This window comes from Melopsittacus undulatus, chromosome 10 (assembly GCF_012275295.1).
Source record: "Melopsittacus undulatus isolate bMelUnd1 chromosome 10, bMelUnd1.mat.Z, whole genome shotgun sequence".
In the NCBI taxonomy this organism is placed as follows: Eukaryota; Metazoa; Chordata; class Aves; order Psittaciformes; family Psittaculidae; genus Melopsittacus; species Melopsittacus undulatus.
In genome coordinates, this window is record NC_047536.1 from 27,943,022 (window position 1) to 28,087,200 (window position 144,179).

At 45.0% G+C, this 144,179-nt stretch overlaps 1 protein-coding gene across 1 annotated transcript; it reads left to right on the plus strand.

Annotated features, from left to right (window-relative positions):
* Window positions 1-1,617: 1,617 nt before the first annotated feature.
* NFATC2 (nuclear factor of activated T cells 2) lies at window positions 1,618-96,417 on the plus strand. Its single transcript, XM_034066996.1, has 12 exons — window positions 1,618-1,759; window positions 9,943-10,969; window positions 12,482-12,650; window positions 28,125-28,327; window positions 30,361-30,533; window positions 40,784-40,924; window positions 55,186-55,241; window positions 56,172-56,298; window positions 57,756-58,451; window positions 95,706-95,884; window positions 95,988-96,073; window positions 96,264-96,417. Exons 1-12 carry the CDS (start codon window positions 1,618-1,620, stop codon window positions 96,415-96,417), a joined length of 3,153 nt encoding a protein of 1,050 aa, XP_033922887.1.
* The last annotated feature ends 47,762 nt before the right edge of the window (window positions 96,418-144,179 follow it).

Genomic DNA, 144,179 nt, shown 5'->3' on the forward strand with positions numbered 1-144,179 from the left:
CACTGTGCACTGCTCCTGCTCACCTACAGGTGCCTCTAACATCTCCTGGCAGCTGCTGCAGGGTAATGGCCAGTACAAGGGTTGCTGCTGGGATTCTTCAGCAGCTCAGTATAGAAACTGATTTCAAAGCATAGGAAAAGTCTGAATTCTTGCACACTGGACTGGCAAAGGATGGTGTAAAAAGCTGTGATTTCTCATTACTTGGCTAGCCACATCAATAATAAAGGTGACAGTGTATGAGCTTAAATGTAGATTCTGGTTCGTGTGTGCTGTAAAAGGTTTTGTGTGACCTTAGACAAACAACATAGAGTCAGATATGTAATGTGGTTAATGCTGTTGCGCTAACAGGCTTAGCAAATATAAACAAATTGAAGTAAACATCAAAATACTTCTTTAATGATCTTGGTCCATCTGCCTTTGCCTTCCTTCCCTGTGTACAGACTAAAAGCATTTTTCAGACTCAAGAGACCTGCTGACAGACATCAGTACACTAATAAAGGGGACCATACAAGCAGGTAAGCAAGGGAACAGAGTCTTCTGACCACAGATGCTCTAAACACACAAATTTAGGATCTCCAGTTACCCATGAGTGAAATCATTGCTGGTTGGAACAGCCACTGGAGGGGTAGAAGGCTGTTGGGAGGCAGTGACCAGCACTCTGTGAAGAGCCTGGGGTAGATGTTGATGAATAGAGTCAATGTGGCTGAAGGTGCCTGGGGAAGCTGGCTGGACTGGCACTGTGGTCAGCAGGGAGCATGGCAAGAGCCCATTCTATGAAACGCTGTTTGTGAGCAAGGCAGGAGAACAGAGACCTTGTGCTTGATGGACTTCATGTTTCTCAAGGGGTTTCAATTAAGAGAGGTTGGCCTGTGGTTGCAGAAAGAGACACACCCAGAAATCTGGCCTCTGCTGCCTTAACAGCAGCCTGTGCTGGGAGGCAGGAGCACATGGCGTGAGACACATGAAGTCTGGAGAAGGCAAGGGCAGCGCCCGGACTGCCTGGATTTTCTGGACACCCTGGAAACCTCAACAGAAAGGGGCCCGAGTGCTGGGGAGGAGGTGGTTGCATGGAAGACACAGCAAGTCATGCTGGACCTAGAGTAACAGTGCAGAGATGTTTCCCGAATGGGGGATGATCTGGAGGTTCCCATCCCCATGCAGACCCGCTTTTCCTTTGTCCCTTCCATCCCAGGCCCTATCCTCCGCGTTCCCCGGGGACGCCCCTGTCCCGCGAGCTGCGGTCCCGCGGCGGGGCCGGTGTGGCCCGGGCCGGGCTCCTCCTCCCGGGGGCGGCCCCGGCAGCAGGTGGCTGCTCGGGAGCAGGAAGCTGCCACTGCTCGTCGCGCCGGTTCCCTCGTGTGTCGCCTCCGGGTCTCCCCACCCGCAGCCCCGCCGTCGGGGGCAGCCGCGCCCGCTTCGGCGACCCCCGGGAGATCTCGCTTGTTTCCCCGCTTTGTTCCCTCTGTTTGCCTCCCCTCTAACTCCTCTCCACTTGCACTGGGAAGGATACCAACGGGTTTCGCTGCGCCGGTCGCACTTCGGGCTCCTTTCGCAGCCGGCCGGCCCCGGGCGAGCCTCCGCTCCTGCCCTGCCGCTGCTGGGCAGGCTGAGGCCGGCATGAGCGCCGCCCAGGCCCCGGAGCCCGACCCTCAAGAGGGGGGCCTCGGACATGGCCCCGATGCGGCCCTGGAGGGCAGCCCGCAGGAGGAGTTTGACTTCTCCATCCTCTTCGACTACGACTACCTGAAGCCGATAGAAGGTTGGTGAGGAGCCGCCGCAGAAGCGGCCCCTGCTGCGCCCCGACGGGGCGGCCGGGCCGCCTCTGCCGGACCGAGCGGCTCCGGGGGCCGGGCGCTGCCTGAGCCCTCCGGCAGCCCTTCAGAGGGCGTTGGAGAGCCGAGGTGCTGCCGGAGCCCAGCCCTGCCCCGGGCCAGCCCCGCCGAGTCTGTAGCCGGGCCTGTGCCTTGGTCTGCTTGCCGGGTGTCCCAGCTGCGGTGTGGAGCGCCGGCGTGGAGGGGCCGTGGTAGCCTGCAGGTGCTTGAGAACGGGCACCAGCACTGGTGGCAAGGGGCTCCATCGGGTGATGGACTATGTGAAAGCGGCAGTAGGGCATTGCCATGATGTGCAGAGCAGTGCTCCCGGGTGTGAGAGAGCAGCTCTGGTCACCTTGTGATTGTTACCGTGATGATAGAGTGTTCTGGAAGCTCAGAAAGACAACGTGAGCGTTGGGGTTAGGAGTCCCAAGGTGTTAGCTATCTGCAAGGTGTCTGACCATCCTGCTTAGATGGCAGGGAGCTGCAGAGACCTAGTCTCCAGTCTGGTACCCCATACCATAAGCTTAAGTTAAATTAAAAAGAGAAAGATTTACTGACTGTTCTCCACGTTTCTGAGTTTATGCAAGTCGGTGATACCAAAACCACCACGACAAGTGTTCCCAGACTTCCTAAATTATAATACTATTGATACTGAAAAGCGATACTTTCTATTCTGTAAAATACAGATTTGTGTAAACCAAACAAAGCTAAAAGACAGAACATAGAGGAAGGAATTGCTGGGATACTGTTTCCAAGATACATTGGTTTTGATTCTGCACAGTCAGGAGGTGGCATTTCTCTAGGGCATTTGAAGGAAGAGATGCTGTGTTCTTAAGGGACAGCGCAGGAGGGAACCTATTAGGCCTGAATCATGGCATCATTAGTGAAATGGAGAGTTGTTACTGAGTTTTATTATTTGTATACTTGTTTAAATATACAGGATGTGTACCAGCATCAAAGCCAAGTGAGGATGGTTAATGTCATCAAATGTAGAGAGCTCAATTTTCTTTCAAGGTTTAATGTAGCTCAAGCCATGCTGAAATAAATCCATGATGGGGAGCGGTCAATGATTTTTAATGAAAATACATTAAATCTTAGTGAAAGCTTCAGATACTGGGTTGGGTTTTGTTGGGTTTTTTTTTTCACATCTTCATAGTAGAGACTACTACTGTGAAGCCTTAAGTGGGAAGTTCCACAGAATGTAATAGTATGTAGGTGGGGGGTAGAAAGTTTAATCTTAAAACCACATAAATGCAGAGCAGTATATGCTTGTTGTAGAAGTAACTTCCTTCTTGAGCCTGCCTTCTCCACATTTGAGTGACTGGAAACCATAATTAGTAGTAATTTTGTTTGTTCCAAAGATGGAAATCATTAGCATAAAAAAAGAGAGATCACAACCATATATACTAGCATTGTAATCTGGAGAACATTCTCCCTCACTTTGAAAAGGCACCAGCTAGAGTCTGTAAGCAATCCAGCATACATCCGTGACCTTTAATGTACAAAAGATTAAAGCATGTTTACATGAGAACAGAAAATGTTCAAATTTTGAGAAAAGGCTTTATCCACATGCCGGTGGTAAATGATGCTTATTGTTCATGTGCAATTCTGGCCTCATCTGAACTACACTTGAGAAAACAAGTCCTTTTCAATGGAGGATTCAAAATGGAACCAAAACCATTGGAGTGTCTGTGGATCCCAGCACTTAAGTCTGGTTCCTGTGTTCAAAGCTCGTTTGAAAGAGGCTCTGGTTTCCTCCAGCCACAGCTCACAAAAGTCCTGTAATAACAAATCTTTATAAACATGCTGAAAGTGATTTTTATTTTAATTTTTTTAATTAGTTTTTTTTTTTAAGAAAAAGCACATTCTGGGAATGAATTGGGATGAAAGTTTATTTCTGATAAACAGTTTTTTAAAAGGTTGGGATTTGGCACCCACCTAAGCTTGTATTTTAAAAGTAGGATCTATATCACAACTTGTTGCCATGGAAATGCCAGAAATATCCTTACTGAAAGCAGTTGGCATTCAGTAGTGCTTATGTGTGCCTGAGACAACAGGAAGATGGACTGGCATAAAAGCAGCAGGGGAAAAAAAAGAGTAAATAAAAATCCTACTGTCAATATTATTAATATTAGATATTCCTTTCTAAGCCAGCCATTTTCAAAAGGAGGAGTGCTGTACAAAGTGTCATTTTCCATGTGCCTTTTACCCTCACTAGCCAGACTGCAGTTAGCTATGATCATTTTAACATTTGCAAATGAGAAACATCTGCCTTGAATAGAGTGAACTCAGAGGCATGCCCAGGTGAACAGGCTTTGGGAGGCTTGGGGAAAGCAGGTGTCCTGTGTTGTTAGGGTGAAGCTGTGATTTTACATGGACACTGAGGATGCTTTCTGTCTCCTTTGGAAAAAAAAAGGTTAGAGGCATTCCCTAGAGATACATGTGGAGGTTTTGCTGGTGGTATCCCAAGTTTTAGCTCATTTCAAACTTGACAGGTGCTGAATACCCGTGTTCATCAGTGGAAAAAATTGATAGACAGTTAATGAGCATTTGAACTAGTTCCTACAAATAGAATCCCAGATGAATAAGTTCTGTTAACTGCTTTTGCATACCATACTTGTTGTTGGCCACTATGAGAGACAAAATACTGAAATGCCAGACAACTGCTCTACTTCAACAGCTCTCTCCATGTATTTTTGTGTTTGCTGTGGGATAGCAAAGCTGATAGGCAAAACTGATAGGCAAAGCTGCCACACAGTTTTTAATATTTGAGGTTAGCCCTTCTGAGAACTGATCCTCTGAGGTGCATTTCGAAACTTAAAAGTCTATACAAAACCCATCTTTAAACAAGAATCTAGACACCCTCCTGCCCTAAGACAGCAGGTGAGAACAGAAATGGGAAGGAGCATTTTCTTGTAGGTTCAAGCCTTTGCTGTAGATAGCAGACCCTTACATTGCATCTGGTGATATGAATCTGGTCTATGTATGTATAATAGAAGGGGAGCAGCCATAAATATTAATGTTCCTCTAGATGCTTGTTTGTACATAGACAGGCTCCCAGGGATGTTGCCATGTCTTATAGGTGTCAAGCCCTGTATAATTTGCTTCATTCCTTCTTTTCCTTCCCAATGCAAAGCTATTAAAAGAAAAAAATAAATGCTTGCAGCCTGGTCCTGGTGACTGGCTCGCTAACACAGGAGGCAGTGTTCAGCAGTAGCCCTGCAGTGAAGAAACAAATATGCACATGTAACAGAGAGTACCAGATTTCACTCAGGAAACCAACTTTCACTTTGAGCTTCCAAGCAGCTAGTGTAAATACCAGACGACTCAGCTCTTGAAAAATGCAAAAGGCTCTGGACTGGCCCCTTCAAGTGACAATAAGCAAATTCATTAAAAACCATTGACTTTTATGTAAATAAGGAACTCTGTTCGGATCCCAGGAGCTGCACTGCAGCAAACGGATGTGAGGTCAAACCCAAACTTCTCCCCCTGCCCTCCCTTGGCTATCTTGAGCTTTTCCTAGATGGTGATTTGTTTAAACCCATTGGAGAATGCAGTTGCTCCGGGTGATCTGTTGTTCCCTAATTTCATGCTAATTGTCAAGGTCACATTTGGCTAACCTGAAGGGCTTTGAAGTTACTGCCTAGTTTAACAAACAGCAGAGGGTGGGCCCTTGCAGAGCCATGTGTGCACACACTGTGCGTATCCTGTACAGCTTGGGGAATCTCTGGAGCCTGGCAGGACCTGGCATAGGTTTTCCTCTCTGACTTTCAGAGCTGTGTGAAAAGGAGCTTTTGAATAAAGGGTGAAGTCCTTTGAAACTTAAATCCCTTGATCTTTCTCACCCAAGTTTTGTGCTTATGGGCACTTAGGGCAGCCCTGAAAGCAGGTACCCACCTGGGGAGCCTGCCCAGTGAGCAGATAGATGGTTGGTAGAGCTGCCTGTGGTTTTCATGAGCCTGTCTATAGGAGCTGGTTTGCTGTGCGTTCACAACATGGTAGCGTGCAGAGCCCTGCCTCCCTTCCCTGTTGTAGGGAGAGATGGTTTTGTGAACTGGTAACTGGTTAAGGCTATGGAAAAAGCAGGGAATAAGAGTTGGCTGCTTGGGTAGGATGCTGGAGGGCTTCAGTGGTTGTGGGACTTGGGTGACACAGGGGAATAGGCTGTTTGCTGACTGAGAACATGAAGAGGTGCCAGTGTTGTCTGGGTGTGAAGCTCACTTTCTTTTAACCCCCTGTCAAACAAGAAGGATCTTTTGGTACTGAATCAGGATGATTCAGCAGTGAAACCTCAGGCTGGAAAATGCCTGGTTGAAAGGAGGCGTGGAAGTGCTGTAGTGCTGGTGCAGAGGGGTGTTTGGAGGAGCTGTGCTGGAACTGACGTGCTGCTCACTGAGAAAAGCAGTGGAGAGGATGGTCCTTTGCCGGACTATTTCAGCCTGTGTTCTGGGATGCAATATGTAGGAATGCATGAACCCTTGAAGGTAGTGCACCGCAGCTGTGTGGATGCTCAGAGGTACAAAGGTTTCACAGCAGATTCAGTTCTTAAACACCTTTACTAGGGTGATCTGTCACATGATTATTCTCTTGTAAGGGGGTGCAATGGCCTCTCATCTCCTTGGGGAGCCTAGCTAGTGGGCCCAGGCTGCTCCCTGCTGTCTTCAGATGTGTGTCAGAGGGCCAGCAGTGTGTGGTCTGCTGCCCTCAGCTTTGCTACCCTAACCGTGCTCACTTTGGCAGCTCAGGGAGAGACATGGGAATTGCTAGAGCCATCTACCTGGAGCCATTCCTGTGCCCTGGGCTGCTCCACATTCCCACTGGTATCTGCAGAGGAAAAGCAGCTGGGCTGCAGGGGAGCAACCTCTCCTTGTCCTGTGTGTGTGTCCCTCCTCGCAAGGGCAGGAGCTTGACATTTGACAAAACCAAACTCCTGTGATGCTCACCTGGGGAAGCTGAGATGTTGGCTGTGGTCTGCTCCTTTCTCAAGCAGATTTCCAACACCAGCCTGCCTTAGCCAAGTTGGCTGGGAATGGGGTGGCAGGTCACCTCCTATTGAAGCAAAAAGCAGAATTTCTCCCGATTTTGATGGAAGAACTGTTTATTTCTGGAGAGCAGCATTCACCCCTTTTCCCTTCCCGGGTGAGGTCAGAGCCCTGATTGTAGCATCAGCGGCATTTCCATGGCTACAGACCTTGACGTTGCAGGCGTAGGCAGTAGTGTGCGGGACAGTGATTTCATTGTACCTCGAGCTCTGCAGGGCTGGGACTCTGTCAGGAGATCTCCCCAAACCCCTCAAGCCCCAGGTCCTGACGAAGCCATGCCGATGAGTCAGGGCTGGCAGACTCTCCTCTGCCTGAGACGCAGCCTCAGCCTCTGGGCATCTCCACCTGGCGCGGTTCCCCCGGCTCTCTTCAAACGAGCCGAGGTTTTCTTGCCTGCAGTCTTGCCCACATTCCTGCGCTGCTGTCTGCTCTATTGATAACTTGCCATGTGGGGGGAAACTAAATATTTTTGCTCTGCAGAAGGCTGTGGTGTTGTCTGCTTGGCACAGGGTGCCTGCCTTGCTTGCTGCCTATGGGCACTCAGCTCTGCACAGCCCATAGAGCACTGCCCAGGAGTGCTGTGTGAAGGCAAGAGCACGTTGCAGCTTGTTGTTGTGTGTGAACGTTGTTATAAATATCTGGAACATGGATCCTTCAGGAGGGTGAACACCAGGGATGAAAGTGCTCCTTTAAACACAGTATTTCAGGGAAAAGCAATGGAGATTTAGGTTATCTAAACCCCAATTTTTAGTGGGCAGGAAGTATGAGTGGTGGCATCTGTTGTTATTCAGACATTAAAAATTGCATGTGCACATACAAGTATGCGTTTGCTTTTCCCATACCCCTCAACACCAATTTACACATGCTAGCTTTGCTGTACAGTGTGGTGTGAGGAGTTTTAGTTCTTTATGTGTTGTCTGTGTATCTGGCATAGATGATGTGGTTTAACGTGTATAGTGGGAGCTGCTTTTACTCAGGTGTGTTGAATGGGGAAGTGAAACAGTCACCTGTTGCTTGATGTGAAGTTGTTCAGAGCTTTCCTGCAGTTGCTGGTCACTGTACAAACCCTGCTTCAAGCCCTGGCATCAAGCCTTGCTCAGCGTGATGCTGATTTTGCTCTCTTGCATCAGCTTAAATCAGTGTTTCTTCTGAAGGCAGTGGGAGTGATGTTGTGTGCAGAGGGGTGTGTTGCTCTGTTGAGTCTGAAAGAGTGATGAGTTTAATTCAGAGTGAATTGTAGCATCAGTATCTGGGCTCGATGCGTCAGAGTTTGAGTGATGTGAATGACGCACTATTCCTTTGAATGCCAAAGCTCTGATATCCGAGATCAACGATGCTAAAAATATGTTCGGCTCAGAACTCAAGTTCCTTGTTGCTGTTTTCCCATCCCCAGAACAGCTGTGTGCTGGGATTAAAAGCCAGAGGGAACCTTAAGAAATCTGCAAACTGGACCCTCCCATTCATCTCCCATCCCGTCACACAGACACTCTGTGTGTTGGTTTGTTTGGTCGGCTGTCAGGGATTCCTGCTAAACACAAAGGCTCAGCAGTTCCTGTTACCTTTTTCTTTTAGTGGAGTTTTCTCCAGGTTGTGCAAAACATTGAGCACAAAAAAGTAGTTGTCAAAAATCAGTGAAGAATTTTGCTTTCACACTAGGAAGCGTTTAAAACTGAAAATAAGGAGACCCCCCTGAAATTAAATCACAATCTCTCTGTGTGTAAAAGTTTTACTACAAACCTTGGCTACCTTTGCAGAAAGCACAGTCAGCTCCTTCCTGGCTTTATGTACCATATTAGTTGCTCATGGGAAGTTCTACCTCATGTAGTATAGGAGTTAGAGAAATGCTGGAACAGTTATTTAAATGAATCTCTGCCTATGACACTTACTGATGTGTGCCCAGGGGCACGCAGTCTGAATTAATCTCAAACTGCAGAGCTGTTTCAGGTATTTCCTGCTGAATACATTGAAATTTTTCAAAACATGTAAAAAACCTAGTAGTATTTTGCATGCTTTTGTGTAATGACAAATATTCAGTTCCCAGGCTGGGGTAGCTACAGGAGCTGATGTGCATCGAGGGCTCTCTTCCAGGGTTTATAATACGTGGCATTACCCTGCTTTCTCAGATGCTGCCAGCATTAAGCACCCAATAGGGTGCTGGGATGAGATCAGTGATGCTGATGGGAATTCTGTGTTGCCTAGATGCATCCCTGTACTCTACAACCTGGGGATAGTTTGCAAGACTGAGAATCTCTGAAAATTGAGTATTTTCTGCAGCAGGAGAAAGTGGTGCACTGAACACATACCTGTTACTGTGTAGTTTATAATCATCTCTGGCCAAAATGTTCCTTGAGCTGAAATTGGAAAGTGATTACCTGTAACTGTGGGGCTGGATCCTTTCTATTTCTCCCTTTTCTAACATATACTTGTGAATGTGTTTTCTGACCATCTGGTGCTTACTTATGTGAAACCTGTCACCAAAACTCATTGACATGGAGCCAAACAAATCATCACACAGACCTGACTTCTTAGTTTAAGAACTTGAGCTCAGCTTTGGTTTCATGAAGCCTTTTCTGGCTGGAATTTCCTGTGTAAGAAAGGGTTTTCCCTTCACCAAAAGCTGTTCCTCAACTTTTTGGTTTTGTATAGACCTCTTTGGAAATGGTTTTGTGATGTGGTGGTCTCAGTCCAGCTCCTACTTGGCAAAAGATGGCCAAAGTCATAACACCCCAATTGGCACTAAGTGGTGTATTTAGCAGAAGGAGTAGGAGAGGCAGCATTGAAATGGGCACAGAGGTCCAATCCTTGAGGATCATCCCGCTAGCTCAGGGCTCAGGTAGTGGGAGCCCAGCTGGGCGGTGTGGAGGTGTTTGCAGTGCTTCTATCCATGCTGCACCTACTCTGAGCACTTGAGCTTCCCTGGCTGTTAATCCAGTACTTTTCATAAGCATTAATTGCAGTTAAAGGGAAAGAAACATTTACCTAATATCAGATCACAACCAGGTTATAAATATGCATTATTTTTAATCCATGATTGCTCGGCTTCTATAATAATATTTATAGTCTTAAAGAGACCCTTCTTTTTCCAGAAGAACCGACTCCACATAAAACCAACAGCCCACCCTCTGGAGTTACATACGCTCATGATGTCCTGGACTGTGGCCTCAAGCCATGCCCCCTGCCTTTTTCTAGCCTTTCTGCAGATCCCATGGGCAGATATGGACAGCCAGATAGCATAGGGACAACACCTACACACCCTGCCAACGCTGCAGGGGCCTCTGCTCCGAGCCCTAGGATTGAAATTACTCCATATCATGAACTGATTCATTCAGGGGGTCCCTTCCGCAGCAGAGACACAGATGTTCTTTTGGTAGAACATCAGTCAAACTCAGCTACCACTAGCCCAAGGGTTACCTTGCCTGTCCCTGGCTTTGAGGGCTACAGAGAACCACTGTGTTTGAGCCCAGCTAGTAGCGGCTCCTCTGCAAGTTTCATTTCAGAGACAAATGTATCTCCTTGCACATCACCATGTGTTTCACCAAATAATGGTCCTAGTGATGACCTTTGTCCACAGTTTCAAAACATCCATACTCATTATTCTCCTAGAACCTCTCCAATAATGTCACCACGAACAAGCATCACGGAGGAAACCTGCTTGGGACGCCATTCACCATCACCCTGTCCCAACTCAAGGTCTTCATCACCAGGTGCAAAACGGAGGTATTCTTGCACTGAGCTCTACAGTACTCAGCTGCCTTCCACTTCTCCACGACAGTCAAGGACCCCCTCTCCACAATCCTCTCCTCGCGTCCCCTTGAGAGAAGACAACTCTTCAGTTACTTACACACAGTTGCCCAGCGCTCCTCTTTCCATGGATGCTATGAGCAGCCTTCCTACGGATCCTTCCTGCGGCGTTCCCACGAAAATTTGGAAAACCAGCCCCGATCCTTCATCAATGCCTTCCCACAAAAATAGCATTCCATGTCACGTCTTTCAGACTGTTGACTTCCATGGGCCTTGCGAGCAGGAAGACAGGAGAAACTCAGCCCCAGAATCAATTTTGTTGGTACCTCCATCCTGGACAAAGCAACTGGTGCCTGCAATACCTATCTGCAGGTATGTGATACTTCTTGTGGCTGTGTGTTTTCTCATGGTGTGATTGTCCTCTGTCATGCATGATGATCCCTAGGGAGTGTTTCCTTGGGCAGGACCTGCTGCAGACCAAAGCTAGGTGCTCAGGGACAATACTGGTTATTGTAAGCCAAATCCATTATGATTTCAAGAAATGAAAGAATCTGAGTTTGGAAGAAATATCATCAAAATGTTCATTTATAGTGCAGCAAATGATAAATTCAAATTTCCAGGTTATTTGTCTAAAAAGCAGATTGCAAACAGCCTCTGACAAAGGCTGAATGCTCTCATTCCATCTTGCTGCTTTTAAAGAAGATAGCTTGATTGCTTTTCTAAAGTCAGAGAATGTCTCACTTGCAAATTTCAATCAAGGATAAACATACTTTAAATATTTCCTGATTCAAAGTAGAGCGTGCTGCTGCCAGTCAGACTGAGCATTTTGTCAACCCCAAGTGACTTATTGTTGGTTGTTAATTTGTTAATTGTCGGTTAACCCAAATCTCAGTTGGTGCTACCCTCATCAGCTCCCTGCATTGTCTGGCACTGATGGCTGGACCCTGTGCTGTGTGGATCTGCCAGGATGGAGGTTGCCAAATGGGTGACTCCACTTGCAGTCACCACTGGCACCCTGGCAACCCTGCCATCCTGCTCGGCAGCAAGGTTGTCCCCATGCTGATGTTATCCCGTGCTGCTCCTGACCCACTAAACACAAATTGTGAGTGAAACGACACAGTCTGTGACTGTCCTTGGCTTGTTAGATGGGTCCTGGCAGCAGTTTGTACTCACAAAGTAAGAGTTGTTTAAAATCCAGTGCAGGCTTTAGTTGTCAGCGTATGAATTTCATGTTATAAACTCTTGCGTATTTTGGTAACAGGAAAACTAGTAACAGGTAAGAATATTTAGCATTTCATTTGTGTGTATTTTGGTATTTATGGAAATCATAAGGATTATTAATTTACATAGCTCATAAGGCTAAATGGAGTTACTGTTTCGCAACATATGTAAAATGTGATATTTTTCTAGAAGAAAAGCTGTAAATACAGAGAGGACATGTTTTATCAGTGCTGTAATGCTATAGAGAAAGTGTAAATGAGTAGTTTAGGCAGGAGCTCTCATTTTGGGCTGATATCACTACAGAAATAGAATGTTACATCTCTTTTGAATGTGATCAAAGTTTAAGATGCACAGTAAAAGTCAGATAAGAGGGGGATCTTTGGAAAAATATAACTGCTACAGCTATTTCTGTGGAAGAGATCAAAATATGCAGTTCTCTTCTACAGGGAGATAGGCCCATAGGAATTACTGTGTTCATCCTGAATTTAGCAGAATTTGTAATCAAGTGTGAGCAGGATAGCATATTCTCATTGAAATTAATAGCAGATCCCTAAATATTTCAGTGAGGGCAGCCCCGCTGGAGCACTTGGAGGAAGGAGGGGTCAGGGCAGTGAGAAATCAGGTGCTAAAGCATCTCAGCTGATGTGGTCTCTCTCTGCCCAGCCTGCCTGTCCAGTCACTCCCTCCCCTCGAGTGGCCACTCTCCAGCCAGTCCGGCTCCTACGAGCTGCGGATCGAGGTGCAGCCGAAGCCCCACCACCGGGCACACTATGAGACAGAGGGAAGCAGAGGGGCCGTAAAGGCACCGACTGGAGGCCATCCCGTCGTGCAGGTAAGGGCTTGGAGAACAGCTCCATAGAGGAACAGTGGGAGGGTGAGTTGTTTTCTGAAAGCTGGGGCCCGAGCATGAAAGAGGAGGACCATATGAACCTGGTTATGTTTGTAGAGGCATAAAGTGTCTGAAGTTGAACTGTGGTAAAGTCCTAGATGTTTGGAAAGCTGGTTTGGACTGATTAGCTTGCAAAGGCTCAGAAACTTAGGCAAAGTATTTGCCACCTTTTCTGGGCTGTATGTTAGACCTCCTGTGACCCAACTCTGTTGTAACATACCCAGCTGTCCCGAATTCCAGCTGAGCCCATTCTACCTTGTTGAGATTCTTCTGTGTAAACTGGGGCTTTTTGTGAGGTTCAAAATGTACAAATGTCAACCCTGGCATTCAAAGTCGGTGTTTGTAGTAACCTACCAAACTCAGAGTAACTAGCAGATGGTGTTAGGTCTGAGATACCACATCCTCCTGCTGGGGATGAAGGAGGGGTTTGGAGCTGTACTTCCTACAGAGCAAGTCCATGCAGCAGAATTGCTGCCTGTGTTTCTGCGTGTATCTAGCCCCTCCTGCTCTCTGGTCCATACAGCCAAGCTGTACAAGGCTCAAATGCATTCTCTTGAAGTTTAAAGAAAGGCAAAGCAGCCTTTATTGCCCTGTATGAGAGCTGGATTAGGAAGGTATGGGCATTAAACTGGAGTTTCTCTAGAGTTAACAGCTGTCTTTTGCTAGAAATATCTTTCATGCATTTGCTTTTTCCTTAGCAATTTTCCTTTTCCCCCCCCCCCCCCCCCCCCCCCCCCCGTCCTCTGGTTATGTGGTAGAACTTCTAATTTTAAGCCCATTTAAGTTTAGGTCAGAGAATTTCACCCACGTGTAATTCAAGCTCTCAGTACATCCATTTCAGTCTAGTGCCTGGTTTATATGTAACTTGCTGACATTGTGTCCCACCTTGCATGAAGTCCTGCTTGTCATCTGTGGTAATGCTGCCTTTTTGTCATGGATATATACCACCAAAGGGAAACCTGTACTAGTGATAGTAGCCATGTGACAAGGAGACAGACAGCAGAACAAGGTAGTTATATAGCAGTGGGGGGGATCTCAAGAATGGCCTCTCTAAAGCTGTAAATATAGGGAGGACATATTTTTTCAATGCTGTAATGCTATAGAGAAAGGGTGAATGAGTAGTTTAGGCAGGAGCTCTTGTGATTTGAGCTGATGTCACGACAGAAACAGTATTTTTCATCTCTTTTGAAGTATTATTTATATTACTCTAAAGGATCCAGTTCTGGTCTTAGCTATGCTGGTGAGAAGGGAAGTCATCCTGCTGAAACCAGTGAACATAACCCAAGCTCACAGTGATGGACATAACAAACTTTGGCCCTTTGCTGAACTCAGGGGTGGATGAGCTAAACCCTTATTCTGTTGTGGAGGGTGAATTTTCCTTCACCTTTCAAAGGGTAGTGTAAAATAATGGCTGAGTAGCTGCACTGTGGTCACGTGGGGCCACATCAGTCTTTTCACTCATTTCCTCTGCGTTTCCTCCTCATTTCAGCCAGTGCCATTCAGGAAGGAAAGTTAGGCTTTTGGTCGGGGTTGCAAGGTGTCAGTGTGATACTGCTGGTAATGATGTATGGCAGCTGTACAGATCAGCCACAGCTACAGCTTTCACTAAGCAAAGTTAGGGTGCATCCTGCAGATGTTTCTGTCACACTCAGGACTTGCTAAAGCAAGCATGAACCAGGAAAATGTTAAAGTTTATGCTTGATTTTAAGCAGGTGATCAATACCACTAATTTCACTGGGTTGATTTGTGCTTAACTTCAAACATATGTTAGATATTCCTCTGCAGCCTCACTCCCTCATAAAAATCAAGCCATAAACTGTTAAATCAATGAATTTGTTTACTTTGGTTGAGCTGGACTTACATGTATGGACTGGGTATTTGAGTAAAGGGTGCAGGATTATAATAAATAGCAATCACATTTGACATACAAACTTTAATATATGCAATCTCTTTGGTTTATGAATCTGACAAACTCATAGCCTGCTGTGGTGTGTTTGACGCTACATGGATGTATGAACTGCATGGCTAATCAGCACTTGTTCTTTTCTCGGTTTGCTTACAAGTATAGTATCATTTACCTTCCCAAGATACTCCTATCAACCGGATGTTTATTGCACTGGAGGAGTTTCTCGTGACATGAGGAAATATAAGTGCTTTGTTTCCTTCCTGTAATCAATATCAATCAAAGAAGGATTTATATTTTCTGTTGGGGACAGGAACTGATATTCCTAGCTTTGTCATAATTTGCTATCAAGCTAAGGATCTTAAACTATAAATTTAATGATCCACGTTAGTTTCCCAAGCAGATGTGTCTCTGCACAGCTGTGCCTGCATCTGGGGAGAATATGGATAGTTTCTTTATGAAGGCTTATTATAAACCTGGAAGTATTCATTGGATTTGTATTCACTTTAACAAGGTTCATATGGGTGCCGAGCAATGAGATAGTTGCACCTGTATGGTTTATGACATCTGAAACTTGGGAAGGCTTGTAAAATCCTAAGCTTTCATGTCATAAGTCATTTGGCTTCAAGTTTTCTTTTTTTCCCCCTTCTTTCCCCTCAACAAATTTCAACTTTTGTTGACTTTCTGGAATCCAGTGCTATCTCTTAGACATTTGGAGTTAAGTATTGAGAAGCCAAGATTGCCCTGACTGGGAGAGGCCCACCAAAGCAGTGGGATTTAAACTGAGGCTGAATGTCCCATTCATGTCCCACACGTTTTACACACACTTTTGGTATACTGCTTTTCCACTATTTTGCTTACCCTTTCTAAAATTGAATCTTGTAAAAAAAAAAAAAAAACAAACAAAAACCCCAAAATCCCAACTTAACCCTCCATATGAGTAGTTACCCAGCTGAACCTTCTGGAGGAAGAGATGCTTGCTAGTTGTTGCTGTGCGGTGCTGGCCTGCATTACTTACTTTTTGTAAGCTGCATTTTGCATGCAAGTTTCTTCTTTTGGGTGCTCTGAAGCTACAGACCAGCAGATCTCATATCCTCCAGGCCTTATCTTGTAGTTTATCTTTCTGATGCTGCTTCCTCTTCTTCATGTGTCTAGCCCCAAGAGTTTGTGCTGAAGGCTCTGCACTAGTTGTGCACTCCAAGTATGACAGGAGAAGAGTCTGGTAAATCAAAACCTCTGGCTAGATGGGACACACAGCAGAGGGCATTTACTTTGCCTGTGGGAGGAAGAGAGGAGTCCTGCATGCCATCTAAATCATAAACCATCTAGAGTCACATGGAGAAGTTTAGGCTTCCAGTTTAGGTGTTCTGAGTCACTCTGCAGAGGAAACCAGCTTGCTGTTGACTACAGAGAAACTCAAGCTTCTATTTTAGGGATGTAAGTTGGATACCACTGTGAGTATCCCTGAGAGGTTAAGTCATTGAGAACAGCAAGGAAATGCTGCATAGCAAGGACAAAGCTGAAGTTTGTATGCACCTACCATCTTGCAGGTCCACCTGGTTGCTGAGACCACAGAGAAAGGATAGGCATGATTGGATTCCAGCTCTTTTTCATCAAAGTTAAGGGACAGCTGCTTATTTGTACCCAGCTGCTCCAATCAAGTTTCTGAGAGAGACTGCTCATTAGGAAGGACAGTGACTGCTCCTGTGAGAAGAGCTTGTGGATGTGATTGGAATACAGGTGGCAATCCAAATACAATTTTTCCTTTGTTCAAGTTCACCCTGCAGCAGCATGCCCTGCCAGGAGAAGTAAAAATCTCCATCTTTGCATGCTTTTAGGCAAACAGCTGCTAGGAAGGAATTGCTGTATTTGAATTCTGTTTGGGACAGGAGAGGTGAATGAGATGGTTCCTTGAAATCTCTCTCAGCATTATTTTCAATAATCCTTCTAGGAGCTCCTACCTCTTAAAAGGAAAGTAAAATGTTGGGGTTATTGGCGTTGCTCAGTATTCTGTTGTCCAGGGGAAGCAGGGCATGTGGTAGCACTTGAGTAACACTCAATGTCTCTCACCTACTGACCATAGGAAAATGCAGTGATAAGAACCTCTGCTGCAAGGGGACACAGATTTCCAGTTCCTCAGCAAAGATTCTCCTGTCTTTAAGGCAGTGATGAGAAGGAAGGACCTTCAGTAGTAAAGGCTCGGTTCTAGATGAGCTTCACCCCATGGTCAAGCAGAATCTGTGGTCCCTTAAAAGCCATAAAACCACTATTTTGAAGATATTTGTTAAACCTAGTGGTTCTGGTTTTGACCTACTGCTTTGCATGAAGCCACATTCTTTGCACAATTGTGTGGCATTTCAGAGAGTTCTAAGCAGAGCTCTTGTCCTTCCTTCAAGGAGAGTGGAGGGGGAAGGAAAAGCTTTTAGGGAAGATGAGCAGTTGATTTATGGAAATGATTGTCCAGCTGTACTCTGGCTAGTTGATCTGTACTCATTTTATTAGAAGTGGTTGCTTTTACTCATGTTGCAGCCCATGGGTATAAATGAGGCAAGCCCATGTCACATTGCAGTCTTTCCACATTCTGAAGTCATCAGGGGTGCTTGGAGGTGATCAGTGTGAGATAAAAGTGTAATTTACTGCTGCCTTCACCTCATGTAATTGAGAGCAGTGACACAGGGCATCAGTTTCAGATGTGCATCTGTCACGGGTTGTAAAGAGACTGAGGTATACTTGTTAAAACTCTGTTTATGAGAACTCAGCCCAGTCTCAGGGTCAAAGGGTAAATATATGCTTTTTTACTCTTTGTTTTTCTTATTTCTATTTTTTTTCCCCAAGCATCTGGGTTTTGCCTCACCTTGCTGTAAATAATCCTTGTGGAAGCTGCTGTTTTACACAGCTCTTCAGCACAGTAATTTCTAGGCATATTCTCAAAGGACTGTGCCTAACTGGCATTTTTTTTATTGCCATGTTAGCAAGTCTTTCTCCTGACGTATTGATTTCCTGACTTATCTTTACAAAAGGCTCAAATACTTCTGAATGAAAACCAGCACATAAGTAATCAGTAACCCATTCACATCTCTCACTTTGTTTCTCTCACTTTAACCACATCATCAACTCTATTCTACATCAACAACCGTGATTTTTTTTCCTCACTGCTTGTGTCAGATAATCAAATCCATTCAGTACACCTGAGGCTGCAGTGTTCAAAAGCAGCTGAGGATGTTGGTCAGTGGAGATCCTGTTTTCCAAGGCAGCACTTTGCCAAGAGGACATCCTGCATCAGTGGTCCATGACTTGGGGTGGGGAAAAACTCATTCCCCAGCCAGAAAGGTTGCACCTTCCTGCAGGTGGAGGTTCAGGTGCTCAGGCAGCCCTGCACTGAGTCAGTTGAGCCTGTGTCTGGGATATTATTCAGGACCTGTAAGTCTTGGTGGGTGGTAGAACCACTGCCTCCTGCCTTTAGGTGATAGCTCAGTGGTTTGGGGACTTCTCCAGGAAGCATTCCTGTGACCTGCCTCAGCTGCTGCTGCATTCTGGGCTCTTTGTTTAGTCAGATGTGGTGGGCTAAACTAAGTAACAGGGCTGGGAGAGAGAAGGGAATGTTTCCTTCAAGTCAGAGCATCAGGGACTCCTCCTTCCACATTTCCGCCCTGCAGCAGGAGGAGGAGATGCCACAAGTAGACTGAGACTTCATTCCCTGCCTGTTGCTGCTATCTTAAAATCACATGGGAGTTGTATTTAGTCAAGAAAAGCCCTGCCGATGCAGATGTCATGGACATCACTATGGTCTTCAGTCTCTTCTATTCTTTGCACACACAACATCAAAAGCTGTTGACAGTTCCTCTAACAGAGGTTCAGGAACAGTAATCTTCAGCATGGCAGTAATGGGCTAACTGGGCACAGCTGGCCTTCCACTGGCAGCAGTGAACAGGGAAAAGGATGTCCTCCCATGGGCTTAATTTCAGAAGGAAAGGGGAGGAGGTAATTCTTCTATGAGCTATCATCCTACTGCCAGAATTAAATCTCCTTTACTGGCTTCATTGTAGTGGTAAAAATTAAATACATTACCCAGCTATTTAACTTGGTACAACATCCAAACATAGACCAGGTCTACAAAAACCTGGTGCTCAAGTGGAGGACAGCAGAGGGCACAGGGTACCCCAACCCATCACATGCCTGTGTGTGCTAGTCTCCTGCTCGCTTCTCTTTGAAACAGGAGAGGTGTATGAAGGGGGGCTCCTGTCCAGCACAGCCGCCCCAACTGTTTCCGTTGGTTTTAACTTCTAAAATTGTGGTGACTTCCACTGCCTTCATTTTATTTCTTTTTTTTGTTTGTTTTAATTAAAAAGAAGCTGCAATAATAGAGTTGTCAATGGAGCACACGGGAGCTGCTTTACAATAACAAGCATATGTTCTACTTTCCTTTTATATTTAAATTTTGCCATGTGTGTTTTCTTGTGGTTTTGAAGTCAAAAGAGACATTGTTTTCTAGCCCAGGCTTCCCATGGGGCCCTGATTTCTAACTGTATGTAACTTCCAACATTCAACTAATTCCTTTGCGTGTTAGTGAAACCAGAACCTTTGATGGAAACTCAAAACCAAATCACAGCTTGATACCGTGATTCACACTCTCACAAGTGGGGCTGGGCTGGAGATGTGCTTCTGCTGCAACTCAAACCAGTCTACTGGGGAAGATTTACTGTTGATACATCAGCATCAAGGGAGTTGAACTGGTCCTTTTCTGCCCATCTTCAGCAAAGGGAAGTCCAAGGGATGAAGCCCTGTGTGTTTGCATTTCTATGGGCAGGCTGTGCTGGACTTGCATGATGGAGCCAGCCTGTGCTGTGCAACTAAGATGAGAACTGCTGGGTAACAGTGAGGATAGTTAGTTACTGGGAGAATTTAACCAGAGGTAAGCTGCATCCTCTCTTGCTTGAAGTCTTTAAACTGGGTCTGCATCCCTCTGTGTGAAAGGGATGCTGTCACCCAGATGTTGTGGCTGAGCGAATGCAGCTTGCTCCTAAGGGAAGAACAGGCAGGATCTCTCTAGGGTGCAGGACAGATGAGCAGTGAACCAAGTACCTCTGGGATTTTCCCATGTGCCAAGCTGCTTTAGGTGAGAAGTGAGTGATAAATTCTCACTGAAACTTTTGAGCCCATTTCAGAGTATGTTACTTTTGATAAAAAGTAATTTTGGCAGAGGTATGGGGAAGGAGGATTTACCAACTGGTTTGAGGGTGATGCCTGTGCTATGCAGAAGGCTTGGGTTATTCCTTGGATTAGAAAGGATTATAAATATGCCTGGATTATGCAGATGTAAGATTTAGGCTACTTTTTCATGTATGCTCTCACTGCAGGAGTGTCTATGGGGGAGTCTGTGCAGTAAACCCAAGCTGGAATTTGTGGCTGTTTGCCATGAATGTGGATGCTTTCAGCACAGCAGTAACACTGACATAACTCATCCTGTTCAAGATGCACTTGAGTATCCACAGAGGTCCATGCAGGGTAGATAGTGTCCTGTAAACTCACATCTGATCATTGGCTTCACCACACAGCTAAACTGCCAGTACCTCCCTCCCTCTCACGAGACCAGTCTCTGTTGAACTGGAAGTGGCTCATGCCAAGTGGGGACTCATGCCTGGGTCTCCTGTGTCTTGGGCAGTGTTGTGCTCATCAGGCTGATCGCTGTTCAGGGGAAAGGGACTGGACTGCTTCTGCTGCTGCTCCTCAGTGAAAATTTTCTAGGGTCTCTATTTCATTCTGAAGCAACTGTTGAAACCTTCATGCTTCCAGCAGACCTGAGTTACTCTCCCTCTTGATCTTGCCTTGTGTTATGGGTTTCAACATGAGGAAGAAATTGAGGAGGAGAGAGATTCCTTGGATTTGCTTTTTTTGATTCTTTCTTTGATTCTCTTTCTCTCTCTCTCTTTCTTTCTTTTCTCTCTAAAGTGCTTTTTGGCCTAGATTCTTTCTGAAATCTGGCTGACATTCAGTCAAATAGCCAGTGCTTGGGTATGGTTCCTGGACCCAAACCTGTCTCTCAGCATGCCCAGCACAAAGTCCTGGCAGAGGGCTCAGCTCTGAGGATCTGGTTCAGTGCAGCCATATCAATTATCTCAGGCTGAACTGAATAACTGCAAGATGCTGTCCCATTTTGCCCATTGTCAGCGTGGTTGCTCTCAGACTTTGTGCCACATCTTGGTTACACAGTGTGATGCTCCTGGGGCTGCATCACACCCAGCTATGCAGACTTGATCTCTGAATCCCTATATATGTACATATGCAGCAGTCAGATGCATAGTGTTTCTTTTAAACTTTCAGCCAAGGTAGTCAAAGCATCTTGAAAATGGGATCAGCTCTTCACAGGAGTAGGTAAACTGAGGCACAGAGAGGAAATAACTTATGTTGCAATGTGAGGTCACTATCAGGACAGTCGGGAACAAAACCCCTAACTGCTTTCTTCCAAGAGCTGCCATCAAAGCCTGAGACCTGCATTTTAATCCCATCTGAAAGCAGAAATCCCATTTAGGTGCTGGGAGTCTGGTTGTCATTTACTGTAAGGAGCAGCAGAGCAAATGAGATACAGTCCTTGGAATTTTGACAAAATTGTCACCAAAATAAGAAACACTTAAAATTGAATATAATAAAAACTCATCATTTAGCAGAATCAGATGTTCAAAGAATTATCTTTGGAGGACTTCTTAGACTGCTTTGGTAAGGAGCAAAAAGAACCAAGACAGAGATTTCCTTCTGGTTTGAGTTCTTTTGCTGTGTCCCAAGTACATTAAATTGAACAAAAACATGTGACAAGATTCAACTTTGTTGCTCAATGTCAGCTCTAACTGAAGCAGGCAGGCAAGCTGCTACATGATACGGTGTCTGGATGAAGTCTTTGTCTTAATTACTGACAGCTATTGATACACCAGTCTTCCTGAGACAATACAGTGAAATTTTCCATCTTGGTAGGAATATTGTTGTCCCCCCAAAATGCTTGAAATTGCTGCAAAGGGTATTAATAATGAGAATTAATGATCAAATCTGAGATGCAAAGCTGCTTCCACCAGGAAGGGAGCAGAGGGACACGACAGCAGCACTGTTCTAAGCTGGGGCACATCTTCCTCTTGTCTGCTGTCTGAAAGTGCTTTCTGGCTCGGAAAACATCCTCAGGGCTGATGAAGAGTCTGAGTAGGGCAGTAGTTTGTGGTGTCAAAAGCTTTGAGACCCGGGTTTAACTCTGTAACCTCTCGCTGTTTGTAGAGGAAGGTGGGTGTTGGGTGAGCTGGGGCTCCTTGCTAGGGCAGTGCTGCCGCAACCACGTGCTGCTCTTGGTGAGCTGTTCAGTGCTTTCTTATCTCCTTGTGTACAGCAGGAAAAGGGAAGCAGTAGGAGGAAGTGATTTCTCACGCGGCTGTGTATTTGCTTCTAATTAAACGTTGCTGGTCGAGCTCAGTTTTCCCACTTTTCACTACCAGCCCAGTATGGTCCATCTGAATCACCCCAGCGCTGTTCTCAAAGCTGACCACACACATGCACGCCCAGTCTAGGGGGAAGCTGGAGTGACTTCCACAGGGAGATAGCAAGTAATATGCAGGATTAATAGAGTAAGCCTCAAGTTACAGTGAGCTGAAGCAAGCAAGAGAGCTGATTACTTTCAAGCAAATAAAATCACCAAGACTAGAGAATTCATTCTCCAGTTTTATACTTTCCTTCTGGCAGTAGCTTGCGTTGTCTAGACAGGAAGATGTGTGCAATCAACTTTAAAGATGCAGCTTTATACCACCCAGGGGAGAAAAAACTAAATTCCTGACAGACAAAGCTCTTTTGGGATGAATGGGAACCAAATTACTCTCTTCTTCTCTCTAAGGAAATCAGCCTCTGTATTACATAGGTTCTTGTTGAGGCTTTTCAAAGGTGCCTGTAAGATCTGCAGATGCTTCTGCTTTTGTCTTGCAAAACCCAACACTGCGTGTGGACTTTTACATGTGCAATACTCCAACTAGAAATCCCCAAGAAAATGTGGCTCTGAAACCTGTCAATTGAAGAGGCAAAGGCAGAAGCTTGCAGTACCAGTGGAAGTTGTGGTGCTATGGCTGGTGAGATGTGTTACCACACACTTGTGCTGTTTGCAGAATGAGGTCAGCAATGCCTGCAGCAAGACAGAGCACAGGGGGACAGAGACTTCTGGTTTCTCACTGCTCTTTGGCTGTCCATCCTCTGTGGGGACAAGTCAATGCACCTCTCTGCCCTTGCTTCCCCATGTAAGAATGAGGAGTTATCTCCTGTGAATCCTCCTTTCTCTTGCTAATAATGTAATTCTGTATAAAATGTTATTTAAATTCAGCTAATCGTGTCCAAGATTCAAAGATCTAAATTCTGCAGGTTTTACTAAATCCCCTCTGTTTATACATATGTTGTATCTATAGATGACTACCTATAGAACCTTTAAGGAATTAGCCTCTCTTCCTGACTGCTGTCAATTTATCACTTGGTTATAACTAAGCAGTGTTGCAGGCTTCACTTGTGCAAATGAATTTGCTGTTCATGCAGCCCTGTGTTTTTAAACCTCATAGCCAGAGGCAGTGCCAGCTGTGTGGATGCAGGGTTTGGTTAATCTGGATGCTGAGGTAGGGACTGATTTAGATGTGAATTTTAAACTCTGGTTTTCAGTGCTTGTGCATTTTCATCTGGGGTCTTAGTTTGTAAGAACTCAGTTTTGAAATAGCATAGGGTTAAAAAAAGTGTTATTTCATACACCTAATGTGTGGTCTCGATGGCTGCGGTTGCTGGTACTGTCACAGGAGTTGTGTTCAGGTGGGTAACTGGGCTGCCCATATACAGGAGCTAAATTTTTTGCATACAGAATTACACATGTGCCATTCCTGAAAATGGCACCTTAATACCCCCCTCTCCCAAAATTGACTGGTATTGATCCACAGATGGAGTGCAGAATGAATGAATTTTATTTATGCAGAGGTGAGCCAATGATTTTAATCATGCCACACATTTCCATTTTGTTTAGAAACCAAATCATAGCAGCAAACCAAACAAGAAAAGTCTTGTTTTCTGAATGATGTTATTTGTTTATCTGCCAAAGTGCTTTGCATTTCCTCAGGTCACAGACCAGCCCATGTCTGGCTATGCTAATATTATAAGAGTTATGCAAAAGCAAAGTTTAAGAAGAATCTTTCAGCTGAAAGAAATAGGATCTTAAAATCCCAAAATAGAGTATGGAAAGGTACACATCATGTCTGGCTTCTCTTTCCCCTTGTGGCAAATGTGACTCAAAGGAGTTGGTTTTTTTCCAGCTCGATCTGTATACAGTTTGGGGGAGTTTTATTGTGAATAGGTCACCTTATAATATACAAAAATATTTCCTTCCAGAGTTCTGTATTCATAAATCTTTCTTGATTCTCACTCTCTAGAAACTGAAATCCAGATGATTTTGCTTTCTTCATGGAAAGAAGAGTGAAAAAGAATAAAGGAACACCTTGGCGTGGGGCTGGTCCCCAGTTCTTGTCTGTGCTGCACCTCCTGCTGCAGCTCCTCTCAGGCAGCTGCAGGGGAAGATGCTGTCCCCCTTCTATCAGATGAGCAGAAGAATAGGACTGAAAAACTGAGACTTTAGAGCATTGTGGTAGTTGCTAAAGAATGAAAGAAAAAGAATTTCCAAGTAGTTATTTAAAAACGTTTTCAGACTTCTCTGTAGGATTCTTTAGGGGTTGCTTTTACTTTTTTGCTCTGCCAAAGAACAGATTGGCATTATGGTTAAATACTAAAGCAGCTGCCTAGCATAGTGGAGGTGTTTATTGAGAGTATCAGCCTTTCATAGTTCCATTTTGAGGAGGGACATAGATCTGAAACCTACCTTTATGTAGAAAAAAATCACTATGAGCTAGAATGAAAGAACACATTAAAAATACAGCACAAAGCATTAACTGATTTCTGCCCCTGCACAGTAGGGTTAGCATCACTGTAACACCGATAAACAGAGAGGTTGCATGACATGACTGAAGCTATGTAGTAAATTGGTTGCAGAGCTGGGTGTAAAACTGATTTTAAAGTTCCTGGAGCATTTCTGTGGGTTGTCCATCTTTGTCGTTTGTTCCTAAGTCATCCTGATGAGTTCTTAGCAAGTGAAAGGTAGATGGAAATGTTTATGGTAAATGATCATCTATAATAGCCTTTAAAACTTAATCAGTTAGCTCAAGATAAGGACACACCCTTTTATTATGGGGATGTTTGTCACTTTCATATATTTTTCTCTTTGTGTTTCATTTTATAAAGCTATTTTGATTTGACAGTGAAGTCATCCCAAAGCATTGCCATAATGCCATAAATTACCAAATAATTATATTACTTTCTTCCACTGATCAAACAATTTATTTCAAATCTAGTCCTATGGAGGACCAGAAATCCCTTTACTACGTGTTTTATACCCCTTTGTCCAGAAGATGAAACAAACATTGCCATATGAGCATGCAATCAATACCTCTCTTCATTAAGTATGTATATATTTATACAGACACACACTCACGCACATATGTATTATTAGAAGACCATGAGTATTTTTGCCTTGGGAACTCATTCTATGTATGAGCAAACACCACTCAAAATGACTTTTAAAGGTGGCCAGTATTAAAAGCTGTCTATGTAGCCAGTTCTGTTACAGCTGCTACTGACTGTGCTCACTGGGGGCAAATTTTCCTTTGTAATTTATTATCTGTTTTCCTCCATTCCAGTCTCTCACCTAGAACTCTGGGATTTTGCTCTGCCAGGAGGGAGGGTAGAGTGAAAGCTGCTTTGCTGTCATTGTAATAACTGCTCCAGCCCAAAGGATCCTCTCGTCATCTTAGCTGGATCCACAAAGAATTACTCTGTCAGGCATGACAATAAACATGCTCAGTAGTTAAAAAACGCTCTTCTCTCCTCCCTCTCCCCTTGTAAAGACAAAATGGCTTTCACTCATACAATGGCTTTTTATTGAAGGCCAGGAAATCTTGGATTTTGAAAGTACCACGCTTAGGATGAGTTTCAGTATGGCTCCCAGAGGACCTGGGCTTAATGTGCCTCCGTGGATAAATAAGGGGTGATTCTTGCCTGTTCCAAGTAGATCTGTCATTTTGACCTCTGTTGCCTTTAATATTCCATACACTCTATACATTTTTAAATCTCCCCATGGCTGCCATTGTATACATCACATTCTTGGCAGTGCTGCTTCTCCAATACCAACCCTTGTGCTTGCAGTCCCGCTCTGCTCCTCCAGCTTGCTCCCAGAGCCAACTGGCATGTCTGTACAAAGCCTTGTACCCTGTTTTCCCTCCTCACCATCTCCTGAAGCTCTGTGTGAGTGAGTTATCGTAGGTGTCTGTGCTGCGGCTGGGCTGGATTCTGTAATTCTTTCTTGCACAACTCTCACTTAAGGCCTGTTGACTTCAATGGGGCTATTCATGTAAGCAGAGGCTGCAAATTCGGACCCTTGGGTTGTAAGGTCTCTGGGGCATAGACCCTGTCTTTCTATGCCTTGCAAATATGTGCTAGATGAGTAATGATAGCTCAGAAGAGTGAGTGTCGCTTTACATTTGCCATACTGGAGGAAGGTTGCCAGGATTGCACTGATGCTGCATGTGGTCCCCTTCCAGGGGGGAAATAATCTTTCTATGCAAAGATACCTCCTGCTGACTGGTGAAAAGAAAAAAAAACCTGGTTTAGCCATGAATACCATTAGCTTAATCTTATTTTCTCTGATCTTCCAGTACTATTTGTTTTGTATGGCTTCATCAAGGTTTTGTATGTGGACAGAATAATTGAAAACAAATTTAGCATGTCTCAGACCATAAAGTTCCCTTTCAGCTAGATCACTGGCTGTGCGGTAGATAAATGTCTGGTTTTCATTTTTGGCTATGTGAGAAATTTAGAATGGTTTGATTTGTAATTTTGAATGTTAATATAGAAGAGGAAATTTCCTCGTCTCCTGGCCTATGGAGGCATTCTGGCTTTCTTGCTTCTCTTGCAGCAAATGCTATTTATAAAAAGGTTATTTAGTACAGAAGAGTATGTTTATGTCCTTGAACCCTAGAGGCCCCAGTCCCTAAGGTCAGCTAAGACCTCCTTGTGCTGTACAGTCACAGAGTGAAAATGCCATCTCTGCCTATACAGATGGTATTTTAATGCAGTGCAAGAAGGATGGCTGAGGGTGAACCAACAACTGGAGGAAGGGTGAGTTTCTAAGAGCAGTGAATCAAAACCAGTCCATCTAAGTGATTTCAGGAGAACAAGAACATATTTCCTGTTAATACCACTTAAGAGTTCTGCAGACAGGGAGATGTGTAGGGTGGAGATGTAGGTACTAAAAGGGAGCATCCTCCCTGGGCAAAGAGGCTGATGAGCAGAGAATGCAATGCTGTGAGTGTTAGAGAAGTTGATGCTGGTGTTTGGGGCTTGATTTAGGAAATTTGGAAATAGGTGCTGATAACTGGGTAGAAAATGAGACCTCAAAGGGCAAAGAGAAGAGTAGAACTTTGAAGATAAAGGCAGGCAGCTTATGTCAGGTATGAGGGGGATGGGAAGTGGGAGAGATGGGAAGCTTGATGATTTGAGCAAAGTGGGAGGTTGGAAGAACAGTCCTTCTGGCTGGGTTTGAAATGGATGTGAGCTGGGGCAAGACTGCGCGTGCCAAAGCCAGAGAAAGGGATGTGGCAGGGATCATTAGTTTCTGAAATGTTTATACATGGTTTAACTTTTCAGTTCTCAAAATCACAGGCACATTCACGAGATACTTCCTGTTTAAGGGAGAAAAGAATGTTATTTGTTTTAACTGCAGTTGAAGTAGGAATCAGAAGCTGAGCTGAGGCAAAGACATTTTACTGAATGTTAGGCTGGACAGAAAGTAGGGTTTGCAAGCTGAGTGTCACATAGGGATTGATTTAAAGCCCCCTGTGTCAATGGGCATCTCCCATTAGCTTTGACAAGGTCTGGAGAGGGTACATATGAGAGTACTATGAATATAAATGCAAGCCAGAGACTTCTGTCCTTACTGTGTTTCCTGCTGACAGGAAGCAGGAATCAGTGCCCAAGGCTGCAGGTGCAGGGAATCAACATGGCTTTGCAGTTTTATCCACCCCACAGAGAAAAATCCTTTGAACCTCATTTAGGAATCAGTCATTGCAAATTACACACATGTACTCAAAATGTGTCTTTTGAGGGGATTTATCAGTCTGTTTTGAAGACAACAAATTTCTGGTAATCAAGAGCTTGTCTGGTATTTTTTTGTCTTGATATATTTAGTATAATAACTATTAATTGCATGTTTTCCATTATCTCCCTTCCCTGTGTATTGTGGACTCCAACAAATACTTTTAAGAGGATGTCTGTCTCTGAGAGTAGGAGAGTCTGTACTACAGATAGCTTTATGTTTATCTCCATATCTGTATATATGTCTATAGATTATCTGGTTTCCTGACATGAAGGCATTGCAAGCCCTGTGTGTGATAATAGATTTTTTAATGTCTTGCCAGCTTCATGGTTACATGGAGAACAAACCCTTGGGCCTTCAGATCTTCATTGGGACAGCAGATGAACGGATACTTAAACCTCACGCTTTCTATCAAGTCCATCGCATAACGGGAAAAACCGTCACCACCACCAGCTATGAAAAAATCATTGGCAACACCAAAGTTTTAGAGATCCCATTGGAACCCAAAAACAACATGAAAGCAACGTAAGCACACTTCTTTTTATTAGCAGACTTGAGGAGGAGTAAATTGTCATTTGAAGTTCCTTCTCCTTGGAAGGAGTCACTTAAATGAATAATAATGCCTGCTCTGGAGGTACTACCCTTTTCAAAGCATTGGAATGATATACGAGTGTAAGACCCTTTTTAAGAGCACGTAAGCAGCAGTTACAAGCACCTAGGTAAAAGCTGCTTAAGAGTTACCAGTGATCAGCTGATGATGCAGGTATTTTTTCCTTTTAACACCAGTTGTCTGTATTGCAATCATGTGTCATCTTCAAAGTTAGAATGGGTTTGTAGGGCACCATGGAAAACAAATTCTGACCTAAAGTCCTTAACTGCAGGGACACAGTGAGTAGCAAGGAGCAGTAGGCAGTGGAGGAAAGGTGTACAATTCATTTTGGATTTGAATGAATAGAAAACATCCCTTCTGAACTCAGCCAAGTGCTCTGGCCATGAAATTGCAGTCTGCTGGTGTAATAGGTTAACAGAGAAGCAAGTACAGGCACATCTTTTCTGTATTACTCCCTCCAGTTTTATGGAGGCAGAGGGATGAGGCGGGCACCAGACTGAAACTTCAGGCTTGAACGTGTGCCAGGCAGCAAGAGAGTGATTGCTCTGCAGAGGGAAGAGCTGTATCTCCATCCTTCAGAGGATACTGACAAAATTGGCAGAGCAGCTATGTTTTTAAGCCCCCTGTTCCATCACAAAATGCGCATTCTTTCTTTATACATAATCTTTTTTTTTTGTCAGAAAATATACCTCATTCCTAACAAGTAACCCCGGAGTAATAAACCCCTGCACACATGCAATGGTGAGGAACAACGTGGGTGTAGGAAACAGCTTGGGGTTTATACCTTCCAAAATGTGATTTCAGTTCATATCAAAAGAAGAAAAATGGTCTGTCTTTAAAATTGATATCAGCATGGGTTGTCATTGCCTGTTAATAACAATGCTCACTGCATCCTCTTGAGGAGTGTTGCTGAGCTGAAGAGCATAGATTCTCTAAGTTTTAATTGCTATATTCTCTTAACATAAGCAAGTGTTTTTGCTGGGTTACACTGAACTCTTAAGAAGTTAACCTGCACTTACACCAACTTTAAGTTGTAATGCTGGTTCAAGCAATCCTAATCTCTTTATTGCTGCTCAGCCCCATTCTGCTCCCTGCACCCTCCCTTTCTGCAGGGACTTTGTGAATGAGAGCAGAGAACCATTTTTTGCTCTGCTGGGCTATTGCTTTGGCTGGGAACAACATTCCTGGGCTCTAGAGGATGACACAGTGACCTGGGCCAGGGCTGGAAAGCCCATCTTTAGTGGTAGCACGTACTTTGTCCCAGAGAAGGAGAGAGCAGTTTGGTTGCTGCTTTGGAGTTGAATTCAGTGCTTGCATTACAAACTGGGGGAAGATGTGCCTGGGTGGTACATACAATTAGCTGGTTCAACTGCTGTGATTCCCATGGAGCTGAACTAATTTGCCCACGTGCAGACAGTAGCTGCTGTGCAGTCTCTAGACACTGAGTTGCTTGGAGAGCTGGTGGTGGAGGCTTTCATGCTCTCTAGCTCACAGAGGGCTGCAGCACAGGCTCAGCTTATTGCCTGCCCCAGTGTGCACTTCTGGTTCTGATTCACTCTCCCTGTCCCAGTGTGCTGGGATGAGCTCTGCCATTTTCCCTCCTGCTTAGCACAGAAGAGAAACAAGACTTGAGGGTTTAATGTTTGGAGAGTGGCTTCTGCTGTCACCAGGGTAAAGGCCCTCAGCTGGGACATGCTTGGGACACACTGAGCCACCAGGCCTAGATCCCTTGGGAGGGGTCCAGCAGCATCCCTCACTCAGCATATGTCTGGAATTTCTTCCCCCGGAATTGCTGAAATGGCAGTATCTAGATCCTGAGTTGAGCAGTATTTTGAGCTACTCTTAACCCAGGGATCAAAGCAAACCAGCTTAATCCTCTTGACTGTCACCTATTTCTAAACTGTTTGAGAGCAGCAGTGTTAAGCTAAACAGCATGTGTGTTTGGCAGCATTGACTGCGCAGGGATTTTGAAGCTGAGGAATGCAGACATTGAGCTGCGCAAGGGAGAGACAGACATTGGCAGGAAGAACACCCGCGTCCGGCTTGTCTTCCGTGTGCACATCCCTGAGTCCAATGGCAGGATCATCTCTCTGCAAGCAGCATCAAACCCCATCGAATGCTGTAAGTATCTCCTGAGATTTGATCCTTCTCTGTCTTTGTAACAACAAATATCTTGTCCCTCTGCTTCAGGCTGATGCAGTGGAAAAAACCCAATGTGCTCAGATAGACTCAAAGTGCTCTGCTTTTCCTGCACACTGGTTCTGTGCCACCATTTGAGTGACCTGCAGCTCCTACCTATATGCACTTACTTTCCTGAAACATGCTTTGGTGGCAGGTGGCTCTTCATGGTGCTTAGAGTTTGTGAAGACAACAAGGGACTTTGGGGCTTTGCAGAGTTTGTGTTGTTGGCTAGGGGGTCTTTTCTGGGAGCAGGGAGCCAGTGTGAGTATGCATACAGGGGCATGTATGCATACAGGGGCATATATGCATTCCCCTTGTTTGTGTATGAGCATGCAAACTGTTTGCCTTCCTGGGAGGGGATTCATTTTGAATGGCGGCACAACCACAACTTGTTATCCGCAAGCTGGCAGGTGGTTGAGGGCTTTGAATTCAGACCTGGGCCAGATCCCAGCACTGTGGCCAGTCCTGCCTGCCAAAGCAGTGACCTTTGATGTGAGTTGTGGCAGGAATGCAACTGAAATGGAGAAACAGGTTTGATGTAGAGGCTCAAGAGAATCCTGATTATTGTTTTGTGTAGATGTTGGTGCTAAGGGGTGTACAGCTCAGGAGGCTGCAGCAGAAGCAGGGAAAGTCTGGGTTGTTCTGGTATTCCCCTGAGGGATAGAAGAAACCCTGAGGTTTGATTTGAGGGACAAATCCTATCACTGTGTAAGCTGAGAAACCTGCACCTCCCACTCATTTCAATGTACAGGATCCTGAGAAAGAGGCCTCTGATAAGGTGTGCCCTGTGTCACAGTCATTTCTGGAAGGGCTCTACCGGCTTTACGGGTTCATGTGCATCCTGTGATGCTTTTTGTTGGTAAATGGCAAATTTTCAGCGGTTTGGGGATTTCACAAATACACAATGAACAGTTTTCCTCTCCCTTTGCTAAATGACTCACCCCTTTAGCAGAACCTATCTTGCTGTAAGTCATGTGAAGAAAGTCATTGAAGAGTTTCTCATGTGTGAGTTCTATTTATTGAGATGCAAGCTTTACTTAAATAACTGCTTAGAATAAGAGAGGAGCCAATTTTGGATGGGAAATCGAGAGAAATTGTGGTTAGTGAATTACTGATGGCAGCTTTTTAAAAGTCAGTATAAATGAATAAAACAAGGCAAGGCTAAGGAGAGGATGATGGATATGTATGATCTTTTGGCAATGTTTATGAGAAGATACTATCAGACCATTTCAGCAGCTGAGTGAAATCTCTGGGCACTGTGATGGGGAAAGGAGTGGGAGTAGCCACCACCTTTCTCCATAGGAAACAGTTATGATCTTGTATGGGACCAGATGGCTTAAACAATAGTGGCCTCCACCCCAAACGTGTCCCTGCTGAAACAAAGGCCCATTTGCTAAAGGAAACACTTGGTAAACTGCAGCTTCTGTGGATGGGAAGGCAATTGTGGCAAAGGATCACCTGGTTTCTCCCTCAGTTTCTTTTCTGAGTGGAAACAGCCCATTCCTGCCTGAAATGAGGAGCTACTTGGGTGGGGAAACTCAAGGTGCAACTCAGACATACAGGAAAATAGCACAAGCCTAGAGCAGATGGGTGGATGGTCCCTGGCTCATGCAGGGAGCCCTGCAGATCACATCCCAAATATGAGTTAGCCAGGCATTTCTAAGACCCTTCCACAACTGTGCTTGATATTTGTGCCCTTCACCAAAGATTATTCAAGCAGAAATCTGGTCATGGTTTACAGAATAAGATCACATTTTTCTGAACTGTATGTGCACACCTCATTTGCTGTGCAATCACTGCTATTTGCAGGGGCTTGGTTAAGATGTCCAGGCATTTATTCTGAGACCTGTTTGCTTTGATGAGTCTCAGGGGCATAAAAAAGAGCCAAGTATGGAGATACCAGGATAAGTGGCTTGGTTTTCTGTTTATTATAATTAAAATATGAAAATGTTGGTTGCACACAGGACAGCAAAGCTTCTACAAGAAAAGTGTTTGTTCCCCAGGTTAAAAAAAGCAGTTTTATTTGTGTGGTACTGGATATAGTGGCAGTTTGGAGAGATAAGGACTGTTCGTTTCTGAGCTCATGAAAGCAGAGTATAAAGTGATCTGGAGTAATAAGCTGCTTCCATTTAGTGTGTATGTTGCATATTTAGCCACATTTTTGCATTTCAGTATGACTTCCTGATCTCAGCCCAGTTCTGGGAAGTTGGTTAAAAACATCAGTTGGTTCAGCCAGCATTAGTAATGCAGGCTAAGTCACCCTAGAGATGATAATCTCAGTTTCTTCCAGACAATCCGCACATGTTGCGAAGCTCAGATTCAGGTAAGCTCAGGTGCTCTGCCAAGAAGGGGCTTTCTCCTTGTGTCCCACTTCCCGCCTTTGTGTGCTGCTGGGATTCTCCTTTTTTGCCTTTGTTTGCTTTTCCTTTTGGCCACCTGGGAATCCCTTATCCTCAGGGACTCTCCCTAAGATCTATCCTGTCTGGTAGTTGTTAATAATATCCCGCTGGGAAAGCCCTAGTAAGTAGCAGATTTAAGATAACTGGCCTTTTCCCTACCAGTGGGGTTCCCCTGAGAGCACTGTTGCTACCAACAGAATATCTGAGCACTCTCCTCAGCAGAAGCTGATCCTGGCTAAAAACTCCCACTGGTGTCAGCAGATCATTAGCTGCAATGAAGCAAGAACTGTGAAGTATCTGCTTTTCACAGGGCGATTTGGTTCCACCTCATCTGTGTCACATTCAGCACTTGACAGGTTTTAGGAGGGGATTTCACAGGTTCAAAGCATCATCCGGAGCCAGTTCCTCCCCAGGCAGCTGTGTGGGAGGACCAAGGAGGTGATATGTTGTTAAACGATCAGTTATGCCTTAAAACGGACCTCATATCCAGACAAGCCTGCACATTCAGCAGCTCGCAGCTTTTTTCTCCTGTTGCCTGTTGATTCCTTCCGAAGCCACTGAGGAGGCAAAGGCATTTGAAAGCCCTCTGATAATTGTAGCAACAGGTCGTCTATTAGTTAGGGACAAAAAGCCATGGTCTTGTAGGTGTGGTGCAGGAAAGGTGAGAAGAAACCCTTCTCCTGGGTGTTGCTCCATGCTGAAACAGCAGCAAGCCCCATAGGCACTGTGTGAGATGTCCCTGGGATCCAGAGCTGACGGATCTGTGCAGCAGCGTGTTGCTTGGCCCAGCTCCTCTGCACACCTTGGTGCTGTTACTCAACAGTGCAGTGGTGAAGGGCTGGGCTTTAGGCATAAGCCAGCTTGTATAGATGAGCTCTTGCTGGGCCAAGCAGGGCTATCACAGGGCGGCTATCACAGAAGGTGTTGAAATCGCATGTGTTCAAATACCTTCAAACACAGCCCTAATAACAACAAGCCACTTGGCAAATCTCCCAAGGAGGGGTTTGCTGTTTGCAGACCTGATCATTGCTTTCAAACCATTAAGGAAATTTCTGTAACTATGAATTTGCTCTGATTTGCTCTATGACCTGAAACTCGTGATTCTCTGGAGTTTCTGTTTCTGCAGAGGAGGAGAGTGTTTCTACTCCTCAGCTGAAGCACTCACGGAGCAGAGAAGGAGCAGTATTGAAGGGAGTTCAGAGTAGCCGCATAAGCACCAGGAAGGTAGCTTGGTTTACTCCATGCTCTCAGCCACCAAAAACTGCTTTATGTGAGTGTCTGTGAGATGTGGGTGTAAGGCTTAGGAGTTGTCATCCACACTGTGATGGTTTTTATTCTAATGGATCCTGGTTAACTCTTCCCTTGTTTTGTGTAAGCTATGTTTGCTGATACTAAGCTCTGCTCATAAATCCCTTAAAATGCAAACAGTTGCACTTGGCATGAGAGAAGGAGTCTAAAATCTTGTTCTTATAATAGAATCCCAAGGTGGTAAAAAAACAAAACAAACAAACCTCATTGCTAAAGAACTGTGTGTCCATCTGAGGAATTTAAATAGTTTCTATTATTGACCATATTTTGTTCCACTAAATTGGGTCAAATATCTTATTTCCCTTTAATCAATTTCCCTGGAAGTTTCCTTTATTTTTCTCTCCTTCTAGTAGATTTTCCCATAATATTAGACAATCTGACCCTATGATATGTGACACATTAATAACTACAGAGGAAAGAGCTAGTCATGTAGAAGAATGTTGTCTTGGCAAACCAGCGAGTGCTTTTCCTTGGCTGGGAGTTGTGCTGGTTGGAATACAATGGCAGGAGAGAAGGAGCCCTAGTTTATTGAGACCAAAAAATAGAAACAAATGGTCTCTTTGCACTTGTGAGAGATCCATTTGCAAGTTTAATCATAACCACGATTATTATGTGAGTAGAATGGTTTCCAGCTGAATTAAAGGAATTTCTTTTGCCTCTTTCATTTCAACTGCCAGACAGTCATACAGTTTGCCCTAAATACAGCTGACACAAAACCCGGTGCTTTTCCTAAAGTGAAAATATTCTCTCTTACAGCACAGATTTTGAAAGCTAATTCTGACAACATGTGCCACTTTTAATGTACACCCAAAAGGTTTCAGTCTGGAAGGTCTGAGTCAGACAGAAGGAAAATGCCTGCCTTTTCTGCAGGCTGCAAGCCTCGCTACGAGGATGAGCTCCTGTTTACTTCTTGTCTTTGCAGTACCACAGTTGGTAAAAGCAAGCACCCCAGCGTAATACGCAGAGCATGGATTTCTGAGCATAACTGAAGCTCATCAGATCTCCTCTGCAAGGGATTAAGGGGAAATGCTGTGCGTACCCGCAGAGATGATTGACAGAGAAGTGAACCGAGGCCATGGTTTTCCTGTCATTAATCACATGCTGGTTTGTTGAGCTGGCTGCAGTTCATAGAAAGTATCACAGTTATCTGACACTGCTGCCATCAATGGTTGTCACTCGTCCTTTGCAAGGACATCCTAAATTATGTGCAGAGAGAGAGAGATGGAGAAAAGCCCTGTATTTTTTGTGCTTTTTTTCTTGGATGGCTCTATGCAAACTGCTGAATAAGTCTTGCTGGCAACAAATTAGGAATTGTTGTCATTCATCCTGGGTTCTTCTTTTCATAGCATTTAGATTTTCAAGGTTCCCCATCTAATCACAAGGGTTGGAAATTTGCTTTATTTACTTGATTCTCACCTAAGCATTCCACTGCCCCATATGCCTACCAGGAGGTATATCATTCCATCCCTTTGATTAGAAGATTGCTGTCCTCCAGGGTGCATTACTGATGTCTATCTGCCTGCTGGAGATGTCTTCTCTCCTTGGTCCTCCCCTGGCTTTCATACTGCAGCTCCCCAGCCTTTGCCTCTCCTCCCACAAGAGAGCTTGGGGTGCTTCTGCATGTGATGAATAGGATCAAAGTCTCTCAGGACATTAATGTGTTGGATAAGCATTGGGCACAGGAGTTCTGCTCCTATCCATGCTACTCCAGGAAGGCAGGTTGTGGTAATTAAACACAGTGTGACAGGAGGAATGAAATATTTACTTTGGCTCATTCAGGTTTGCACTGAGGTGGAAGAATTAATCCCACTACAAATTACACCTCTGCTACTGCTTTTAGGGTTTGGGGGGGGGATGGTGTTAGCAGTAGACATCCAGCTCTATCTGCTCTTCCCAGATCCAACAGAAATCAGTGGCTGGAGCCAAGAGCCTTTGGGGGTTTGGAAAGACAAGTCAGGAGTGGTGAGTCACGGCTTGAGGGCTTCCAGCAAGCTGGGATGAGCTGGGGCTGCCCTGGGCACTGTAAGGGCAGGCAGGGGATCCAAAGAGGGACCTGGGCATGTGGCCTGGGGAGACCACTGCAGTGGGGTGTAAGACTGCACCTCTTTTAGGTAGCTACATTTTTGGGTTTACTTGGCTTGTGATGATAGTTTGAGGTAATGAGAGGTGATGCTAGCTTTGATCCCACCGAGCTGCAGGTGAGCCTCAATCCTCCTTGTGCTTGCCCAGGGTAAGTTCTCTCCTGAACTCTGGTCAGCTATGGGCATAACAGGTAAACCTAAACTCTGGATTCAGTGTTGCAGCTGTCAGAAAGACTGTGTGGAGCATATTTTGTTCTAGCAGCTATTCTTTGGCTTCTGTTTACACAGACATTTGCATGGAGGCTTTAAGCCACTCTGCAAAAGGTGGTACTGAGATAGTGCACTGATAGATGGAGGCTGTAGAGTATCTCTGCTCTGGTCAGACAATGCAGAGTTCACAAGCCTGTTCCTCCCAAGAGGAAGATCACATTAGTGGTTTTGCTTTGCCTGCATTACCCGATCCATCGTTCTTATTGCACATGTGGGGAGAGAGATTGCCGAGATGGTTCCTCTCTGGAGGCTGTTAAGAGACATTTAGCTTCAGCTAAGACTCCTCATAAAACGAGTCAGCTTTTGGGCAAGACAAGGCAGTGCCTGGAAGCCCTCCAAGCCGGTAAATAGAAACACACTGCTCAGGCAGGGCTAGAACTGTTCGTCCCAGGAGACGTGTGCAGGAGGAGCGTTGATAGGGAGAGCTGGGCAGCATGGGGGCAAAGGGGCTCTCAGGTGGAGCTGGGATTACTTAAGGAGTATATTAGGGAATACAACTGAGGTTGTCACTTGGAACCTCATAGCAGCAATGGATAACACTTTCCTGGGGGAGATGTGGAGCTGCAACAGGCTTATCCAGGTAATCAGTTGTTTCAAGATATCCCTTCTTTTCCCTAGAAGCCAAATAGTCTCTCTGCTGAAAAAGAAGCAGTTATGGATGCTTCAGGCAGGTGGGAAGCAAGAAACGCCTTCACCCTGCTGTGGCACACTTCCTTACAGTCAGCCTATAGGTTTGTGTGTCCCATATGAAGAGTTCAGCTTGCTGATCCAGAGGTTTAGGCCATCTTAACTTTTCTCCCACATGCTGACATTGGGAAAGGGGACAAAGGCTTAACTTTTGAGTTAAGGTGAGCCTGGGTGGGCTGTGGGCAGTGGCTGGGTGATGTGGGCAGGGGCAGCAGGGCAAGGGGCTGCTTCCATCCTGGGTTGAGGGTCGCTGGAGGTGCTCTGAGACAGCAGCTCCCTTATTTCTCTTGTGTCGCTGTATGCATTGTATTTCTTGGCACCATGTATCCATGACATCTTGATTTGCAGACAGTCAAAAAAAAATAGAAGAATAATGTCCCCTGTTAATAGGTCGACACACTGCTTCAGGCCAAGTGTGAGTATTTCTATACTATTTGCTTTGCTGCCTTATGTCAGTAACTGTTGCCATTGAAAGTAAACACCCCAACTGGTTAAATCAACAGGGTTTTGTTTATTCAATGCTCATAAACTCCAGTAGCTGTAGGTCACTTTATGAAGTGCCAACCCCTGGGGGAAGAGAAGGAGTAGTGTGAAATTACTGCATGCAGTCCACCCATCATGAGCCTTAGAGGAAGGGGATTTATTGGCAATTAATATTTCTTGCAGAGGGCAAAAAAAGTAATCCTATTGAGGCAACTCCATGTTGAACCTTGAGCCTCCTTACTGGTAGAAATGGGGTGAAACCTTCTTATAGGCCTGGGTAAATAAAAAAATATCTTGGAAAATGAAAAGTGGGGTTTTTTTTGAGGAAAGAGTTTGCAAACTGCCTAGTGGGAGAAGATTGCAGGTAAAATGGGCAAAGAAAACCTGGCGCTCAGTAGGTACCTGAGTTCTCCCACCTTTCCCTTTAGCATGATATCTGCATTGACAAACTCAACTGGAGTACTTCCAAATGGCATTATTCCACAGCACATATAAAGCACACGTGGGCTTTTGACAACCACAAGCACAACCAAATTTCTGTCAGGGCAGAAGCAGTTTTGGAGATGCCCATAGCCTGCTTGTGCTGTAGCCAAGCTGCTGGCCATGGGGCTGGGGAAGCCTGGAACTGCACCAGGGAACCTACAGAACACTTCTGCCCATCGCAGGCTTCCAGACAGAACTGCTGAGGCTGCCCCAGCTTGGTTGAGGGGCACAGAAGGGTATTTGGCATTTCCTAAGAGCCGGGATGCATGTTCCCAGTGAACCGGCTGTCCTCCCGGCTCCCTGGTAGGTCGCAGCATACACAAACACTGTGCTCTATGGAAGTTGGACAGAGGCTTGGTCTTCAGCAGTCATTTCCAACTTGCTGAGATCCAAAAGTAATTAAGATGAGTCAGACGGTTATTTCCAGGCTAAAATTTGTCCTTCCTCATCCTGAAGAAGCCTTGAGAACCACTGATCTGTGGGATGTTAGCACAAAGCTCTCTATTAAGACACTGAAATCTGAAGGAGACATAAATTAACCTGGAATTTTGATGATTTGGGATGCTTTGGAAGTGAAGTTTGGAGACTGAGTAGGAATAAACAGTGCCCGGGGCAAAGCTTAAATACATTTTCTCTTCACTATTGTAGACATGATTTTGATTATTGCTATTTACTCTTAAACTTTTGAGGTTACAGATCTCTCTTTGATAAATCCAATTATGAACTCATCAAAGATTTGAGGATTTAGGGAAATGAATTAATCAGAGTCCATGTGAAAGAAGTTAGCAGCTTCTGTGGAAATAATTTGAATATATATTCTTAATTGTCAGTATCTTAGCCCAGCTGCTGTTATGTATTTGAAGGAGACAATGAGTCATAAGGTTGTCTTCAACAGATTTTTAAAACTGCCTCTCAATATTTTTAACAAGAGCAATTTTTCTGCGTCATGAGTGGCAGAAGGAGTTCAGCTGAGCTTGCCCATGCTCAAAGAGTTGCTCCCCACTTCTACAGACACCTGTCTGACAGCTTTAGTGCTTGTGTTTTCCTACCATATATGCTCGCATTTTCTTCATATGGTGAGATAATTTGTACAGCTCTCACTGTGGCCAAGACCTGTTGGGTTTTTGGCCTTCTGAAGGTTGCACAGCAGTAAAACGGTGCAGGTCACAGAAAGCACAGCCTTGTCTGTGTGTGAGTGGAGGGCTAACATATAGGATAACATTTAATTCTTTTTGGCTCAGCCGCCAACGGTGCTCAGCGAAGGGGAAGACACAAGTGCTCAGGGTTTCTCTTGGGAGCAGGCTCTTTGTTAGAGAAAGTTAAAATGCAGCCAAGGCAGCTGTTAAATAGATGAGCGGCATCCTCCAGAGGCTTTTCCAGTTGGGGTGGATGAATCTGGAGGAGTTTGAGTGCAGGTCATGAACTCGCAGCTCACCAGACCCAAACTGCTGCCCACCTGGTCTTGTCACAGGGAAGCTCATGATATCTTCCAGCTGTCTGCATTGCAGGGAGCAATTCTTGCATCTTCACTTTTGTCTTCTCCTGCCGCTTCTTAGCAAACAGTTGGAAATGGGCTTACAGGGATGGTGAACAGGACTCTCTGAAGCTTTTCTGGCTGTGCAAATGGCTGTTTTAATGGGATGAGAGAGTGGACAGATGGTGCTGTCCTGGTTTTCTGGTTAAGTAAAATAACTTGGTGAAATCACAGTTCAAATTTGTAGCCAAGAACAGTAAAGACCTTAGAAAGCCTTGATCACATACATGCCTATGTGGCTTCCACCCTACCTTTTCTTTCTTTGCCTTTTATAATCATAGTCAGTCTGCAGCACAGGCCCTGCTCCCCAGATGTTCAGGCCTCTGCATAACATGCTTGAAAAAGCCCTGGCTGCAGCAGTCCTGATGTGACCCCTTCTGCTTGTAAATACAGCTTTGTGATTGCCCCTCTTGTTGTGTGCACAAGGCTCGATGCCTGCACATGGAGACAGTGATTTTGTTGGCAAACATGCTGTTCCAGGCCGAGGGTAGTCCCTGTTCTGTAGGAGGCAGTGGACTTTTGTAGAAAAGGTTTATTTTTACTTTTTTCTGAAGGAATTCAGTGTTATTCAGTGGAATCCTCTCTGCAGGTGGAATTTTTGGGCTCCAGGGCTGTAGTGTGCCTGCACTTGAAAATTTGGCCATTTATTTGGAAACAGACATGGGCAAGTTCCAGCTCATTCATCCAAGCTGTCCTTTCCCAAGGACAAGGAGTAAGGCCAGAACAGCTGAAACGCTGCAGCCAGCTCCTGAATGTTTCCAAATAAAATGCCTTGAGTAAGTTTATTTTTCCCTCTCAAACCTAAATTTAGCATCCTGGAGAAGCTGCTTTGGCAGTCAGTGGATGGTAACGATGACAAGATCAATCTGTGGATAGTTCTGGGAAGATTTGGAAAGTCCTGGTAAAACAAAGTTGGTTTCATTCATGTCTGCAATTTGTCCACAGCCCAAAGGTCTGCTCATGAACTTCCAATGGTTGAAAGACAAGATATTGATAGCTGCCTCGTTTATGGAGGACAACAGATGATCCTGACTGGACAGAATTTCACAGCAGAGTCCAAGGTGGTGTTCACAGAAAAAACATCAGGTAAGGCAGGGTTTTTTCCCAACTTTCCTTAGTAGGATAAGGAAAATCTGTAGTGCTGAAGCATCCCATGGTCTTATCCTAAGGTTTGTGCTCATGAGTAACTCTACTTAAGTGAGTAATCCCATTCGGGTTTGTGTAAGTAAACCAAATTGCTTGACCTAACCATGTGAGTAAACTTAGACCTGGGAGCAAGTATCTGTATTATTGGTTCACAAGAATACAGACACTGGGAATCAGCAGGAACAGGATATATTATCAAAGAAATTAAATGACCATTGCATATTTCTCTGTGCTTGTTCAGTCTCATGTTGAGTGAATGCTACTGCAGAAATCATAACTGGTGTTAATATTTTTTATTGCTGTGAACACCAGGCAAAGATTGTGTTTTCTTCCATTTAGATGTCTGTGGTGAAAAATATACATAATGTGTATTTTTATATCAAAGTGAAATTATTTTTGTACACATACTGAAATACAAGAACACATCACTTCGTCTTCCATGGTATTTTCAGGTATTTTTATAGAGGCTCAGACTGTAGCAAAACAAATCAAATTCAATTCAAAGAGAAAGGCCAAAGGCTTCCTGTTACAGCCTAGTGCTGCTTTTTTTCCCAGTAGAGCTGCTTCTTCTAAAACATGTTTTGCCAAAGTTTTCAGGTAACCTTGCAAGCTCTTGAGTAATCATAAAGGGGAAATGAGTGGCAGACTGTAGATTCTCTCTCTTTTTCCCTTTCGTATGAGTCTGCTTACTTGCTTGACTTACAGAGAGCCAGTACATGATGGTTCCAAGCCCTGACTGGTCTTGGATGAATGTAAATAAATAATAGGAATAAAGAATGGTTACCAGGAGTTATTTAAGTTGCCTAGCATCACCTTTACTGCCTTTCCTGAGCTCTCTATGTTGTGTTTCCATAATGGCATGCTGTAATAAACATTACTTGATCTCTAACTAAAAGAGTAACTGACCCCAGAAAAAATACTTAGCATGATCCAATGGTTAAGGTGGGCAGCAGAAATCCAGGTTCTCTTGTTTACAGGAGGAACAAACAAATCCATTCTGCTGAAGTTATCTGTTTTTTCAGAGGTGAATTGTTTGTAATATCATATGCATGCAGACATTTCATTTCAGCTCACTAAGCAGTATGTGTATTTTATTGGATTTTCTAAGGCTTTTGCTAAAGGACATTATTTCTTTGTAAATGGTCTGGTCTTGTTTAACTTACCCTTCATTAGGCTTGATTTTTGTATTCTAAATACTGTGCTCTGCAAGGATAATAACAATATCCAGGGATCCAAAAAGCACTTTGCAAATATGAAGTGCTGGGCTCTGCCATCCTGTTGATTCCAGTGAGACAAAGGACTCTGCAGTACAAAAAGCATCAGCCTGTTTTATGTAGATGTTGTGTTCCTTTTGTGCTGTTAAAAAAACATGTTGCTCCTAAGTTTTTTTTGTCAGTAAACTGAGGTAGAGGCAGCTTCAGTTACAGATCTCATGACTTGCAAGGGATTAAAACAATTGCATTGCCCAAGTGAACAGCAGGTGTATGATTTATAGGGTAATGCCTTTGGCAAAAAGTAAGAATTGATCCAAAAATTAACATATGTGGACATTAGCTGCTGACATGGGGTGGGGCAGGAGGAAGCAAGCTGTTGGTCCCGGTTTCTTCCCACACTACCAGCAAACCATGCTATTTTACAGCAAGAATGAAAGGCTCTGGGCCTCTGAATAGTGGAGGTTCAGATGAGCCTGTGCAGTTAGAGCAATTTTCTTGGCACCCTGTATTTCCTTTTAGGCCCGTGTATTAATTTCTTCCTGCTGTGCTGCCACTGTTCCGTCGATGTCAGTGAATTGTGAAGGTGCATGGGAACATGCTTGGCAGCCCGTGACAGTACCTGTCCCAAGAATGTTTTGCAGTAACTAAAGGAGATGATACACTAAAAGGAGGTAGCTTTTAATGCCATTTCGAGGAAACATCCAAAACGCCCTGCCCCTATTTCCATATAAGAGCAGAGAAGGCTCTGGCTGGAATAGATGTTAGAAAGTAAAAAGAACAACAATATTTTCCGCACTAAATCTAAAGCTTTTCTTCACTGCTGGGGAAACTACATTTTTGTTGTTCTTTTTTTACCTCCTGGTAGTGGAGAGCCATGACTTATCCCAGCGGCAGTGCCCAGTCTGGAGCAGGGATTTGCATGCTGGTGTTCCATATCCAGCTTCCCCACCACCCTTCGGTCTCTGCAGGAGGTCTCAGTCTGCTGGACTTCGAATAAATGGCTGGCAGAGAGGGAATTTACAACATGGGAGGCCCAGAGTCAAATCTTTGCTCTGAATCAGAACTCTGTGTAGTTTGCAGTGGGTTATCTGGGGACTCTGCTGAAGGCAAGCTAATCCTGTGTGTATACATGCACTATGTTATGCTGCAGCGATACCTCTTACAGGTACACTCTGAGGGGCTTTTAAGTGAAGATTGCTTTCTTTAATGGGTATATCTTACGGTGAGGAAGGTTAAGAAGCTGATCTGGATATGCAAATTGTGCAGGGGCTGATCAGACTCTGGCTGCAGCAGATTGAGAAATAAGCCTTTGTACTTGGGTTGTCCAAGGTTAATGAGAGTCCCAGGCTTGCGTGAAAAATAAGATCTTATGCACCTGCAACTTTCAGGTTCCCTCACTGTACATTGCAGGCCATTTTAATTATCACTACCAAGGCTATGCTTCATTGTCATTGCATGAGGCTGCATGAACATGGAACCAAAGGGACCATTTCATCAGCCCGATTTTACAATGAGAAATGTCACTGGGTGGAAGGAGGAGGTGGATCCTGCTCTCGCCTCGGGGAGCTTGCTCGCTGCAGATCCAGGCTGCACAGCACCTTGCAGAAAGCACTGATAAGCTGCTCAAAAGCAAAGCAAGCCACAGTAAACATCCCGGTGGGTGGATAGTGCCTTGCTAGTGTGACCCTGCCATTGTTGTGGCCTCTTCCAGAGTGTGACACGGCCCCAGGGAGCCTGTGTAACAACCGCATCTTTGCCAGGGCAGGAAGATGCCCCAAGCTTGCATGGTTTTCTTTGAGTTTCATTTTAAGAGCCCACAACCTTTGTCTGTGCTAGCAAGTGGTACTTGATTTCTCACTTCTGACACCAGTTTTAGCTCTACTGGTAACAACAAGGGTGAGAGCTTGATAACCATCTAATAGCTTTTGGTATGCTGTACTCCACAGAGCTCCTTGACTTCTTTGTCAAGTGAGAGAAGCAAGACTCTTTTCCCCAGAAAACCTTTGTGCAGGTATCTTTGTGCGGTGAGATACTCTCCTGTTAATTGTTTCACAGGCACCAGAACCTGGGTGCACCTTGAACCCAGGGTCTGGATCAGTGTCTGCAATGGAGCAGGGGCTGTGGTGGCAGCAGTCAGCAAAACGGAGGAAACTGCTGTTGGGCCTCACAATTGTAAATTAAGTTTTATCCCTCAGGCAGATGCTCAAGACTTGTTTCAGTTTCCTGTGGCTCTTGTAGGCAATTCTTCACTCACTGCTGGCAACATGGAGAAATGTAGAGCTGTTCACATGTGACCAAAATACAACATGCTTCTATAGATAGGTGTATTTTCCCCTAGAAATACCTGGAAAACAAATATTCCCCAAATTGTCCTGGGATGTCATTATGAAAATAGTCTTGTTTTACATGTACTACAAATTATTGCAATGAGCTCGCCAATGAGCTCGTCTGAAAAAGTCTCTCATTTTAGGCTTGTGACAGGAAATGGCAGCAGGAAGCGAACTGAAGGGGCTGGAGCTCAGTGCTCAGTTGTGAGCAAGGGGATAAAGTACTTGCGTGCGAAATGCTGACATGTAAATAGGCTTAATTTTCTCAATGATAAAGTTTACCAACATGCAAGCATTATAGTTTTGAGTTCTCTTTAAGGTTATCTCTTCCTGCTGAATGATTGTAACTTGTAGCTGCTGTAAGCCAGGAGAACTCGTGAATTCAGTACAGTCAGTCCAGCACACAGAGCAGAGTTTGGCTGGAGCAGTTTTAAGATCTGAATTCAGAAACACGTAAGCGAGCCCAGCTAAATAGAAATAGGTCAGAGGAAGCAACTAGATTGGATTGTACAAACAGAAAATATTGAAGTGCATGTATTCTTTTAATCTGGATGAGAGAGATTGAAAAGTAGTCTTACACCTATTGAGGATTTGGAATACATTAAAGGTCAAGGGTGTTAATGTTTGGTTGGGGCCCAGATCTTATAGTATAGTTAAAAAAAGGTTTGGAATTCCCCCTTTTGTTTTAATTGACATGTAATAATTTGCAAGTCAGCTGTTGGTGGTTGCATTGTGTTTACTCCCATTTGTGTACTGGTTACTGCTGCTGTGCTGTAAGTGATAGAGGAGTCTCATGTTTCTCTGGGAGAAAAGTGCAACTGGACTGTGCTTTCCTCTGCCAAACTCTTATGGTGGCCACATGAACATCATGAATCATCGCTAGGACAATGTGGGTGGTGGGAGAAAAAACCCAAACAGAAAGCGTACATCTTTGGAGAAGATCCACCATAAATCTTTCAATTCAGCCTTACTGAATCATCTGAATTCATCTCCTTATTGAGGAGATGGTGCTCTCTGTGCCCTTTGAACTGATGCAGCTGTCAAGGCCTCTAAAGAATGGAAACTCAAAGTCTGTTTGACAGAAATAAATCTTATCGGGTCTAGATTCAAGCAATGGACTTGTAGTTTCTTTTTCCTGTGAGTTTCTGCATGTCTGTCACCTTGGTGGTCTTCTTGTGATAATGGTTTCCTAGGGTGCTGATAGCTAGGGCAAGTGAGCTTGGACATGCTTGGGTGTCTACTGGTTTCAGGAGAGCCCATCACAGGGCAAGATCAGGACCATTGTGTTCAGTGTCTTGGTAATGAGTTGAGCTTTTCATCTGCATGGTGCCGAAAATGCCATGTCTAAATGAGGCACTTGCCTCCCTGCCCTAGAAATGAGCCATAAAGCCTGTGCTAGGATACCACAAGCAGAAGCCTTTCCTCTTCCCTCCCTCTCATTTCATTTTATACCTCTTCTTGCTCCATCCTATACCCCCTTTGGAATACATGGCAGCTTTAGTAACATATCTGAAATATGATTTATGGAGTTTGTTGCTCCAGGTTGGGCAGTAGCATTCATTCTTCATGCACAGCAGGAGCAGTATCGTGCTGCTTGAGGTGTGCATCAGGTGTCCAGCCTTTGCCCATCCTCTTTGAAGCTGGGGACTCTGCTTCTTTTTATGTATTGCTGTCTGCTGGGAATTGCTGTAGGAGATGGACTGTTACTGCATATCCAGCAGTGCTAAGTATAGTGGCTTATGTACTCAGAAGCACCCATGGGCACATGTACCTGCAGTATCCCACTATATTCATTTACATTCTTTGCACTGGCTTGCCTATCACTAGAATAACAATAATATTAATCACTATTCTAATGATAGCTGTATTACTTCACAATGTCTCTCTGATTTCCAGCACTCCTGTACATCTTTAATTGCAGATATGCTTTATTTTAACTCTGGGCAAATCATTTCACATCTTTGAAACATACTACTTTCTCTTTTAGAAGTGAACAAGCAGGTTCTAGAGAGATTTAGCTCTCAAGCTTTCACTTTTCAGTATTCCTGCTGCACCACAAGCTAGCAAATAAACACACCAGTGCTTTCTGGTTTTGGAATTTCCACTTTCTAGAAAAAGTCTTGTTTATAAAGCCCAATAAGTTGGACCCAGTGATGCTATCAGTCTTCTTGTACCTCTCCTGCAAAAGTTAAAAGCAAATCACAGCTCCTAGAAAAGATGCTCCAGCACCTGAAAGTCTTGTAGTGAGGGGCCCAAAACATAGTATTTGAGGTCCTTTGTGGGATATGTGAAAGGAAATTGTTAAGACGGTCCACAGCGATGTTCCCCTTTTCTGTTGTGTCAAGTCTGAAATTTCTCAGCGTGCCCCAAAGAGGGAACTTAAAACCTGTTAGTAATCTGACAGCTTCATGAATGATCAAAAAATTCCCAGGGAATGCAAAAAATAGCAAACTGTTTTCAAAATTCTCTCTCTGAACTTGATGCAAAATTAACGATGCAGTTTTCTCAGACAAAGATAAAAAAGATACCAAAAAAACCACTAAAAACCTTTTTTTTTTTTTCCCAGATCCATCCCAAAGATGCTTGCTATGTGACCCCAGTCAGATAGCAAACTTTAAATATTTAATTCAAGCTTCAGTTCCCTCACTAAATTCCTAAATTAATGAACTCAAATAGAAGGCTGAGTGGAGACCTCATAGCAGCTTTCCAGTATCTGAAGGGGGTCTACAGGAATGCTGGAGAGAGACTCTTCATTAAGGACTATAGTGATAGGACAAATGGTAATGGTTCCAAACTTAACAGGGGAAGTTCAGGTTAGATATAAGGAAGAAGTTCTTTACTGTAAGGGTGGTGAGGCACTGGCACAGGTTGTTCAAGGAGTTGTGAATGCTCCATCCCTGGCAGTGTTCAAGGCCAGGTTGGATGAAGCCTTGGGTGATATGGTTTAGTGTGAGGTGTCCCTGCCCATGGCAGGGGGTTGGAACTGAATGATCTTAAGGACTGTTCCGTCTATTCTATGATTCTGTTATTAAGTTATGGAGGATTAAGAGGAATGTGACACATCTTAAAACTAGGATCATAACTGAGTCACATATGCAGTCTACTGCTGAACATGCATTGCAATAGTTTTCTAAGGCATTTTAACCTGAGACAAAAGCTCAGCATCTGGAGAAAAGAAGCTATTGTGTGTTTCTTTTAATGGGAAAGGGTAAATCAAAAAACATAGTTGGGAATAGTTATAGAGTTAGCAAAAGTAGGAGTGGTACTGTAATCCTAAGTGATTCAATTTGTTTGCAACATGTGAGGCTCTACAGAAAGTATATGAAATAAATTTGCTATCTTGCTATATTTTTGGTAGTTTAGTTTTCTCTGCTCCATGCAGTCTGGCTGGAGTCCAGCCTTTCAAGCTGGATGCATGTCTTCTCCACTGTAAAACTGGACAGCAACGGGATGAACCAGGGGATAAATTACAGCTATCACTGTCAGGAGGCCCACCTGATTTTTGCATTAGCTAGAGGTGATCACTTTCCAGGTTAATCTTCCCTTCTCGTGCCTTGCAGTGCACCAAAGTAAAGCGGCTGCAATGGGGAGCCCAGGGCCTGCTTGGTAGTTCTCTTTGCAAAAAGATGTCAGAATTGGGGCTATCAGAAAGGTTTTGTTCTCTCTGAGTTTTTGGTTGTTCTTTCTAAGCAAAAGAGGAAGGTGTCTCAGCAAACCCCTCTGTGAACACTGAGAGTAAAAAATATCAATTAAGAAGATTAGAGTTTGCCCTTTCCTGCTGTGCAAATGACAAAATTTCAGTGTAAATGGGATAACTTCTGCTTTTCCTTGCTATAATAACTGCTGAAAACCCAGCAAACCTTTGTGCCCCCAGGTTTACCCCATGACTGAAGTGTGCTGCCTGCCCCAGGTGTTCTTGTAGTCCCATGGGGCAATTGTCCAACATTAAGCGGGGGATCCCAGAAAAACACTGCAAAACAGGAAAAAATCTAAGGATCACACACACAAAAATGCAAAAGTGTGTGGCTGCAGAAACGGAGTTGCCATAGCTGTTAGAGACTCAGTGAGACAGGGTGGAATCCAGTGTTTTGGAAGGTTTCCTCGTATGACACAAGATTTTGGAATTTTACAGCTGGTAAATCCTTATTAACACAGGCAGCCACTACTGGCCTGGATTCCCTGGCTCACTGTTTACTATGGGGGCGCCTGGTGGAAGTATGCCTGGTCCTGATTATTCAACTTTGACTCTTAATTGTTTAAAGGGAATATTAAAAAATAATGACTCTTGGAATAAACAAAAGGCAGAGAGACAAGCTCCCATCACCTGTTGACAGAAAATTGATCATGTAGAAAGCTGGCATGGGGAGTGGAATTCCCTGTTCTCCCACTTAGTCATCGCATCCTGGTGTGACTCATTTTATTACACGGAGGTTCCCAGTGGTTTTATTTTGAGAGGAGCTTTTGTTTAAGAATTTATACACACACACACACACACAAACACACGTATAGTCTTGAAAAAACAACACATCTATTTTGATGAATTGGCATAAGGAATTATTTGGAAGAGCTCTGGAATGACAGACTGCCCCTGCTGCTTCACTACTCAACTACTGTGTTTATGTTTTATTTTAGTGTGAATTGAATTCCTCAACAATAGATGGGGAGAAATCTCCTCTAGACTTGTTCTCACTGTGCAAAATGTCAGATTTGGGGCTGGGCTGGGTAGCGGATGACTAATCCATTGGCCTTTTACCTCCCAGACCTTGACTTGTATCTTTGGTCTTGGTGACTCAAGCTTGTGTCCGCAGTGAAATGAAGGCACTGACTTCTGCTCACCATGAACAGAGCTTCATTAACTGCAGTGGGCATTGTTTCAGAAAGAAAAAGAAATCCATGGAATTAAAGCTCAGTGAAAAACTCAATAGCTCTGCTTTTCTGAGTTTTAAATTCATTCATGCTGTGTTTGCTGTAAGGTTTGAAGTAAATACTTAGGAAGACACAATTGCAGAGGACTAGATGCTGAGCAACCTTGCAATGACAATGAAGCACAATACCTTCCCAGCTGAAATCAGACTTTGCCCCTGAAAAGAACAGCAGAGACTGTGTGAATATTCCCCTACCCATCAGGTTTCCACATCCCAAAAGTGGTGCCTGTTCTGCTGAAAAGCATTCATTGTTGCTTACTTTGTTCTTGGGGTGGTTTTAAAAACCCTTGACTGTTTTCCAGAGATGCTATTATCTACCGATAAAAGCTGACAGAGGTAATTACCGTGGTTTTTTGGAAGTCCTTCCAGGAAACGCTGTGAATAGAGACAGTTCATTGCAAGCCCAAAGGGAACTCTGCAGAAATGTGTCATCAGAACAGCTGTCCCACTAACTACTAGGCTCATTTTCTTTGGTGAACTCGTGCGGTTTGCTGCCTGGGAAAAAGGTAACAGGTTGTTCATTAAGTAATTTGTGTAATGCTTGACTGAAAAGCAATGCATATTTTCAAGCATAAAATCACATCCAGGCACAGAATCACATACAGAATCGGCACAATTGTATGCTTAGTCTTCAACTGGAGAGAACTGCAAAGAAAATTTCCTGAACCTCTCAGTCCATCAGTCATGCTTATTCAAATAAAGTAGTAAGTTTGTTTCTCTGCTAGTTACTGACCCCAAAGTCATGAGTAAGGGACCATGAATAACGTGTAAAGGCTGTAACTGGTTCAGAAAACCTTTAATTGGCTAATTAAAAAAAGCCCTATAAGGGGCTGCAGAGAATCACCCAAAACGTTCCTAATGCAGATTGACGTTTTAATTTTCCCCAAAGTTTGAAGCAAGACTTTTGGTATGATCACAGTTTGAGTTAGGGAGGGTAGAATTACTTTCTTCCAACAACTCATTCATTCCTCTGAAGAGTGCTGACACAATCAGATCTCTCATCAGGGTTTAATGCTAAGTCTCATAGTCCTGAAGCAGCACAAAAATCTCTATTTCCTGAACATTTCACTGACCTGTGGTGTTAAAGACTTGCCAACTAAGACAAACCATTAAATGAGCAGGGAACCACAACAGTAAAAATATTTCATGAGGCAGCCATGGCTGGTAAGACCTCAGGGTCTAAATCCAAAAATATTTTATCATCTTTAGTGAAACTACTGCTCTTTTCAGAGGCACGTATTGAATTCCCCATAGCAGAGGTAGAATTTGAGACACACCACACACGCGGACCTGGCACTAAATTCCCATGTGATCCACACGTGTAATGGGACATCCCTGCAGTGCTCTGGGTGGTGTGTATCACTGTCCAGCCCAGCGCTGGATGTGACTTGTAGAGCACACGTTCTCTGCTTCTCCATGCTCACACTTTTACCATACTTCAGCAAAAATGATACCATTCTTTTTTTTTTAGCTTTCTTACCTCTCCACTGTTGAAGCAGGTTTAATTATATGCAATAAACAGCTTTCTGAACTTGTAGACTTTAAGTTATTAGTCAAGTTGGAGCTTAATCTTCTTGGTTTGCAAGCAGGGAGGGGACCAGGCGTTTGTCCCACTTGTGGCATGACAGAATTACAGGGTAGCGAAGGCTGGGAAGGGACCTCAGGAGGTCATTGAGCACAACCTCCTGTTCAAAGCAAAATGCATCTCTAGTGTTTAAGCACCATCTGGGTTGCAGCACTGGAGAAAAAGGCCTACTTTAGTATACGGGAGTTGTGACACATATACTGGGGGCTATTCTCTACCATCATATTAGCATTATGATTTTTAGCATATCCTTACAATAAAAATCCCATTTTTCTTTATGGCTTTCTTGAAACATCCACTTTAATTTCTTCCTATAAAAAAATTTAATTTATGCACATTCTAAAGATGATAAATGTGTTGACAGCTTGGTACAAGTTTTCTCTGCTCAAAATTTCTTTGAATTGTCCTACAAATGGGACTTAAACTTCTCAGTTTACTCCTCCTGTTCTCTATTAACTCTGACTGTGCATAATCAAATTATTTCATTACCAGCAAAAAGGATAGGTTAAAATAGAGATTTTTGAACACAGTTGTATTTTTTATTTTATTTACAGCCTCCCTTATCCTTCTGCCTGAAGCTCACTGTAATGTCCATACCAAGAGGGGTTAAAGGAAAAGCAAATGCTTGTCTCGAGCTAAAGTGAGACAGATGGAGCCACATCATGATATTTAAGCATAAAGGTTAGGGAGTGAGCTGCAGAGTGGCTATATTCAGTAGGGCTTTCGTGCTTAAAGAACAGGGATTGCTGGCACTGACAGATTCGTTAGAAACCTGTTTAGCTGCCATGAGCATGACTATATCCAAACAAGCATCTATCATCATTAGAATGATAACCATAAATACTTTTATTTCTTGTTTGTTTGGGCTTATTCTCATTCGTACTCTTAATCCCCACAGACTTTGGACTGAGTCTAAACAACATTTGATTTTTATGGTTGGCTTCATTAGCTTTTAGTGCAATTTCAGTGGCTCTGTTACTAAATCAAATCCACTGTGATTGTGGCCGCATCTGTTTCACAGGCCTCTTGAATACAGCAGATGACTTTGTCCTTTATTTTATGCATTTTGGACCAACAAATTCTTTTGATTTCTACCTTCTTTGTGAAGTTAGTGCTGTTGTATCTGCACAGACTGTTTGAATTTAGCAGTACAGAAACAAAGATGAAAACATTCTGTCTGGAGGAAAACCAATGTCAAATATTCCTGCTTGGCTGTCCTTGTTGTCAGGACATCTTCATACTGCATTGCTTAGACAGTTCCTGATGTGTATCTCTATCAGAGCTCTTATTTTATGACATGTTACTTCGTTTCCTTTTCCCTCTTTTCCAAAATAATCTGTTGGGGTTATTCTGGGGATATGAGGAAGTTCTTTAACACACACTATGATGGTTTCTTTTCACAAAGATCAACTGGAAGATGAATCTCCCCATTAAGTATTTAATGCCTTGTCATCAGACAATGTACTTAGTATTTGCTGGCTTCCCCCTTCTCAGAGGTGTTCTGAAAGTGTTGTAAAGCTCTGGAATAGGCTGCCGAGGGAAATGGTAGTTACCATCCCTGTAGGTATTTAAAAGACTTGTAGATGTGATGCTTAAGACATGGTTTACTGGTGGCTTTGACAGTGCTGGAATAACAGTTTGACTCAATGATCCTATCCTTTGCAGCCTAAATGATTCTATGTTTACCTTTTCAACAATGGTGAAGAGTTTGCTGCCTCAATAGAGGTATAGATTTAACCTTCAGCAGTCTAGAGCCATGGCCAGAGTGAATACTTACTGTTGAACAAGTATTCTCCATTCCTTTGCATAGCAGTCCTTTGGGATGCGAGGGCTAAACAGCATGTCTTGCTGGTTCTATCTGCACAGCTTGATTAGGCAGTCTCTGCTCTGGCAGTCTGTCACCAATCTGTGTGTTAGTATAGAAAAGACAACTGGCTGACTGTGAGAAACTTGAAGCACTTAAAGAGAGAGAAGGCAGAATCATTTGGCTTGTCCTTTCTGCACTAGAATGCTGTGGCAGTAGAGACGTGAGGTTTTGGAGGCCCAGGAGCTCTCTCCCTGTGAGGTTTTTCCTCCCAGGTAACTGATGGATGGAGCCAAACTTCCAACTATTCCTCAGTTGCCTCCACATTCCCAGTGGGCCAGACTGGGGGTGAGGAGGTCCAGCCAGTGCTGTGTGCCCACTTCTGCCCCACCACAAGCCAGGCACCCTGCCCAAACACCCTGGGGAGCTGAGCCATCCTAAGGGAGGAAGGGGCTCGGTGTTGGTGATGGCTTCAGGCAGACACCTTCTCTTCCTTGTGTGCATTTGGGTCCCAGAACATAGCAGAGGTGTCTAAGGTGTGGGGTGCTTGGGAGGTAGTGGGCACACTGGGAGGGATCCCCAGGCTGAAGGGATGTGGAACTGGGGCATCTTGTGTCCCTGTTAGGAAGAGGCACCCTAGGGAGCTGAGCACATCTGTCAGTTCATTGTCTGTGTGGAGTGGAGAACAAAGAGGAAAACAACAGAAAAAATGCAAAATGCATTTAAAAATACTTTTTCATTTCCCTTTTCGCCAGAAGCAGAAGTACTTAAATAACCGAGGACAAAAGCAGCTCTTGCAGAATTTCCAAGAATTGGGAAAAATACAAAGTCCTGTGAGAAGGACTGGTTTTAGGAGACTTCCACTCCTGTCCTGGGTGTGCAGCCGGGATCCCCTGTAGAAATGCGCCCAGGAGCTGCCTCCCCCTCTAAAGCAAACACCAGCCTTTGCAGCTGCAGTAGTTCAAGTCACATTGGTTTATTTGGATATGTGTCCCCTATTAATTTTAAAACGAAGCTTTCAGAAAGGTATGAGGCAGGGTTTTTTCCCCCATCAGTATTTTTATTCTGCAGATTTCTTGGCTACAAGGCTCAGTGGAATATAAAAAATCAAAGGGGTAGAGATTAAAACCTACATATATAGAAAAAGGGCAATACTTGATTTTCTGGATGTTTCTGGAAGTATTGGTGACAGTAGATATAAGAAGTATTTGTAGCCAGCTGAAGTACCCTGTCTGTGTACAAACACCCTGTCACTACTGATGTACTGTTATAGCATGGGGTTACTTAGGTTGTATTCCATACAAGAGGATCAAATTTTATTTTCCTCTATAAATACAGTTATGTATAACTCAGAATGGAGACAAGCTGCATGGATGTAATTAAGAGCAGAAAGGCTCCCAGAGGTAGAGTCACACATGCAATGAGTTGCTTTTATGCTGAGTACGATGAATGTTTGGTGCTTTATAGAGACTTTAAGAGGGCTGGTGGCACCTCTGTCACAGCCCACAGTGGTGGCAGTGCTGAGGCATAGATTAACTTTTGGAGATGTTGGGCATGTTCCTTGACCATAGGAGATATATTGCTAGTTATCATGTGCTGATGTTTCTTATTGCACATACAAAAGCATACATAGTTCTTATTGCACATACAAAAGCATACATAGTAAGAGGGCAGACACAACAGACACCAAGCACCCTATATAGCAGGTTTCCCAGTTACCCATACGGATATGTCCCTGTTGAACTACTTCTAGGAAAAAAACTATGCTCCTGTGAGAATTCAGGACCAGCAGCACCTCTGCAGCACCTCTAAAAGTCAGCCCTGAAGTAATGCACTTTATTTGCTTTCATCTCTATGCATCCCATACAAGATCTGGATTTTTAGCTAATCCTTCCTTCACCTCCTTACCCATTTCGCCACTTATGCACTGGTGGGGAGCCATGTGGTCTTAGCTTAAAATAGCAGATAGTTTGCTGAGCTGCTGATCAAATGGGACCATTAACAAGTTATCTGACCTTCTGATACCCTCAATCAGTCAAGCTGGCTGAAGTAAAGTCTGGTAAAAAGCAGATATTGCACCTGTGCTAAGTATTTCATTCCTTGGTTTGGCTAATTTCTATATAAACATTTAATTTTAATATGTATGTAAGCTTTTTCTTGGCAAAAGAAGTGTTCAGTGATGTGTTTAAATGCTATTGGTTTTAGTTAGGACTGGGAAGGTGCTTGAAATTAAGTCCATTTTGAGAGCTTTGCTAACTTGATGCCCTTAATTTGTTTCCTTTTTTAAAGTCAAGCTTTATGATTTAGTAAAAGTGCAGTGAGGTTGATGTTGTAATATTCTTCTAGATGGGCAGCAGATCTGGGAAATGGAGGCAACAGTGGACAAAGATAAGAGCCAGCCTGTAAGTATGCAAAACATTGGATGTCCTCTCCTTGAGCTTCTCAGACAGCAAGTTGTATTCAGGGAGTAGTTTTCAAAGAGCTTCTCAAAAGCAGAAAGAGCAGCTATCTTATTGCTGTGATGAACAAATGTCAAAAGCTTCAGCAGTAAATGTATTGCAAAAAGAAACTATTCATTTAGCAGTAACCCACAGCAAATTGAATAACTGCTAGATTTTGTGTTCTTGCAGAAGACTCTATTGTATCAGCCCAGTCCTCTGCAGGATGCTGGCTGTCCTGACTTCCTTTCGCCTGCATGGAAGTCTTGGGTGCTCTGTACTTTGCAGGACAGGATTTGGACTATAGTATTTAAAATGAACATTAATCTTTCAGGGGAATGAGCTTCTTTGTTCACTTTGCTTAATGGAACCTTACTGTAGTTGTTCAGTGTATTTAGGAGCTAGCACATACATTGCCATGGGCTATGCCTGCCCTAGTGGAAGAGAATGGGAGACTCGCTCTTAATTTCCATGGAAGCAGGATCTGTGTATAAGTAAAAAGCCTATAGAATAATGAAGTTTATTCTAACAAGAAGAGGGACCTCAGCAATGCAGACTTGTTCATCAAGCATAGCATGATTAACAGTGCTCCCACTTTTATCTCCATTGTGTGTGTTTTATTTGTAGCTGATACTTCTCTCTCCAAGTTCAGGACAACATCAAATACAAGAGAGGATACAGTACATAGAAACCAGCTTCATAGTACCAAAAATCTTCAAGTCTTTCACCATCTGCCCTTTTTTCCTTCCTTCCTTCTTCTCTTACCCTACTTTATAGTGATGAGTAGCAAGGTTTCTCCTCCTTTATGACTGAATATGTAACAAGGGAGATGTGCACAAAATCTCCTGTCAGCTTCCGTTACTAATTCTACATTGTCACCTTTTGTTGTTTCAGAGCATGCTTTTTGTAGAAATACCAGAGTACCGTAACAAGCACATTCGCACAGCTGTGAAGGTGAATTTCTATGTCATCAATGGGAAAAGAAAAAGAAGCCAACCCCAACATTTTACCTATCACCCAGGTAACTCTCAAGGACAGAGCAAGTCGTTGCCTAGTTCTCAGGAGCAAGATTATATTTTCTGCCATGTTGTTTTCTTGCTGTTATTTCAGTATCTGAATTTTCCTAATTTAATACAACTGAGTGCAGATCAGCACTCAACAACTCTTTGGTTTAAATGATGCATGTGATTTATGATCACAAATTTCCATAAGTTTAAGGGAACAGTTACCTTGGTAATTGCCTGATGCTGCCCCATTCACTTGGTGGAAGTTAGCCAACAGCCTCAAAAGGAGCAGACTCAGTCTGTGACATGACATGACACTGTGAAAACCATAAGCATTGCCTTCCCCAGCTGGCGTGTACAGCAGTAAGATAATATCAGATCTGGGAAAGCAACAAGGGCTTGGTATGGAGGAAGACGAGCAGTATATGTTCTTCAGAGTGAGGCTGGTTGAGAAGAATATGAATGCTTTTCTGATGTTCTTCCTCTTGGGAATTGGTGAGCCATGTCACAATAAACGCAACAGAATTACTAATGAGATTCCCAGAATTTCTCAGCTTTGGCTGGGAGAAAAATATTGTGAGAAAATCAGAGTATTGTGTTTGCGGAAACCAGAAAGCATAAAATAACAGTACCAGACTTTATGCAAGCTTCAAATGATGTCTTGACTAGTTTCTAAGGACAGGCAAACATTTATCCTTAGTCTTATTTTAGTCTCATCCTGCTTCAAAATCTCTGGTCCTCTTCCTGAATTTATGAACTGCATATAGGGTGTCACCAATGTGATGGTTTTGTGTAGTTGTTAAATGTTCTGCTATGGGATAGTATTGAAAAGTACAAAACTATCTCCACATGATGTCTAAAATAGACCACTTCAGAGAAGGAATCCTTATTCTTCCAAAAAAGAACCCTGTTGCATGACAACACAAACTTAGTAAATCATGGTCTTTTAAATGATGGTGTCAGAAGGGTCTTCGTCTCTCAGTATGGAGGAAGTTATGTGCAGGAACTAAAAGGAAAGCTCTAAAATAGTTCAAACTCTGCCTTTGGTCACTACTTAAATGTTTGACAGAAAAATTTGGAGTTGTATATGTCATGGGATTTCTATTTATTCAGTCTTCCTTTGAGATGGAAGTACTACATGAAACACCCATCTGTGGCTCTTATTTTGCTTATGTTTTGCTTATTTAGTTCCTTAAATGAATTAAAATATGAGCTAAAGTATTGAATTTTTCAGCTTTAGAAATTTGTGGTTAAATAGTTCATTAAAGATTTTCAAGAACCTCTTAGTACAGAGTGCTTTCAAGAGAGACTCTGCCATGATTGCATGTACGTGATTTATTAAACTCAGTGCCTGTGAGATAAGAGCTTGCACATGCAAATCTTGTAAACAGCTTATATCTCTTATTACTTCAAGGAAAACCTCTGTTTCTTATCAGCTTGTTACGAATAATATCCTTTGCATGCTTTGTTCTAGTACCATCAATCAAAACAGAGCCCATTGATGACTATGATCCAGCTTTAATCTGCAATACAGTACACAGTGGTCTGGGAACAGTAACACAGCCTTACTATTCACAGCATACAATGGTCACCGAATCCCCTTCCTGTCTTGTGGCCACTATGGCTCCTTGCCAACAGTTGCGCTCAGGCCTTTCTTCTCCTGAGTCTCGATACCATCAGCAGAATCCAGCCGCTGTAATATACCAAAGAAGCAAGAGCCTTAGCCCAAGCCAACTGGGCTACCAGCAATCCAACCTGATGGCTACACCAGTTGCTATTTCAGATGCCCATAGGTCAGTGCTGGTGCATGCTGGTCCTCCAGGCCAGACTTCAGCGGTGCTCCACCACTCTCCAGGCAACCAGCAGTCTTCTCCAGTGATTCACTATTCTCCAACCAACCAGCAGCTGAGGTGTGGAAGTCACCAAGATTTTCAGCACATCATGTGCTGTGAAAATTTTACATCCAACGTTGCAAGATCCAGCCAGCCCCAGGTCAGTCAAGCACAAAGGTTAAGTCCAAGTTCATATCCTACCGTGATCCAGCAGCAAACAGCCTCAGGCCAGCGAGCAGCAAAAAATGGACCACCGGTTAGCGACCAGAAAGAGGTGTTACCAGCTGGAGTCACTATTAAGCAGGAACAGAATCTGGATCAGGCATATCTGGATGATGGTAAGCAATTGTCTTTTCTTGTATGGGTTAGTTTGTTGGAGGGAGGGGGGAGGTTTAGGACTTATAAATCCCACCTATTCCTTGTCACAAAACCAGTGTGGCCTCCTTTTGATGGTTGTGGGTATCTGCTGTTTGGTCATGCTGCAGTTTGGTGTTTTCAGCAACTGCATTTTTGGTAGATGGCAGTGCACTTTGGTAACCAAGCAAAAAACACAGTATTCTGCAGAAACCCTGCTGTCTTGCTTCATGCTATGTAGGGAACTGTCAGGTTTTAAGGTGTTCCATTTTGTTAGTTTGGGAAATGGAGAATCTGAAGGAAAATGCACTTTTAAATTATTTTTTATTATTCATATCATGGCAAAGTCCACTTTGTTAAATGCTTTTGTACATTTTGTACCCAAAAAAAAAGCCCATTGAACAGTCTATCAAGGCCTGTAATGAATGGGGTAGTGCTGCAGGCAAAACTATTGCAGATGTTCTAGATGAACAGTAGGACATTGATAAGTAAAACAATGCTGTTTCTTTGCTGTGAGCCAGCAGATTTAGCCTTTAGGAATGAATATAAGTTAGAGTAAAGCTTTCTTTGAACATATCCTGCTTATTCTTAGGTAGGCAGCTATTGGAAAGCTGGTTGATTGGTTCTTTTATTAAAGTACACTCCTTGCAAGAGGAAACCAATGCAAAGTTATTCGTGCAGCTGGACGCTGAAATCATAAAGGCCAGTAGCAAACCCAACACCATTTTTCATGGGAGCAGAGTGATGTTGCTGCAAATACGGAGTGTTCTTATGCATGAACCTGATTTCATATATATTCACTGCAGCTGTCCTCTCAGTCTAGGCAACTGAATGCATGGTTTGGTCTTGTGAATGTGTACTGGTATGTGCTCTGTAAGCTTCTAGTAGTTTGGAATTTTTACTGCAGTTACTCACCTGGAGTTGTGAAATTATGCCCATGAAAGCTTTACTTTCTTCAACTTAGGTACTGGGTGCCCTGTGGTTGTATCATGTACAGTCTTTATTGCTGGTTTTGTGGGCAGAGTAGACTTTGGATGGTTTTCTTCTTTAGTCTGTGTTTGGGATGTGGTTGATGTAGCTTTGGTGCCATCACAGTAAAATCTAGAGAGTTTTTACTGGTCCCCTTGCCTCTGAAGAGCAATGCTGAATCTGGTTTTAGCAGTGGCTGATTTAGGAGATTTGCAAGAATATAGCTAAATAAAAGCCACTTCCCATTCAGGGAATGGAGCACGGTAACAAAGCAAAATAGTGTTTCTAATACTAAAATTGAACACTGTGTTTTAAGGTAATTTTAATATGAGAAGCTAAGAGATTCTTCCATGTTTCTAAAAATATTTGGTACAAGCCTTGTAAAATAAATAAAAAGAAAGAAACTTTAGGTAAAAGCTAGCAGACTTCAAAGTCAAGCCTATGTCCCTTTAAATGAACTCTCAAAATGGACTGCAAAATCAGTTTCATTGGGTTTTGAATCAGGACAGTAACATCTAACTCTAGCATAGCTCACAAGGGATGTGCTTGACTTCTGTGCTAAGAGAAGCCATTAGGCAGAATGACATCAAGTTAATAACGAAATTCCAGGCTTTTCCTGGGGTGACTGGATCATCTTGAATTGATTTCAACTGGAGATTAATTTATCAATTATGCCACCCAAGTCAGGCCAGGAAAGAGTGGTCTCATGCAGTCTCTTTACTGACCTCAGTGAATTTACATTAGCTAGAAATGTGACTTGGAGAATTGTGATTTGCTTTAGGACTTCACAAAACATTTCATTCTGAAATGTTCAGGAATTGAATTGAAAAGCCACTTTGTTTGCTTCTGGGGAAGAGTGACTCAGAACATAACAAAAGCCATATTTTTCCTGACTAGAAAGTTTATTTTTGTGCTTTATAGCATTAAAGGAAAGCACCCCCAAAGGCTTACGGAGGCTTTACCCTCAAATCCCTTTTATCCAGAAAGCTCTTCGGAGATAAAGTGAGCTGTTAGGTCTTGCTGTGATTTTTCACGGATAGATACTGAGATAATAGGCCCCCAGCCAAGCTTAGCATGAGTGCACAGCACTGCTGCTGGTGCACAGGCCTAGGTAATCACCATTTCAGTGTCTTTCGCTTCCCTTTGCTCTTCTTCCCTTTCCCCATCTTCCTCCGCATTCTGTGTTCTTGTTTCTCTGTATTTTCTGCTGACTGTCCAGCTTTCGGTCCCTTTCTCTGGTTGTGACCTCTGCTCGTCAACTCTTGTCCTCTGCCTTCATGCTCAACGTGCAGCCTTAGAGTTCTGGACTCTGCTTCTATTCTGAGCTTGGCCACGAACTTCTTGAGTGACCTGGGACAAGCCCTGCTCTGTCAGTTCCTCATTCCTGAAGTTGTTGCCTCTCAGAGTGGGTATGCTCATCAATCTTTGTGCCATTCTGGAAGTGACCAGAGAACACATCATAGCTAACACAATAGCTATTTCTCTTTACCTCAACCAGCTTCCTGCTGCCACTGCTGACAAGACCCTGCATTATTTTCTTTCTTTCCCTTCTGTATAAAAAGGTATTTTTCCTTCTTCCTGAGATCATGATTTCTTCTTCACTCAGAGCCTTCACTGGTTCATAGGGTATGTAATACTGGGGACTTGGCACATTTAACCTGTCTTTACCTCCTGCCTTGTGAAGATAAAAGCTGGTTCCACCTCCACAGGAGGATTGACAGTCAAATGTGTCACCATAGCTCACAAAGCTGTCACCTCTCAAGGCTGAATAGCATCAGCAGTCAGGCCAAAACAGCATGGACCTTAAGGCAGGTATTGGCAGATATCTACCCTTCTTCTCAGGCAGATTTCTCCATGTGTGAGGACCTCTTTGTGCAGAAGCTGCACAACTGGTACAATCCATATTGGCTACCTTAATGGTAACATTAGCATATCTGTAGCTCATTTCTGACTATGCCGCAGATGTAGAGACCTGCCATGTGCTTTCTTGAAAGGAGGTATTTGCCCCTGTTCTCCTCTTGCTTGTGCTGCCTTAGAGCAAGAGGTGCCTAGCCCAGCCTATGCAGCCCCCTTTCCAGCTTTCTCCTCCCAAACAGAATTACAGAATGTGTGGTTGCTGAAGGAAGGCTTTGGAAATCCAGAGGCTGCCTTTGGAAATGCAGCCATTAGGGAGACTGACACAAGTTAGACATTGCCACACGTGTATCTTCATGTACATGTTCCTCCATACGTCTCCGTATTTCTTCATCAAAAAAAATATATTAATCTGCAACTATATCAAATAGTAGTGAGATGAATCCCTGGAGGAAGGGACTATTCATGAAAAATAAGCAGAGAAAATTTTGTTCCACACCTCTGCCTTGGAGATCATTCCTGTTGGAAATACTCTAGAAGTCAAGATAGGCCATGGTCAGGAGATCCTTCAGGATCCTTCATGATGTCCAGGCTAATGCTGGCAATCAGTGATTAGCTTCAAATGCAAGTGAAAGCTGTAGTCTCTCTGAGAGAGTGCTCAGCATGTTTCAGCTGAGGCCTCATCTTTATATTATTCATAACCAAAACCAAAGCCACCCACAATGGTAAAAGTTACACAAACAACCACAGAAATATGCTGACAAATAGAACTTAGTTCTCCCAGGACTTTTAGAGCAACCAGACTGCACTTTAAAGTACAAATCTAGTTAGAAATTTAGTTACTTGCAGCATAGCCCAAAATCCTTTGGTGGGGCAGGATGGAGAGAGCTTGGGGTACTGGCCATGCCCTGGCCTGCCCATGCTCATGCTGCAGGGCTAGAGGTTTCCTGTGTAGCTCTGGGGAAGCCACTCAGCTGCCTTGTGCCACAGTTCCGCATCTGCAACACACAAAGATACAAGGCTCTTTCCAAATACAAATAATGGTTGTGTAGCTGTTGTCTTGAACGTTATCAACTTGCCTGCCTTAGATTTAGTTCTTCTTTTCAGTTCAGCTGTCATGTCGTATGCTTTTTACTTTACAAAGAAAACCGACCATCATTATTCAAACAGTAACTAACCACATCTGACACTCAAAACTGTCTGCTTGGTACAGCAGCTCTAAATTATTTTTGGTGCACCAGCAGTCTTTAATGGGGAGGAGGAAAGCAAGGCAGCTGCTTGTGTAGTGGTTTATCAGTCTGCCGATCAGCAGAGATGCTTCATAGTACACTCGTGTATTTCACAGAAAATGTCAGACACAGCAGATAGTTCTTTAGGAAATGGATCTGCAGGGTGCCCAGCATGATGCTCATAAATCACCCATTGCTTTCAATCACCTTAACTAAGAGCCGTGTGTTAATTTCTGCAGTTCTGCTTGTTGCAGCAGCTGTTGCCCTAACCGTGGGCCTCATCCCAGACCATTTGGACTGAGCTAGGTCCCTATATTATTTTTTGTATGTTCTTTCATTCAACAACAAGAAAATCCAGAGTGTGTCCCCAGAGTGGTGTAAAGTGAAATTCAATCTCTTCTTTCCTCCATGTTCAGGAAGAATCTTTCTTTTCTGACCAGCTCTTTTCTCCTTAGGCCAGTAGCTGTTAGGCACAAGCCTGAGCAGGGTGTACCTCCAGGAAACCCCGGGTCTCCTGGGGACCCAAGAATCAAAGCTACTGTGTCAGCCTTGAGTAAGCAGCAGTCGGGGCTGAGCTCTTTCCTGCCGGCTTTGGTCTCTTGCTGCCCTCCCCATTCACCCGTGCTGGTCCTGCGTGTTCCCTGCGGAGACCAGCGTGCGTGTGTGCATGACAGGAGAGGGTCAGTACAGCCAGGAGGAAAGGCAGGACACAGACCTCCCCCTCGCAGCCAGCGTGGTCCTCGTGGCTTTGGCTTGGGTGCTAGCACATTGTGAGCATCCTGCTCACCCTTCGCAGCCCCTGCACAGCGGATGGAGGAGGGGATGGCACGAAGCCAGCTCTGTCAGCTTGCTGCCAGCTGGGGATTTCCCTGTGCCGGGGAGCCTTGGCTGCATTATGGTGCAGTTTGAAGCCCTCAGTGCATTGAGCAGTGGAGCAGCACTGGCAGGGGCCAGGGGTCTGGCCTCACCCTGGCCATAGAGAAGCCACGTTTCTCTCTTAACACTGGGTTGATTTCGTCCCCAGAATGCACAGAAGATGGTGGCTTAAGAGCATGTTTTAGTTTGGTTTGTAGTTGTTATCATCATGTGTCCGTGCAAAGTAAACCAGCAATACAGGGAAGGGGGGGAGGGGGATGTTCCTCTTTCCTGGCTTTTTAGACAGGAGTGAATTTGAATGTTGCAAACGAGCTGTGGTTCAGTTAGAGCAATACTTTACATCAAAAAGAGCCGTGCTCTGTTTTTAATTAGAACTGCTTTCCATAGAAGGTGTGGTCATTTCTGCGCAGGCAGAGTTTGACTAAGAGTGAAGCACATACGTTCTCTACAGCATTTTGCTCAAATGCTCTAGCAAATCTCTGTATTCATCAGAGTCATTCTCGAAGCTCTGACTCATATTATTCCAGATTTTCTTTTCTCTACTGGGACCTTACAGCACTCCATGCTTTATTTTTGGATCACTGCTATTGTAGGTTTGTGTTGCGTTAGGATCTGACTGCCCTGTCATAGGTCAGAGTCTTGCTTTTCTAGAGGCAGTATTTAAAGAGAAAAAAAGGTGGTTCTGCTCCCAAAAACCTGTAGTGTATTGGCAAGAAGCTGGAAGAGCTGTGTATCAGGAGGAAGGTCTCCTGGGTTGTGCCTGAGCAGAGTATTTAACTTCCCTGTACCTCAGTTTACCATTAGTAAAAGTATATTGTTATTGCTAGTACAGTTCAGCATTTAATTCATTTGTGTTACTAAAACTCCCATGGATTCTCAGAAATAAAAGCACCTGTATACCTGAATGAGAAGTAAGTATTTTTATTGCTATGGCAGGCTGGCATCTGCTGTTCTTCACCTCTAGAAACAATTTACTGTTCAAAACCTCAGATGCATCCAGCCCCTTTTCAAGACTGCTTTCCCCAGCAGTGTTTCTGAGCGCCTGTCCTGCTGCCTAAAAACATGCAAACCAAAACAAAGCGAGAAAAAGAAATCAGTGGAGGAAGGAAGAAAATGAATCAAGTGATTAAAACCATAGTTCCACTGGCACCTCTTTGTTCTCGAGCTCAGGAATCTTTAATTGGTGGAGTAAGTGCCCACAGGCAAGTTGTGTTACAAAGCGTTTCCTGTTCAAAAGAACATGCAGACTCCATTAAGAGACCACGGGCACAGCTGCCAAGAACTGACACTGCAGGATGGGTACGTGGTGCCTCAGTGGGCTGGGTCTCACCATGAACTGATGCTCCAAGTCAGTAATCCCCAGTTCTAGCCATTTGCTGGTGGAAGGCATGCCACTGTTTGAAGGCTACGCCAGTGGACTGTTATCAGCAGAAAGCGCTCAGTTTTCAGAAGGCATCAAGCACTTTTCAGTGATAGTTTTGAAATACTGGCAAAGAGTTACTTAAAATAAAGAACTTGTTCATGGAGTTGGGAGTTGAAAGCTTCTAAACCACAATAAAGTCCTTTCCCAGACTTGCTGTCCATTTACTCCATGCTCATGGCATTCCTTAGGCGGTCTGAATCACAGACAGCAGACAGCTCTTATAAAGAAGACCATAGACACCCATGTGTTGGAGGACATCTGCCAAAATAGACCATACATTTACTTTTATTCCTTCAATCCACTTTCAATTTAAAGGGATAAAAACAATAACATTTTTCAGTCCAGTGACACTATTCCTCCAGTGCAGAGAAATGGTAGTGAATTAAAATAATCCCACTGCAGAAAGAAGCAGACAGGCTATTCCCCAGCTCTTACACATGGGTGAAGTAGGGCATAGAGCCTTTAAGTGACTTGCAACAGCTGTTGAAAAAAGTCAACTGCTAAAACTGTAACTTGCCTGGGGGGATCCTAGGCTGCTAGGTCTCCTCAGCTGCATCCCTCATGCAGAGGTGAGGGTACCAAAGGTGTGTGAAGCTGTTGTCCAGATGTGCAGGAGCTGGGGCAGCACTGGCCATGCTGAGAAAAGGAACACCTTAGTAAGAACACCATCATTTCTTAGGGCAAAGACTGGAGACAGAGCAAAGCTGCTGTATAAGCAAGTGCAGGATGTAAGGAAAAGGAGTCAGTGGTCATCCTGGCAGGTAAGGGTGACACTGGGTACTTTATGCAGAAGTTCTTTCAGTCCAGTCAAAACCATAACTGTTTTGACAACATCTTCTGAAAATGCAGGCTTTGGAGATGAGAAGCAAGAAGTGTGCAGATAGGAAATGGCTTATAACAGAACTGTGCAAAGCAGGAAAAGGGGGTTAACTCCTTCTAGTGCTAAATTCACCATTTCACAATGAACCAGAGAAGTGCTCTCTGTAAACCTTTAACAAGGCTTATTTCACACTTGAGGAGCGTACCACATAACTGTAATGGTTAAGGTGGTTGATTTCTTTTTTTTATGTTATTTTGCTAACACAGCTAATATGGTAAAAGCCCTTGTATAGACACAGCTCTGTTGGTGTAAAAACACTGGAATCAGCACAGCTTATGCCAAGTCAGGGAACCACCACCGGCTGTTTCACTGAAAGGCTTTTGTACTGGGATGACTGCGTCTGCATTGGAAGGAGGGTTTCCATCAGCAATGCCAGTGCTGCTAGTCTGGCTAAACTTGTGGGGGTAGCTCCAGCTTGTGTGATAGAAGGGGTTTTCACATGGGCAATAACTGCACAAGCTTAGCCTGCTTGCTTTGGATGTTGACCATCTCAGAATGAATCCTAGTGTTAGTAACTTCCAGCAAAGGTGATGCAATGGGCTGAATTCACTGACTAGAAAGAAACTTTGCTGAGGGGAGTTGTAGCCTCCCTCAAACTACATAAGGAACATGTATCCAAGTACGTCTTTGTCCTCCCAGTTTATCCTGTTATCTCCCCTTTAAAATACGCATGATGTAATTGAGTAAGTATAACCAGTGAACTGGCAGCTTGAAGCTTTTGCTAATTCTTTGCAGTTTCAGTGTGAGTCTTGGAATATTTATAGTGACTTAAGAGTCCATGTGCAGGTGACTGCTACAAAATACATGAGTTACTTTTTTTTAGTGATCTTTTCAAGTCTGGTCCAAGAAAACCCAAACCATTAAAAACATGAACCTTGTTGTTTCGGTCTTTCAAATTCCAGGCAGACAAAAATTATGCAAGTTAAGGGGGTGGGGGATTGATTGCATGATTTTAAAACCAATCTCATAATTATTAGAGGCCTGAGTCATGAATGCTGAACGCTTGGGTTTGGCATTGCTGCTCCTCACAGTTTGATTTGTTACAAACCTGTGTTAGTGCTAAGGATGTGCAAATGTGGGAAAAGGGTAGGAGTCTTTTCTCCCCTTAAAGATCAATGTAATACACTGGGAGGATTCGGCTCCTCCTGCAGTGGGCAGTGAAAAGGCATCTTGGGCCGTTTTTGAACTGCACTTCTGAAATCTTGGGAGCAGCTGCAAAAGAGCCCTGCTGCTTTGAAAAGTTTGGACAACATCTGGACATTTCTCTAACTATTGTGAAATAAAATGCTTGGCAAGGATAGCCATCTTAAAGATGTACAGTCTGGTTATGGTGCAAACTGAAAGTCAGTTAGAAAGTCTTCCACTATAGAAAAATGGCTGGATTCTCAGCATTATTCACACAAGCAGAACTTTTCCAGTTAAGCCCACAACCTTCCAAGCAGCACAGGTAATTAATGGGGACATGTTGTCTCTATAGATCTTTTCTCTCACAAGTATGAAGACCTATAGGTGATTGATTTAAAATCCATTTTTCTTCTTCTTGCTTTTCCAACTTTGTTTCTTATGAAAATATTATTATTATTAATAATAATAATAATAAATTCTTGGCCACTTTTAAATTAAAAAAAATGATGATGAATTTCTCATCAAAGTTAGTATTCTTATGAGAACTCTAAGTAGTGAGAGCTTTTCTGTCCAGCAGAAGCTTGTATAGCCTTATGCTCCGCAGTCATTTTGCAGTGCTGCTTACTCACCAGTTCCAAGAGACTTCTGAGCTCTAATTTGGATGCAGTATGTTTTTGGAGGAATTTTAAAAGCAGACTGGACAAATGTACACGAAGACAATCCTGCACTGGCTGTGAGAGGTACTAAATGACCTAATAGGTCATTCCTACTTCTCTGATTTGAAAAACAAGCAGCACATCTGTAGTCGCGCCAATAGGAGAGTCAGAGACAGGGGGAGAGAGCAGCAAATACTTGAAGACCACAGAACTCCCTTCCCACTATATTAGCTCTGAGTTTGAATTTTCAACCAGCTGCTGCTTTCACACTTTTTCCTCATTCTGTAATGTATTTTCTTCTGTATTTACCAAGAAGAAACCAGAGGAAGGTAAAAGCCAACCTAAAATGTATAAACAATGCAGTTGTGTCTGAGTCATCACTCCAAGTCCCCATGCTTTAATTTGGGAAGCGCAGAAATCTGGGCATACATCCAGCTGTGAATTTCACAGATGGATCCTCTCTCTGAAAGGGGTCTGCATAAAAAGCCCTAAATGCAAGTACTTCCAACTTTGCAAACATTCACGTTCTCCAGTTTAGGTGCACATCTACTAGAAATGCTACAGTCTGTTTGGCAATTAAAACTCTGATCTCTCTGTACTGGAATGACTAATGGCCTGATAGCAGTGACTTTGAAAACTTGGTCTTGAGTTGGATTTAACCAGTGTTAGGTATAAAAGAGTTAAATCTTCACCTACAATTAACTAGTGAAAAACCACTGAGGATCAAAGGGCTTCAACAGTGATGTCTGTGTGACTCAGCAGGGCAACACTATTTCACTCAGTGAGAAACTGGTCTAATACTCTCCATCTTCCCGCAGGTTCTCCTAATCCACACAGTTCCCATTTTAATCGTGCCGTGTCCTTTTGTGGGTTTTTAATTTGGAAACTTTGTCCTCCAAAACAGGCTGAACTCTGCCCTCAGCTGAACAAACACAGTTTTGTTAGCGTGAAACCATAGTTGAACTAGAAGTAGTGAGAACAGTGCTATTGACTTCTGCCTGTGGACGCTGGAGTGAGTGATAGGTTTGCATCCAAGGGAGAATGTTTCCGCGTGGATAATTGTCAGGTGTGGAAGTAAAGGTCAAAGCGGACTGTCCCTTGCTTCCACCCAGCTGTGCATCTGGGCATGTTTTGAATGACGGGTGGTGGGAGGGTGCTGGCAGTGCGGTGGTTGCGTGCCAGACCTGCCTGTGCACGCAGGCAATGCACACTGCATGACCAGGAAACCTTGAGGCCCTGAAGAAGGAGCCAGATGATGTCACAGCAAAGTGACAGCACAGCTTAATCCTTTTTCAATGCTTATGTGTTGACTTGCTCTGCCTTTTTGCAAGGACCCTGAACCTTCCCTTTTAATGCACAAAAAATAATCTGGGCTGGGGCGAAAGCAGCAGTAAATTAGAGGAGCGTGAGTTTACAATCATTCCTTCTTGATCATCTATGCCAGAGGAGTCCAGTCAAAGATTCCCGAATTGTGGTGTGGTTTGGTTTGGTTTTTTAATGATGTATGACCTCATCATCTGTGAATGAATTGAGTCAAATGTAGGACAAATAGTGAGACACATGAATGACTCTTATGACATTTGCAGTGTCTCAATGGGTGCTGGTTTATTTAGGTGGTTTCTAAGTTTCTTTGGAAAGAGTGAGAATGACTAAATGAAGGGGGAGCCACTTCAGAAGTATGGGAGTCAATGGTGAAAGTATTGTGACAGTTAAACCTCCCTGGGCTAAATATCTGTCATTATGAGCAATACAGCATTGGTTATTTTGTAAGAGCTTGGTTCCAGGAGACTGTAGCCACAAGGCCAGGGGAAGCAGGATGATGTATCAGACATTGCAATCCCTTTATGATCAAATACCTCCTGGTGCTCATGCTGGGTCTTCATCAGCCACTTGGGTTTCTGATTCTTAGCAGGAGGTAGCAGGGCTGTTCTCTGAAAGTGTGGAGGTCCTGACTTTGAGAGGCACCTGCCTTAAGATGCTCTGTGTGTTTCTGGTACACTCAGCTTGCCCCCAGGCAGTGCCTTTGGCTGCTGCTTTTCAGGGGAAGAGGTACTGCAGGGGGCACTCAGGGCAGTGCTGTACCTGTGCTTAAACCTTGTGTTTCATGGGTCTGTCAAAGCCATGTAAAAATAAGGCCCAGCATTTCTGTAGATAAATGGTCACCAACCGAGGAACCTGTCCTTAGGACTTGGGGAAGTCCCTCAATTCAAGTTACTGGGTGGGAAGTAATTATAATTTTGTACTAATTAATGTTTGCAAAGGCTGGCAATAGTCTACAAACACTGGCCACTCTAGGCATTGGGTAGGTACAGTGAACAGACTGACTTGGTTTAAACCAGAGGTGAGGCAAATCAAAGGAGGACTTTTAGCAGCTGCATTTTTTAATTACATTGTGTTTTGTGGGTCTTTTTTCTTAAAATTACATTAAAATTTTTCTTGTCTGGTTTCTCCTTCACACATTTTCATTTGCTTTAAAAGCGATGCTGTCTTCTTGCCTGGAAAGCACCCTAAGATCTTGATTTCCAGCAGGCAAACCCTAGGGTGAGATTTTCAGCTAGGTAGGCTGAGAACTCTTCTCCTGAGGTCATCCTGCAGCTTCATGTCTTCAAATAGCTTAAGATATGTTTCCTTTCTAAAAAAGTGCCATTGATTTTAATACAAATTTGAGCTCAGTATAAATGTTATAGTCTATTATTAAAGTAAAAAGCACACTAAACTGTTATGTCTATCTTAGAAATTAATATCTATGTGTTTTATACTTGGCTATATTTCATAGCTCTTCCCATCTTTAAAGCTAGTGCAAGTTTTAGATCTAGATTAAGAATTGCCAGAAGTTCAGGCTGTTCTGGTAATGGTCTTAGTTGACATTAAATCTCCTCCAGCTTTTCCTGTCATTCCAAAAAGCATCTCTGCCTTTCAAAACACAGTGCTGAGCGTGAGTGTCTCTGTGGAAAGGCTGGATGAAACCTCTCCTGCATGTGACATTCCAGTGCAGCTATCGGGCCATGCAAATAATCTAGCCCTTAATCACAGCTAGACTGTAATATTTACTAGCATTTCAACAGATTGTGGTCAATATAACAAGACATTCGTTTCCTTCTGTGTATGCAACAAGAGATGCACACAGTTGATGGCTGGTTTATTACAGGAAGCTTGCGTTGCCGCACACAGGCACACTGTGCTGAGGCCAGCTCAGTTTGGGAGGATCAGAGGCTGAGGAACGAGAGTGATTAGCTGAGGGCAGCCTCTCCCCCAGCCACTGTAGCAGAGGTAACTCGCATAGTGCCACACAGACCAAAACCTCTCGAGGATTTTTTTCTTCACGCTGCATTCAGCCAAGAAGCAGATGCACTGGTTATCTGGGGAGTCCCTGTCTGTGGCACCTGGACAAAAATGTTTTGGCAGATGTATAAGCAAGGAAATTAATTTTTTGTCTTTAGAAAACAGTGCGCACCATCACGCCTGGATAGATTGAATTTGTTATGATAGCAAAACAAGTTCTATGGAAACCATTGTGAACCCTGGAGTGAGGCTGCCCAGGAGAGTTGGGGAAAGCCGCTTTTGTTTGTTGTGCTTGGCATCATTTTACTCTGGATGAAGATGCTTTAATTTTGTGGGGAGACCCAAGAGAGCATTCCTCTTTTTCCATACCAGAACGCCTTCCAAGCTGGCATAAATGTCCCCTCTTTCCAGCTGCTCCTTTCCAAACACACTGTGCCTCCTAAAGATAGTCTTTACAGTGGCTGGGGCTGGTGGAAAACATGAAGCTTGCATGGATTAGCACAGGAATTCATTTGGGCTGACGAATTGGGTTTCCCTCTATAAACAGCAGTAGTGTTTTCATCTTCTGGACAGCACAGCAAACTTCACGTCCTCTTGCTCCTCGCCCCGTCTCTCCCACTGCATCCAGGCCAGCCGTGGTAAAAGACACACTAAGGCCTGCTTATGGGGGATGGAAAACAGCACACACTTCAATGAGGTGTTTTCAACTATCTCCCTTCTCAGACAGGTTTTTTCCAACCCTTAAAAGAGGTAATAGGGTTATTTTTATTTTGTTTTTAGGTTGTTTTTCTTTCCGGATAAAAGGGAAATTAAAGTATTCCCCTCTCTACTGGTTTAGTGACTGTACAAGCAGCTCACATGAAGTATTTTCTTCTTTGTTTAACTTCCGCTACAATGTGCTCATCATTTTGCAGGAGTTAGGGATTCCCAAAAGAGGATTTCTGTCTAGCCCTTTCCCCTGGAGCTTTGGGCACACAGAGGCAGGGTGGCAGGAGCACAGCCCTGCACTGCATCACTGCCTCCAGGGCCTGTCCTAACCCTGCCAGTGAAGCACTTCCCCTGGCACACCACTGAACACCTCTGCTGCAGCAAATATGCTTTTGTGTCACTTACACTTTCTTTTATAGCTTACTTGGTAAATATAATTATTATGGGTTATTAATCACCTGACGTGGCTTCCATTATTGCTTGGGAGGGAAAGAAACATAAAGGGCAATTACATGAGCAGGCTACATTTAGTAGTGGTTTGATTTACTTGACTATTCAGTAATGGTCCATGTCACTGAGTAACTGAGCACGGGATTAGAATTGTGTGGATGGAAATGGGGGGGGTTGGGCTTCAGCTGTCAAATGGAAGAATTATTTAAATAATAAAACCCTATCACTTAACTTTGCCTTTTCACGTGTACAATGCACACCTCATTCAAAGTTTGTTCCTTGAAAATCAGTCTCAGCAAGCCCCCACCTCCTCCTAAGACACTGCAGTCTCTCTTGTAGGCACTCTGGATCTGCCTGTTCTCCACCTCTAGCAGGGGTGTCTGCTATGGGTAAAGGGAAAGAAGAGAGGATTGTTGTGGCTTTGAGAGAGAGCAAGCAGTTGAAATGGGCATGGGAGAAGCATACTGGAAGGAAAAGGTGCAAGGGTAAAAGGCATTACCCTCTTTCATGTATACCTGCCCTGTTGCTGAATCATGGTCTTTTTATACAAAACAAGGATATGACAATATGGGATTTAAAAAAAACAAACTGCAAAAAGGCAGGAAATATATAGAAAACACTATAGCAATGCTGTAGTGTTTTGGAAGTTTATCAATTCACAGTATATTTATTATGCTGCAGTTCACAGTGTGAGCACTGCCAAGCATTCAGAAGTCAGGGTCAGGATTCTGTTGGCTGCAACTAAAATATATTCTTTGCCACATCATTTGATGTAGATACTTATTTGTGCAGTTCTGATGTGCACTCTCATCTGATGTGGTTGTGATGGAGTTAAGCAGCATTCCCATTATGGCAATGAGGAGGCTGCCCAAGGGGAGCCCCTGGGTGCTCCCAGGAGAGGAGGTGCTAGCCAGAACGTGGCTTTTCATGTACAGTTGCTTTAAGCAGGCTCAGTGGCTGCCAAGAGTTTTGCAGCTGGAGCATCAGCCACACTGAGCCCATGAGGAAAACAAAACCCAGCAGATTTCCAGAATACTAACAGCTGGATGCAGATGACATTTCTTAATCCACAAAAAATAAGAAAGAAGCCCAACCCAAACCAGCCACTCTCACATTGCTCTCTGTCCCCCTTCTGATGCTGCCCCAGTGCAGTGGCAGGACCAGACTAGTATGTTGCACATGGAGAAATGCAACTAGGGGATGTTTTGGGGGTACCTATCACAAATGGTGAGAGGGGCAAGAGTTCCTACTGGAGACGATCGCTGCCTTGAACTGTACAAATTGCCTCTTTGTGGCCAACTGCAGCCATCTGTATTCCGATCATCCTTCAGATCTCCACCAGGATCACAGTGACCAAATTCTCTCTGGAGACTCTGCTAGCTATTGCTATTAACAGTGGTGAATTCCAGCCCAAATATAAACTGTGCTCTTATTTTTAGGGTTGATTTCAGTCATGTCGAGGGGACCCACTGAGAGGAAAGCCCTCTTGTGTGACCTGTGGCATAGCCAGGGTGGATTGTGTTCCCCCCTCACTTTCTGTGTTGATGGGCCCCACAGCGATCTTGGCTGCTGGCTTGGCCGTGAGGCATAACTGATCTCTGCTTGATGGGACTCTTCCAATGTTAATGGTTGCTCCCAGCTCACAATGGGGAGGTTTTTAGTTCCATGATGCTCCTTCAGCCCTCTCCTAGCACTCACTGCAGCATAAACCTGCTCTGAAATCACTATGGCTTAGCCACCTGCTTAAACTCAAGCACATTTTTACCTTCTTAGCAGAAAAAGGAAAGCTTCTGGGGTAGTTTATTCTTTCCCAACAGTAAATTACTTTCATTTTTAGGTGGCATTTTTGTAGTACCTAGAATATTCCTTCCCCTTTACCAGGCACCAGCCTGTTTTGCTGCTGCTGGGCTCAGCAATATTGTGGCCAGCAGGTAATTCCAGTGTGTCAGATGCAGTTGCTGCCAGGCAGTCCGGCAGTGCTGAGGAACCAGTGCTGGCTGGGACAGGCTCTGCAGCACATACTACAGCTCAGAGCCAGTACTCATAGTTTATGGGGGAGGACAGGTTAGGATGGACAGCTGTCCTGTTGCTTCAGCTGGATTTCTCCTCACCATGGCCATCATCACTGTCCTTCAACTACACATTGAGCAAAGCATAGCAGCTGGTGGTAGTCAGCCATCAGAGCTGTTCCCTAGAGAATATAGGAGTGTTGTGCAGCATCGCTCCATGATAGTGGTGATGGTGAAGTCACATGGTGTTGCACAGACACACTGTGAGCCTTCCTCGTGATGATGCTTGTCGTAGTTTAAACCAAGTCCCCCTACTCCCGGAGAGTTCGGAAGGAAAATCCAAAGAATGTAGCCCCCACGGATTGAGATAAGAACGGTTTAATTGCTAAGGCATAACACAAAACCCCTACTGCCATTTACTACTACAAATAATAATGATACAGCAAACAGCAAGTTAAAAGAATACAACACCCCACCAGCCACCGACCCATAACTCACTCCACCCTGCCCGGCCGAGCACCATGTGCTCCTTCCTCCATTTTCCTCCACAGCTCCCCCCTCCAGCCTTCTCTTTCCCAGTATGCCTCCTGGGCATCACGTGCTATGGTATGGAATACCTCATTGACTAGCCTGGGTCAGGTGTCCTGTCTCTCCTTCCTCCCGGACTCCCCTCCCACCTGGCTGGAAAAAAAAAACCTTGAACAAAAAACACCCTCAAAACATGCTCAAACCATGACAATGCTGCAAAGAGTGTGATAGGAGTCAGCATTACATCCCCTCCCATGAATCAGCCTTTACTACTGCAAAAATCGTCCCATTTGTAATCAGTATCCTAAAGGACAACCCCCAGTTCCTATCACAGGACATCCTCTATTGGTGTTCCCAAGCACTTGTACCATCTCATCTGTTAGGAAACTTTGGGTACAGCCTAGGCCAGATTCTGAGAGGTGATGCATGCTTCTCTCTTTGTGTATTTGTTTTTTTACAAAATGGCTAGATGTATAATTCACAGTGATTTAGTTGAGAGTTATCTACCAAAATCTGCCCTTGTGGAAGGTGTCTGGTGGCTTTATACGGTTTCATTATGCTGTGTGGTGTTAGGTGTGGCATTTCATTGCTGTTGGCAGTCACTCTCCTTCCAGGACCACTCAGAAAGAGTTACTGTGATCTTGGCCTTTAGCTTTGCTACTGCTGTGTCTTCCAGCTGTCTGTGGCTAGTTCCCCAACTTCAGGACAAAGAGTATTCCCATTCAGTCTGTGTTCAGAGCAGATGGCCTGCCAGTTGCTTCCGAATGTGTTCTGTAGTCAGATGAGATCATATCAAACATAAGCAAGATTTATCTTTATTTTAGGCAAGAGGGTGTTTTATCATGATGTGGTTCCAAAGCCTTCGTTGTTTGGTTGGAATTAACCCAGGAAGTGTAGCAACGGATGGTTAAATGCAAAGTAATAGGTTCAATATGAACTACAAATGCAGAGCCTGTGAGCTGTCTGTGCAAACTTGTGTAGGAGAAAGAACGTTGTCATACAGCTGATGAGAACTTGGGAGTGATTAGAATGGTCTTTCCAGGTACTTACAGTGTCTTGCAGCATGCCCTTGAGACACTGCAAGGAGCATAATATTTCACCTCCTGCTTGGGTTGCATGGGGATACACACAGCTCTCAGACCTCACAGTTGGAAAATTTGGGATGGCTCATCATTAAATCCCGGGAAGGATTCCTTGGGGCAGTCTCTTTGGGTGGTTGTTCCTATGTCTTGATCTGGAATTGGGATGTGAGGTCTGGAAATAATTGAGGACTAATTTTTGAACAAATGTAGGTTATTGCTGTTGTGGTGAGGTTGGGAATTGCCCAACTTCAATAGCGCCAGCTGCACTTCAGCTAAAGATAGTCACCTCGGCAGCTATTGGACATCAAGGAGCTCAGTTCTATGTCTGGTAATGAAATCCTTTTATTTCTTTCTTTTTCTTTTATCTTTTTGTCTTTTGGAGAACAGTAGTTTTCTCGTTTGTGCCATTGACTCAGATTGAAAGTTTGAAGTCCTTGGTTGATGCATATACCTTTTTCTTATTCTCTCAAGCTATTTACTGTCAGACGTTCCTGGCCTTTTTGAGGCGAGATGCAAAGTCCATTGCAATATCTGAGCCCATAGTCTTTTGCACTGCTTTTTGTAGTTACAGGTGTCTCTTACAATTAGTTTGCTCTGTCTGTTCATAATGGTCTCCGATTTGTACATATACTCCATAGTATTGTGTATTACTTTCATTACTACATTATTTTCTGTTAGAAACCCTGCATAAATGAGAACTCTGTTGTGGCAGATGCTGTGTTGACTCCAAAGGGGAAAAAAAAAGCAGTTCCTGCCTCAGAGGACTGGCAGCCAAAGTGCAAAATAAAAGTTAACAGATGGATGTGGGCAGACACAGAATATCTTGTATGTGGCACCTCCTTGACATTGTTATATGTGAATTATAACACTCTGTCAATAACCACTTAAATATTTAATGGTCTGGATTCTTTCCAGCTAAATTGGGACTCATAACTGTAGCCCCAAAGTTAGGGCTAGGCTGTCCTGGACTCCCATTGCCAAGACCCGCAGACCTCTCTAGTGGTGCCCATTGCTTCCCATTGCCTGTGGAGGCAACCAGGGCTCCTAAAACAGTGCTGACCATTCAACGCCTAGCAGAAAGGGGGGGATGAATCTTACCCCAAACATTCATTTGCTGAAGGATGTGGAGTCATGATAGAAAAATAGTCTGTGTACAAAAGTGATTTCATGTGTTTTTCACTAGGAACAGTGTGCCTACTGCCCATAGTCCTCTTTAAAATAAAGCACATAAGAAACATATGCCTTCTTCACACTCGTCGTTCCAAAGTTGTTTGTGAAAGCAGAGTAATTGCAAGCAGAAGGTTATTTGCATACTGGTTCCAGAGGAGAGTTTGGTTGTCTGGCAGAATTGTTCATAGGCACTCGTGTATCTGTCTCCCTTGTTACCTTGGACAGTGATTTTCTGCTGGCTGTTTTCTCCTGAGAACCAGGCTCAAAATTCAGTTCAGACATGTTCAGAGGGAAACCCAGTTTGCTGGAGAGGCTCAGATTCTGCAAGAATGCACAAGCCCTTCAGTGGGGATGCTTGCAAAGTTAAGACACAGCAGAAGATAAGATGCCAGAGAGTTAGAGCCAATAAATAGTTTTGTGGATTATTAGACATAAGCGCTAGTGCTCAAGGGAGGAAAATAGATTATATTATGGACTGTTCATCCCCTGCAAAACTGCCTAAAGGGAAGGGTAATATGGTTTGTTTCACCTTAATTAAATACTTGTTAAATGGTTTGTTTCCCCTCAATTAAATATTTGTTCTGGTAGCTCCTTTGTGACAGAAATAAAGAAGCAGCAGCGTTGCCTATTCTTGTTTCTTTCAGCTAATCCTGAACATGCTGTAACTCTTCTTCAGTTCCTACCCCCAAATTATTTCCTGTAAAAAAACAGCTTTCTCCCATTTATTCTCTTTCTCTTCTTTATTGAAGAATTTTGCTGAATGACTCATATCTCCTCTTAGTAAATAGGTTAAGTCTAAGAGAATGATGAAACTGCAAAGCGACATGTGAATAAATAGTGCCACTGCTTGTGTGCTTTTCCTGACGGCAGTTCCTATTTTAGAGGCATTGTGGTATCTATTATCAATTTCATTAGCTTTTAAGCCCTGAGGTGCAAGGTACTGTAGGAAGTCATCACCAACCTCCTTTGGTTTTGCTGTTTCTAATCTAAAAGAAATATGTCTTAATGCCAAATGCCACTGCTTATCTCAGCATTTATGTAGCAAATTCATAAGGTCCACACCGTGCACACATAAGTGAATATGCAAACAGTTCACCCCTGTACTTTGCAGCAGCAGCTGCTGCAGAGTTAAATCAAGAGTCAGGAGTGGCAAAATGAAGACTTTCTTCAGCTTCAGTACATCAGCCTAATGTTCCTGTATTGGTTTAGCCAAGTAATGTGGTTTAAGAAGATGAACTCCTTCCCCTTCTGGTATATGTTCTGTATATTTATTTATTATGTACATATTCTACTTGGGATATTTCAGTTGGTTAACTAAAATTAAATACAAGCTTCGTCTCTTCTCAGTAACTCACTACCTATCAACTAGAGAGAGCCAACTGCATGACTCAAACACGTGTCCCTTCCCTTGCAATTTCAGCCAAAACTATCTGGCATCCAAGCACTGCAGAATGAAAGTCATATCTAAATATATGTGAGCAGAAAGAAAGTCAGTTAAAAAAAGACTTTGTTATGGAAAGCTACTACAAACCGAATCCACGGTGGCCTGGAGTTCCTCATGACACCCAGGCTGATCTAGTTTTCCACTTTCAAGGTACACATCCCAGAGCAGCTGCTGACACTCATAAAAGAACTGCACATATTGTTGCAGTTCCTTTATGCCTTACATGTAGTGACTAACCAGATTTAAAGGGTTTATCTAGTAAATAAACAGGATATTTATCATCATCTTAGCAAATTTAATAATACAAGAGTTTTTGCTTCCTATTCATGTGGTTCCCAGCAGTGTCAATGTTAATATTCAGAGCCAGTTTCTTTGTCAGGTAACCCGTGAATGAGATTGGCAATGCCTGGCACTGGGTGCCACCCTGAATGTGTTCACTTTTAGTATGTGCAGTACAGTGGGCCAGGCAGAAAGAAGGTTCTGAGAATAAGATTTAAAGAAACACCCCAGTTTGATGGCATGCCTCTTCCCATTGTACTTATGCAGTGACTAAGATGCAGCTTCTCCAAATTAGGGTTTTTGTACCAGAGGGACTGAGCCTACATATGGGCTCCAAGGGCTTCTCACAGTGATATGCTGAAGCCTAAGGGGGCAAGAGTGAAAGGGCATGAAATTGTGCCTGAAGGTGCACTTTCCTGCTCGCCAGCTGATGTGGCTTCCTCCTCCAATCAATGTGTAGGCAGGGTTTGCACCTACCTTAGAATCTTCTGATAAAAAAATTGATGACTAAATACTGAAATCTACCAAACAAACAGGAAATCACACTCTGGAGCAAAAATTGCTCTTTCTTTTGCTGTTTGAGCCAACAGCCCAGAATGAGAAAGCTCATGCATGTGTGTCCTGCAAGAGTGCCACAGAACCCCAGCTTCCTGGTTCATGAAGAAGGTGCCTAGAAAAGTTAACTTACTGATTTCCAATAGACTCAAACAAGGATCAAATGGATTAAATAACTGAAAGCACAAATGGCACCAGCTCAGCCTTAGAAGTCCTCCATTCAGCTCATTTTAGGGCAACATTTCGTACCTCTTTCTCCAGGAGAGTATGTGAATTGTAAGATATATAATTCTCCCATATATTCCTTGCACTTCAGATTTCAGTCCTCTTGCTACAGGGTCTCAGTAAACTGGTTTTCCAGGGAACTAAACAACCAGTTAACACCCAATTCTTTTAACTGATTAACTGTGTGAAAGTCCTCTGGCCATGGAAGTGTAATGGTTTTTTGCTAATCACTTACAGGTTCAGGTGCAACTTATTACTGATTTACAAGACTGTGGCCACTTGTGTAACAAGCTGAAGTGAAGCATGGCAAACTAGGACAGGTACCCAACAGCTCTGTGTGCAGCAAGTAGCACAGGGAGAGCAGCACACATTTCACCTATCTCCACTGCTGCAGACTGCTTTGTTTCCCTTTCCTTGTAACTGGTCACTTTGCTTTGCGTTGCTGAGGAGGACTTGGTTGGAGGGAACTGTGGAGTAAGAACTTCTGTCCGAAGATAATGTATGAATAAACAAAAGCAAAGGGTTGCTTGTCGAAAAGAAGTTATTCAGGCTACCAACTGTCTGGGGATACCAGTCCCAGACTTCTTGCACAATCAGTGGAGAGAACATCTGTGAAGCTTCTCACAAGTGATACCCCAGCATCTCCCAGGACAAGGCATCCAGGGCTGAGGGATGCTCCTTAGTCTCCTGACTTTAGATGCCACACAGCAAACTCAGAACAGGCCACTGTCTCCAAAATGTTGTTACCTATGTTGGCTCAATTTCCTAATAGAAATACTTATGACCTTATTTTTAGAGATGAGGACTGCAACACTGACTGGCATTTATAAGTTTAACGGTTTTAGGCTGGTAACTTAAATTGTTGCCTATTAGTATTTTTTAGAGTGCCTAGGTGAGCTCAGTACTTCATGCCTTTGGTAGTTTGAGATCTAAACTACTTAAGGACTTTAAAACATCCCTGTAGGGACTTCAGAAAATGATTGCTCTCTACTACATCCACACATTTAGTATAGGCTCATTCAATGCATGTCATCATTTTGGGCTTTTTTCTGTTATCCAGGCATGTATTATTGAAGTTTCCTGAGTGTGACCTTCACAGTCCTTCTGCGTTTTTCAGACCAAAGCAAACCAATAATAAATCTGGTCCTTCAGGGCTCCCACGGACTTGACCAGGGCCATATGGCAAGATGATGATCCAGGAGAGGTCCAGGCCCTGGAGTCCCACTGTCCAGTCTTCTGCTTTAACCACTAGGTCTTGTTTTTTTTTCAACACAGGCTGTTGATCTTTACTGGAATTGCACTGGTAATAGTGAAAGTACTTAGAAAATCCTTACCGTTTCTGGGGTAGCGTCACAGACAGATTTGTGTGTTATTTCCTTGATAGTTTTGCTGTGTAGTGCATTTAGGACACTGATCATTTTTAATTTGTTTTTAGCAGAAATACTATCTTTTATTTTCTGCTCTTTTCTTACAGGCACACACAGCTTCCTGTTAAAGATTTTGGGTAGGATAGTACCATAGATACTTGATAATTTTATCTGTGCAGCTTACTCTGTAACTAGATTGAAATATAAGGGAAGGATATGTAAATGTCAACAGTGAAATCCAGATCCTGTGAATCACAAGGAACTTAGATATTGATTTCAGTTGGGATAGGCTTCAGCCAAAAATATGCATTTTATTTCAATCCTGTTTTCCATCAGATATCTATGTTATGCTGTTAAATTCATGGAAAGATGCCAATGGGTTTTGAGTCTATTGAATCTATTATAGCAAAATTGCATCATGGGACTTGAATTGCCACTTAGAGATCAGGAACATCTTCCAAGAGTTTGCTTAAATTCATGGAGATGACCTGATTGCTGTTGGGCTGGATGATATAGAAGAGGTATAGAGTTTACACAGACCTCATAGATTACAAGCAGCACAAGGAAGGAAGGATGTGGAGTGCATCTATGGGCATTATTTCAATAGGAGTAAATTTTTTTTGATGCAAAGAAAAGTAAATGTAAAGCTTTACAGCCAAGTGCCTCATAGTTGTTCTATGTCTTCATTTTCCAGAAAAAAAAGCCTTTCATTGCTGTTGATTTATAAAGCAACCCCTATATATGCACCCAGTGTTTTTCCCCAACACACTTTGTTGGGTTTGGGCTCCTTGTGCCTGATACACCTAAGTTTGTATTTACCAGTCAATTAGTTCCTCTGCTTGCATGTGCAAAAGCTGATTTTCCAGGGTGCAGAATATAAAATAGGCTGTGTACTGAGTGGTAGGTTCCAGTGTGCAATCTGTGGGAGCCAAGTAAAATATTTCTTTTCTATATATAGTCACCTGAAATCCAGCAGCAAAGATACTTCTGAATCTTGCACTCAAAACTAGTTTAGTTTTCAAGAGGCACTTTTCCCTCCTTAATATTGCAACTTCTTTAATTTCCACATGGTTTTGCAGACGTGCCAAATGCTCTCGTGATGAATTTAAAAGAAATCTAAAAAGATCAGACAAAACTGAATCAGAATTTTAAATATTGCCATTTTATGAGAAATAAAAATCACCTTATTTCTGTTGGAAGCAAAGACTGTAACTTTCGTAATTTTTTTGGACATATCTTTCCTGTTCTACAATTACGGCAAAGTCTGCTTTACATGGCCACTGTGGTTAGATCTCTTATTTAAAAGGGACTGACTTTCGATCTCGCATAAACGTGTCATGCTTGATTTGGGCCACTAAGATGCTAATGTAACTGAATTTTGCAAAAGGCAGTGACTAGTCTTTGACCTGACTTCCAGCATGGACCTCCTGTGCCTCTGAAGTCTCAGATCAAATTATCAGCATTTTGCATGTTTTGTGATCAGTTCAGGAGTGTAATTTTTTGCATACTTACTTTTAGATAATATCAGTTGAGAAAAGAGGGGGAAAAAGTAAAATCTAGTGCTGGATCTGAGCAAACAAAAAGGTCAGCGGTTAAGTTCTGCCTTATGTATGGTATATGCTGAAATGTCCTTTTAATAAATTAAACCACCAAATGAAAGAGTAGCTGAAAACTGTAACATTTGACCTTGCAACACAGGTCAAAGGTTACCTTTTTTCTCAAAAATGGTTTTGCAAATCTTTTTCAGAGCTGATAGATACACACCTTAGCTGGATACAAAACATTATATGAGAAAGAATGGCTGTGATCTTTGATCCAAGCAATCAAAAAGAAAGGTAATTAGTGTTTTTCTGCCTTTTCTCCAGCTGTGTGTTTCTCTTAACCTTTATTTATTTTTTATAATTAAAAAGTCATGCCCCTTTTTATTTGGCTTAAAGGTTTTTATCATTCTTTTTCTTCCCCACTTGTGTACAACAGAGCTGTCCTGAAGTAGCTGGGGCCTGGTGGGCAGGGAACAAGAGATGGGGCTGTGCATGCTGGGCTAAAGCATCCTATTCTTCCCTGGCAACATCCAGAACTGTGTTAGGACCATGGTTTGCGTGGTCACGTTTGGAGGGCACACTAAAAATTCAGGGTTCAACTTTCCTCCCCAGCCCCTGTTACGCCTTTAGTTCCTCCCTGCGTGCCTTGTGTTTGCTTTGCATGTAAAACGCTTCTTGGCCATGTGAGTGGCACAAATGTGGAATATCGCAGGATCCCTGCCTGGTGCAGGGAGGAGCCCACTGGAGCTGAGCTTTGCCTCCTCTGATGAGACCCTCAGTCTTGCAGGATCCCCAAAGGGCACAAGACCCCAGCCACTGCCACGGGTATAGTGCTGTGACAGCATCAACTTCATCGGTGTTACTCCAGACATACATGTGGAATAACGCTAGTGACATTGTTATTCCGATGCGTGTGTGAATGTGTGTGCATGCATGCTGATGATTGTGTGTGCATAGATGTAATCAATTACAAGGAGCCTGACTCATTGCCAGCTAAAATTGGAGGCTGTTTTTTGTCTCTGGACTACTAGTTGAAGCTCGGTATTTAATACAACCCACTATCATCCCGCAAGTGAATACACTCCAGATTTCTATCTGAGAGGATGTGAATTAGAGTCTTAAATGTCTTTGAGGACTGGAGCCTCAGAGGCTGACTCTAGCCCATCAAAATGAGTGATTAGAAGAACGCAGACATTCTCCCATGATTTCAGCCAGCCCCTGGCATTCAGTTAACTTGGGGATCTCCAAGCACCAGGGCTGTTGTAGTATGTATACAACAGCAGTATCTAGCAGAGGATATGCTGAAGAGATTCAGGCCTCACTAGGTATTTCCTTGGTCAGCTGTAGTTTCAATATCCTTTTTTATTATTTAATCTTTCATTATCTTTGCATATGTCCTCATGGCTCCATTTAATCAGTTCTGTCCTCATGGCTCCATTTAATCAGTTCTGTCCTTTAAATAGACAAATAGCTGTGTGCTCTAGAGCTGCCACATGCCAGGCACCTTAAATAACAATATTTTATTTATTAATCACATCATCTCCATTTCTTCTCAGGTAGCAATGAACAAATAATGAGAACTGATACTTGGAATACATTTTAACCATGCTACCAAGCATGGTTAGGTGGGAGGTCAGAATAGCAAGTTCAGTACATGAGCTCAGCTTCCTCTGAAGTTTAGATATGTCTCAGAATACTGATTTTGTTCAACCTACTTTTGAAGCCCAAATCACTGAGATTACACCTGGATCTGGATCCATGTGCTCCCAGATCTGGAGCATATCATCAAAGATGTGTGATTTCACTAGACTTGGTCTGGAGGTGATTCCAAGATATGAGAGAGATACTTGCCCTGGGATCCGTTCCTGTTATGTTTATATATTCATTAGATTTAGGGGCTCTGGTTGTAGATTAGGACTTTTTGTGTTGGGACAATTATTGACTTACACATCTTTCCCTTAGAGCTCCCAGATTAGTGTTGCCCAGCTTAAACTCCACCTAACTCCCTCACCACTTGGCTTTCAGTGAAATTCAGGATGACTACAGGATGTTCACTGATACAGGAAGCATTCTGGTTATTCAAATGCTTACAACAAAACCCCAATTTGCTTCCTGTAAGAGCTTGCCCAGAGAGAGCCTGGCTGTGCCTGAGCATGGTCCTGCAGCCCATCTATGGGGTTAATGTTTCATACAGTTCCCATGCAACTCTTCAGGTCTTTTCAGACTATAGTACCCCTATAACCTCAGCCCACAAAACCCACTGCTGACCTCCCATGCAGCACACAGGAGGGAAAGTGAAGCTTGCAGGCTGAGTAAGCCTTTTACCACACCACCTAACCTGCCTGGAGCCAGCCTGCGGAGGTCCCTGCACTTAGCTGGGCTCCAGACTTGTGGTCTGCTGTTGCTGCACAATGGATTTCACTTTGCCTAAAGCTCAGGCTGAGAAACTGAACCAAAACCAGGCCCCTCAAAAGGCTGCAGTAATTAATGGTAACTCCATTTAATTACCTGCTCGTTTTTCACTTACTAGTTAACCCTTCCTAGACGAAGATGACTGTTGGTTCTGATATTTCCACCAGCAGTGGCTGTGTTAAATGAAATGTGTTCAGTCACACACTGCACTTCTGGCACGCTGGCTGCTCAAACAAACGTGTTGATAAATAGATCAGCCTGCAGTCTCAGCCCACTTGTCTTTAGAAAGGAAATGACCCTGTAAGAGTGGGTGCCCACTTCTTTTACCTCACTGCTATTTTTAGCTGAGGCTGTGAAAAATTTCCATTGAAGACCTGCTCCTCTCATTTCCTGGGTAGAGCAAACAGGAAGCTCTTCTGACTGAGCTGAAGGAGGGGTTTTGCCTGAAAGTGGACCAACCTCACCTCCCACTGGTTGCTTGCTTGCACTGCAGAGCGGCAGCACACCAAATACCCCACATACGTGCTTTATTAGCAAGAATTCACCCAAAAAGCTCGTAGAAGCCTGCAGGTGATTGTGGCAGGTAGAAAGCTGGGAAGCAGGAGAAGGCAGGAGTTCTGCTCTCAGCCATTCTTTTTCATCGATGTCCTTTCCAAGAGGCTGGAATTAGAGCTAAACTCTGGGCTGTTAACAGTGGGATTTTTGACCATGGAGGGATGGAAACTGCCTTGCATGGCACAAGCTGCAAGGTCCTTTCAGGAGAATTTAGTGTACCTGGATATGCAAGCTCCCTGTCCTGCCATCAAGCAAGCACCTAGCCATGATGTGTGTGAATACTTAGTCCTTGAGGAGTACAGCCCACCTCAGCAGACATCCATACAGGGATGAGATGGAGCTTTGCATAATACATAGAATTTACTTTGTCTGAGATAAATGCCATTGCATGTAGAGTGGAGGGAGACTTCAAACTACTAGTCAGAACTATTAAAAACCAATACATGTGTTCTCCCTTCCCAGAGACAATAAGAGATTGGCCACCATTTCTTTGAATTGTAGGAAGTGGTGAAATGTTAATTTTTTTCTTAAACATTTGTTAGAAATGGGCCTAAATATGGAGGAGTGCTAGAGCTGTATACCTGAGGATTAATAGCTTTTGGGTTAGGGTCATCTTTAGTTTGAGTTAGCCCTTGTCTCAGCCCTTAAATATCAGCAGGAAGAAATCATTTAAATCTGAGGCCTGAAACCTTAGAAAATTTGATCTTCTGGTTTTAAGGCAAATTTGTCAAAGTAGAGGGATATTTTCCAAACTGTGGACCCCTTGGTAAGTACAGCACCAAGGAGCTGCATGTGAAATGGAGCCCCAAATCAGGCAGTTCTGATGTTTCTGAATCAAAATACCCATGTTCTAGGTCTCTCCTAATGGAATTGCAGCCTAGAGAGAGATTTGCTGTTCCAGGAGGTACCAGAGGGTGCTTTAGGCAAACACGTGTGACAGGAGAGAATGGCTGTTGTAGATAACATGTAATATTGTTCTGATTTTTTAAACAGAGTTCTTCAGTGTCTTCTCTGGAGCTTTATTAACAAGCCCCTCGGTATCACAGTGGTGCATGGAAGTTTGCTTATGCTACAGTCTGCAAACAAACTGCAATAAAAATGTAGAGTGAACAGAGTCTATAGCAATATTTAAAAAACAGCCAAACAAGAAAACAGCAAAAAAAAGTGTCACTTTTCCACTTGAATTCCAATCTTTGTATTTTTATCACTGTCCGTTTTATTTTGTTCAAACCTGGCCTTTTTCTTTTCGAAATATTCTTATTTCAGCCTCCTGAAGATGTTAAAGTGCTCAGAGACTTACAGGTTTTCCCTTTTTACCTTGGGTAAAAGAATCGTCTGTGAAAGAGGGAAAGCATTGTGTACGCAAGGAGTGTAGCATGTACTGGAGACATGGTACAGCTTCTCAGTTGTGTTTTTACAGTACTCGAAGCATGCTGAACACAGCGTAAACCCCCTCTCTCTGCTCTTTCTCCTGTGCCTTCCAAAAATATGTACTCTGGGTAAACAGGACTAAAAGTTTTTGGTTTTAATAAAATTATGGTATAAATACAGAGGGGATGTTTTCAGCTGAACAGCAAGCTGCCCAAGGATTGCTTTTACTTCTTGTGATTTGGAAAGTGCTCTAATATTTCTTTGTCTTCTTTTATTTCACAGTTAATGAAATTATCAGGAAGGAATTTTCTGGACTCCCTGCCAGAAATCAAACATAGAAGAAGAGATCTGTGAGACAACTTTTACTGAATCCTTCCATAACTGACCTCTTAGATCCTTCCAATGCCCCTGCAACCTCCTGCTTCCTTAACTCTTCATCTCAAGGCACCAATTCAATGCAAGGAACAATGTATTGGCATCAAGCTGACAGCCTTGACTAAGCAACTTGCCACCTCTTTCTGTAAACATTGAGAAGGACACCCTTCCTTTCGTCTAAAGATCGTATTGTTCTTGAGTAACAGAGCATCTGTCTGAGGAAACTCTTCAAGCCTGCTGCAAAATATGTCTATATTGATCTATCTTAGTAATAAGGGAGAAGGGATATGTCACTCCTGAACACAGCACAAAGCAAGCGAGGTTATATCTTAGTGCTTATTTGGGTGGGGTGGGAAATGGGGGAAGAAAGAGTAATATATTCCATAAAAGAATAACACCAGTTTGCAGTTCACTAACCTTCAGGCCCTTCAGGTCTTAAAGCCCTTTCAAGGCATTTTATTGCTGTAGGAAACTGAGGCAACCCAAGCTTGCTGAGCCTTTATCCAACCTGGGATCAAAAGCCATTTTTCTCTGACTCTGAGCACTGTGATCAGTATTTCAAACAGTAGATGTCAGCTGAAGCCAGGAAGTTTTCTTCATTTTTCTTGTGAGACTGGATAGGAGTTTGAAGGAGAGGGGTGCTCACAGAGAACCAATGAAGAGAGCAATTCAGCAGCTGTAACACCTGTCCCAAGGTAAAATAAACCCAGATAAAACAGGGGTTAATATGTAGGAGTCCCAGTAAATCCAAAGAGTTTATGATTGATCCTCATTAATGTTTAGGCATTGTACGAATACACCTTATTTTCTCTCTGATTAATTGTTGCTGTTTCTTTTCCTATAGAACCTACTATTGGCTTGTAACTTGTCTCATTTAGCAGCTGTAGCATGTAACCACACAAGCTGCAGAGGAAAGTAATTGCATCTTGCAGAAGTCATCAATTGCATGTTACAGAAGCCATATGTTCCAGAAAAAAAATACACACTTACGTATATTCACCTTGTTTCTTTAGCTTTGCAAAGCTACCAGCAATTTCTCAAAAGGTTAATTTTCCATGTGAGTTAGTATGTTTGTTACGTTCTGCTTCATGTGTTAGAATATACTGTACTGGCACATGCTTATCACGATAAAGGATAACCGCTGCCATCTGCAGTTGTACAGCTAGTAAGTTTATAACATTTTGGTGTGGCATTACTACCACAGCGTGATAAAATGGCATCATGAGTGGATAATCAATGTACAGTAGAAGATAGCAATAATATTGTAGGAAAAACATAGCAATCTTTTCTGGTTTTGTAAATGAGGAATGCTGATATTTTTAAGAGTGCAGAGCCTGAGCTCTGTTCCTGGAAAGGCAGTGAAAGTACCCTGTTTTCAGTTGTTTCACAGTAAACTTTACTGAATACCAACGTGCCCCCATGCTCACAGCAGGAATTAGGTCGTATGAATACAGCAGACCAGAAGAGCAGCTGCATAATTTGTTTCCCAATAGTGCAGAAAGATTTCGCACAAACCCTGCAGAGCGCTTGGTTCAACAGAAATCATTTCAGGAGTGTTGAGAATAATACATTTTGTACCACTAAAAGCTGGCACTTAAATTCTGAAAAGTCTTCAGTTTTAGAGTGGATGACAGAAGCATTAGACTTTCCAGAACACTTGACCTAGGCTCAGCTATAATCTTGTATCTTAAACAGAAATCTGAATTTCACAAGAGCAGCTCTAATCTCTGGATTTAACCAAGCCTAGATCCAGAACCAGTGCAGAGCCTTTCCTGACTGCACATCCCAAACTGGTATTAATAACACAACTTGGGGGGGTTTGCTGCCTTTTTTTTCCCTGGAAGTACTGCTAACACCTACCAACAGCACCAGAATAAGCTGGTCTTCTTTGTGAAATTCAAATCTTCTGTCACAAAATGAGTCCCCTGTATCCCAACACCAAAAAGTGTCTCATGCTGGTGCTTATATTGTGAGCTGCACACAGCAGGAATGGCAAGATACCCCAGTGCCTGCAGAGGTGAAAATGACTTTTTTTTATTGCTGACTTCTACAGAGACAAAACTGAGGCTCAGACTTCTGCTCAGGGGAATTATTGTTTGTAGTATACAATCAGTGTAGTATACAACACTTGTATAGTGCTTCAACTGGCTCACATGCCTCAAATGAGCTACTTTGGACTGTTTTAAAACTGCCAGTGCACCAAAATCTGCCATGCAGTATGGATTTTTAATGCAGTCTGATAGTTTTGACAATTTAAAAGAATCCTCAGGACAGAAGTTGCCTGTCAGAAGTTCTTTGCTGCAGCTGAGTAAAAGAACAGATGAAATGTGTCTGCTGCTTTCACAGCATTCAAGCTTAGACATACCAAAAAAAGACCATTTAATTTTTCCTGATCCAACCTGTAAAGTGTAGGGGAAATTTAAAACAAACCAAGCCAAAAAGCCATTCAGAGAAAAAATCTCCAAATAGGTGACATACATAAACTTTTCTCTTGCTGGATTTTAACTAGAATATCAAACAACATTAAGGGCTTTTCAAATCAGAAGGTGCACTGATGTAGTTTAAAAATATTTCTGCTTATTTGGTGATTGTCCATAGCAACTGCTTATCAATAGTTCTCTGTGTGCAACTGAATGGCTGATCTTAAAGTTAACACACAGCAAATGCACTGGCAGCCTTCCTCCTGCAGCGTGTGATTGCAGTATGTAAGTTCATGATGTAGACTGAGTTTTATATTTTGCCACTGTTCCCCACTGATGATTAAACATCTTCCTCCTCTTTTTACTATACATCATAAATGTGTATAGCAGAGAAGAAAAATGTGGACTCACAGCAAAGGGTTTTCAGCATTCTAAAGGACCCAGGCAGGCAAAGCCCTGAGCCCCTGCACTGCTCTATCGAAGCTACTTTGCAGGATGCATCCATGAAACATGCGCTCTTTAACAGAAAGACAAGTTTTCCACTGCTCTTCTGTGCTCCTTAGGGCACTTGGCTATAAAGAGGGGGAGAGGACTTGTTATTTAATGGGCTATGAGCGCTTTACTCATGCTTGCAGTAGTTGTATTTCTTCCTCGTTTTTAATGCATAGATATTAATCTGTGTGTTTGTGTCAGTGCATATACATATACATATATATATAATATAACCATATATATCTATATGGATATATTATATACATATAATTATATATGAACACACATTTCCCTCCCCCCACAATTACAAACCTGGGGCATGATCCTGCAATTGGCTCCAGTTGGCCAGACATATGCAGGCACACAAAGCCAGCTACTGGATGGAGGGTTCATAAAATGTATATAATATAGACTACATTTTAGTGGTTTTATTTACAGCTACATGAGGTCAGGCTGTGCTACTCTATCTGCTTTTACATGCAACTGTTAGTTAAATAATACAGTTTTAACCAATTTTATATTTATTTCCAGAGAAAAGGGCTATCCTCACACATAGCGTTATGCATTGGTGTATCTTTTTAAAAAGAAAACTGTTATGTTAAAAGTATATAGCTAGGCTGAAGAACTTTGAAATATACAGTACTAAATTATTTCCTGTTCTTGCTGAGCAGTGGTTTTCCAGTATTAATATTTTGTTACTTAATACAACTTTCTTTCTGTAGAAGCATTAGCTTAACCTTGGAAGAGTTAATACCATTTTGTGAGTAATTTGTTCTCACTTTATCTGGAAGATAGCCATATTTGCACATGAGGAAACTGTCTTTCCTCAGTTATCTGAATGTTTCACCACAGTGCCTTCCTGCCATTGTACCAAAGGCCTCCAAATATATTCTCAACAGGGTGAACAACTTTAATGCATTTTCCATCAAAGTTATACCATGTGAAGTGCATGGGGCTCGTTGGAAATCAGAAGTTCATCTCTTTCTTTTTTTGTGTGTGTGTGTGTGCATTTTTTTTTACTTCCTTTTTTTTCATCAAAGCTTTGGCTGCAAATACAGGATGAGCTTCTATAAACTTCTGCATCAAGTATATGAATACATAGACAAAAATCATCATTCGTGATATGTAAACAGTCTGAGAGTGGAATGGGAGTGGACAGATACCAGGAAGATTTGGTTTTGTCAGTTATGAGTGTTGGAAGTACAGTTTGCCAGGAGAGTAATGGCTTGTGAAGATACTTGCAATGAAATATGAAGTCCCGGTTTTGTTTTTCTCCATGAGAATGAGCAAATGTCAGATCTGAACAGCAGCGATGGAATGAAAGTATCTAATGTATGTGTTTTTATTGGTAGAAAGAATGTAGAAGAGCCATGGTTTTTGCACTTGCTTTATTTGTATCCATGTAAATATGTATCACTTCCATTCTTCCTGTAGGAATACAGCATTTTCTGAATGTAGAATATTTCCAAAACCAGCACTATGTTATTCTCTATTGTATAAATGCTGCTGCTTAAGAACATATCTAAACCAGTTCTCAAATTAGCTAGCATGTTTTTTTTTGAAGTATATTTTTTAATCCATATCTTTACAAAAAAGTGTCTATGCTTTTTGTCTGACCAAATATGCAACACCTTTTTGGATTAAGGATAGTATTTATAAAGGATCAATTTTCATTTTCTGAGTGTATTTTCTATGCAATTGTTGTGGAATTGTTATTGTCCTAAAAAAAGATGTATTGGATAAATTTTCCAAAGACTTCAAAGACAGCTTTAAACACTTCAGAAATATGTTTCTAAATATTTCAGTCTGTCTTTTTCCCTGGCACTTACTTCCAATGCTACTTAATAGGGAACAATTATCTGCCAGATGGGATTCAAGAAAATGACTGTCTTAATTTCGTATCTTACATTGATTCAGTTCTTCATAAATTTTGCACCCCTTAAAATCTTCTCATGTTCCAGTTGATCTGCAATTGTGAGTGTATGTTACTTATATTACATATTGCACTAGGAAGGGATGCCAGAGTTGGGTTTATCCTGGGTGAATTGCAGCTTCTTCAGAATCAACTGTTTTCCTGATGGTTTACATTGCAGTGATTTCTTACCTGTAAATAAGGCATCTCTCTGCCATCACATGTGGAAAGTTAGAATTCTTTATTCATCTCAGTTCAGAATGAATAATTCACCTTTTTGAATGTTTGACATCTGTCTTGTTTAATGTCTGCTACTTTAGAACTGCAGTGGATGACAGCTGATAGCAGTCTGTCTAACAATCAGTCAGTATCTAATCTACCATGGGCTGTTTAAGATTTGTTTAGTCATTTATATTGTTCCTGGGGTACAAAAACCCTAAATTGGTACCTGGCCCACATCATAATAAATTTCAGATGAAGGTGCTGGTACATACATGGCTGCAAACGTGGTTATCTGGGGAACGGTTAGGCTTTTGAGTTTCTTTTTAATAACACTCATAAAATAGCAAATCTGCTGGGAAAATTCTAGAATGAGTGAGCCACAATAATGAATAATATATCTGTTTGTAATAGCTCAGAAATCCACAGATGTGGTGTTGGAATAATCAGTTATTTCAGGATAAACTGCCATCATTTTACTGATGCTTATCAGTACCTTACTACACAGGCAGCATGGTGAGACCTGGGACTAGACAATTAACGTACAGGCTGAATAATGGTGGACTAATTGGGACTTAACATATGTGTGTATGAGCCTGTGTAATTATAAAGTGATCCTCCCTCACTGAAATCCAAACCTCCTTGCTGAAGCCCTGCCCTGTACTGTCAGGTAAAGCCGTATGTTTATAGATACACAAGTGGGCAATTGTCACTCCAATCATCCTAACAGATGTCTTTGTAGTCAGTTTGTTCAAAAGCCTAAGTTTTAAGAATTGAAAAGGGATTTGTATCATTCACATTCCTACAACAACATTGTTAACCTCCAATGTAATGAGTTTTTGCTATCTGTAAAATATTTTTATATATTGCTTGTACTATGGTAGCTTAGCAATAAATGAAAGGATATATCATCTGCTGCATGAGTGTTTGGTCTGTTCTTACATACCTTTATCACCTTTGGTAAAGTAATATAAAGGGGTGACTCATCCAATGGATAGTTGTCCTCATCACCCTCCTAAATACTCACAGAAACATGCATAAGGATTTCAGAGTATTGAGTACTTTGTTAATGAGATGCCCAGTACCCTTCTGCATTAAGATTTTGCTCAGTTTCTGTAGATGAGATGATAGATTGATTCATACAGTGACAATTCTATGAACTTCATTTTCTCTTACCATTTGTTTTCACTCTATTTTTCCATTCCCACCAGCACCATCCCAATAAAAAAGCATTAAGCAACCCACATCAACAGTTTTGTCCTAAATACAGCTATAATTGCCATCTTTGTAAATGTCCTTCTTCATCAGTATGTGCTTTTTGGAGACTGGGGATGTACACCATTTAGTTTTCTGTTCATCTAAATCTTAATTCTTCATTTCTCTACTGGAGACACTAAAAGATACATTTTCCTACTGCTGTGCTGGAAGAATGCCCAGAGCCCATTATGTCTCAGTACGAGTCAAGTTTATACAGCATACAATTAAAGACATTTACCTTAACAAAATCAATATTATCCTTTGCATTTAAAAACAGAGAATTCAAACCATATTTGATGCATTTGTTGGACAGAGAGCAAGCGGTTTGCTTTGCTTATTCACAAAAGCTTTAGCAAGCGCCATGTGGAAGTTCTTAACTCCCAGTACACTGTACAAAGGCTGGGAAGCTCATAAACCAGACAGGCATCGCCAACAAAGAAGCTGTTACTGGCTAGGAGAGAAGATTTTATGATGAGCAAATACATGGCACACAGGTTTTGAGCTTTATTCAGCAACAGGAAAATTTAAGTAACCTAACCTGGAAATTCCACAGTTAAGGGCTGAGAACTTGAGCACCTGACCTGATACTATGGCTTTAATTTATACCTTGGGTCCAAATTAAAAGCCTACAACACTACCCCAGATTTTTGGCTTAACGGGAAATTTCCTGGATTTTGCAGACTTAACTCCCTCCTTTATATCCCTTCAGCACAGCTGACTTTTTTTCCCCTGATTACTTTTCAGGGTAGCAGCAAGGAAGAAAATTTCGTGTTTCTAATGAACATCTGGGTTTCGTATGAGAACTCACTTGCTCGCGTGCTCCATTGTGTAAATAGGCGATTTACAAGTTATTTTTTTCCCCCTTTCTCTTTAATACAAATGTAATTTACTCGAGTTAGGAAGCTGCCTTTCAGCTTCATACCAGATTCCCTTCTCAGTACATCATCACTGGCTTGCCCAGGTGGCCATGCTCAAATGGGCTGCTGCTAAGGGAGCTTTGAAGGGAAGGATGAGCCCCCACCCAGCACTGGCCTCATCCTCCCTATCCCTGCTCACAAACTGTGGACCATGTCCCCTTGTGAACATCACCTCATTGAACTAATGTTATAGAGAGGCTTAAATCATTTTTATTCATCATTTTAAAGAAGGCCACAGCTACCAAACAGAAGGACAAGACTGCTGACACAGCAAAAATGCTGAGATTGTAAGGCCTGAGGGAACAGGGAGGCTGGAGACGCTGGCAGGAGCTGCACTGGGTGAAGTGCAGGTTATCGCACGGGCTCACCCTTGATGGGCCAAGCTGAAGGATGTGGCCATGCTGCCATCGGTATCCTGAGGCCCGGCAGGGCTGATTTCCATCGATATGGAAGAATCCCAACTGCAGCACATAAGCACTGCTCAGCTCGATCACAGACTGCTTGCAGGACAGTGAAAGACCAAAGGAGATGGTTCTGGGCCCATGGAGTTGGCCAGCCAGGCCTTCAAACCTGGAAGGTGCTTAAACATTTAGGCTGTGCCTGTGCCAGCTCTGACCAAAGCTCCTGGAGCTGCTCCTCAGGCTGGGAGAAACATGGCCAGGTACAAGGAATCAGTCATGGAATCACAGAATCACAGCACGCCCAGGCTCAGGTCACTGCGGGGAGCAGCCTGTGCCCGGCATCCTGTTGGATGCTGCTGCCCAAACCAAGCCTTTTACCCCCTTCCGTCTCTTCCTCCCAGTGAGTCCCTTGGTTCCCATCCTGCAGAATGGGAAGAGGGTCTGGGGCTGGAGCTGGTTTGGGATACCAGATGTTGGCAGCTGCAGCTGAAGCCAGGGTCACCCGCCAGTGCTGTCTGTCATGGGGGACCCTGCAAGCAGGCAGTAAGTGGGAGCTGCCAGCAGGAGAATGGCAGCGGGGTGCAGGGGGAGCTGCTGCATGCGTGAGCTGTGCGTGCAAATGCAGATGGGGACACGCCAGTTCAAGGTGCAGAGCTGTTGCGGACCCCTCCTGAAGCAGACAGCCCTGGACACACGCTCCTGGCACCGTAACTTGTGCTGCCCTCGCAGCCTTTGCTGCATGTGGAGAGCAGGTTCTCCAACAGGCTCATGCGTGACAGGCCTGGCTTAAGGATGTGGCCACGCAGCAGTGTTCTGCTGCTGCAGGGAACCCCATGTTGGGCAGAGCTGAATTCCACCCCCATGAATGCATTCTAACTGCTGCACAGCACCACTGCTCAGCTCGCTCACTGACTGCTTGCAGGACAGTGAAAGACCAAAGGAGATGGTTCTGGGCCCATGGAGTTGGCCAGCCAGGCCTTCACCCATTTTATTGCCCATTTAAGCACCAAAGTGTGTCTCGGTCTTCGCAGGGGCAATGGAACGATTGCCCAATGTTTCAGTGATGCTGCAGCCCCTTCAGGCTCATCCCCATTCCCTGCTGCACAGCAGTTCCAGAGCGCTGGTGTGATGTTGCAGCCGCGTTACACCAGCCAGTTGCCCGTGCCAACAGAACAATGGAAACCTTCACCACTGAACCCCATGCTTCTGCCATGCTCCTGTTTTTGTCTGCCAATTTCTTCTGCCCTGTTCCCAGTCCTTTCCACCTACTCGCAGCCCTTTTCCTCTCTTCTCAGCCCTAAGCCCCTGCTCCCTATTCCTCGGTCCCCAAATCACTGTCAGCAAATGCAGCCCCAGAAGAAAACCACCCGTGTCCTGCTGGTGGCCGAGCTGAGCCCTTGCAGAGGCGAGGAGGCAAAGGACTGCCTTCGCAGAGTAAGGAGCCGGTGTTGCCGAGGCAGGCGTGGGGCCGGGTCTGTGCCCTGGCCCCGCAGGCAGGGAGCACGGCCACTCACCCCTGCCCTCTCTGCTCTCCCAGGTCCTCAAGCCATTACCGCCCCGCAAGGTGCTCAAGCGCAGCAGGAAGAGGATCCTCCGGCTGCAGGCGCCAGCCTGTCAGAGCTGGTGGGTGCTGCTGGACAAGGAGCCCCCGGCCTCGCGCCAGCTCCTGCTGGGGACGTGCCCGGGTCCCCAGCGCCCCACGCCTCTGCCTGGGCAGCCAGAGGGGACCGGGCTGCCCAGAGCCCTGTCCCACACCTGCGCTGCGCTGCTCTGGCCAGCACCAATGCACTCTGATGCTTGGCTTTTGCCATAGGCTATTCCAACACGTGCGGGAGCTGGAGGATCAGGCCACCAGCAGGACCCAGCTGGGGCTGGGTGAGGAACCCATGGAGGTGGACGTGGAAGGGGAGGAGGAGGAACTGATGGAGGTGGATGAGGAAGTGGAGGAAGTGATGGACACAAACTGAGCTGTGGTAAGGCAGCACGTGCCCCCCATCCACCTCTGGCACTCAGGCTGGGTCGGCTGCTGCCGTGTTGGTGCTGGGGCTGTGTGCGACGGCCTCGCTGCAGGGACACTGTGCACAGTGGCCTCATCATGGTGGCACAAGCATCACCACTGCGCTGCCCTGCGCTGCCTTTGGGACACGCGAGCCAAGTCAAACCACGTAGAGCCCGGCTCCCAGCCCCAGCTGAGGCTGAGCCCCACGGCAGATTCCTGCTCTCCCCAGTCTGTGGCAAACACAATGACCATCAGTAGCCTCACTGAAATGACCTTGTGCTGCTTCTTTCCAGGGCTGGAGGAGAGGGAAGTTTTCTTTAGCAGAGTTGCAGTTTTTATTGAAGATTGTTGTTGTTTAAGAAGATGGTTTTTCGTTAAGAGTTGTAGGCTTAGATAGAATAGGTGGAGGTTTAAGAATAAGAGTTGTACTTTTCGGTAGAATAGTTGTAGTTTTAAGTAGGGGAGTTGTATTTCTGAGAAGAACAGTTGTTCTTTGCTGTTTATTTTCTTTATTTTTTGTTGTTTTGTAAATACATTTCTTGACCTTTTTCTGACCCAGTCTCTCTTTGTATTCACTCTGATCACAGGCGGCTTTGGCAGACAAGTGGTTTCCACTTGCTCTGAGCTCCCAGGCCTGGAGGAGGCATGGGGCTCGTGCTGGCTGCTGGGGCACTCCAACTGTCCTCCTGTGGGCTCCCTGCCCTGGCAGGGCGGCTCTTTCAGGCTCTCTGCAGCTGTGGACAGGGCTGGACACGGGCAAGGTACCAAAGGTCTGGGTGCGCACTCTGACCCCTCAGTGGCTGCAGGGCATCTGGTCTGGTGCACAGGCCCACAGCCTCTGGCTGTGCCTGTGCCAGCTCTGACCAAAGCTCCTGGAGCTGCTCCTCAGGCTGGGAGAAACATGGCCAGGTACAAGGAATCAGTCATGGAATCACAGGATCACAGCACGCCCAGGCTCAGGTCACTGCGGGGAGCAGCCTGTGCCCGGCATCCTGTTGGATGCTGCTGCCCAAACCAAGCCTTTTACCCCCTTCCGTCTCTTCCTCCCAGTGAGTCCCTTGGTTCCCATCCTGCAGAATGGGAAGAGGGTCTGGGGCTGGAGCTGGTTTGGGATACCAGATGTTGGCAGCTGCAGCTGAAGCCAGGGTCACCCGCCAGTGCTGTCTGTCATGGGGGACCCTGCAAGCAGGCAGTAAGTGGGAGCTGCCAGCAGGAGAATGGCAGCGGGGTGCAGGGGGAGCTGCTGCATGCGTGAGCTGTGCGTGCAAATGCAGATGGGGACACGCCAGTTCAAGGTGCAGAGCTGTTGCGGACCCCTCCTGAAGCAGACAGCCCTGGACACACGCTCCTGGCACCGTAACTTGTGCTGCCCTCGCAGCCTTTGCTGCATGTGGAGAGCAGGTTCTCCAACAGGCTCATGCGTGACAGGCCTGGCTTAAGGATGTGGCCACGCAGCAGTGTTCTGCTGCTGCAGGGAACCCCATGTTGGGCAGAGCTGAATTCCACCCCCATGAATGCATTCTAACTGCTGCACAGCACCACTGCTCAGCTCGCTCACTGACTGCTTGCAGGACAGTGAAAGACCAAAGGAGATGGTTCTGGGCCCATGGAGTTGGCCAGCCAGGCCTTCACCCATTTTATTGCCCATTTAAGCACCAAAGTGTGTCTCGGTCTTCGCAGGGGCAATGGAACGATTGCCCAATGTTTCAGTGATGCTGCAGCCCCTTCAGGCTCATCCCCATTCCCTGCTGCACAGCAGTTCCAGAGCGCTGGTGTGATGTTGCAGCCGCGTTACACCAGCCAGTTGCCCGTGCCAACAGAACAATGGAAACCTTCACCACTGAACCCCATGCTTCTGCCATGCTCCTGTTTTTGTCTGCCAATTTCTTCTGCCCTGTTCCCAGTCCTTTCCACCTACTCGCAGCCCTTTTCCTCTCTTCTCAGCCCTAAGCCCCTGCTCCCTATTCCTCGGTCCCCAAATCACTGTCAGCAAATGCAGCCCCAGAAGAAAACCACCCGTGTCCTGCTGGTGGCCGAGCTGAGCCCTTGCAGAGGCGAGGAGGCAAAGGACTGCCTTCGCAGAGTAAGGAGCCGGTGTTGCCGAGGCAGGCGTGGGGCCGGGTCTGTGCCCTGGCCCCGCAGGCAGGGAGCACGGCCACTCACCCCTGCCCTCTCTGCTCTCCCAGGTCCTCAAGCCATTACCGCCCCGCAAGGTGCTCAAGCGCAGCAGGAAGAGGATCCTCCGGCTGCAGGCGCCAGCCTGTCAGAGCTGGTGGGTGCTGCTGGACAAGGAGCCCCCGGCCTCGCGCCAGCTCCTGCTGGGGACGTGCCCGGGTCCCCAGCGCCCCACGCCTCTGCCTGGGCAGCCAGAGGGGACCGGGCTGCCCAGAGCCCTGTCCCACACCTGCGCTGCGCTGCTCTGGCCAGCACCAATGCACTCTGATGCTTGGCTTTTGCCATAGGCTATTCCAACACGTGCGGGAGCTGGAGGATCAGGCCACCAGCAGGACCCAGCTGGGGCTGGGTGAGGAACCCATGGAGGTGGACGTGGAAGGGGAGGAGGAGGAACTGATGGAGGTGGATGAGGAAGTGGAGGAAGTGATGGACACAAACTGAGCTGTGGTAAGGCAGCACGTGCCCCCCATCCACCTCTGGCACTCAGGCTGGGTCGGCTGCTGCCGTGTTGGTGCTGGGGCTGTGTGCGACGGCCTCGCTGCAGGGACACTGTGCACAGTGGCCTCATCATGGTGGCACAAGCATCACCACTGCGCTGCCCTGCGCTGCCTTTGGGACACGCGAGCCAAGTCAAACCACGTAGAGCCCGGCTCCCAGCCCCAGCTGAGGCTGAGCCCCACGGCAGATTCCTGCTCTCCCCAGTCTGTGGCAAACACAATGACCATCAGTAGCCTCACTGAAATGACCTTGTGCTGCTTCTTTCCAGGGCTGGAGGAGAGGGAAGTTTTCTTTAGCAGAGTTGCAGTTTTTATTGAAGATTGTTGTTGTTTAAGAAGATGGTTTTTCGTTAAGAGTTGTAGGCTTAGATAGAATAGGTGGAGGTTTAAGAATAAGAGTTGTACTTTTCGGTAGAATAGTTGTAGTTTTAAGTAGGGGAGTTGTATTTCTGAGAAGAACAGTTGTTCTTTGCTGTTTATTTTCTTTATTTTTTGTTGTTTTGTAAATACATTTCTTGACCTTTTTCTGACCCAGTCTCTCTTTGTATTCACTCTGATCACAGGCGGCTTTGGCAGACAAGTGGTTTCCACTTGCTCTGAGCTCCCAGGCCTGGAGGAGGCATGGGGCTCGTGCTGGCTGCTGGGGCACTCCAACTGTCCTCCTGTGGGCTCCCTGCCCTGGCAGGGCGGCTCTTTCAGGCTCTCTGCAGCTGTGGACAGGGCTGGACACGGGCAAGGTACCAAAGGTCTGGGTGCGCACTCTGACCCCTCAGTGGCTGCAGGGCATCTGGTCTGGTGCACAGGCCCACAGCCTCTGGCTGTGCCTGTGCCAGCTCTGACCAAAGCTCCTGGAGCTGCTCCTCAGGCTGGGAGAAACATGGCCAGGTACAAGGAATCAGTCATGGAATCACAGGATCACAGCACGCCCAGGCTCAGGTCACTGCGGGGAGCAGCCTGTGCCCGGCATCCTGTTGGATGCTGCTGCCCAAACCAAGCCTTTTACCCCCTTCCGTCTCTTCCTCCCAGTGAGTCCCTTGGTTCCCATCCTGCAGAATGGGAAGAGGGTCTGGGGCTGGAGCTGGTTTGGGATACCAGATGTTGGCAGCTGCAGCTGAAGCCAGGGTCACCCGCCAGTGCTGTCTGTCATGGGGGACCCTGCAAGCAGGCAGTAAGTGGGAGCTGCCAGCAGGAGAATGGCAGCGGGGTGCAGGGGGAGCTGCTGCGTGCGTGAGCTGTGCGTGCAAATGCAGATGGGGACACGCCAGTTCAAGGTGCGGAGCTGTTGTGGACCCCTCCTGAAGCAGACAGCCCTGGACACACGCTCCTGGCACCATACCTTGTGCTACCCTCGCAGCCTTTGCTGCATGTGGAGAGCAGGTTCTCCAACAGGCTCATGCGTGATGGGCCCGGCTTAGGGATGTGGCCACGCAGCAGTGTTCTGCTGCTGCAGGCAACCCGATGTTGGGCAGAGCTGAATTCCACCCCCATGAATGCATTCTAACTGCTGCACAGCACCACTGCTCAGCTCGCTCACTGACTGCTTGCAGGACAGTAAAGACCAAAGGAGATGGTTCTGGGCCCATGGAGTTGGCCAGCCAGGCCTTCACCCATTTTATTGCCCATTTAAGCACCAAAGTGTGTCTCGGTCTTCGCAGGGGCAATGGAACGATTGCCCAATGTTTCAGTGATGCTGCAGCCCCTTCAGGCTCATCCCCATTCCCTGCTGCACAGCAGTTCCAGAGCGCTGGTGTGATGTTGCAGCCGCGTTACACCAGCCAGTTGCCCGTGCCAACAGAACAATGGAAACCTTCACCACTGAACCCCATGCTTCTGCCATGCTCCTGTTTTTGTCTGCCAATTTCTTCTGCCCTGTTCCCAGTCCTTTCCACCTACTCACAGCCCTTTTCCTCTCTTCTCAGCCCTAAGCCCCTGCTCCCTACTCCTCGTTCCCCAAATCACTGTCAGCAAATGCAGCCCCAGAAGAAAACCACCCGTGTCCTGCTGGTGGCCGAGCTGAGCCCTTGCGGAGGCGAGGAGGCAAAGGACTGCCTTCGCAGAGTAAGGAGCCGGTGTTGCCGAGGCAGGCGTGGGGCCGGGTCTGTGCCCTGGCCCCGCAGGCAGGGAGCATGGCCACTCACCCCTGCCCTCTCTGCTCTCCCAGGTCCTCAAGCCATTACCGCCCCGCAAGGTGCTCAAGCGCAGCAGGAAGAGGATCCTCTGGCTGCAGGCGCCAGCCTGTCAGAGCTGGTGGGTGCTGCTGGACAAGGAGCCCCCGGCCTCGCACCAGCTCCTGCTGGGGACGTGCCCGGGTCCCCAGCGCCCCACGCCTCTGCCCGGGCAGCCAGAGGGGACCGGGCTGCCCAGAGCCCTGTCCCACACCTGCGCTGCACTGCTCTGGCCAGCACCAATGCACTCTGATGCTTGGCTTTTGCCATAGGCTATTCCAACACGTGCGGGAGCTGGAGGATCAGGCCACCAGCAGGACCCAGCTGGGGCTGGGTGACGAACCCATGGAGGTGGACGTGGCAGTGGAGGAGGAAGAACTGATGGAGGTGGATGAGGAAGTGGAGGAAGTGATGGACACAAACTGAGCTGTGGTAAGGCAGCACGTGCCCCCCATCCACCTCTGGCACTCAGGCTGGGTCGGCTGCTGCCGTGTTGGTGCTGGGGCTGTGTGCGACGGCCTCGCTGCAGGGACACTGTGCACAGTGGCCTCATCATGGTGGCACAAGCATCACCACTGCGCTGCCCTGCGCTGCCTTTGGGACACGCGAGCCAAGTCAAACCACGTAGAGCCCGGCTCCCAGCCCCAGCTGAGGCTGAGCCCCACGGCAGATTCCTGCTCTCCCCAGTCTGTGGCAAACACAATGACCATCAGTAGCCTCACTGAAATGACCTTGTGCTGCTTCTTTCCAGGGCTGGAGGAGAGGGAAGTTTTCTTTAGCAGAGTTGCAGTTTTTATTGAAGATTGTTGTTGTTTAAGAAGATGGTTTTTCGTTAAGAGTTGTAGGCTTAGATAGAATAGGTGGAGGTTTAAGAATAAGAGTTGTACTTTTCGGTAGAATAGTTGTAGTTTTAAGTAGGGGAGTTGTATTTCTGAGAAGAACAGTTGTTCTTTGCTGTTTATTTTCTTTATTTTTTGTTGTTTTGTAAATACATTTCTTGACCTTTTTCTGACCCAGTCTCTCTTTGTATTCACTCTGATCACAGGCGGCTTTGGCAGACAAGTGGTTTCCACTTGCTCTGAGCTCCCAGGCCTGGAGGAGGCATGGGGCTCGTGCTGGCTGCTGGGGCACTCCAACTGTCCTCCTGTGGGCTCCCTGCCCTGGCAGGGCGGCTCTTTCAGGCTCTCTGCAGCTGTGGACAGGGCTGGACACGGGCAAGGGACCAAAGGTCTGGGTGCGCACTCTGACCCCTCAGTGGCTGCAGGGCATCTGGTCTGGTGCACAGGCCCACAGCCTCTGGCTGTGCCTGTGCCAGCTCTGACCAAAGCTCCTGGAGCTGCTCCTCAGGCTGGGAGAAACATGGCCAGGTACAAGGAATCAGTCATGGAATCACAGGATCACAGCACGCCCAGGCTCAGGTCACTGCGGGGAGCAGCCTGTGCCCGGCATCCTGTTGGATGCTGCTGCCCAAACCAAGCCTTTTACCCCCTTCCGTCTCTTCCTCCCAGTGAGTCCCTTGGTTCCCATCCTGCAGAATGGGAAGAGGGTCTGGGGCTGGAGCTGGTTTGGGATACCAGATGTTGGCAGCTGCAGCTGAAGCCAGGGTCACCCGCCAGTGCTGTCTGTCATGGGGGACCCTGCAAGCAGGCAGTAAGTGGGAGCTGCCAGCAGGAGAATGGCAGCGGGGTGCAGGGGGAGCTGCTGCGTGCGTGAGCTGTGCGTGCAAATGCAGATGGGGACACACCAGTTCAAGGTGCGGAGCTGTTGTGGACCCCTCCTGAAGCAGACAGCCCTGGACACACGCTCCTGGCACCATACCTTGTGCTACCCTCGCAGCCTTTGCTGCATGTGGAGAGCAGGTTCTCCAACAGGCTCATGCGTGATGGGCCCGGCTTAGGGATGTGGCCACGCAGCAGTGTTCTGCTGCTGCAGGCAACCCGATGTTGGGCAGAGCTGAATTCCACCCCCATGAATGCATTCTAACTGCTGCACAGCACCACTGCTCAGCTCGCTCACTGACTGCTTGCAGGACAGTAAAGACCAAAGGAGATGGTTCTGGGCCCATGGAGTTGGCCAGCCAGGCCTTCACCCATTTTATTGCCCATTTAAGCACCAAAGTGTGTCTCGGTCTTCGCAGGGGCAATGGAACGATTGCCCAATGTTTCAGTGATGCTGCAGCCCCTTCAGGCTCATCCCCATTCCCTGCTGCACAGCAGTTCCAGAGCGCTGGTGTGATGTTGCAGCCGCGTTACACCAGCCAGTTGCCCGTGCCAACAGAACAATGGAAACCTTCACCACTGAACCCCATGCTTCTGCCATGCTCCTGTTTTTGTCTGCCAATTTCTTCTGCCCTGTTCCCAGTCCTTTCCACCTACTCACAGCCCTTTTCCTCTCTTCTCAGCCCTAAGCCCCTGCTCCCTACTCCTCGTTCCCCAAATCACTGTCAGCAAATGCAGCCCCAGAAGAAAACCACCCGTGTCCTGCTGGTGGCCGAGCTGAGCCCTTGCGGAGGCGAGGAGGCAAAGGACTGCCTTCGCAGAGTAAGGAGCCGGTGTTGCCGAGGCAGGCGTGGGGCCGGGTCTGTGCCCTGGCCCCGCAGGCAGGGAGCATGGCCACTCACCCCTGCCCTCTCTGCTCTCCCAGGTCCTCAAGCCATTACCGCCCCGCAAGGTGCTCAAGCGCAGCAGGAAGAGGATCCTCTGGCTGCAGGCGCCAGCCTGTCAGAGCTGGTGGGTGCTGCTGGACAAGGAGCCCCCGGCCTCGCACCAGCTCCTGCTGGGGACGTGCCCGGGTCCCCAGCGCCCCACGCCTCTGCCCGGGCAGCCAGAGGGGACCGGGCTGCCCAGAGCCCTGTCCCACACCTGCGCTGCACTGCTCTGGCCAGCACCAATGCACTCTGATGCTTGGCTTTTGCCATAGGCTATTCCAACACGTGCGGGAGCTGGAGGATCAGGCCACCAGCAGGACCCAGCTGGGGCTGGGTGACGAACCCATGGAGGTGGACGTGGCAGTGGAGGAGGAAGAACTGATGGAGGTGGATGAGGAAGTGGAGGAAGTGATGGACACAAACTGAGCTGTGGTAAGGCAGCACGTGCCCCCCATCCACCTCTGGCACTCAGGCTGGGTCGGCTGCTGCCGTGTTGGTGCTGGGGCTGTGTGCGACGGCCTCGCTGCAGGGACACTGTGCACAGTGGCCTCATCATGGTGGCACAAGCATCACCACTGCGCTGCCCTGCGCTGCCTTTGGGACACGCGAGCCAAGTCAAACCACGTAGAGCCCGGCTCCCAGCCCCAGCTGAGGCTGAGCCCCACGGCAGATTCCTGCTCTCCCCAGTCTGTGGCAAACACAATGACCATCAGTAGCCTCACTGAAATGACCTTGTGCTGCTTCTTTCCAGGGCTGGAGGAGAGGGAAGTTTTCTTTAGCAGAGTTGCAGTTTTTATTGAAGATTGTTGTTGTTTAAGAAGATGGTTTTTCGTTAAGAGTTGTAGGCTTAGATAGAATAGGTGGAGGTTTAAGAATAAGAGTTGTACTTTTCGGTAGAATAGTTGTAGTTTTAAGTAGGGGAGTTGTATTTCTGAGAAGAACAGTTGTTCTTTGCTGTTTATTTTCTTTATTTTTTGTTGTTTTGTAAATACATTTCTTGACCTTTTTCTGACCCAGTCTCTCTTTGTATTCACTCTGATCACAGGCGGCTTTGGCAGACAAGTGGTTTCCACTTGCTCTGAGCTCCCAGGCCTGGAGGAGGCATGGGGCTCGTGCTGGCTGCTGGGGCACTCCAACTGTCCTCCTGTGGGCTCCCTGCCCTGGCAGGGCGGCTCTTTCAGGCTCTCTGCAGCTGTGGACAGGGCTGGACACGGGCAAGGTACCAAAGGTCTGGGTGCGCACTCTGACCCCTCAGTGGCTGCAGGGCATCTGGTCTGGTGCACAGGCCCACAGCCTCTGGCTGTGCCTGTGCCAGCTCTGACCAAAGCTCCTGGAGCTGCTCCTCAGGCTGGGAGAAACATGGCCAGGTACAAGGAATCAGTCATGGAATCACAGGATCACAGCACGCCCAGGCTCAGGTCACTGCGGGGAGCAGCCTGTGCCCGGCATCCTGTTGGATGCTGCTGCCCAAACCAAGCCTTTTACCCCCTTCCGTCTCTTCCTCCCAGTGAGTCCCTTGGTTCCCATCCTGCAGAATGGGAAGAGGGTCTGGGGCTGGAGCTGGTTTGGGATACCAGATGTTGGCAGCTGCAGCTGAAGCCAGGGTCACCCGCCAGTGCTGTCTGTCATGGGGGACCCTGCAAGCAGGCAGTAAGTGGGAGCTGCCAGCAGGAGAATGGCAGCGGGGTGCAGGGGGAGCTGCTGCGTGCGTGAGCTGTGCGTGCAAATGCAGATGGGGACACGCCAGTTCAAGGTGCGGAGCTGTTGTGGACCCCTCCTGAAGCAGACAGCCCTGGACACACGCTCCTGGCACCATACCTTGTGCTACCCTCGCAGCCTTTGCTGCATGTGGAGAGCAGGTTCTCCAACAGGCTCATGCGTGATGGGCCCGGCTTAGGGATGTGGCCACGCAGCAGTGTTCTGCTGCTGCAGGCAACCCGATGTTGGGCAGAGCTGAATTCCACCCCCATGAATGCATTCTAACTGCTGCACAGCACCACTGCTCAGCTCGCTCACTGACTGCTTGCAGGACAGTAAAGACCAAAGGAGATGGTTCTGGGCCCATGGAGTTGGCCAGCCAGGCCTTCACCCATTTTATTGCCCATTTAAGCACCAAAGTGTGTCTCGGTCTTCGCAGGGGCAATGGAACGATTGCCCAATGTTTCAGTGATGCTGCAGCCCCTTCAGGCTCATCCCCATTCCCTGCTGCACAGCAGTTCCAGAGCGCTGGTGTGATGTTGCAGCCGCGTTACACCAGCCAGTTGCCCGTGCCAACAGAACAATGGAAACCTTCACCACTGAACCCCATGCTTCTGCCATGCTCCTGTTTTTGTCTGCCAATTTCTTCTGCCCTGTTCCCAGTCCTTTCCACCTACTCACAGCCCTTTTCCTCTCTTCTCAGCCCTAAGCCCCTGCTCCCTACTCCTCGTTCCCCAAATCACTGTCAGCAAATGCAGCCCCAGAAGAAAACCACCCGTGTCCTGCTGGTGGCCGAGCTGAGCCCTTGCGGAGGCGAGGAGGCAAAGGACTGCCTTCGCAGAGTAAGGAGCCGGTGTTGCCGAGGCAGGCGTGGGGCCGGGTCTGTGCCCTGGCCCCGCAGGCAGGGAGCATGGCCACTCACCCCTGCCCTCTCTGCTCTCCCAGGTCCTCAAGCCATTACCGCCCCGCAAGGTGCTCAAGCGCAGCAGGAAGAGGATCCTCTGGCTGCAGGCGCCAGCCTGTCAGAGCTGGTGGGTGCTGCTGGACAAGGAGCCCCCGGCCTCGCACCAGCTCCTGCTGGGGACGTGCCCGGGTCCCCAGCGCCCCACGCCTCTGCCCGGGCAGCCAGAGGGGACCGGGCTGCCCAGAGCCCTGTCCCACACCTGCGCTGCACTGCTCTGGCCAGCACCAATGCACTCTGATGCTTGGCTTTTTGCCATAGGCTATTCCAACACGTGCGGGAGCTGGAGGATCAGGCCACCAGCAGGACCCAGCTGGGGCTGGGTGACGAACCCATGGAGGTGGACGTGGCAGTGGAGGAGGAAGAACTGATGGAGGTGGATGAGGAAGTGGAGGAAGTGATGGACACAAACTGAGCTGTGGTAAGGCAGCACGTGCCCCCCATCCACCTCTGGCACTCAGGCTGGGTCGGCTGCTGCCGTGTTGGTGCTGGGGCTGTGTGCGACGGCCTCGCTGCAGGGACACTGTGCACAGTGGCCTCATCATGGTGGCACAAGCATCACCACTGCGCTGCCCTGCGCTGCCTTTGGGACACGCGAGCCAAGTCAAACCACGTAGAGCCCGGCTCCCAGCCCCAGCTGAGGCTGAGCCCCACGGCAGATTCCTGCTCTCCCCAGTCTGTGGCAAACACAATGACCATCAGTAGCCTCACTGAAATGACCTTGTGCTGCTTCTTTCCAGGGCTGGAGGAGAGGGAAGTTTTCTTTAGCAGAGTTGCAGTTTTTATTGAAGATTGTTGTTGTTTAAGAAGATGGTTTTTCGTTAAGAGTTGTAGGCTTAGATAGAATAGGTGGAGGTTTAAGAATAAGAGTTGTACTTTTCGGTAGAATAGTTGTAGTTTTAAGTAGGGGAGTTGTATTTCTGAGAAGAACAGTTGTTCTTTGCTGTTTATTTTCTTTATTTTTTGTTGTTTTGTAAATACATTTCTTGACCTTTTTCTGACCCAGTCTCTCTTTGTATTCACTCTGATCACAGGCGGCTTTGGCAGACAAGTGGTTTCCACTTGCTCTGAGCTCCCAGGCCTGGAGGAGGCATGGGGCTCGTGCTGGCTGCTGGGGCACTCCAACTGTCCTCCTGTGGGCTCCCTGCCCTGGCAGGGCGGCTCTTTCAGGCTCTCTGCAGCTGTGGACAGGGCTGGACACGGGCAAGGGACCAAAGGTCTGGGTGCGCACTCTGACCCCTCAGTGGCTGCAGGGCATCTGGTCTGGTGCACAGGCCCACAGCCTCTGGCTGTGCCTGTGCCAGCTCTGACCAAAGCTCCTGGAGCTGCTCCTCAGGCTGGGAGAAACATGGCCAGGTACAAGGAATCAGTCATGGAATCACAGGATCACAGCACGCCCAGGCTCAGGTCACTGCGGGGAGCAGCCTGTGCCCGGCATCCTGTTGGATGCTGCTGCCCAAACCAAGCCTTTTACCCCCTTCCGTCTCTTCCTCCCAGTGAGTCCCTTGGTTCCCATCCTGCAGAATGGGAAGAGGGTCTGGGGCTGGAGCTGGTTTGGGATACCAGATGTTGGCAGCTGCAGCTGAAGCCAGGGTCACCCGCCAGTGCTGTCTGTCATGGGGGACCCTGCAAGCAGGCAGTAAGTGGGAGCTGCCAGCAGGAGAATGGCAGCGGGGTGCAGGGGGAGCTGCTGCGTGCGTGAGCTGTGCGTGCAAATGCAGATGGGGACACGCCAGTTCAAGGTGCGGAGCTGTTGTGGACCCCTCCTGAAGCAGACAGCCCTGGACACACGCTCCTGGCACCATACCTTGTGCTACCCTCGCAGCCTTTGCTGCATGTGGAGAGCAGGTTCTCCAACAGGCTCATGCGTGATGGGCCCGGCTTAGGGATGTGGCCACGCAGCAGTGTTCTGCTGCTGCAGGCAACCCGATGTTGGGCAGAGCTGAATTCCACCCCCATGAATGCATTCTAACTGCTGCACAGCACCACTGCTCAGCTCGCTCACTGACTGCTTGCAGGACAGTAAAGACCAAAGGAGATGGTTCTGGGCCCATGGAGTTGGCCAGCCAGGCCTTCACCCATTTTATTGCCCATTTAAGCACCAAAGTGTGTCTCGGTCTTCGCAGGGGCAATGGAACGATTGCCCAATGTTTCAGTGATGCTGCAGCCCCTTCAGGCTCATCCCCATTCCCTGCTGCACAGCAGTTCCAGAGCGCTGGTGTGATGTTGCAGCCGCGTTACACCAGCCAGTTGCCCGTGCCAACAGAACAATGGAAACCTTCACCACTGAACCCCATGCTTCTGCCATGCTCCTGTTTTTGTCTGCCAATTTCTTCTGCCCTGTTCCCAGTCCTTTCCACCTACTCACAGCCCTTTTCCTCTCTTCTCAGCCCTAAGCCCCTGCTCCCTACTCCTCGTTCCCCAAATCACTGTCAGCAAATGCAGCCCCAGAAGAAAACCACCCGTGTCCTGCTGGTGGCCGAGCTGAGCCCTTGCGGAGGCGAGGAGGCAAAGGACTGCCTTCGCAGAGTAAGGAGCCGGTGTTGCCGAGGCAGGCGTGGGGCCGGGTCTGTGCCCTGGCCCCGCAGGCAGGGAGCATGGCCACTCACCCCTGCCCTCTCTGCTCTCCCAGGTCCTCAAGCCATTACCGCCCCGCAAGGTGCTCAAGCGCAGCAGGAAGAGGATCCTCTGGCTGCAGGCGCCAGCCTGTCAGAGCTGGTGGGTGCTGCTGGACAAGGAGCCCCCGGCCTCGCACCAGCTCCTGCTGGGGACGTGCCCGGGTCCCCAGCGCCCCACGCCTCTGCCCGGGCAGCCAGAGGGGACCGGGCTGCCCAGAGCCCTGTCCCACACCTGCGCTGCACTGCTCTGGCCAGCACCAATGCACTCTGATGCTTGGCTTTTGCCATAGGCTATTCCAACACGTGCGGGAGCTGGAGGATCAGGCCACCAGCAGGACCCAGCTGGGGCTGGGTGACGAACCCATGGAGGTGGACGTGGCAGTGGAGGAGGAAGAACTGATGGAGGTGGATGAGGAAGTGGAGGAAGTGATGGACACAAACTGAGCTGTGGTAAGGCAGCACGTGCCCCCCATCCACCTCTGGCACTCAGGCTGGGTCGGCTGCTGCCGTGTTGGTGCTGGGGCTGTGTGCGACGGCCTCGCTGCAGGGACACTGTGCACAGTGGCCTCATCATGGTGGCACAAGCATCACCACTGCGCTGCCCTGCGCTGCCTTTGGGACACGCGAGCCAAGTCAAACCACGTAGAGCCCGGCTCCCAGCCCCAGCTGAGGCTGAGCCCCACGGCAGATTCCTGCTCTCCCCAGTCTGTGGCAAACACAATGACCATCAGTAGCCTCACTGAAATGACCTTGTGCTGCTTCTTTCCAGGGCTGGAGGAGAGGGAAGTTTTCTTTAGCAGAGTTGCAGTTTTTATTGAAGATTGTTGTTGTTTAAGAAGATGGTTTTTCGTTAAGAGTTGTAGGCTTAGATAGAATAGGTGGAGGTTTAAGAATAAGAGTTGTACTTTTCGGTAGAATAGTTGTAGTTTTAAGTAGGGGAGTTGTATTTCTGAGAAGAACAGTTGTTCTTTGCTGTTTATTTTCTTTATTTTTTGTTGTTTTGTAAATACATTTCTTGACCTTTTTCTGACCCAGTCTCTCTTTGTATTCACTCTGATCACAGGCGGCTTTGGCAGACAAGTGGTTTCCACTTGCTCTGAGCTCCCAGGCCTGGAGGAGGCATGGGGCTCGTGCTGGCTGCTGGGGCACTCCAACTGTCCTCCTGTGGGCTCCCTGCCCTGGCAGGGCGGCTCTTTCAGGCTCTCTGCAGCTGTGGACAGGGCTGGACACGGGCAAGGGACCAAAGGTCTGGGTGCGCACTCTGACCCCTCAGTGGCTGCAGGGCATCTGGTCTGGTGCACAGGCCCACAGCCTCTGGCTGTGCCTGTGCCAGCTCTGACCAAAGCTCCTGGAGCTGCTCCTCAGGCTGGGAGAAACATGGCCAGGTACAAGGAATCAGTCATGGAATCACAGGATCACAGCACGCCCAGGCTCAGGTCACTGCGGGGAGCAGCCTGTGCCCGGCATCCTGTTGGATGCTGCTGCCCAAACCAAGCCTTTTACCCCCTTCCGTCTCTTCCTCCCAGTGAGTCCCTTGGTTCCCATCCTGCAGAATGGGAAGAGGGTCTGGGGCTGGAGCTGGTTTGGGATACCAGATGTTGGCAGCTGCAGCTGAAGCCAGGGTCACCCGCCAGTGCTGTCTGTCATGGGGGACCCTGCAAGCAGGCAGTAAGTGGGAGCTGCCAGCAGGAGAATGGCAGCGGGGTGCAGGGGGAGCTGCTGCGTGCGTGAGCTGTGCGTGCAAATGCAGATGGGGACACGCCAGTTCAAGGTGCGGAGCTGTTGTGGACCCCTCCTGAAGCAGACAGCCCTGGACACACGCTCCTGGCACCATACCTTGTGCTACCCTCGCAGCCTTTGCTGCATGTGGAGAGCAGGTTCTCCAACAGGCTCATGCGTGATGGGCCCGGCTTAGGGATGTGGCCACGCAGCAGTGTTCTGCTGCTGCAGGCAACCCGATGTTGGGCAGAGCTGAATTCCACCCCCATGAATGCATTCTAACTGCTGCACAGCACCACTGCTCAGCTCGCTCACTGACTGCTTGCAGGACAGTAAAGACCAAAGGAGATGGTTCTGGGCCCATGGAGTTGGCCAGCCAGGCCTTCACCCATTTTATTGCCCATTTAAGCACCAAAGTGTGTCTCGGTCTTCGCAGGGGCAATGGAACGATTGCCCAATGTTTCAGTGATGCTGCAGCCCCTTCAGGCTCATCCCCATTCCCTGCTGCACAGCAGTTCCAGAGCGCTGGTGTGATGTTGCAGCCGCGTTACACCAGCCAGTTGCCCGTGCCAACAGAACAATGGAAACCTTCACCACTGAACCCCATGCTTCTGCCATGCTCCTGTTTTTGTCTGCCAATTTCTTCTGCCCTGTTCCCAGTCCTTTCCACCTACTCACAGCCCTTTTCCTCTCTTCTCAGCCCTAAACCCCTGCTCCCTACTCCTCGTTCCCCAAATCACTGTCAGCAAATGCAGCCCCAGAAGAAAACCACCCGTGTCCTGCTGGTGGCCGAGCTGAGCCCTTGCGGAGGCGAGGAGGCAAAGGACTGCCTTCGCAGAGTAAGGAGCCGGTGTTGCCGAGGCAGGCGTGGGGCCGGGTCTGTGCCCTGGCCCCGCAGGCAGGGAGCATGGCCACTCACCCCTGCCCTCTCTGCTCTCCCAGGTCCTCAAGCCATTACCGCCCCGCAAGGTGCTCAAGCGCAGCAGGAAGAGGATCCTCTGGCTGCAGGCGCCAGCCTGTCAGAGCTGGTGGGTGCTGCTGGACAAGGAGCCCCCGGCCTCGCACCAGCTCCTGCTGGGGACGTGCCCGGGTCCCCAGCGCCCCACGCCTCTGCCCGGGCAGCCAGAGGGGACCGGGCTGCCCAGAGCCCTGTCCCACACCTGCGCTGCACTGCTCTGGCCAGCACCAATGCACTCTGATGCTTGGCTTTTGCCATAGGCTATTCCAACACGTGCGGGAGCTGGAGGATCAGGCCACCAGCAGGACCCAGCTGGGGCTGGGTGACGAACCCATGGAGGTGGACGTGGCAGTGGAGGAGGAAGAACTGATGGAGGTGGATGAGGAAGTGGAGGAAGTGATGGACACAAACTGAGCTGTGGTAAGGCAGCACGTGCCCCCCATCCACCTCTGGCACTCAGGCTGGGTCGGCTGCTGCCGTGTTGGTGCTGGGGCTGTGTGCGACGGCCTCGCTGCAGGGACACTGTGCACAGTGGCCTCATCATGGTGGCACAAGCATCACCACTGCGCTGCCCTGCGCTGCCTTTGGGACACGCGAGCCAAGTCAAACCACGTAGAGCCCGGCTCCCAGCCCCAGCTGAGGCTGAGCCCCACGGCAGATTCCTGCTCTCCCCAGTCTGTGGCAAACACAATGACCATCAGTAGCCTCACTGAAATGACCTTGTGCTGCTTCTTTCCAGGGCTGGAGGAGAGGGAAGTTTTCTTTAGCAGAGTTGCAGTTTTTATTGAAGATTGTTGTTGTTTAAGAAGATGGTTTTTCGTTAAGAGTTGTAGGCTTAGATAGAATAGGTGGAGGTTTAAGAATAAGAGTTGTACTTTTCGGTAGAATAGTTGTAGTTTTAAGTAGGGGAGTTGTATTTCTGAGAAGAACAGTTGTTCTTTGCTGTTTATTTTCTTTATTTTTTGTTGTTTTGTAAATACATTTCTTGACCTTTTTCTGACCCAGTCTCTCTTTGTATTCACTCTGATCACAGGCGGCTTTGGCAGACAAGTGGTTTCCACTTGCTCTGAGCTCCCAGGCCTGGAGGAGGCATGGGGCTCGTGCTGGCTGCTGGGGCACTCCAACTGTCCTCCTGTGGGCTCCCTGCCCTGGCAGGGCGGCTCTTTCAGGCTCTCTGCAGCTGTGGACAGGGCTGGACACGGGCAAGGGACCAAAGGTCTGGGTGCGCACTCTGACCCCTCAGTGGCTGCAGGGCATCTGGTCTGGTGCACAGGCCCACAGCCTCTGGCTGTGCCTGTGCCAGCTCTGACCAAAGCTCCTGGAGCTGCTCCTCAGGCTGGGAGAAACATGGCCAGGTACAAGGAATCAGTCATGGAATCACAGGATCACAGCACGCCCAGGCTCAGGTCACTGCGGGGAGCAGCCTGTGCCCGGCATCCTGTTGGATGCTGCTGCCCAAACCAAGCCTTTTACCACCTTCCATCTCTTCCTCCCAGTGAGTCCCTTGGTTCCCATCCCGCAGAATGGGAAGAGGGTCTGGGGCTGGAGCTGGTTTGGGATACCAGATGTTGGCAGCTGCAGCTGGAGCCAGGGTCACCCGCCAGTGCTGTCTGTCATGGGGGACCCTGCAAGCAGGCAGTAAGTGGGAGCTGCCAGCAGGAGAATGGCAGCGGGGTGCAGGGGGAGCTGCTGCGTGCGTGAGCTGTGCGTGCAAATGCTGATGGGGACACGCCAGTTCAAGGTGCGGAGCTGTTGTGGACCCCTCCTGAAGCAGACAGCCCTGGACACACGCTCCTGGCACCATACCTTGTGCTACCCTCGCAGCCTTTGCTGCATGTGGAGAGCAGGTTCTCCAACAGGCTCATGCGTGACGGGCCTGGCTTAAGGATGTGGCCACGCAGCAGTGTTCTGCTGCTGCAGGCAACCCGATGTTGGGCAGAGCTGAATTCCACCCCCATGAATGCATTCTAACTGCTGCACAGCACCACTGCTCAGCTCGCTCACTGACTGCTTGCAGGACAGTGAAAGACCAAAGGAGATGGTTCTGGGCCCATGGAGTTGGCCAGCCAGGCCTTCACCCATTTTATTGCCCATTTAAGCACCAAAGTGTGTCTCGGTCTTCGCAGGGGCAATGGAACGATTGCCCAATGTTTCAGTGATGCTGCAGCCCCTTCAGGCTCATCCCCATTCCCTGCTGCACAGCAGTTCCAGAGCGCTGGTGTGATGTTGCAGCCGCGTTACACCAGCCAGTTGCCCGTGCCAACAGAACAATGGAAACCTTCACCACTGAACCCCATGCTTCTGCCATGCTCCTGTTTTTGTCTGCCAATTTCTTCTGCCCTGTTCCCAGTCCTTTCCACCTACTCGCAGCCCTTTTCCTCTCTTCTCAGCCCTAAGCCCCTGCTCCCTATTCCTCGGTCCCCAAATCACTGTCAGCAAATGCAGCCCCAGAAGAAAACCACCCGTGTCCTGCTGGTGGCCGAGCTGAGCCCTTGCGGAGGCGAGGAGGCAAAGGACTGCCTTCGCAGAGTAAGGAGCCGGTGTTGCCGAGGCAGGCGTGGGGCCGGGTCTGTGCCCTGGCCCCGCAGGCAGGGAGCACGGCCACTCACCCCTGCCCTCTCTGCTCTCCCAGGTCCTCAAGCCATTACCGCCCCGCAAGGTGCTCAAGCGCAGCAGGAAGAGGATCCTCCGGCTGCAGGCGCCAGCCTGTCAGAGCTGGTGGGTGCTGCTGGACAAGGAGCCCCCGGCCTCGCGCCAGCTCCTGCTGGGGACGTGCCCGGGTCCCCAGCGCCCCACGCCTCTGCCCGGGCAGCCAGAGGGGACCGGGCTGCCCAGAGCCCTGTCCCACACCTGCGCTGCGCTGCTCTGGCCAGCACCAATGCACTCTGATGCTTGGCTTTTGCCATAGGCTATTCCAACACGTGTGGGAGCCGGAGGATCAGGCCACCGGCAGGACCCAGCTGGGGCTTGTAGGTGGAGGACGTGGAAGTAGATCTGAAGGTGGAGGAGGGGCGATGGCGGTGGATGTGGAGGAGGCGATGGACACAAACTGAGCTGTGGTAAGGCAGCCCGTGCCCCCCAATCCACTGCTTGCAGTCAGGGTGGGTCGGCTGCTGCCGTGTTGGAGCTGCGTGCCATGGCCCGTTGCAGGGACACTGTGCACAGTGGCCTCATGATGGCGGCACAAGCGCCAGCACTGCTTGCCCTGCGCTGCCTTTGGGACACGCATGCCCAGTCAGATCGCGTATAGCCCAGCCCCACCTGAGGCTGAGCCCCGCCGCAGAGTCCTGCTCTTCCCTGCCTGTTCCAGGGCTTTGGCAAACACAATGATTATTTATTAGCCTCACTGAAATGACCTTGTGCTGCTTGTTTCTAGGGTTGATCAATATGGAGGTGTTATGGAGGTGAAAGGAGGTTTTTGTGGAAGAGCTGCTGTTTTTCTTAGAAGATTGTTGGTTTTCATAGAAGATTTTTGTTTTTTCATTTCAGAGTTGTAGTTTGAAGTACAATAAGCATAGGGTTAAGAAGAGGGGTTGTAGTTTGTTTTGTTGTTAGCTTTATTTTTTTCTTTTAAATACATTTCTTGATGTTTTTCTGACCCAGTCTCTCTTTGTATTCACTGTAATTACATGTGGCTTTGGCAGACAAGTGGTTTTCACTTGCTCTGGGTTCCCAGGGCTGGAGGGGGTGTGGGGTGCGTGCTGGGGCACCCGAACTGTCTTCACGTGGGCTCCCTGCCCTGGCAGAACAGCTCGTTCAGGGTCTTTGCAGCTGTGGACAGGGCTGGGCACAGGAAAGGGACCAAAGGTCTGGGTATTCACACAGACCCAGACATCAGCACTGCTCAGCTGACTCAGGCTGATCATAGGATAGTGAAAGAGCAATGAAGATGGTCCTTGCCGCATGGAGTTGGCCAGAGCAGCATTCAACTAGTTTAATGTGTATGTAAGCACAAGAGTCTCCGTGTAGTTGTCTCACAAAAAATCAGAGAGTTTTGCTAATCTGATGTCTGCCACTACGTTTTGCACACCAGGCAGTGCATGATGATCATAGATGATGCCTTTTCTATTAACCTCTCTATTAAACCAACACAACTTCTGCAACAGCTACAAGACTTCCAGCCTTGTTCTTTGTTCCCCAACACTGCACACTTCTATTTTAGCCTCCAAAACCCAATCATCACACAGATGGGATAACCACACCAAACTTACCTGAGAAACAGAAGATGGCTGACAAGCTTGGGAGGAGCCATAGGTCCAGAGGGTGTACAGAAATCATAGCAAGGATGGAATGGAAACCAGATCAATCATGGAAACACTGTATGCTATATAAATTTATTATCTCTGACAATATCGCTGATTCACACAACAGGGAGTAGGGCTGGCAACAATCAACCATTGCTTTAACTATCCCTTAGTTCTTTAGAAATAGGTAAAGCTAAACATATATTTTTTTGTAACTAAGGAGTTATATTGAAATGAGATCCATTTTGTGTTCTCATAGTCCAGGACTAATCCGTTTTCCTAATGTTAAATCAGACAAACCTAAATCTTGCTGGCCAACATGGAACCTTCTGAAATAAGCATAATGATGAAAGCGGTGAAGAGGCCAATTCACTTCTGCATGCAATTTCATCTGTTGGGTGTTTTATAAGCAATGAGAACTGGAGGCTTACCTGGCAGGAGCTGAAAATTAGACTTACCCATTCAGCCTGGCCATCACATTATCCAAAGCATTTTTCAGTGGTGAAGGAATCCAAGAGAAACAGAAACAGAAAAGCACTGAAAACAGTATTTGCAGGCACACAATGAGGGATGGCCGTAGGTTGTCTTCTTTGAAGAACTGTGCACAGTCACACACTGGTGACTATTTAGCAGGACAGTCCATCTGGTTACGCTTTGGAAGACATGGTGTGTTTCTAGCCGATAAATTTCTACACATATCTGTGTATCCCGTTTTCCACGTGGGAACCTAAACCAGAAGACCTGCTGTGTTCACTGTCAATCACAGAGAAAACAAAACATGTAAAAAATTTAAACATTTTAAGATTACAAAATTCCTTGAGTTTACCCAGTGGTTTTTCACCCCCACAGCACTAATCTCTCAAGGAAATACTATGATCTTGTTTGGACAGATGGTGAAACTGGGGCATGGGGAATGGACTTATCCAGTGTCCCAGCTCCAGCAACTGCAGTAATACCTGGGGACAAATTCCAGTTATCAGAAGTCTGATTCCAGATCAATACCAATGCTCCACTCCCCCAGATTCATGAAGTTTGAGGTGAGTGCCTGCATTTCTTACCAAGGAATGACCCCTGATGAAGACTGGCTGCTGGCTCGCTGGAAGGTAAGCAACTGCCGCATTCAAGTCCCATAGAATTGTCTGGCATGGAAATCACAGATCATGCGAACATTGTTGCTGTTGGCACAGGGTATCTGGTGCTCTAGAAGGAGAAACACCACCCTGTTATTCTGCTGTCTTTTATTTCTGATTTATATTCTCTCTAAAGCACAAGTGAAAGGTATTCACTTAATTTTTGCTATGTGGTAGAAAGTGGGATTTCAAGAATGGCCAAAATACCTTCTACGTTTGCTGCAAAGACAGCAAATTCCACATTTAATTCCTCTTCAATAGGTGCAAAATTTGCATAGTAATACAGAAGTTACTGAGTAGTTGTTATGAGTATAAATTCAAGGTATACTTTCAGCTCTGGAATAACATCGTTTTATTAAATTATTTATTATTATTGTTTGGTTCAAACCCAAATCTTACTGTTCTAGAGGCTGGAATTACTCTAGGTGTATACTGACATCATACCTGGTCAAACTGCTTCGCTCACTGCTCCCCATTGACTTGGGGATTGCTTATTCCTTCTAAATTCTCTGCTGCAGGATGACATCTAGCCGAAGGGACACATGCAGTCAGTTTAAGACAGGATTTTTCAAGTCTCTGATTTGGGCATCATAATATAAACCAAATTTCAAAGGGAGCAGTAGGTACCCCATCACACTGGCATGCTGGAAAACACACAGTAACAGGCAATTATATACTAGGAAGCAAAACTGTTTTGGTGAGCTGATATAAGGCTTGTTTCAGTCACAAAAATTTTATCCATCCTATTGCCATGGACCCACTCAGGCAATTCCCATCTGATTTATTTTTATTTCAGACTTAACCATAGGAAGATTTTTCTTTTCTCTCAAACTATATTGCAGGCATTAGTCTAGCCCTTAATGAAGAAACATCAATATCATCAATGCATCAGTAATCCCAGATGGCAGCAATTGCAGAAACCTTGGCAGCAGGGAGGAGGGACACCCAAAAGCAGGGGAGTCTTGGCATGGTGAAGCCACATGAGCCTCTTACCTTGGTGCAGATCCAGCTTAAAACCCATCAGCACTGTCGGCAAATTGAATTTGTCCCACACAGGATAAGGGGCTGGGTGCAGCTGTGTTCCCACTGTGGGAAGGAGAGAGGAGGCTGGGGGTGAGAAGACACAACAGGGAGAGCAGCAGCAATGCCACAAGAGCTCTAGCACAGGGGCATCAGGCAAACTTCCATGCTTGGCTCTGCCCATGCCCATGCCCAGTCCTACCCAAAACTGTCAAGGAGCTACAGGCACAGAGCCATCCACATGCCAGACAAACTTCTCTTTCTGTCTGTCAAGCAGACCCCTCATCTATGCTGTGCTTACCTGGAGCACTGTTTAAAACCCAGTTCATGAACCTGTTCCTTTTTTTCCTGTTCACTTTTGTGCAACTTTAAATATCCCTCTCTGGAGAACTGAGTCTCTGAGATGTACAAACCCAGCTGAATAGTCAATACAGTCTCCTCAGTTGTCATGCTGCACATCAACAGGCCGGGATCAGCTTGCTGATAGCATTAGGCCAGTGTTGTCCCAAATCTCTTTTTTCCTTTAGCTGGTAGAAGACGAAAGGGTGGAAGAGGGAGAGGAGTTCATCCAACAAAGCATATTTCTTGGTTGCTGAGAGACTTCAGCTCTCCCTAATGAATAAACACAGTGCACTTAATTTTGTTTATGAAAACAGACTTATTGTGATGGCAGAAAGCATGAGTCAGTGCCCTGAGTGAAGGGGAGTGCAGCAGCTGGAGACACTCACCAAAAAGCAACGCCTCGGAAACCAGAATAACTCTCATCTCACCCAGGGCCAAGAGATGCAATTTCTCCTTTAACACAAACCACCAGAGTACAAGGAGTGAGAGAAGGCTTCCTCATGGCCTGGCCACTGGCTGTTGAGCGAGCACTGCCATTGCTATGAAAAACCTTTGCTCATTTGAGAATGAGCAGCTGATACCAGCTGACACCACATGCCCTGCTCCCAACCCAGCAGCATCCTAAGGATGCTCCTGATGAAGCTGGGCTGAGCCTGGCTTACGGGTTTGGACTCCTGGGTAATAAGTTCAGAGCTGCTGCTGGTCCCTCACTGAAATACAGCAGAGACACACAAGGGAAGATATATATTGGAGCCTCTCAAGGAGAATGAGTTACAGACTCCAAGAAGCACATTTCTCTGTTCATCTCTGCATCCCCTCTGATATTTGTTGACATTTATTTAGCTCGGACAAAATAAACAAAGTGGGATCTGAACCTATCACTGTGGCTTTCTGGCCTCGTGAAGGTCCTGGGGCTTCAAACAAACAAATATAAAAGGAACACTATTTCCTTTAACTAATTTTACTGTCTGTACTCACTATTGAACTTACTTCCCATATGCATTCCTCATCCTCTGAAAGGGAGAGCCTAGTACGCAAAAAGCACACTACAAAGTGCCTTTAAGGAGCCCCAAGTTGCCAAACATGTTGTCTCCTTTGCTGCATTGTTTGGTGGCATGTCACCCTGCCACCAGCACCCTCGCAGAACAAGGCTCATTAGATCTTCATCTAGTCTTCAGGACATTACTGGCACTTCATAAATAACATGAGGCCTTCTTTTAGATCATGGGCTTTTTGTTTTCCTTCCTCAGTTTCACTGATGTAAATCTGCCATGTATGCACGAGGCTATGCCATGGTGATGAATGACCCTGAATAAGGACCCACTTAGCCAATTTTCACTGGACAGAGTTTCATTGTGCGGCAGAGGGTTAACACACAGGGCTCTGTTCAAACAAAATGAGGTAAACAGAAGTTCAGCGCTTTTCCTTCCTTCCTTCAGAAAAAATACACAACCCAAAACCAAAACCATTTTCTGAAGGCCAGGCATTGAGGAAGGGAAGAGATTTAAATTAAATACCTGAATTTGCTTATCCTATGTCTAGGTTAGATATGCAGGCAAATATACTGGACATAAGAACAAACCATATCAAGAGGAAGGTTTTTAGGTGCTGCAGAGAAGGCAACAATTGATGACATTATTCACAATGTAGAAGGCAGATCAAACCACTCAAAACTCCCTAAAAATGTCCCCAAAGACTGAGACAGGCAGAGATTTAAAGTTCTGTGTGCTCCACTCTCCACATCAAGCAGAGGACAGCCTGTCAATCTGCAGAACGGTGTCAGCCACCAGCACATTCCAGCTCCCCTCAGTATTTAATACCCAGCACGACCAGGGCTGCCAGCTTTCATCAGCTGCCTAAACAAAAACACTGCAGCTGCAGGCACAGCCTCCAATTATCGCATATTTTCACCCATGCAGTCCACTGAGACTGACTCAGAAAACTGAAGGTAGGTGAGAAATCAGTGCAGGTAGATATTAACTTCAGTTAATATCTTTGATGGCTAAAAGACAAGTAACCACAAAAGAATAGTAGACAGCTCTGGGCTGTCTATTATCAAGGGACTCTTCAAGCTTTTGCCACAAAGCAGAAGAAGGGATGGACTTGCTGGAGGTTGTACTTTGCCTTACAACCACAGAGTCATTTAGCATTTTAAACTATACCAGTGAGTACATCATGCCTGCTAATAGAAAAAGGTAGAGGAGGGATGTGACTAGTGGATTTTCATTACAAAAGCCTACACCTTTAATTGAAAAACCAATAACTATAGAAAATATGCATTAAACAATTAAAAAACAACCAAAACAAAAAACACAAAAACCCCAGGCCAACCAAGATAGATTTTTACACCGATCTTAGGTACAAAGCACTGAGATCTGAGCATTAATGGTTCACAGGACTACTGTTGAATTCTATCAGTTGCTTCTAATGTTTTTGCTTTGTTAACACAATTAATTTGCTCCCTTCCTCATCTAGCCAGTGCCCACAACCAATGTCCCACACACTATGAGCCAGTTTCAGAGGGTTGTTGGTTCAGCACCTTTCAACTGTAACTGTATGTTTACCTCAACAAATTGTGTTAAAAGTGTTACATATCAAACAGAGCCTTAGATAAATAAAGGACAGCAAGCAATAATAGAAGTCCTGCTGCAGATTGCGTTAATTGTAGGTCAATGCCTTCTGTTACTGTAATTCACAGAAAATTGCCTTAAAAAAAGGTGAAAACTCTTATGATTCAGGACCTTTTCCTCTTTTTGGTACAAGATTTGTCTCCCAAAGCTTAAGATAGTTGAATCTCAGATGGGATTCTTTTCCTGTTCCTTTGAAGTTTCTAGCTAAAGAGTGACTTTTCATGCATCTTCAATACAAAACCAAGTCTTTATCTGCCACAACAGCAGCAAATGGAAGAGAACATGACACTAGCCCAAATAAAATGTCAGGAGTTTCATGCAAACCTATGGAAATTCCTCCCCTCGTTCTCACAAGGTCAAATCTCTCTGATTCCCTAACTCCAGATCATGAAGCTGGAAGCACCCATCTCCCCAGCAGCATCCCTGACACCAACAGGTCCTGGATATGTGATTTGCCCTTTTGTTGTGTGCTGTAATGCACCTGGCACAGAAAGCTCTGTCCCTTCATAACTGTCATACACCAGACACTAATACCAAAAAATAATAGTGAATAATAATTTTCCTATAAGATCCATATGAAATAGTCTGTATCCAACAGTACTTATAATCGGGAGGATGGGGGGGGGAATTCTATTAAAAAACAGTTCTGTGGTACTAAACTTGGCTCAAACCAGCCCCTTAAAAACAAACAAAAACCCCTGTAAGCCCTGTAGATTAGTTGGCTCTTCCCCAACTAACTCTGATTGAAAATCAAATGCAGATGTGAACAGAAAAGAAGCAGCAATTTCAGCTCTCACAGCAGCCGCTGGTTGTTGGCATGCTCCAGAAAAACATCATTGCAAACTGGTACCGTCTGGACCATGCTGTAGCCTTTACGGCCATTATGTGGCCAGAGTGTTCTTGCTGTCCCCGTTAAGATAAACAGTGCTTTCTGCAACAAAGAGAAAGGAGGGATTAAGGCAAGCAAAAGAAGAAAAAAGGACTCAGATGGGAAAGCTTAGTTCTCTTACAGCTGAGGGGTATGTATGCAACTCAGAGCTAGAAGCCAAGAAATTCATCTTCTGGCTTCTTCTTGAGAATGCCTGGATGGGAAAAGTCCTTCACAGGGCAAATGTGGGCTCCATTGCCCCAAATCATGACCACCACGAGGAGAACAGCAATAGGCTGGAAAAGGGGAAGAACACTGAAGAGTTTTAAACCTCTTTAAAAAAGAAATGAAGAAGAAAGAGAGAGTGTAATGATAAAAGATGTTTTGTGCTATACTGGCAGAGGAGCAGAATTGATGATGTGATGAGTCAGTTCCCTCTTCAGCATTAACAATCCTCAACATGCATCTTCCTAAAGCAGCCTCTGTTCGGGGTCCCTGACTCTAACATCAGCAATACTTTCCTTGGGACAAGGATCTGTCTTCTTTCAAACTTAACTCTTCCTTCGGGGGAAGAGAAAGCTACCACCATGCCATTACAGATTATTTTAGGGGTGGAGGGGCTGCTTGAGGGGCTGTCTTCAGGCAAGAGGGAAAGTTTTGTATTAATATACATTTCATGTGAATGATCGTATTTATTGTACAAATTTCAGCCTATTCTAGCTTGCCATACACAGAATTACAGAGAACTAAACTCCTGAAGACTCATTCCCTTGTGCAGGATGCTTGCAGTGCCTGTCACACAAATGACACGCTGTCTCTTGGCAAAAAGATGCACAAAATGAGACTTGATTCACCAACAGCAGCAAAAAATTCCCCTCAAAGTTTCCTACAGAAGTAGAACCAGAAGATAACTCTTAGTTAATTCTCTGTGGAGAGTGAGAACTTGGAATATCTTTGCAATACTGTGTAGCAGCATGGTTTTTAAAAGACAATGATTAAGGCTGTAATAATACAAAGCCCCAGAAGTATGAGTTTTATTAATTTTGTCCCATTTATCTACAACAAAATAATCTGAGATCAGAAATACCATTGGAAGATGAGAGTGGAAATAAGAGCCTTCCATTAGTAAAGCATTCACCAACATGGCTACGGGTAAAATATCAGCTCTGCTTCCTGACTCATCTCAGAATCTATAACTATTTAAATACCAAAGTACTTTGAATTTTATGTGGTCGTGATAAATAGCAACTGGCAATTGAGTTCACATCCTCAATGTGTAATACTTCATTAAGGAAGGCTCTCCACCTAGTCATCTGCTTCCTCTTCACCCCTTTTCATATTTCTGCATCATCTTGCATTTCTACCTCCTTTTTCTCCCAAGAGAGTATCAGACTCTCCAGTATCTCTTGGCATCTCCACACAGGACACCTGCAGCTCTTGGTGAGCTCATGCTGGTACCTACTGCAGCTACGAAAGCAACTCTGATCCCTGTGCACTTGAATCCCACATTGAAACTTCCTCCCCACCCACAAGAGGTGACTGCACCCATAGTTCTGCACTTAGAACCACCAGAAATTAGCAGTAATTAGTTTAGAAACAGTTCAGCTTGAGATTTGTTCATCCCCAGATCATCACCCTTTGGGTCAATGTTGCCTGCAGGCTTTGGGCACTGCAGGCAGAAACTCAATACAGTATGGTCCACATTGGTCCTTCCACTAAGCAAGGAAACATGCTGGCTTCACTCTTTAAATAAAAATAACTGCTTTAACATTGCACAATAAGCACAATCCTGCTGCAGAGAACAGCTGCTGAACCAGCTTCAGATCTTTACGAGCCTGCAATCTTCAAAAGAAAGAAAGACAGAGTTCAATTTGCAGTTAGGGATCTATGAACACCCAGTTTAGTTTCTTCTGGGGAGACCTGCAGGGGACAGTCCCAGGGAGAAAAGCTCTGTGAGTGCAGTGAGGATGTACTGCTGGATCAGGGCAGAGGTGGCTCATGATGGCTGCACTTCAAAGCAAACTGTGTCAGAATGAAAACAGAAAGAACTGGACTTCCCTCACCCCCCACATGCCCATCTATTAACTCTTCACTGCTAAGCTCCTTCTCCAGTATGAACTTATAAATTTACACATATCCAGTGTTAACCTAAGGTTTAATTTGTCATCACTGTCACCCCAGAATGCAGACACTTACTGTGGTGCTCATCTGCAGGCCCTGAAGTCCTATGTAAGCATTACTTTGCCTGTGTTAACACACCTTTGTTATTTGATCTCAGTGAGATAGGATAGTACTATCCATTTTGAAGAGCAAACTGGTTTATCATTAGGCAAACCAGTAACAACTCGTTAGCACAAAGTAATGAAATCCAGGAGTCCTGGCTCATGCTCTTTCCTCTCTGAAGTGGAACCTCTGCCTAGCTAGGCTCTTTCCCCCATCCTGACATTGGAATAACAGATCTTTCCCAGCCCCATAAGCAACCGTCACTGCATGAAAACTGGATTTCCCAGTTTATTCTTTCCATCCTATTCACTTTATTTGCAGGGTATATTCAGACCATTGCAGCTGAAACACTACCAAAATCTCCCTTTCCTGCCCCACTGTGTGCAACGAGGACCCCTGACCCATCCCTGAAGCCTGAGCTCAAGACAGAAGTGCTGGTGGTGTCTGAGGTAGTGCCTCAGATACCCAAGGGTTTGAGCTGCCATAGAAAGGACAGTATGTGTTTCCAGTCCTGTGGATTATGAGAGAAATCTCCTTCCACAAAAAATGACCCAAGAGGGCTTGACCTCAGAGCCTGCCTGCAGACAGAGACCATATGTGTGATGAGCACATGCACATGGGGACAAACTCTGTGACACGCAAGTTTCTGTCCACTTGGCTAGCCCTGGTGGTAATTTGGATCTGATGTATACAGATTTCAATCTGATTTTTGGATTCATGCTGGAAAACTGAACCCCTGTATGCACAGCCCTGCTTTTGTCTAATGAACCCAGGCTGCACTGATGACAGCCTGGGTCTGTACAAAGGCATCCATTTTGCTCAAACTCTTCCCTCAAGACAGAGCAGAGCTGGACTTGAGCCTGTGCCAGAGCTTGCATGAAAGCAAGCTGCTCATGGGCAAGTCTAGACTTGGAAATGGACTTGAACATTCCTTAAAAAAGAAATCCTTTAGGTCCTTTAACTGCAAAAGCATATCCCAAAAGCTGGGTGATCGGGCCCTTCTGAGCTTGATGGCTGCTGACCCTGAAACCTAAAGACTGACCAGGATTTCAATAGCAATATTTTACAAGGGCCTTCCAGCTACTCTGGAACTGGATTTTCATCCTTTCTCCTGTTGCCAGAAAGGACTTCAGAGCATGTGCTAAACCCAAAGCCTTTCAGCTCCTTTGCTGTGGAGTTCTGTCCTGCACTGGGACAGCCTGAGCCAGAAACCATTTGCCAGCTCCTCCAGCATGGCTGCAGCCTCCACCCAAAGAGATTTAGGTCCTTTTCTGCAACATCTGCCAGTTCTTACCTTTCCTTATATTCCAAGTATCTATCAAGGTCTATGGCTCCACCATTTACCTCCCATGTGTCAAAGTGTGCACCCAGATGGAAAACCTGCAGTATTCCTGACACCAAGGTCACTGTGGGAGAACGTGTGTGGGAAGTTGGATCAGACAAGTGTTGCTTCAGTATTAGGCCTTATCAGTCACAACTACCCAGGTTAAATCCCTGCATCCTAGAGAGGGGTGCAATGTGTACGTTGCTCCCTTCATCATTCTCTACGGGAATTCATGACATCTGCAATACATTACAGTGTTTTCAAAGAAATGCTGTCTACATTAAGTAGAAGTATTTGATTAGCACTTCATTTAGAGCATGTGGTACAGCTCACAGTTCCATTTTGGGCCAGAGATGATTTTCAAGGGTGGGTGGAAAACAGCCTAAAATGCCAGGAGGTCAGTGTAGTTTGCAACAGCCACTCACCGCTTATTTCTGTTTGCACATTACTGCAGACTTTGCAGGGAAGCTGCTGGAGTTTGGAGCCCTGATGAACTGAAAACAGACCCTGAAAGCAAATACACACATAGAAAGTCATAGGAATGAATTTTACAAATGCCATGTCTCCTTCATCTTATTTCTCACCTGTGGCTCCCCTGCCAGCATAGGGTCCTTCCGGAAGGAGATTGCTCCTGGGGCTGTAGAGCTCAAAACTCCTTCCCCATCCATCCCCCCTGCCTGGGGATACAGCAGGGCGCTGTGCCCAGTCCTGCCTCGCCCAGGGGAAGCCCCAGTGATGATTCAGACACCCTCTGAGTCATCATCCCCCCTCCAGCCTCCCCACGGAGAGGCTAATGTGCTGGCCAAAGCTAACAACAGTTCCTAAAGCCCTGGGCTAGGATCTGAGTGTAAGGGGTGGTATCACCCCATCTCCAACTCAGGTACACAGGTTCCTTACTCCCCACCTGCATACCCAGCCCAAATCCCTTGGGGTTATTTTCCTAAAACCCGAGTTTGAGTTATTTACAACAGGCACGACCTAGTTGTAAATAATTTTAAAAGCAAACCTCTCCAGTGTCATTTAATGGAACTTGTCCATGATTTTATCGGTTCCTGTGAGGACTGGGAAATTCATGTGTCCATACTGGCCTAAATAGTGCTCCTTAGAAGAAGTGCCAAAGCCTCAAATCTAATCTTCTTGCCAAGGTTGAGAGAAAGTCAAAAGACACAGGCAGACAAGAGCAAAATCATTGCACTAGAACTGCCGGAGTGATCTAGCTATATATTTCACACCTCTCAAGCTTAAATCTTGATCTGGCCAGCCTCACATTTTTGCATCTGCTTGAACCCTAAGCCCCAGCTACTTATTACCTTCCTAATACATACACAAAAAACCCAAACATACAAAAAACACCTGGGTACATGGAGCAAATATACTGTAATATTATCAAAATAAATCTGACTTGTGAATTATTATAGCAAAAGGACAAAACCAATCAGCTGCAGTTTTGTGCAGTGCTATACCTGAATGCACACACATCCATCCATATAGATATCTATATTTATGTCATAAAAATTCTTCCTTTGCTGTGTACAATCAAGTGCTATTAAAGTCAGTGTGACTCTGTGGTAAATATGCAAACACTGATCATCACTTGCCTATTTTTTGTGCAGTGTTTCAACAAGTTTCTGTACTGTAGTAACATCCTACACCATCGCTCTGCAAAACTTTTCACTGCTGCAAGTGACACTAGTTATCTCTTTTTCACATTTAATTCTATTAGCATATTGCCTTCAAGTATCAAACTCTACAAGAATATGGCCATTATCACTGGGGATAGTAAGTAACACAGTTCATGGACAAACAGGACTGTTGTCATTTTGATGACTAGAGATTCACACAAAACATGTAAATCTTGGTACTAGATGGGAGGTAACACACATCTCCAGACCAGATTTCTGGTTTTCAAAATATAACCAACAGAATACTAAGGCTGCTGCAAAATCTACAGTTCAAGCTATAAAACATCCTTCTGAGACTCATATTTTGTACCCTGGCCCTCACCACCAAACATAACTGTCTCTATCCTGCATGTGTATAGCACACACTGCTGAAACCCTAGAGTTGCATTTATAGACACTCTAGAGCCTTCCTTTTTGGGTACACTGATGTTTGTCTATACATAGCTAGGCAGACATTTTCTCTGGCAACAAGTTCTGAACATGCTATTATTATGGGCACAAACATGGATTTCCTTTGAAAATGGAGTCTATAATGTTTCATGAGGTAGAACTTCTGATATTGTATCTAACACTGGGAAGCTTTGTCCTCTGCAATGGTATTTGAGCTCATGCCTCTTTGAAGGCTGTTGTATTAAGGAGCTGTTCTGTGTCTCTTGGGGTTATACATCTCATAGCAGTATGTAATTTAGTGACTCTGCTCCAGCAAATTATGAAGCCCATGTCAGAATCTGGTGAGACATGGTGCAGTGAACAACGTGTGCCACCAGGACAGCTTTCCTGGGGTTTCTTAGCAAATTAAAAGGTTGATCCCAGTTTGACAAAACATAAATGCAAAAGGTGCTGGTCCTGATATTTGCAATCACTGTGACTATGTGTCCGCCATGGTAAAAGCATGGAGAAGGCTAAATTTGCTTTTTAGAATTACATTATTCATATTATGTACACAGACTCCTGGGAAGAGTATGGTTGTTCAGCTCCAGCCGGCTCTTGCAGAAGGCAGTAATCAAGAATGAACGTTAGCAGATGCAGGATCAGCACTTCAACACTGAGCATCTCTGTAGCTGCTTCCTTGCAACTACAGGATAGGGAGGAACTGAGTGTTGGGGAGAAACAGCACATGGAGCAGTCTTCTTGAGGAAGCAAGGATGAGGAAAGTGAATAGAAGGGCAAGAGGTCTCATGGGGAAGAAACTTGGATTTACATTCTCTGAAGAAATAGAGATAGGATATAATGAGGAGAGAGGAAAGATATCTTAAGCTGTGATTCTTCTGGCTTTCCTTCTTTTCTCCACATATTCCCTGGAAGGTTTCCTGGTGGCACAAACAGCTTCATGTGTATCTTGTTTATTTTTGGCCTGGATAACTTCCTTTGGAGCCATCCCAGCCCCTGTTAGGAACATAAGATAAATCTGGATTCATTTGAAACTCCCTTTGGAATAGGCAGGGGGGTCCTTGTCAACATGTCAGATTAGGAATGCTCCATTTGGCTTAATGGAGCTGGCCTTTGGTTTAATCCTAAAGGCTCCATATACTTTCATTGTCATTTATGCTCCAAAACTTGCAGTCTTTAGAATTATAGACATCCCCCCCCACCACCACCTTTTTTTTTTAAGGTAGTATCTTTCTTGTTAAATGCTATTCCTTTGCTGTAAATCAGTTCAATCATATCCACTAGAGATGCTCCTTTTATTGTGGTCTAAGGAAGTGGTTCTATCAATCTGAAAACACTACAATTTTAGTGATCTGAAAAGTTAAAAAAATGTGTCAAAGAACAGAGGAAAACTGAGGAAGGAAATATTACTGAAACATACCTGAAAATCACTGCAGCACTGAGTGGAATTAGAACTGTATCTTCTAACATAAGACTTCTCAAGTGTTATTGGCAAGTCACTTTAGATCTATGCCATAATGTAACATCCACTTCTGAAAAGCTTCTCTAATTGTCATTCTTTTACCTAACAAAAGGCTAAATTCATTAGTAAAAATAGCCTTCCACATTAACAAATTGTAGGTTCTCTCAAGTATTATTTTTTGGTAGCCAAAATTTTCTGAAAACTGAATCAGTCAGAAAGCCTTCTTGGATTTCTGAGAGGATGGATAACTATGAATGTAGTGTGCTGAGCTGGCAATCAGAACATCTGGGTTTAAATCCCTTCTCTGGCATCTACAGCATCTGGCACCCAGGCGTCTATTGTGCGACTTTCAATGAGTAACTGTTGTATATTTCCCAGTCCATGGAACAGGGATAATGACCCTTCATCATGCTCCCATTTTGTCTGATCTAGTTAGGTACAAAACTAATCAGTCCAGAGCCTGGCCTTTCATAGGCACTAACCAGCTAGTCTTGACCAGTCAAGTAGGACCTGGTCAGCTCACACAAAGCCATACACAGAGCCTCAGCCCTGTGGACAATGAACATAGAAAACAACAGGGTAAAAGGAGATTGGGGTTTTTCTATGTTCAAGTTACAGGTTGGTAGTTTCCATTATTGTCAGTTTCATAGTCCAAAGTATTTGAAATTTATAAATACTGAAATTCCAGGTTGTCTGACCTAATTTTCATTTATAAGTATGAAAATTCTTTCCCAAGGTGCTGATTCTGTACTGCTCAGCCACTGAGTTGTAAGGCAGAAATGTGAGTTTTCCTTTTGTATGTAGATAAGTAATTTCTGGAAACCAAAACCAACCCAAAGAAATCTGCAGCATACCATAGACCTCTATATGCTGGCCGACTGCAGACACACTACTTGGCAATTCGGTGTGATAGATAATGTGACCTCAGTGTAAGCTGTGCCCGAAACTCAATACCAATGTAAAAAAAATAAGAGTAATCCATATGGAACAATGGACTACAGAAGATGTTTCTGTCTCTGTTTCTCAGTTCTTTCAGTCTGATAATTATATTGATATCAACAAAAGAAGCACCAACAAAAACTTGGCCATACAAACATGCATTTCAAATTAACTTCTTATATGATAGGCTCTTCAGCAGACCAGTATTAATTTAGATGGTAAAATTATGCTTTGGTCTTACGTAAAGATCACTGTAAGACAAACCAATCAAATATTGAACCTTTGTGCGAGCCAGACAAAATATAGAAAGTAATTAGGAAGAGATCTAAAAAATAAATAACGTACTCTTCCTATAATGTGAAGCTCTGCAGGAAACCTAGGATTTGTTAATTAAACACCATATTAAGGGCAGCAAAACTGCTGATCATTTGCTTTCATTATTGCAGAGGAATCCAGAGCAAAATGTATACAATTAAAGTTACCAAATCCTTCCACCAGCTCAAGTACACAAATTCCAAAGTTACTGGTATGATAAGCAGCAGGGAGAGGTTATTAGGAAACCATTACCCTTAACTTCACTTCCAAGAAATCCAGTTTCTAAAAATGCATGTACTAGAAAATTACTTGGATATTAGCTACTGCGCTGAAACAAGTTGTCACAGAGACTTTAAAACCCATAGTGCCACAATTTTGTTGCTGCTCTTTCTTGAGAGGGCATATGGACTGCATTTACAAGGCACTGCACATAGGTCTGATGGGCAGCTGCAGCTCTGCATCAGGCTGGATATCCTTTTTTTCCTAGTTCAGAGCTTGAATGATGCTGGGAAAGCTCAGGACATTCAGGAAAATGTTCACCCATAATGCTCAGAGCTGGAACAAATAAAGCTGTCATACATTTTTAATATTTCTCAGCTATTTAGAATGTGAATATTCATCATTCTTGCAAACCAGAACCTGATTAGATTCATAAATTATTATTGCTTAAATGCAGAGCAGAAGAGGCATGCATTTCTCATTTCATGCAGAGGAGCCCTAGTTATCTTATGCACAGTAATGAGATAGCAAGCACACACAGTTTTTACTCTTTCTAAAGCATTAAGATCAAATATAAAGCAGAACTTCACAAACCATGGCAGCCCCTGCCCACCCTGCAGTCCCAGGCAGCAGCCTTACTGAAGTCACAGGCACCTCAGTGTCCTTTCACTAAACTCCTGCTCAGGTTTTTGCTGACACGCAGCTCATGATAAGGCCTCATGTGTGCTGAGAGCAGCATCACTGGGTCAGAGAGAGAGCAACACATAGGCAGGACATGAGTGGTATAGGTTACTATGCAACTGCTATCACTTCCCACAGCCATCACCTGCATTGTTGCATTGTAATTGTCTAGAAGTTTCTTTCAGAATCTACTGTGGAAATGGTATAGAGCAAAATTCCAAGCTGGAGGGTTTAAATAGATCATCTTTCCCAAAAAATCTGTTCTGAAGCAGATGCTGAGCAGCAGGAAAGGGTGGGGAGGGATCTGCTCTGTAAGGGTGGTGTGTGTACCAGCTCTTTCCTGCACAGAATAGAGAAAGCAGGGCCCTCATTTCACCCTCTCACATCATGGAAGGCTGCTGTTTTCAGTGGAGATTACAGAACTCCACAGGTTGTTTCTTAAAAAAGAAAAATAAAAGCTGCAAAGGATCTGAAAAGCTTTTAATCTGGTTGGCAGGGGATTAACACAGGAAATTTACAGCTCTCCCTGGTGAACTGCAAACTCCACAGAGCCCTCAGGTGTCCTTCACTGCTCCTGGAGTGTTTGCTCAGATCAGGCTGAATCCAAAGACAGCAGGCTGAAATTGCCTTTTCCAGAATCTTTTTGTGTATCAGAGGGAAGAATAAATAGTTGGCTACATTATGATAATAGCTGCATCTCCTGAGAAGCCCCCAGCGTAACTAAGGACATGCATAATGCAACTGGACTAAACAAATCATATGCATTTGGGGATATTTCCAGCTCCAAAAGCTGCACGTTATTTTCTGCTTTGTAAACGAATGGAAGCACTCAGTTCCCTAGCGGCACTGCCCTGCAAAGGCACCTCAGCTCCAGAAATGCACCAGTGACATTCAAAATGTTATCAATGGTACGAACAGCATCACACAGAATGGGGCCAAAGACAGGGAACACAAACAGAGCAGCCCATATTCTTGTCAGATAGGAGAACTGATACTCTCACAAGTGCTGTGACCTCCTGTTGCCCTAAAGTGCAATTCCATTTCCATCCCATTTTCAGGTCTTTTTGAATTGATCTGCTCAATACAGAGAAAATGACAGGGGTTAGTTTCACAGACTAATAATTAAAAGTGAACAGTTCTACTATGTGTCAAAGGATTGGGCCAAATGCATCTCATTTTAAGGATCATTAATAATAATAACAATAATTATAATAATAGATGCACCAAATTTGAAAATCACAAGTCTTCCTCAGTAGCAAAATCTAGAAATCAACCAGGAATTGTTTCTATTTGGATTTTTGTTACATAAGACTTCCCATTTTAGCTTCTTTATAGTATAAAAATAGCACCAGGGTTAAAACTAAAATCTAAATCAGTTCTATTATATTTGGATTAACAACAGTTCTAATTTCAGGGTGCCTTTTTCCTGAACTTCATTTCTCAATATTTCCTTTTGAGAGTTGTCCAAGATCATAGCCTTGGATTCAAAACTTTTACTCTTTTCTTGTACATCCAGGATTAAATTGTTTCCTGGAATATAAGTGTCTCTACAATGGATGAAATACAGATTAAAGAAAAAAAAAAAGCAGACTCTTTAACAGGTGTGTTTCTTTTGAAAAGAAACAATATAAATTCAAATCTGAAATAATAAGAACTTATACCAAGGCATAAATTTAATATAAGCTATTTTATATTTTATATAAATTATATACTTTTCAAATTGCACATCATTACTGTTGATATTATGAAGAAAGTCAAGCAAGTGGCCTGAAGGAAGTTATTCTCCAAGGAGCTGGATAGTTAAAGGAGTAAATGAGCTCTACTTTGGGTAGCAATTGTTTCTTCTCTAGGAACACAGAAGAAAGAAAATGCAGTGTATTTGTGTTTCAGTATATCTGTGTTCAATGAGTAGGTCATTCAATGGTGAGAAACCAGCTAGAGTTGAAAAAGCAAGAAAGTTAGTTTTCTTCTTCCAACTTTTACATATAAATGAGGTGTGAGAGGCTAAGTGCTCTTAGCCAATGCCAAAGCTTTAGCAGACACATTGACAAGAAACAAGTGCTTCAAGTCTCAGCCTTGAGAAAAACTTCCCTTCATTCAAAACTACCTTCATTTTAGCTGTGTGCCTGTGAAAACTCACTGCTTTTCTTCAGATGTATTCCAAGTATTTAAAGACAGCTTTTAACAAACTATTTTAAGCTGCTGCTTTTGTGACTTTTAAATTACAATTCAGGTTTTATTCAAAAGCAGTTTCACACCAATGAAATCAGCAACCCTATAAATAACGCCTGTTTGTTAGCGCTTCTAAAGCAATAAAAAAAAAGATAATCTGAATGAACGCCTACTGAATTACAGAACTGTTTAAACATTTACCTATAAGGTCTTCTGTCTGAGAGCAGACTTTATAGAGCACATAGACAACACATAGAAATCAAAATTTACTAAGAATATATTTTAAAAGGACAAATGCTAACCAGCCTATAATACATTCTTTAATGTCAATGACTGTTGATACAGATCATGGCTTTTATTACAACTTAAATAAATCGATTCTCACCAGATATTTCATTTGCTTCGCAGCTATTGAGGAGATTGCTAGAAAAGTTACAGCACTCCACAAGTGGCAAAGCTGCCTTCTGTGGTGTAAGATAACTGGAATTTTATGACTGACGTGCTGCTCTCAAACTAGGAAAGAGAATACAGTGCAGAAAATGTCATTTTCCTTCGTAGCCACAAGAGGGGAGCCTTTTCCTTCTGTAACTTAGGGAAAGTCTGTTCATAAACTCGACACGTGGAGACCATTGTAAGAGTCAGCTTCTTTGATTTAGCAGAAAAGTTTAGAATAATTTTCAAAGTCAATAAATACATACAAAGAGTCAATTAACAAGAAACCAGCCAATTTACAACGGCATGTTGAAGACCCATTTTTCTAGGGCTTTTACATGAAAAGTTAATTTATATAGAACTCTGCAGTGCTTTTCCTCCCTTGGGTGAGAGCATGTGTAGAACCCATGCTGTTACTCAGCACATTATGGTCACCGGAGCAATCCATGGGCTTCTGCTGAAAGGCCAAATAATCTGAAGTTAAATCTTCAGTGACAAAAGGATGGGCTTGCTGTAGACTGATGGTATGCCTGCTGTTAAACAATAGATTTTTATTGTGAGTGTTCTTCTGGTCTTATGTGGACAGTTTAAGTATTTGGTGAGTGTGACTAGCACTTACTTACAGAAATGAGAGGGTGTTTGTCTCTTGTTGAATGTTAATGACTCAGGGCTGGATCCACACCCACCAGGCTCAGCTAAATCTTTTCCTTGATTGCAGAAAGCTTGGACCAGCCTTCAAGGCTGCAATGGGACTCACAGACTTTAAGCCCTAACATCACCAGAGGAGGCACCATGGCCTTTGCTGGCAGCGTAAATCAGCAAATTCTGTGCCCAACCTGATCCCCATGGAGGTGTTGGGGTGGCTTTTTGTAGTGAAGGCAGGTTGCAAGGGAACCTTCCGGCACAGGCTCAGACCCAAGACTCATGGTTCAGGTTGACGGGAGCCTTCCAAGGCTAGGAACTAAAACCACAAGTTATTCTGCTATCACTTGCAAACTCATCCTTTTTTATAACAAAAAAATATTCCACTTGTTGTAGAAAGCCTCAGGTAATTCTTGCCTAACTTCTCCTATCAGTCAGGGCAGGGTGTCTGTGCAGGCCTTTCCAGCTTCAGGACCAATACTCTCATCTCGAGGGAGGTGAATGAGGATTAAATGGTAACTACCAGCTACCCAGAAGAATGTGAAACTAAGGCCTGCCTGAGCGATGGAAGATGCTTCAAGGTGTGAATATTAAACATTAAACATTAAAGAAGGAAGAAAAGGGTGAGCTATATTGTTTTTCTAATTCAATAAATAGACTGGAACTCACACACATCTTCATTTTATGGGTAGAATGAGGCCCAGCTTGACATTCATATTCCCAGAATCATAGCTGTATCTCCAAACAAGCTCAGTCTCTCGGGACGAAGAGCAGCAAAGTACTGATCCTGAGCTGGGTACTAATCACACTGCAAACACATTTCTTTCCAGCTACAAAAGAGCAGTCTATTTTCCTTGAAAACTGAAACCCTCAAATCAAATCAAGCAGTATTGACCAGGCTCCCATGGCCTGGCATGTAGAACTGGCAGGTACCGCCCTGCTGCTCAGCTGAGAGCTGCTGTCCACCCCTTGGGAAGCACCCGAAGCTCTGCACTATCAGCAGAAGTTGGGTCAAGGGCAGGACAATCTGTCTCCCTCTGTGCACCCATCTGTCCTCCGTGGAGCCAGGCTGAAGCTAACGCAGCAGTGCGACAGACCGTTATTCTCCCAAAGGGTCCAGGGAGGATCTGAGATTCAGGCATGAATTTGCTGCCTCTGGTTGCATCGAGGCTGAATTTGGCCTCTAGTGTTTTTGCTCCAGCTATGCCCCTGAATGTCACTGTAATGGGATTATCTGATGACTGTTCAGAAGCCCTAGTGTGAGTATCTGGATATTGTATCCCATTATTCTACTTACTATTCAACCTTTTTATTTTAAGGACTTTAAGTTTTCTCTTTCCTCCCACTCCCACCTCCCTCATGAAGCTGTGGAATCATAGAGCAGTTATGTTACTATAACATTTGATAAGCTCAGAAAAAAAAACAGAGAACATGTAGTACCAGAAGGGTTACAATGGGATTTTCAACTATTGCTCTGCCTTTGTACAAGACTATTATCTTTAGAGCACCAAGCACTGATCTAGCACTACTAGATATCTCCACGATAGTCTGAATCAAGCTGTGACAGGTTTCAGATGACACTGCCTCCACCATGACTATCTAATCCAAAGCCCATTACCTTTTAATATACACTGCTGGTTGCTGGAAAAACCAAGGTAAGGCACGGCTGGCTGTCAGTGGTGAAATATCTGAGACCTCTAGTTTTCAGTGCCTAAAATTTCAAGAGCATAAATTATCTGAAGTAGTTCAAGCAGTCTTTAGAAAATCAGCTCCTATCAAAAGCTGACTTAGCAGCTGTTTTGACAGCTTTCCAACCTCTTATTGGGAACCCCGTTGTCTTCTTACCACAACATCATTTTTACATGGCAAACGGACGTGGGTCGTTGCTCTGGCTGTGCGCTGCACATGTACAAACCTTCATGCGGTTTAGACTGTAAGCCTGTGGATGAAGAAACAAGCCTTGATTGCTGGGTTGTCAGAATTAATGGATTAAAGCTTACCCAAAGGAAGGATTACTTTTTGTTACCAATGTACTTTGTTTTCAGAGAAGAAACTGCGTATAACAAAAACCCTTTACTTGAAAAAGGTCCATAAAAGAGAAAAATAAATGATATTATGGTGGGGTTTTTTATCACCAGAAAGGAATGAGGTTTTAAAGCAGTTCTGTTCTTCTTTACAGCTGCTATCAATTCTGACCTTCCCATATAACTCATCAGTAGTCTCTGATTCAGACTCTTATTTCTTCTTCTTCAAATAAAGGCAAAGAAGTAATGAATTTTCACAAAGACATCTCATGCTTCACATTTCTCAGAAGTCTGATGAATTAAAGTAAAACTACAAAAAAACAGTGAGCTTCAAATAATTTAAAAGAAGTTCTTACCCTCACCATGGATCAGCCTTTATTTGTATGGTATTTCTTGCTCTATCCCCATACCAGTTCGCCAGTCATTTAGGTAGAAAGGACCTGATATAAAACACAATAAAACAAACGACAGAGTGAAGGAATTTGACGAGTTAAAATGCTTGGGACTTCTTTAAACAAGTATCATAAAGTAGGAATGAAATAAACTAAACCAAAAAAAGTTCACACACTTTTCACCCACATGGAGTCCACCTCAAGAGAAATTATCTTTGCTGGAAATGACTGAATCTCCTCTGGTCTCTGGTTTTATAAAAGACGTTTCTCTTTAGCATGGTACCCACTATTTGCTATAAACAAGTGAAGAAACTTGACCTACATATGAGATAACTGAGGAATGATCCAGCTCCAGACAAACCTAAATGGAAAGAACTGTTCTGAATAAAGATGTGGTGGTCCCACTGGTATGTTCCGGAGAACCAGGTCCCCTTTCAGAGGCATGAGAGAGCTTCATTTAGAAGTGTAACTTTATTTAACTTCGATTATGGAAACCTTGGCCCTAAGACTTCGCCCACATGGCAGTGCTGCAGTTGATGATGACATTTCAGTTGCCCTCATGCAGCAGCTCTCTGCCCCCATGGCAATGCTTCTGAGCATCTCCCTTAATGAGTTACTTGGGTGAAAACAAGTTCAAGCTGTTGCCTAGTGAGAGAAGGTTAATCTGATGTTAGATATCAATCCTTCTGCATAATTAGTGACTGTCTCTTGATGATATAAATAGTATTATTAATTACACTGATATTAATACTGCCACTAATATTATAAGGTTTCATTATGGATACAAATTGAGTTTGCTGCAGGATCACAAAGCCATTAACAGAAGGAATGTGCATATCAACCTTATCTGATTCCCTAAGCAGGACACAGGCATAGACCCAGAAATATACACTACAGTGCTCTTGTTAATTTTCAATCCATCATCACTTTCTTTCCCTAGACAAAGACTCTGGGCACACCAATATTGAGATGTTATGCCCTACCATCACTGTAAGAAGCTGTGGCTTGTCTGTGTTTTGCGTGTTGAAACCAAGTGAGGGAAGGGTGCACTTGACGCAAACTAGGAGACCTTAGGAAACACAAGCATGCCAAATACCCAGTAGCTATTTACATGCTATTGCATTGAGATTCAATTTAATTTGCCCTCAAAACACTTACTGGTCTTATTTATTTGAGCAGACAAACAGGCCAGCAGCTGTTGTGGCAGAATGTCCCGAATTCATCTCCTTCCCTTTATCTGTTTCCATATTTTTAAATTCCTCTAATAAGTTGGGTAGATGCTGCTCAGATCTATGCTTGTCTTTCTTACCCAAGCAAAGCAATCTCAGAGATTCAGTGTGCATAAATATCCCAAAGCAGAGATGCTCTCCATTCTTTTTGGTCACCTCTAGAAAAAAAATATCCCATTTAGACTACTGGTTTGTCAGATTTACTGTCAGGTCAGAAATTCGTGTTCCTCACAGTATTTCACTATATTCACCAGATTCTGCCTGCGGCTCAAACTGGAACCAGGCACAAAGTAAACTCTGGCACTTGCAGAAATTGGTGGAGTAGGAGAAACTTCCCACCCTCAGAGAAAAACAAAGGAAATCTCATTAATATCCATGTCTGCAGGGAGGCTGGGCTTCTGTTTCTTTGGATTTAGTAATTAATCTGTTTTCATTATTTTCATTAATATTGTCATCCATGCTTCTGCTACTTTATACTTTACCAAGTTAATTAATGCTGAAGATTAAAATGCAGCTGCCTAAAACATCTTACTAGGATTCAAGGTGGGAAAAATATATTCTAGAAATGAAGTTTTATGAAAGAACCAAGTTCTGAAAGAACTGGTTAAGCAACATTCTTAGATGTCAGAGGTGAGCTGAGCTTCAAAAAGAACTGTGATCTCCAGAATTTCTCATCTTTGAGAGATTAGGGAAAACAAAGGAAAATACAGATCTCCTTTTCAGCTTAAAATCTGTTTAAATAATATCTGTACTTGGACAGTGTTTTATCTGGGAACATAAAATCACAAAGGACCCCAGACTAGTACTCAATGAATGGATTGCTTTGCCTTCTGCCTAGGAATAACAGGCCCCAAGTGAAATCTCTGGGGCCCTGCATGGCTGAGCAGGCTGGAGATTGCAGATGGAGCTTCCAGCCTCAGGTTGCTGCTGGCTCACAGCCCATCTGGGATTAATCAGAGGCTATCACCATCCCTCCACTGTTCCGTGACTCAGGGGCTGGTGCAAGCACAGGCATTTGAATTCATGCGGCTCATAAAATAAAACTGTGCCTCTCATTACCATTTGCAAGCATGCATTTTGTCACAGGCTGTTAGGAAGTTGTAGCCCTCGATGCAATGAACATTAAGGCAACAAATACTTGGAGGCTTTTAAAACCTCATAAAAATAAGGGTTTAAGTCATACTTAATATCAAAACTTCAACCTTCAGAGATCAGAAATTGTGATGTAGGTGGTTAATAAGGATAAACCCATACACTGCACTTAAAAACCATGGAAGAACCAAACGAGAATTTGTGAGGCCATTCTACTGGAAGAATCTACTACACACTTGTCCTGTTAATGAAACATTACAATCATGAGTTGCTCAATAGGGTAGGGGGAAAAGAAGAATAAAACCAAACATGCTGCCAAGAGTGCTAAATGCATACATTGGCATATTTGTACTTATTTCCATTCATTTTATATTTTTTAATTAATCTGCACAGAATAGGTGGGTATTGCCTGGGGGGTGTCAGGCTGTGTGAGCACTGGAGAAAGGGAGCAGGGGGCATTGTTCCCCTAAACTCCTGCATCCTGACAGGGAAACTGCTGCTTGGAAAAAACATTAGCATCACCTTTTGCACCCCCTAGAACAGCACTGCACAGCCTGCAGCCTGAAACACTCAGACTAATTGGAAAACCACTATCCATAGAAGTTAGCTGTGGCTTTTTCTTGCTACCTTTTCAAGAGTTCATATGAAAGTAAACATTCTTCTGATCTCATTTGAGCTCACTAAGAAAGCAGGGATGCAGCAAAGATGTGCACAGCATGCTGCAGGTATATGCCCCCATCCTGCATGCACAATGCACAGCAGCAATACAGGGCACTGACAGCAGTAAAGGTATTTTCCATAATAAAAACCTGGTACTATCTGGTAGGAAAAATGGAACAAAAAAAACCAAAATAGAGTAGAGAAACAAAATAAGTGTTTGGAAAAACTGTCACAAACAACTGAATTTGACAAGTTACCTACTCAGGTGAAATTAATACTGTAAAAAAGATCCTTTGCTAACAGTACACTAATTCCATGCTTTGAATCCCATTCAGAGGATCAGAAGCCATGCTCTTGAAGTTTAAAGATAAATATGTCTCCTGTTAAGACAGAATTTAGTCCAATCATATTAATGCTTTTGTAGAAGTAATTGCATAGTCTGTCTCTAATTATACATCAAAAGGAGCAACAGTTTTTACTAACAATACACATGAATGAGTACAGATGTATGAATAGGGGCATTTTGAACTGTAAAACACTGGAGCCGGATGACAATGCAGAGTCACAGCCTCAGCTCAGGAATTAAAAACAAACAAAACCTATGAACAAACAAAGATCAGATTTATGATCTTTGCAGCTTTAGTTTAATACCTTATATTCTGAAATGACAATGTTCTCATCTGCAATCAAAGGAGATCTCTGTTGCACAGCCAGGCACTATACGTCCAACCAGACTTGTTTTCTTTTTCTAACTTTCCTACTACACACAAGAGAAGAGCTTTTGAGATCTGTTGAGTCATGTACCCATCCTCAGGCACACACCACGGGATGGGAATCTGGCACCCACACATTCTGTCACTTCTAGGGCAGCAGCTTCCCTGGACATGATCCAGAGTACATGATGCCCTGGCCAGGCTGAATGCAGTTCTTCTTTAGCCCTCCCAAGCACTATACCAAAAAAAAAACCCCAAGACAGTTTGTATTCCAAACAGAAGACAGCAGGCAGTCTTTGACTTCAAAACGTCTAACAGCCTTGTGTTTGCTAGGATTTTACCTCACGCTAATCAGTTAATTGGAGTTAAGTACTCTGAGACAACACACATCCCTCTTCTCCTAATGAAGAGACCACTGCTGCCAGGATCCACACACAGTCCACGCACAGTTCCCTGCCCCTCCGACATGCTCAGAATGAAAAGCTAGGGAAATCAAGAGGACTGCAACTGAACCCAGAGGGTTTTCAAACCCACTCAAGCACTGAAAAGCCTTTGGATGCACACAGCTAAAGAACTGCAAAACTTTATTACTGAACCAAATCTTGCAGGTTTTATCCTGTCTGATGTCTCTTGCCTATGAGCTGGAATTTGGCAAGAGTGTGCAGCAAGTTGCCAAGATTTGCTTCATTACAGCAGAACCTTGCAGAGCAGTCATCCTCATGGAAAAGGACTTTGGGTCCAAGTGGCTTTTAGTAATAACTGATAGCAAGTGATCACTCTGGTATGTAATTATTAACAGTAAAAAATAGTGCCATCTCACTACCCATCTATTTGCACACTTTAAACAACTCCACACAATAGCTGTGATTATTAACAGCATTTCCAAGAAAGCAGAAAAATTCACAGTGAGGTGAAATAATTTGCCTATCCAGTTGTCAGCAGCAGAGCTAAAGGCAAAGCCACAAAGCTGTGTCCTTTTCAGGTTGTACTTCTAACCATGACTGTCCCTCTGTGAGGACACACCTGAGCTGCTCACTGCTGTCTCCCAGGAGTGTTTTTCCTCTTCTCCTTTTTCATCCTTTCCAAAGTAATCTGTGTGCTGATGGGGGCAGCCAGGTGAGCCCAGACCTGCACATCAGATGAGCAGCTCAACCGGATGATGCTTCCCAGGAGCCTTTTTCCCAGGGCTTGGTGGGGAGCGTCTGGGGACAGGACTGGCAGCAAGAGGCAGTGACAAGCACTGGTGACTGTCACCTCTTCCACTGGTGAGACAGGATCCAAAAGAAGATGTGTCTATCTGCCACGGGAGCCTCTGTTCTGAGACCTTCAGTATCACATTTTATAAATATTTCAAGCAGTGAGGCTGTTAGCATACAGTGCACCTAAAGGCATTCAGAAGCTGTCAAGAGTTTTCCTTCCCCTCACTGCCTCCCCTCTCAGACTTGACTGTGATCTATGTCTTGCAGGAGGTTTTCAGCTGCTTTGATTAAATACTTACACTATCCATCCCTGCACCAGAACCGAGTCCTTGGTTGATATTTTGACTGTCAATTTTGCCTCCTATTTTTTTCTATAAAATTTACTATTTTTTTATTGATGCACTTCACATCATATTTTCATTTTTCTTTCCCACTGCTCTTTTAACAGCATTATTGATTCAAATGGATACAATAAATCCTTTTCAATAAATATGGTTCCTGTTTAAGATCAAATCAGAATGTCAAGCCAAGTTAATTGTCTTAAAAGCTGTAGTTAGATCACAGGATAGAAGTCTTTCTATTGGGTCAGATTCTGATTACAGATTCAATGAGATTTGCATGGTATGAGACAGGACAAATCTGACCTTTAACATTAAAAGTTAAGCAATAAATCTTAGCAATTAGTATTTAAATAACAGTAGCAATATGCACACTATTAGTTACTGTGAAATCTTCAGGTACCCTCAAACCTTTAACGTAGGATAGTTTTCCTGTTAAAAATACTATTGAATCCTGATGATGTGGATAAAACCATAAATAAAATACTAAAAATATCTTTCTGTGGAGAACAGGGATGTTATTTATTCCAAGCCACCCTGTGTCCAAAACTCAGAAAGCTGATGTCCACATGTTTTAGAGTTCCAAAATTTCCATATATATTTGAATTTTATATACAGGCTACACTAGGTTGCCAATATTGAGCCCTATGATGATAGGGATATAAGATAAACTTGTTATAGCAAAAAGGCCAAAAGAGAGTCTATCCTGCCTCTATAACTCATTTAGAACAAGTAATATCCACTGCAATGATGCAGCAAGCATTGCTGGCAGGGAGAGATAATAATCTGAGGAAGACAAACCATTTTTAAAGCATCCTGCTTTGTTGGGAAGCAAACCCAGAGCTCAGAAACTGATGTCCTGGCAACTCTGGGCAACAAATGCTACCTGTAAAAACAGGGGACTTGCAAATGACCCCACTCACAAATGTGCTGCAGTGTTTGATTAACAAATGCCAGGACAGCTCCTTGTTTTCCCTCTGACAGTTCCCAGTGTGAGAATCTTCTAGAGAGGCAAAGTCAGGGTTCAGAAAATATTGGCCTCAAGTTGCACCAGGGGAGGCTTAGACTGGATATGAGGAAACATTTCTTTACCAAAAGGGTTGTCAAGCACTGGACCAGGCTGCCTGGGAAAGTGGGGCACCATCCCTGGTGGTACTGAAAAGACGTGTAAGTGCAGCACTGACAAACATGGTTTAGTGGTGCTGGGTTAAGGGTTAGACCTGATTATCTTAAAGGTCTTTTTCTAACCGAAATTATTTGATGATTCTACAGTTCTCATTGGAGAAACTCCCTAAATCTGAAAAAACCTGCTAGGCTCTGGCAAATGATTGAAGTAGCACTTCCTGCACTGAATACCTCTGCAAGCATGAAATAACTAATCTACACCTCTCATCCCACATCAGGCTTGCACTACATTAATTCATTGATATTACTCTCAGACTTAGAATTAGGACCTTTGATCTCCTGTGCAGTTTAAACACACTATATACCAAGTTTTAAATGGATTCACCCCAAATGAGGAAAACAATACTTTGGGGTTTGTTTGGGGTTTTTTTTAGCATGTTTAACAACATCCTTTTATACTGCCTGATTTTACCCATTTATCTATGCAACCATGAGGCCTTATTACATTCATAAAGATTATAATGACAGTAAAGATAAGCCAAACATATTTTCACTTCTCGTCTCACTGTGCCTAGATTCATCCAAGTTAGGAATGTGCTTAAAATGTTAAACACAGGGATCCACTGGAGCCAACAAACCCACTTGCATGTGTAATGGCAGGCATACAGTAAATGCTTTGATGAAATAGGACTGTTTGATAGGGTTTTTTTAACAATAAAGAAGTTACAGCTTGCCCTTCCCCCTCTTTAGACTGCCATAACTCATCCTGTGGCTTAATTTTGATTCTGGCTCCCTGTGTCCTTGT

Excerpts from the sequence above, each read along its gene's own strand:
- NFATC2 (XM_034066996.1), top strand. The coding sequence starts at position 1,618 with ATGAGCGCCGCCCAGGCCCCGGAGCCCGACCCTCAAGAGGGGGGCCTC. Across the intron at positions 1,760-9,942 it reads CTACCTGAAGCCGATAGAAG|AAGAACCGACTCCACATAAA; the intron begins GTTGGTGAGGAG and ends TTCTTTTTCCAG. Across the intron at positions 28,328-30,360 it reads AAAAACAACATGAAAGCAAC|CATTGACTGCGCAGGGATTT; the intron begins GTAAGCACACTT and ends TGTGTTTGGCAG.